At 39.8% G+C, this 144,179-nt stretch overlaps 1 protein-coding gene across 2 annotated transcripts; it reads right to left on the bottom strand.

Annotated features, from left to right (window-relative positions):
* Window positions 1-49,476: 49,476 nt before the first annotated feature.
* LOC115268008 (somatostatin receptor type 2-like) lies at window positions 49,477-130,131 on the bottom strand. Of its 2 annotated transcripts, none has more exons than XM_062856493.1 (2): window positions 127,551-130,131; window positions 49,477-50,320 (listed from the first exon to the last, which is right to left on the bottom strand). In XM_062856493.1, the coding sequence occupies exon 1, from the start codon at window positions 129,249-129,251 to the stop codon at window positions 127,656-127,658; it is 1,596 nt and encodes a 531-aa protein (XP_062712477.1). In that variant the 5' UTR covers window positions 129,252-130,131; the 3' UTR covers window positions 49,477-50,320; window positions 127,551-127,655. The 2 variants fall into 2 exon arrangements, with proteins under 2 accessions (XP_062712477.1, XP_062712478.1); XM_062856494.1 differs by having other exon boundaries at window positions 127,558-130,131.
* Window positions 130,132-144,179: the final 14,048 nt, after the last annotated feature.

The raw sequence follows: 144,179 nt of genomic DNA, 5'->3' as shown, positions 1-144,179 counted from the left end.
CTTACCCCACCTTCCCCTATGGGTTCAACACATCAGCAGGTCAGTTATTATTAACCCTCTAATACCCAAATTTTTGATTTTGATCTAAATATCATTTTTCGTCATCTAAAATCGATTTAAACATGTTTTGGAAGATGTTTTTTTTAATTCTCGATTTCGTGAATTTCAGTTTTTGATTTTTCTGATTTTTATTTTTGAACATCTCCACAGTTTTATATTTTTCTTGGAAGCGTATTTGGGGTACGGATTTTTTGAGGTGAAAACATTTTGAGATTTTATGATTATTGTTGAAATATTTTTATTTCATTTTTTTTCATGGAAAGTTTTATTTTCCGTGTAATTTTAAAGAAAATTATTTTAGAGTGTATTTGATTCCCTTTAACTATAAAACTAGGATAGAATGATTTGGCAAAAATTTAAAATATGTTAATTGTAGCGATTTAATACGAAATAATCAATGATTTCTAGAAGGCGACTTAAAACATCAATTTTTCATTGATTTTTAAAAAACGTAAATACGTTTTAAAATACACCAAAAACCATTTTGAGATATACAAAATAGTCCTAAATATCAGCCAAAAATATAAAATGTTTGATTTTCCACGAAACAAAAATTACAAAAATGCTCAAACTATACCCCGTCTAAAGGCGGGGTATTGTATTAGAGGGTTAAGCATTAGCAGAGTTGTGTAAAAAAAGTTTTTTAAAAAAGATGTATTTTTTACCTTTTGGAATTACCATCTGTATTTACAAAAAAGGAAAATCTCATAATCTCCAGATGTCGGAGAATCAGTAATCCATAGTAGTTCGAGAGGTGCACTCAAATAAACAAAAAAAAAAAACTACCAGTGTTTCAACAACATGTTTAAAGCCTTGTAATGTTGCTCTATCTTTTTAAATAAGCGATTTAAAATGCATTTAGTAAATAATTTAGGTTTCGGAGAATCCGAAATTGGCGCGAAAGTGACCGGCAAGAGCAAGAGGGTAGGAGGCGAAACAAAATCCGATATAAGTGAACCGGTAGATTTGAAAAGTGCGCCAACGATCGAACTCAACCACTGGATGGATGACGTGCGACTATGTTCAACACATTCTAACTCACGATTGAACGTAGTGATTATCTATCCTTCGAAAAAGGCTCAATACATGTAGCCGAAACGTCAGGTGTAGAGGATAAATCCGTTTATGATTACGCGAAGACTGGAAGCCGAAAATCCCCGTAACATAACCACAATCACAGTCGATCCCCATACATTTATTAACCCTAAAAGGGATACCTTCATGGTCTCAGTTTCGTCACCTCGCTGAGTATGTTCCATCAAAGACGAGCTCTGAAAGGCGCATGGGGTCCAATGGACCCCAGGTATCCCTTTTAGGGTTAATACCTACAAAATACCGATATAAGCTATTTTGAGTACAAGGATAACCGAGCAATACCTTGTCTTGGTATGATACCTGCTTTTGGTATCCTGCAGTTATGTGTCAGTTATTCATTCCTGCTCGGGTTGTTAGCTCTGGTAGTGTTGGGTCCTGGTATAGACCTCCCATTTTATACCACCCTTCCCACAACCTTCTAAGGCTGCTGGCAGTAAATGAGGGTCAGACAAATTGGTTAATTTCGAGCCCTGAAGAAGATCCCAACATCTGGATCGAAACGTTTGTAATGAGATGAGTATAACAATGCTTTTCTTTGTTTGAATGCCGGAATCCCTCGAGAAAGTAGTTAGTTTCCCACTCAAACGTTAACATCACTTTCTGTCGATTCAGGGCCTTCTGGAATTCTGCCTGTTTGTAAACTGCGCTATCTGTTAATGGTGTTGAGGTGCGTGGATGGATTACAGAAGGTCCCTAATCGACAGAAACTTGTTTGTTTGCAAAATGTTGAGGTCTTGATTTCTTTGGGAATTCCTTCTAAGGATAAATTCAAGAAATTTAGGAAAACTACCAGCAGCAAAAACTTCTGGAGGATACCTAGAAGAACCTTGAGGAACATTCCTAAGAGGAACTCATGAATGGTTCACAGAAGAAACTGTTGGAAGACTTCTAGAAAAATAACTACTGGGAATCGCCAAAAAAAACTTCTAAAATGGTTCTAAGAACAACCTCTTGGAGAGTCCCGGTACTACTACTAATTTCTTCAAGATTCCCAAACTCCCGAAGGGAAATAATGTCATGGATGGATTATACCAGAAACTCCAGCAGGAATCTCAGAAGGAACTCGTGGAGAAATCATAGATGGACCTTCTAGCAAAGTTTCTGGACGACCAAATGGATTTCATGAAAGAATGCGAGAAAAATATACTTAATTTTTATCACAAAATGAGCTCCTGATGGACTTTGAGATAATCTTTCATAGAAATCCCTGGAAGAACTTCTGGACGAACATCAGAAAAATTCATGGAGTAATGTCTGGAAGAATTTCTGAAGAAATTAAACAAAAAATGTATGGAACTATTTTCTTACGAACACCCCAAAGGAATCATGCTTTGACTTTTTTGCAACCTTGCGAATTATGTCATTAATAAAAAATGATAATTTTTCATTTCATAGGAAAATTGAAGAAATCACGTAGAAACAATAACAATATGGCATTACAGTCTTCAGTCAAAAGATACATAATAACATACTGTAAAAGTGTTCAGAACATCAGAAGCCATGGAAACCTCATCCAAGAAAGATATAAAAGATTGAGTGGTTTTTCAGGGTTTGAAGAAATTATTTACTAAACGCATTTTATATCGCTTATTTCGAAAGATAGAGCAAAATTATAAAGGCTTTACACGTGTTGTTGAAACACTGCACAGTGGGAAAAAAATAAGTATAAAACGCGAATAAATTCAATATATCTGCTCGGAGTGGATGGATTCGAATGAATTTTTGACACAAACTGTAAAAATCTCTATAGTTTCAGATAAGAAAAGTGTCATTCGCCGCACGATGCTGGAAATCAGTGTATCGGGCCCGTTTTACCCCACTCTTTCTATTTTTCACCTTTTAAGAAAAATCCTGGAGTGCAAAATAAATGATTTATTTAATTCTGGAGGATTCCTAGAATAACCTTCAGGAACATTCCTAAGAGCAACTCATGAATGGTTCCCAGAAGAAACTGCTGGAAGACTTCTAGAAAAAAAACTCCTGGGGATCGCCTAAAAAACTCCAAAATGGTTCTAAGTACAACCTCCTGGAGATTCCCAGTACTACTACTAACTTCTGCAAGATTCCGAAACACCTGAAGGAAAACAAAGTCATAGATGAATTATATCAGAAACTCCAGCAGGGATCTCAGAAGGAACTCGTGGAGAAATCACAGATGGAACTTCTAGCAAAGTTTCTGAACTATCAAATGGATTTCATGGAAGAATGGGAGAAAATTATACTTATTTTTTATCCCAAAATGAACTCTTGATGGACTTTGTGATGATCTTTCATAGGAATTCCTGAAAAAAAAAACTTCTAAACGAACATCGAAAAACTCTTGAAGTAATATCTCAAGAAATTTCTGAAGAATTCAAAAAAAACTAAAGAACTTATTTCTTAAGAAAATCCCAAAGGACCTCATAATCTCCTTAATCCTCAATGGCTTTTGATGAAACTCTTGAAAAAAAATTTCGTATAAATTCCAGCAGAAATTTGAAAAGGTCAAGCAGAATACCCTCTTCGAAGGGAATGAAATATTTGTACTCATTAATTCCGTTCTCTGATGCTTATCCTTTAACATAAAAAGTTTCAGGTATTTCGGAAAATAAAACTTACTAGAATCCCACTTGAAATCACGGAAAAAAAACTTTTGGAAGAGTTGCCGTGGATGTCCGAGAACAATCCCTGTGAGAAATTGCTGAAGAATCTTCGGAATGAAGTGAAAAAATTATCAACAAACCTAGAAGAGGTTGGTTTGTAGACTATTATGGTAAATGTTTATCATGGCTAAGGTCTTCTAACTGTTTGCAGTGAATAAAATTTTAGATCGTCAATCTGGAGATGGTAGGTTCGATTCTCGATCCAGTCGGGAGATTTTATCGACTTCCTAGGTACAGTGTATACCCTCCCGCATTAGAAAACATAAAATGCCTTTCTATCAATATGGAAATACTGAAGGAACACTATATGTTATATACAGAAAAAAATATTCATGTAAAATTCAGCGAAAAATCATGCACATAAAGGGAATGCTAGAGTTAGTGCGTATTTACATGAGATATCATGTAAAATTACGTTACGTTCGTGTAAATTTCCGCTAATAGTCGCGTAACCGGTAGGTGTCCATGATGTTTTACGCGATGGTTGGCGGAAATTTACACGATGATAATGTAATTTTACATCCCAAGCAACACACATGTTATAATAGAGTAACGACAGCGCAAGTTTTGGTTGTATAGAAGTTTATTTTACGTAATTCTAACATTGTGTTAAAATAACGTAAAATATACTTCTATACAACCAAAACTTGCGCTGTCGTAACTTTTATATAACATGTGTGTTACTTGGGATTATATCTCATGTAAAAGTGCACTAACTCTAGCATTCCCATTATGTGCATGATTTCTCGCTGAATTTTAATTAAGGTAAGAAATCAAACTTTGAACTAGTCAAATTGTAATCTTAATTTGAACCATTTCGAAATTCATTAAAACGACGTACCGTAATCCGGGGTCAAATTGATCACTTTAAAACAACTTTTGCGGATAACATTAGTGGAATTCCAAATATTGCCAAAAGAATTTCTGTAAAATTAGTACCCAGTGGATCTCCATGGAACCACGTGACAGAATTTTGTTCAACAAATTTAAACTTTAAGTTAAATAACTTCAAATATCTAAAAATTGGAAATGCCACTTTGGGGCGAAATTGATCAGTATACAATTAAGCATCGGTTGGAAAAGAAAATCTCCTTCTCCGCTTAATTTTGCTCTTCTAAAAACGAATAACGCGTTTAAAATCTTACAACTAGTGAATTTAATACTTTAAATGCAAAATTAAATTTTGAAATTGCCTCTTAAACGCCTAAAGGTAGGCAATGTCATTTGAAATAAGTGATTTATAACACAATAAATGACTATTTCATAGTAAAATAAACTTTTTTTTTAACAATTTCATGTTCTGATTAATTACATAATTTTCCAACCAAGGCTCCACAAAAATGTTAAAACAGAGAATTTACGGGAAGTCCTATTAGTAATCGATTGTTTAGCAGCCATGATTTCAGCTGAATGAGTAATACATTACAAATTCCTCAAAAATTAACGCAAAACTAACTTTTTTCTAACAAAATAAAGTTCTACACTCATCTCTAGACATCTACGGACCAGATGACGTAAAAAGTTTAAGATCATTACGACGCTTAAGAGTTCCTAGTATGAAATTACAATGTAGTAGCCGAATGATCAATTTCACCCCGCTGATCAATTTGACCCCGGTTTACGGTACTTTTTAGGCAAATATTGTCCCGAAAAAGATTTTAAACAGCTTTCCGTAATATAACCTGATAACATGGACTTTAAAAGCATTGAAAAAAGCGTTTTTGTCATGGAAAACAGGCAATTGAAAAATCACTGTGATTTCACCTATTTCCCTCCAGAGAAAGCCCATTTTCGGTACACCCGTACAGCTCATGCATTGCATCACACGCAATAAGTGAATACGTCAAAAGAAAGCTTATTTATCGTAGAATCGACCAACCGAATAATATTCCGCATTATTTGTCATAAAATAATCAAATTTAAGTGATTCTTACTTGGAGAATGTTATCTTAATTTGAACCATTTGTAATCTAAATTTGAACTAGTAAACGGGGGTGAGATTCTAGTGTTGGCCTGTAGATTTCGCTAGTGGTGGCTCTGTTTACTCTTGGGGGATGAAAAATTCCAAATTTAGTTTCCAAATTCCTAAAGAATTTCGAACATTTTGAGGTGAGATTCCACTGCCTAATGAAAAATAGGTATGCGAATTAGCAGATTCATGTGATTTTTAATTGTTTAGCATGGAATTGGCTGTTTTGTGAGTTGTTCGAGCTGCTGCTGCCAGTAGTTCAAATTAAGATTAAAATTGGTTCAAATTATGATTACGATGGTTCAAATTTAGATTAAAATCATTGTTGATGAAAAATCGAATATTTCAATGAAATTCGGTGCAAATACATACTTTTTACCATTTAACAGAAAGCTTATACCCGTGGCTTTCATGTACATACGATTTTGCCGTAGTAAATTATTTCCATGTGGGAGAAAAAATCACTTAAAATTTGCACTGCTTCAGAAAGCCGTAATTTGGTTCAAAGTTTGATTACCTACCCTACATATTTTTTTCTGTGTAGATCATTATGCAAAGTTTAAGAAGAACGAACGTAGAGTCCGAAATGAGAAAAAAAATGGTTATTATGGATGATTTCCGGCGCTAGTGCAAATTATTGTACAGCATCAGGGTTAAAGTAATGAATCGTAATAGCGACTGGTTCAGCCCTCGGCCACCAGGATCGAGCCTTTTTCGCCGGACAATCGAATCAAGAACAATCGAGATCGCCCTGAATCTCCAGCATGGTCTTGCTGAATGCCCGCTCATTTACCGCTTTGGCTATATGAACCCACATTATCATTTTAATTACCGTTGGAACGGAACCCATTGCCATGATGTCTCAGTCACGTTCCACACGTAACTTTCCGAGAAATCCAATAGATCAAACGCATGCGAGCAGGTGCTAAACCTTTTCTCCCTGATGGGGGGAAAAACTTTTAATGTTTGTCACTCGGGGTGAATCACCCCAAACCCAAAGGCTCGCATCTGTTTCACAAACGGGGCAGGGCCGATTCTAATGTTTAAAGTCCCCAGTTGAGCGGAAAACGAGGTCACACCGTTCGAAACATAAATCATTGCCTCTACAACACACGTTTTCTTGTCGTGTTGTCGTCGGTTGCCACCACAGCAGACTGCAGACAGTTTAACGGCACATTGCGGCGTCTGGGAGATGAGCAAAAAAAAAATGATGGCCCTCCGAAAACTGCCCTGGATCAACATAAATCCTCATTTGGCCTACATATGTTTGTATGTAGGAAAGGCATCGCCACTACCGCAGAGGAAATTGCCGAAAATGGATAACAGCAAAAAAAAGTTTGTTCAGGAGATGAGTTTTGTTTAGTCACAGCGAGTCAGTGTTTGACATGGCGACCGTGCCGATTGGTAACATTCCTCAAGGGATGCGGATCTAGGACAGTTGCTGCTGAAAAACGATTTTCAACCTTTTGAGCCACATGCCGTTCGCTTTGACATGTTTATTACTGTTCGAGAAAAGTACTCTTCTGGGAAAAGGGATCTTTTTCGTCGTCAGAGGACGATTTCTAGGTATTGTGAGAAAATGGAGTAATTTGATTTTTGAGTAGGCCATTCTCTTATTGCAAAACGGATAGTTTTGAGAGTTATAGAATATTGAACAAGAGATGGATCAGCCACAGGTTGAATTTCTTAATAAAACAGTCAAAATAATGAAAGAATAGGTGTTTGTATAATGGAAGTTGGATAAAGGAATCTATAACTATTTTCTCGTCAGACATTTTCCTGAGTGTGACATTCACCTATATACTATAGTGTAGTAAATAGCATAATCCTCCAGGGATTCCTCCAGGGATCTCTCCAAAAATTCCTCCAGAGATTCCTCCAGAGATTCCACCTGGGATCTCTCCAGAGATTCCTCCAGGGATCTCTCCAGAGATTCCTCCAGGGATCTCTCCAGAGATTCCTCCAGGGATCTCTCCAGAGATTCCTCCAGGGATCTCTCCAGAGATTCCTCCAGGGATCTCTCCAGAGATTCCTCCAGGGATCTCTCCAGAGATTCCTCCAGGGATCTCTCCAGAGATTCCTCCAGGGATCTTTCCAGAGATTCCTTCAGGGATCTCTCCAGAGATTCCTCCAGGGATCTCTCCAGAGATTCCTCCAGGGATCTCTCCAGAAATTCCTCCAGGGATCTCTCCAGAGATTCCTCCAGGGATCTCTCCAGAGATTCCTCCAGGGATCTCTCCAGAGATTCCTCCAGGGATCTCTCCAGAGATTCCTCCAGGGATCTCTCCAGAGATTCCTCCAGGGATCTCTCCAGAGATTCCTCCAGGGATCTCTCCAGAGATTCCTCCAGGGATCTCTCCAGAGATTCCTCCAGGGATCTCTCCAGAGATTCCTCCAGGGATCTCTCCAGAGATTCCTCCAGGGATCTCTCCAGAGATTCCTCCAGGGATCTCTCCAGAGATTCCTCCAGGGATCTCTCCAGAGATTCCTCCAGGGATCTCTCCAGAGATTCCTCCAGGGATCTCTCCAGAGATTCCTCCAGGGATCTCTCCAGAGATTCCTCCAGGGATCTCTCCAGAGATTCCTCCGGGGATCTCTTCAGAGATTCCTCCAGGGATCTCTCCAGAGATTCCTCCAGGGATCTCTCCAGAGATTCCTCCAGGGATCTCTCCAGAGATTCCTCCAGGGATCTCTCCAGAGATTCCTCCAGGGATCTCTCCAGAGATTCCTCCAGGGATCTCTCCAGAGATTCCTCCAGGGATCTCTCCAGAGATTCCTCCAGGGATCTCTCCAGAGATTCCTCCAGGGATCTCTCCAGAGATTCCTCCAGGGATCTCTCCAGAGATTCCTCCAGGGATCTCTCCAGAGATTCCTCCAGGGATCTCTCCAGAGATTCCTCCAGGGATCTCTCAAGAGATTCCTCCAGGGATCTCTCCAGAGATTCCTCCAGGGATCTCTCCAGAGATTCCTCCAGGGATCTCTCCAGAGATTCCTCCAGGGATCTCTCCAGAGATTCCTCCAGGGATCTCTCCAGAGATTCCTCCAGGGATCTCTCCAGAGATTCCTTCAGAAATCTCTCCAAAGATTCCTTCAGAGATCTCTCCAGAGATTCCTTCAGAGATCTCTCCAGGGATTCCTTCAGAGATCTCTCCAGAGATTCCTTCAGAGATCTCTCCAGAGATTCTTCCAGGGATCTCTCCAGAAATTCCTCCAGGGATCTCTCCAGAGACTCCTCCAGAGATCTCTCCAGAGATTCCTCCGGGGATCTCTCTAGGGATTCCTCCAGGGATTTTGTTCATTCGCATTGAATTTTAAATCAATTTTAACCTCACGAGAAGTCTTGTCGTTCCAATTATCGTAGAAGTTTTTCCATTAATCAGGACGTGATCGATTTGTGATACCTTTTGTTGCGCGGCTCATGTGAGATATCCATGTATCACAAAAAAGCACTAAAAGTATTTTGCTTTTAGGAAGCACACTTCTGTTCTCTAATTGAACCTTATATTTTGCCATTTCATCAATCCAAAATAATACGTGACTAATCGCAATACCCAGAACGTCGAGAAATTGCGCCACAGCAAATGTAAGTAACAAGCTTACCACGACCAGTTCGATATTCGTAACCCCCTTCTGCGGCGGCTTCCCCGGTTTCCGTCAGCACATTGTCATACCATATTTTTCGATTTCCCAGCAAATTTTCCATCAATCATGGCCTAGCAAATAGGTTAGGACGTAGCTAGCTGACGCAAATGCAGTAGAAACCATGTTCCATCATGAACCAACCAACCAGCCAGCCACCATCAGTTCCGATTCCCCACAGAGCTGGAAATGGTGGCACGACGACCGGGGGAAAATGTGGCAATGTTCTCACACATGTTCCGACCGCCCACCAAAACCGCACCAAACAACAACGTGAACAAACGAGAACGCTCGCTGAAAAACGATGACGAACAACAACGGGAAGGACTAACCAGAAAGCAGAAAGCCTCCTCTGAGGAAAAGGTCGGCCGACAGTGAGTTGCAGGAAAAAACAGCTAACTTGTAACATGACTTAAATCCACTTGTAGTGAATTTTCTGCCTTTTATCACCCGCTCTCTTCCATCATCCATAGTAGGCTACCTACGAGTGGGATATTCAAGTTGATTCTCCGGGAAGGGAACTAACGTGGACGGGATGGCAATAAGCTGTTTTGCCGTAGGTCCAGTTTGGCTGAAGAGCTGTCCATAAACTGTGTGAGAAGATTTGGGTTGCCCTAGGGATGATTTTTGATTGTTTCAGTTTTTTGACAGCAAAACGTTTCAAAGTATTAACATTGAAATACTGAGTCAATTTATTCATTTTTTTTTTAAGAAACTCGGTGGATCATCTACGGAAGTGCATTTGGTTCAAGTGGGTGTCCCAGGAATTTCCCAAAACTTGTCAACGTAGCTTATGGACTGTCCCTAATTTGGAAGAGTCAGGTTTCTGTTGAATGCTGTCAACACTCAAGTCATCCTCCAGCAGAAAAACCACATACACAGCACTAAGAAGACAACTCGCCCCAACCCACTAGTTTATTCCCCGGTGTCCATCCATTGGTGGCACTGACTGACCGGGAGAGTCTGCTGAGGCTGCGACAACAGAATGACACTTCACAAAAAGGATAAAAGCAAAGCATGATGGTGTTGTCGTCCGATGGCCGGCCAGGCCACTTGCCAAAAGGATTTCTGTTTTTTTTTCTTTATTTTTTCGGAGAAAGTCTAAGCCGAATATGATTCTCTGCGTGGGCAAAAGTTGTCATCGAGAGTATGGCGTCCAAAATAGAACTCTATAATAACTGGATGATGCTCTCATCGTTCGCTATTGTTTCGGCCAAGGCATGACTAGACTGATAGTCTAATCTAAAATCAGTCACGATGGAAGCGTCATTGGTACCAATTTACCAGAGAGATTGTCTGAGTACAGAAAGTTAATACGGATTGCCGTCAAATGTGGAACATTGCATGGATTTCATGGAATAGAATTTCAAAAAACAGAAATAAGTAGTATACTATCAAAAAATCTCACTTGTCGTGCACTGCACAAGTGAATAGAGTTTCTGAATAACATATGCACGTGTTCTGAATGGTGAAAACCTGTTAAAATTGCAAGAATAAAGTTGTACATGAATAGGTTAGAACCTAACAAATGTCAGTGTGATCTTGTTTAATAACAGTGCTATCACAGAACGAGTCATCAATCTAAGTAAGTTAGTTTCATCAAAACATCGGTTCAAAACTGCAATCAATTAAGAGCATAAACATCACGTTCCAAAGTACAACAGGTTGATCCGTCCTCACACCGCGCCGCTTCTTGCAGTGACTTGCAGTACACCACATGCACCATACATGTATAATTGATATAAATTGCGTTTTTGCTTTTTGATGTTCCTAGATAATTGAGCAAGAACTGATGAATAGTTATCACGCTGTGTAGTGCACGTGCTGATGAAAATCAATGCAATTAGTCGGATCAATGCAGTCAGAATAAATGATATTTCATCTACAGCGATATGATACACGATTTATTATCAATAGCAGATTGCGGGCCTTGTTTTCTTTATTCTGATATTTAATTGTACATATTTTAATACGAGATTTTCACAAAAGATTTGAGGGCCTAAGGCTGCTTCTTCTCTTATTAGGTTATTGCAGAAAGTTCCCATAAGAAATATCTTTTTGTAAATCCAGGAATCAGTATTGGTAGACTAGATTGTTAGATTAATGGAATCAAGATTGTTTTATAAAGTAATTTGTGGTCTTGCATAATTTATATAACGCTATATTGCAAAGTAGGCGTCCCCAGGAGGAATATTCGGAGGAATACCGGCAGACATCCCTGGAGAAATCCTCCTTCAGGAAGGCTTGGTGGGTTTTTGCTAAAAAATTCTGCTGGGATTCATCCATGGGTTTCCCAATGGATTTTTATGGCTGTTCGGGCCCGTATGAACACAGCAAAAAAAATTATTGTAACATCACATCATTTTCGATGCACATCAGTCGCGTCGTAAAATTGATGTACAAATTACATCCGTTCTACGCAGCAAATCAGCCGCCGCAGATTGAAAGTGGGTCTAGCAATCGCTAGAACCGGAACGATGGATGAATCATATATAAGTAAAATATTGGCATGGATTCGTACACTGATCCGCTGTTTGTGAGGCGTATCCCTTACCTCTCGGCTATTTCACCGAGTTGGGAGGTAGATGATAAATATGATACTGCTTCTGAGTGTTTGCTGGAATGGGTTTGTTGACACTTTCCAGTGCCAACCAGGGTGTACATCGTGAGTGTGATAAATGTTGGAAAACGATGTAACCGAATGAAATTACGTTAAAAAATTGATACATCGCCAGAAATTACGCGCCTGGATATTACAAAATTATTTGCTGTGAAGTTGATCATCAATATTAACCCTTCCGTTACCAACCCCCCCTAACGAGAGTGCGAAAATATACTCTTTTCGTTATAACTTTTTTGTTTTTCAATATTTTTCGACCAAATTTTGACACAATAAGCGGATATCCTTCTTATTTAAGGATTTCCTAGGGATTATTGGAATGGCCACCTGGTTCCGGAGTTATTCCGGAATCAAAATGGGTCACTCGATTTGGCCATTTTGGAAAAAGTAAATTTTCGATATGACAGCCGTTCAGTTTTTAGACCTAAGTGCACTAGAATGATGGAAAAATGTGTCTAGAAGTCCATCCCGGTCACTACGTGCCTTGGAACCCGTTTTACGGATGTTCCGGGGAACCGGTTCCGGGGTCAATTTTTGATTATGATTCAATACCATCATGCGACACCTCAAACTTCGTGGTTTTTCAAGATGCATCATTCTGTGCTGTTTTGGCGTTGTCTGAAATACTGTTGGCCATTTTGGAACCGGTATTCGGATTTCTCGGAAATCGGTTCCGGTGGTTCCGGGGTCCAATTTTCGAAAATAAACAAACACCATCATGCGACATATCAAACTTCATGATTTTGAAAATGATGGCTTTTTATCATAATGATTGGCCACTTAGGATACATTTGGCCATTATGGAATCGGTATACAGATTTTCCGGAATCCAGTTCCGGGGTCAAGTTTTGAAAATGGTTCAATACCGTCATGCGGCATCTCAAACTTCGTGATTTTCAAAATACATCATTCTGTCATTATAACGCAATACATCATTGCGTTATCTGAAATACTGTTGGCCATTTTAGAACCGGTATTCAAATTTCCCGGGAATCGGTTCTGGTGGTTCCGGGGTCAATTTTTCGAAGATGAACAAACGCAATCATACGACCACAAGCGAAACCATTGATTGCTATCCGTATATTTATGCTTCGAGCCAGAAACTGCCACTGTTGGGTATTCATTCTGAGAATGCATCCAGGAATACCTTCTGGAGATTCCTCATGGAATTCCGCAACCTCTCCAAAGAATTCCCTTCAGTATTCATCCAGGAGATTCCTCCTGGAGGATGTTATTCCAGTTTATTCAATCCAGCGAGGTTACCAAAAACTAATTCCAAGGATTCCTCTAGGAGTTTCCTCCGAAGATTGTCACAGGAATTCCTTTTAGGGATTCCTCCAGGAGTTTCTAATGGAGATTTGATACCGGGGGTTCCTCCAAGAATTCCTTTTAGACATGTGAGGGTTTCTTCAGAAATAAATTACAGAGAATTTTCCAAAAAATCGTTTCGAATGATTCCGCGTAAAATGTTTCCGAACACTGTTGCACAAGTTACCTACGCAAACCCAGGAGGCTCCTCCAGAAGTTTCACCAAAGAATATCTCCAAAATTCCACCAACAATTCCTTCAGGAGCTTCTTCGTGAATTCCTCCGAAAGTTTCTCCACGAAGTTCCCCCTGTAGTTTTTATGAGTTTATGAGTTTTTATGAGAATTCCTCCGAGACTTCCTTCAGGAATTTTTCCAAGGATTCCTCCAGGAATTCTCCCAGGAATTTCCTTACAATATTCCGCAAGGAGTTCTTTCGAAAATTCCTCCTATAGTTCCTTGAGAAATTTCTTCAGGAATTCTCTTAGTAAGTTCCTCTAGGACTTCCTCTGGGAGTACCACTGAGCATTCCTCAGGGACTTCCTCCAGAACTTCCTCCAGGAATCCTTCCAGGAGTTTCTCTAGGAATTTCTCTAGAAGTTCCTCCAGGATTTTTCCCAGGAAGTTTCTCTAGGGACTCCTCCGACCGAAAGTTCCTGCAGGAGTTCCTCCGGAAATTCCTCTAAATTTTCCTTTAGGAACTCTTACGGAAATTTCTCCGGGAGTTCCTGCAAAAAATATTCCGAGAATTCCTCCAACATTTCCTCCAGGAGTTCCTTCGAAAATTCATCCGAAAATCCCTCCAGGAATTCTCCCTGGAATTTTTTGCGAGAGTTTCTCCTGGAATTGCCTCAAGAGCTCCTCCAGTAGTTCTTCAAGGAATACTTGTAGGAGTCCCTCCGGGTGTTCCCCCACCAAGTTCCATCAATAGTTTCCGGGAGGAACCCCTGGAGGAAATTCCAGAGGAACTCTTGAAGGAATTTCCGGAGGAATTCTTGGAGGAATTCCTGGAGGAATTTCCGGAGGAATTTTCGGAGGCATTCCTGGAGGAATTTCCGGAGGAATTTCTGGAGGAATTTCCGGAGGAATTCCTGGAGGAATTTCCGGAGGAATTCCTGGAGGAATTTTCGAAGGAATTCCCGGAGGAATTCCCGGAGGAATTCCTGGAGGAATTCCCGGAGGAATTCCCGGAGGAATTCCTGGAGGAATTTCCGGAGGAATTCCTGGAGGAATTTCCGGAGGAATTCCTGGAGGAATTGCCGTAGGAGTTCCTGGAGGAATTCCCGGAGGAATTCCTGGAGGAATTTTTGGTGGAATTTTGGAGATATTCTTTAGATGATACTTGTTTGAAATTTCGGAAGAAACTTCTAGAGGAACCTCCGGGGTTTGCGGAGTTTGTAACTTGTGCAAGAGCGTTCGGAAACATTTTACGCGGAATCACCTGAAACGATTTTTTGGAAAATTCTCTGAAATTTATTTCTGAAGAAACCCTCACATGTCTAAAACAAATTCTTGGAGGAATCCCCGGAATCAAATCTCCATAAGAAACTCCTGGAGGAATCCCTAAAAGGAATTCCTGTGACAATCTTCGGAGGAAACTCCTAGAGGAATCCTCGGAATGAGTTTTTGGTAACCTCGCTGGATTGAATAAACTGGAAGAACATCCTTCAGGAGGAATCTCCTGGATGAATACCGAAGGGAATTCTTTGGAGAGGTTGCGGAATTCCATGAGGAATCTCCAGAAGGCATTCCTGGATGCATTTTCAGAATGAATACCCAAAAGTGGCAGTTTCTGGATCGAAGCATAAATATACGGATAGCAATCAATGGTTTCGCTCGTGGTCGTATGATTGCGTTTGTTCATCTTCGAAAAATTGACCCCGGAACCACCAGAACCGATTCCCGAGAAATCCGAATACCGGTTCTAAAATGGCCAACAGTATTTCAGATAACGCAATGATAGCACAGAATGATATATTTTGAAAATCACGAAGTTTGAGATGCCGCATGACGGTATTGAACCATTTTCAAAACTTGACCCCGAAACTGGATTCCGGAAAATCTGTATACCGATTCCATAATGGCCAAATGTATCCTAAGTGGCCAATCATTATGATAAAAAGCCATCATTTTCAAAATCATGAAGTTTGATATGTCACATGATGGTGTTTGTTTATTTTCGAAAATTGGATCCCGGAACCACCAGAACCGATTTCCGAGAAATCCGAATACCGGTTTCAAAATGGCCAACAGTATTTCAGACAACGCCAAAACAGCACAGAATGATGCATCTTGAAAAACCACGAAGTTTGAGATGTCGCATGATGGTATTGAATCATAGTCAAAAATTGACCCCGGAACCGGTTCCCCGGAACATCCGTAAAACGGGTTCCAAGGCACGTAGTGACCGGGATGGACTTCTAGACACATTTTTCCATCATTCTAGTGCACTTAGGTCTAAAAACTGAATGGCTGTCATATCGAAAATTTACTTTTTCCAAAATGGCCAAATCGAATGACCCATTTTGATTCCGGAATAACTCCGGAACCAGGTGGCCATTCCAATAATCCCTAGGAAATCCTTAAATAAGAAGGATATCCGCTTATTGTGCCAAAATTTGGTCGAAAAATATTGAAAAACAAAAAAGTTATAACGAAAAGAGTATTTTATCGCACTCTCGTTAGGGGGGGTTGGTAACGGAAGGGTTAACTTCTTTTCTCGATCAGCCTAGATAGCTGTGTAGTGTCGGTAGCGATTGCCTCAATTGGCTAAGAATAACACAACGGACCGCCTGCCTGTTTCGGTGGTAAAAGTCCACCAACAGGTGACCCCTAATTCATGGTGTGATGCGGCTTCATGCTTACCGTGCCTAGGAATGAATGCACAGCAAATAATTTTGTAATATCCAGGTGCGTAATTTCTGGTGATGTATTCATTTTCGAACGTAATCTCAGTCGGTTACATCGTTTTCCAACAATTATCACACTCACCATGCACACCCTGGTTGGCACCGGAAAGTATCAACAAACCCATTCCACCAGATACCTAGAAGCAGTATCACATTTATCACCTTTCTTCTAACTCGGCGAAATAGCTGAGTGGTAAGGGATATGCCTCACAATCAACGGATCCGTGTACGAATCCATGCCAATATTTTACTTATATATGATTCATCTTAAGTTCCGGTTCTAGCGATTGCTAGACCCACTCTCAAGCTGCGGCGGCTAATTTGTTGCATGAAAATGATGTAATTGTTTACATCACTTTTACGACGCGACTGATGTGCAGCGAAAATGATGTGATATCACAAGAATTTTTTTGCTGTGTGGCTAGGGGGGTCTAATAAAAACCTAACCGCTAACGGAGCCTGTGGAGTACCAGGTCGCCCTCCGCAGTATGTAGCCCTTACTGCGCTAACCGGAGCAATGGTGCAGTGGACCTTGTGTTTCTCCGAGACAATCAGCTGCTCTTCTTTAGTCTCACTTGAGGCTTAATAAGGGCGGGATTATGAAGATGTTGTTAATTAGTTTAAATTTGCACCTATATGGTTTCGCATTATGCGATTTACACAGTGTATTCTGTGTATCCTCGCCTTTGGCGTTTTCCAATCGATACCTATTTGGTTTTATTGTTGCTGTTCTTTGTTGTGCTGTTGTTGCGAAGAGTTCAATCTTACCTAGTTTGGGTAGTGGCTACGGTTAGGATAGCTCAGATCAATCTTCAGCATAAAAGAACAGCAACGATCAATCTTTGCAGACTTATGCAAAATGGTACAGTCCAAGTGGCCTTGGTACAAGAACCTTACTTTCGTAAGGAAAATTTCTATCTAGGAAACCTTGTGAACCCGGTTTTTGCTACTTTCAGTAAACATGAAATGGCAAACTCGCGTGTCATGCCTCGAGCCTGTGTGCTTGTCAACAACGCAATAGTTGCTACACTCATCTCTGAACTAACCACCAGGGATGTATGTGCTATCACAATTGATGTATCTGTTGGAAACCTCAACAGGAAATACGTCTATTGTTCGGTTTATTTACCGCATGATGAACCATCCCCTACGGATGCTTTCAAATAAGTCATCACATACTGTACTTCAAAAGGCCTTCCGCTAATTGTTGGCAGTGATGCTAATGCTCACCATATCATCTGGGGTAGCTCAGAAATTAACTTGAGAGGCTCCAGTTTGATGGAGTACTTAAGTAGTACAGATCTTGCATTACTTAACATAGGCAACCGCCCAACCTTCATGGTATCTGCTAGAGAGGAAGTGTTAGATATAACGCTTTGCTCTAGCAGAATTAGTCACGAGCTGACCAATTGGCATGGGTCAGATGAAGAATCTTTGTCTGACCATCGCTATATCTTTTTTGAACATTTAAATGTTACTTCGCAAACATTGCGAATCCTCGGTCAACAAACTGGGATCTTTTTACTGATTTGGTTGCGACCAAATTTCATGGATTTTTTTTTTCTCTGTTCGGGACATAACCACTGCGACCAATATTTTGGTGGTATTTTGGTTTGGCTAACCCATTTTTCCTTGTTTCAAGATCCATCTCGGCCACACCTAAAACCGAGACCTATCACTTTCATCGAGGTGTGAAATGTAATAAGGACCAAAGTGTTTCCTTTGATTACTCAAATGTGCTGCTTCACTAGCTGGAAGCAGTTAGGACTAGGGTTCGGTTTGGTAGATCTTTCGCCGCAACGCAACCCAAAAAGGTGATCTTACCCACGCTACGGGCTCCGTTAAAGATCGAGCGTATTTTTTTTTTTTTTTTTTTTTTTTTTTTTTTTTTTTTTTTTTTTTTTTTTTTTTTTTAAAGACACGGACACGTTTAGTACTTCCAGTGAGCTATTCGCTCTTTGAAGGAAGCACGACACTAGACAACGGACTAGCATGCAACGCCCAGTGGCACAGCCGAAAACTTTTCCTGACAGCTGCGGCGGGAATCGAACCCGCGCTCCTAGCACGATGCGACTAAATGCTTGGTGACACTAGCCGCACGACCACGAAGCCACATTATTTATTATATTAAACCCCCTCAACCTTTCATCCCTCAGCACGGGTCGCCTGACACCTTGGATTGGGGTTACCTGTTTGGTGGACTTTTACCCCCGGAACAGGTGGTCCGTAGTGCTATTCTAAGCCGGCAACTACACGGGCAAATTTCATGGATACTCACCATCCATTGACACTCCAAGTGATTTAGATGATGCCGTTGATACTACAACGACCTTCATCATGGAAGCTTTTGAAGAAGCATGCCCTCTACGGTCTGTGAAGATCACAAGAGGAACCCCTTGGTGGAACTCTGATCTGGCGAAACTCAGGAAACAATGTAGAAAGAGTTGGAACAGACGACGTTCGGCTGGATCGGAGGCTTTCAGGTCGGCTCGCAAGGCCTACCAGAAAGCTCTTCGGTCTGCTGAACGATCCGGCTCGAAAAACCTTTGTACAGATGTTTCCAGCTTGAGTGAAGTCAGTCAGGTAAACAAAATCCTTGCGAAATCTAAGGATTTCCGGGTGAACGAACTTCGTTTGCCAAATGGCGATCTGACTTCCTCTGATGAGGAAGTTCTGGAATGCTTATTCAGCACACACTTCCCTGGATGTGTGGATATTACATCTTCGGATGAACCTGATGTCTTTTCTTGTAGTTACGATTCCCTTGCTTCGGCTCGGAGTATTGTAACTGTAGAATCGATTGAGTGAGCACTTAATAGCTTTGCTCATTTCAAATCTCCTGGGGCAGATGGGATTTATCCAATTTTGCTTCAGAAGGGATTTGATTATTTCAAACATGTTTTGAAAAAACTACTTGTTTGCAGTTTTGCTACAGGGTATATTCCCAAATCCTGGCGGGATATTCCTGTAATGTTTATTCCAAAAGTGGGTCGTGCGTCGTATGAAGAAGCAAAGAGTTTCAGATTTATCAGTTTGACCTCTTTTCTTCTGAAATGCTTAGAACGCATTGTGGATCATCACATCCGTGATGTTCATCTGGCCAACGTGCCTCTTCATGTGAACCAACATGCCTACCAATATGGTAAGTCCACTGTGGTAAGTCCACTGTGACTGAACACAAGGTTGCTCACGATATCGAGAAAGCATTCGCTCAAAAGCAGTCTTGTCTGGGTGTTCTCTTAGATATCGAGGGTGCCTTTGACAACGTGCCTTTCGATGCCATATTGGAAGCCGCACGGAGTCATGGTATATCTCCAATGATTTCCAATTGGATTCACCAAATGCTCAAAAACCGATATCTCTTCTCGACATTGCGTCTAGCAGGGATTAGGAAATTGAGTGTTTGTGGATGCCCCCAAGGGGGAGTCTTATCACCGCTTTTGTGGAATCTCGTAGCAGATACGCTATTGAGGCAACTCAATAATTGCGGTTTTCCTACTTATGGTTTTGCCGACGACTACCAAACATTGTTAGTTGGTATGTGCATCAGCACCCTTTTCGACCTGATGCAAAGCGCCCTTCAGGAAGATGAGGGTTGGTGTCACCAATATGGCCTTTCGGTTAATCCGAGTAAAACATCTATTGTTCTTTTCACGGAAAGGCGAAACCGTAATGGCGTTCGACCTTTGCGTCTCTTTGATTCTGAAATCGATGTGACTGAACAGGTAAAGTACGTTGGAGTCATTCTTGATTCCAAGCTTTCCTGGACACCTCACATTGAGTTCAGAATCAAGAAAGCTTGTATGGCCTTCGGGCAATGCCGGCGTACTTTTGGTACAACTTGGGGTCTAAAACCCAAGTATATCAAATGGATTTACACAACTGTGGTTCGGCCAATATTGGCTTATGAATGTCTTGTGTGGTGGCAAAAGGGCGCAGTGAGAACGGTCCAATCAAAATTAGGCCATCTCCAAAGGATGTGCTTAAGGCGAAACTGGAAGCATTTCCTCATTTTTTTGTTTTTGAATTTTTATTAAATAACGAAGCAATATTTTCAAAATCGGTTTTCGTGCACATGTAGGGTATGGATCAGGATATCTTCTGAATTTTTTACGCGGTAGAAAATGTTTTTCGTTTTTGCAGAAACCATTTTTAAACAAAATATCACTAAAAAATGGTTTTTGCAAAAACGAAAAACATTTTCTACCGCGTAAAAAATTCAGAAGATATCCTGTTCCATACTCTACATGTGCACGAAAACCGATTTTAAAAATATTGCTTTGTTATTCAATGAAAAATCAAAAACCAAAAAAATGAAGAAACGCTTCCAGTTTCGCCTTAATGGCGATGTCTGGAGGATTCTCTTCAACTCCCACGGCAGCGCTCGAAGTTCTCTTTGACGTTGCCCCACAAGAAGCACTTTCTTGCACTTACCGGTTACGGGTACTCGGTCTACTAGAGGACACTCCTGTGAATCGTACATCAACACACACCTCGTTGTTTTCACTTTTGGTGAATTGGGACAAAATTGTTCTTGCTCCAAGTGATCTTACAATTGCTTGTAAATTTCCATATAGGACATTTTCCACGAAATTCCCTTCCCGGGAAGAGTGGACATCTGGTTATCTGGAAAGAAGTATTTCAGACGGCATCGTATGTTACACTGATGGCTCCCTTCTCGAAGGTCGAGCAGGTGCTGGTGTTTATTCTCGTGAGCTAAGGCTGTATCAGTCTTACTCACTTGGTAGACACTGTACCGTTTTTCAGGCTGAAATCTTTGCTCTTATGTGCGGAGTGCAATCAGCACTTCAGCAGCACGTAATGGGCAAAGTAATATACTTCTGTTCAGATAGCCAGGCTGCTATTAAAGCACTTGCTTCGGTCAACTACAGGTCGAAGATAGTTATCGCTTGTCGAACTCAAATCGAGGAGCTGAATTCAGCAAACGCTGTTCACCTTCTATGGGTACCTGGTCATTCTTCCATCGCTGGAAATGAATTGGCTGATGAGTTAGCTCGCTCTGGAGCATCACATGACTTCATTGGCCCTGAGCCAGCTATTCCGATATCGAAGTGTTGGATTAAGCTTCAGATTCACACCTGGGCTGTCACTCAACACAGACAATATTGGAATAGTTTGGAGTCATGTCGTCAAACCAAATTGTATAGTGCTGAGCCACCTCTACGAGTGGCGAAGTATCTAACTAATCTGTCTAAGCAGAATTGCAGCATGCTGGTCAAAGCATTGACTGGCCACTGCCGACTCAGCTATCACATGGCGAATATTCAGCAAGCTGATTCATTTGCCTGTGATAGCTGTGAATCCGTTTATGGAACTTCGTATCATTTGATATGTAACTGTCCAATTTTCGCGCAACTGCGTTTCCGAGTATTCGGTAAACACTTATTAAGTGAAACTGACTTCAGAAACCTGAATCTTCAGGATATTCTGTTGTTCTTAACCCGCTGTGGTAAAAAGCTATAGGCTCTCTTTCGCTTTATGCGTTATTACAGTGCCCTTTTCAGGGCGCTGTTTGAACCCATTGTGGTACGCTTGTGCGTTAGTACCCTCTTCCAGGGTATTTTTCCTATTTCCCTACCTGTCCCTATCCCCATCCAAATCCTTTTTCCTTCCTTTTCCCTCAGGTAGATGATGAAATAGGCTGTTATTTTGGCGATGGCACAAATGTCCCAAATGGAGGATAACGTGCCTCTGGAGCCGGCCTTCTGATACCTAATATCTGATAGGTCTAAGACCCCAGGTTTTTCCTAAGGCTTTGCTTCAGACCCAAAGGGCATTGGTACCCTTGGTTAAAACATTGTTTAAATGAGAATTCCAATTCAGTCTTTTGTCCAAAGTTACCCCAAGATGTTTAGCTTCTTCTGAGAACTGAATTTGAACTCCATCTAAAGAAGGTTCAGTAAGATTTATTTTTAACCTTCTAGTAAAAGGTACAATTACAGTTTTTGAAGGGTTTACGATGAATCCTTCCTCTCGGCACCATTTGATGGTAACATTCAACGCAGATTGTAGCCGGCTAGATATCGTATCGTCATATTTTCCACGTATCAGAATAGCTACGTCATCTGCGTATCCAATAACCTCAAAGCCTTGATTGATGAGTTTTTTAAGGAGTTCGTCCACTACCAAAGACCACAATAAGGGCGATAGTACTCCTCCTTGAGGACAGCCCTTCACAGATCTTACTGATAGTTGCGGAAGCACGGAAGAGATCTCTCGATCTCTAAGCATCGATATTATCCATTCAATAATGCATTTATCCAAGCCCCTTGCTTCCATTGCAGAACGCATTGAGCTGTAGGATGCGTTATCGAATGCTCCTTCAATGGAACCCCTTGGTGGAACTCTGATCTGGCGAAACTCAGGAAACAATGTAGAAAGAGTTGGAACAGACGACGTTCGGCTGGATGGGAGGCTTTCAGGTCGGCTCGCAAGGCCTACAGGAAAGCTTTCCGGTCTGCTGAACGATCCGGCTGGAAAAAACCTTTGTACAAATGTTTCCACCTTGAGTGAAGTCAGTCAGTTAAACAAAATCCTTGCGAAATCTAAGGATTTCCGGGTGAACGAACTTCGTTTGCCAAATGGCGATCTGACTTCCTCTGATGAGGAAGTTCTGGAATGCTTATTCAGCACACACTTCCCTGGATGTGTGGATATTACATCTTCGGATGAATCTGATGTCTTTTCTTGTAGTTACGATTCCCTGGCTTCGGCTCGGAGTATTGTAACTGTAGAATCGATTGAGTGAGCACTTAATAGCTTTGCTCCTTTCAAATCTCCTGGGGCAGATGGGATTTATCCAATTTTGCTTCAGAAGGGATTTGATTATTTCAAACATGTTTTGAAAAAACTACTTGTTTGCAGTTTTGCTACAGGGTATATTCCCAAATCCTGGCGGGATATTACTGTAAAGTTTATTCCGAAAGTGAGTCGTGCGTCGTATGAAGAAGCAATGAGCTTCAGACCTATCAGTTTGACCTCTTTACTTCTGAAATGCTTAGAACGCATTGTGGATCATCACATCCGTGATGTTCATCTGGCCAACGTGCCTCTTCATGTGAACCAACATGCCTACCAATCTGGTAAGTCCACTGTGACTCTTTTACACAAGGTTGTTTACGATATCGAGAAAGCATTCGCTCAAAAGCAATCTTGTTTGGGTGTTTTCTTAGATATCGAGGGTGCCTTTGACAACGTGCCTTTCGATGCCATATTGAGAGCCGCACGGAGTCATGGTATATCTCCAATGATTTCCAATTGGATTCACCAAATGCTCAAAAACCGATATCTCTTCTCGACATTGCGTCTAGCAGGGATTAGGAAATTGAGTGTTTGTGGATGCCCCCAAGGGGGAGTCTTATCACCGCTTTTGTAGAATCTCGTAGCAGATACGCTATTGAGGCAACTCAATAATAGCGGTTTTCCTACATATGGTTTTGCCGACGACTACCTAACATTGTTAGTTGGTATGTGCATCAGCACCCTTTTCGACCTGATGCAAAACGCCCTACAGATAGTTGAAGGTTGGTGTCGCCAATATGGCCTTTCGGTTAATCCGAGTAAAACATCTATTGTTCTTTTCACGGAAAGGCGAAACCGTAATGGCGTTCGACCTTTGCGTCTCTTTGATTCTGAAATCGATATGACTGAACAGGTAAAGTACGTTGGAGTCATTCTTGATTCCAAGCTTTCCTGGACACCTCACATTGAGTTCAGAATCAAGAAAGCTTGTATGGCCTTCGGGCAATGCCGGCGTACTTTTGGTACAACTTGGGGTCTAAAACCCAAGTATATCAAATGGATTTACACAACTGTGGTTCGGCCAATATTGGCTTATGGATGTCTTGTGTGGTGGCAAAAGGGCAAAGGGAGAACGGTCCAATCAAAATCAGGCCATCTCCAAAGGATGTGCTTAATGGCGATGTCTGGAGCGTTCTCTTCAACTCCCACGGCAGCGCTCGAAGTTCTCTTTGACGTTGCCCCACTACACATTCATCTCAAACAAGAAGCACTTTCTTGCACTTACCGGTTACGGGTACTCGGTCTACTAATGGGCAAAGTAATATACTTCTGTTCAGACAGCCAGGCTGCTATTAAAGCACTTGCTTCGGCTAACTAAGGTCGAAGGTAGTTATCGCTTGTCGAACTCAAATCGAAGAGCTGAATTCAGCAAACGCTGTTCACCTTGTATGGGTACCTGGCCATTCTTCCATCGCTGGAAATGAATTGGCTGATGAGTTAGCTCGCACTGGAGCATCACATGACCTCATTGGCCCTGAGCCAGCTATTCCGATATCGAAGTGTAGGGTAGCTTCAGATATCGAAGTGTTGGGAAGCTTCAGATTCACACCTGGGCTGCCGCTCAACACAGACAATACTGGAATAGTTTGGTCGTCAAACCATTGTATTGTATTGTATTGTACTGAGCCATCTCCTAGGGTGGCGAAGTATCTAATAAATCTGTCAAAGCAGAATTGCAGCATTCTGGTCAAAGCATTGACTGGCCACTGCCGACTCAGCTATCACATGGCAAATATTCAGCAAGCTGATTCATTTGCATGTGATAGCTATGAGTCCGATTATGGAACTTCGTATCATTTGATATGTAACTGTCCAGTTTTTGCGCAACTGCGTTTCCGAGTATTCGGTAAACACTTATTAAGTGAAACTGACTTCAGAAACCTGAATCTTCAGGATATTCTGTTGTTCTTAACCCGCTGTGGTAAAAAGCTATAGGCTCTCTTTCGCTTTATGCGTTATTACAGTGCCCTTTTCAGGGCGCTGTTTGAACCCATTGTGGTACGCTTGTGCGTTAGTACCCTCTTCCAAGGTATTTTTCCTATTTCCCTACCTGTCCCTATCCCCATCCAAATCCTTTTTCCTTCCTTTTCCCTCAGGTAGATGATGAAATAGGCTGTTATTTTGGCGATGGCACAAATGTCCCAAATGGAGGATAACGTGCCTCTGGAGCCGGTCTTCTGATACCTGATATGGGTTTCCCAAGGATTCCTCCTGGCAGTGCTCCAATGATTCTTTAATGGAATTCTGCAAAGATTCTTCAAGGAATTCCTCTCGGAATACCTCCAGGAATTCTTGCTGGGATTTTCCAAGCATTTCCAGATGGTATTTCTGCAGTTATTGCTCGTAGGAATCCTCTAGGAATTCCTGGATTATTTTCAGCAGGAATAACTTGAAAATACTCAGCAAAACTCATTGAAGAATTCCCAGAATTCAACAGAAATTCTCAAAGAAATTCGAAGAGGATTTTCAGTGAAAATACGAAGAGGAATTCCTGGGAGATTCCCAAGAGGAATTCTGAAATGATCCATGTACGAACATAGCAGGGATTGCTGGATGAATTCCATCAAGACTGATTGGACGAATCCCAGCAAGAACTTCTGAAGGTAATCCCAGAGGAGTTTTTGGATAAATTTCAAGAGGAATTTCTCGCGGAAGCATAAATTTTTGGGAAAATTATTAGAGAAATTTGTAGAGGAATCTTTATAATAATCCCCGTAGAAATCAGAGAAGGAACTTTTGTAGGAATCCCAGTGGCATTCCTAGAATAATTCCTGAAAAAACTCTTGAAGAAATCCGCAGAGAAATGCCAAGAGGCATTGAGCTGTTAAAGGAATCTATCGAGATTTTTTTGGAGAAATGCTCTTGGAATTCCTTGATGGGATTTCTCATGAAGGTTCTCCAAAGAATTCACCAAGGATTCCTATTCAAATCTGTCTAGTAACTCATGCAAAGATTCCTATAGAAATTCCTCTTATGATTTCTCCAGAGACTTCTCCAAGAAAAATTCTTTGGGAATTCTTACTGGGATTCCTTAAACAATTTGAGCTGGGATTTCTTAAATAATTGCACTTAGGAGTCCTCCACGTATTCCTGAAGGATTTCCAACAAGAATGGCCATTGGAATCCCAGCTTCCACCAGATATTCCACCAAATGAATCCTAGCAGCTTATCTGCAGCAATCACAGCAAGAATTCCTTAAAGAATTTCAAATGAATTTCCAGCGGGTAAATTCTAAATTCTTTTTACCTGATGCAAAGCGCCCTTCAGGTAGTCGAGGGTTGGTGTCGCCAATATGGCCTTTCGGTTAACCCGAGTAAAACTTCTATTGTTCTTTTCACGGAAAGGCGAAACCGTAATGGCGTTCGACCTTTGCGTCTCTTTGATTCTGAAATCGATATGACTGAACGTAAAGTACGTTGGACTCATTCTTGATTCCAAGCTTTCCTGGACACCTCACATTGAGTTCAGAATCAAGAAAGCTTGTATGGCCTTCGGGCAATGCCGGCGTACTTTTGGTACAACTTAGGGTCTAAAACCCAAGTATATGAAATGGATTTACACAACTGTGGTTCGGCCAATATTGGCTTATGGATGTCTTGTGTGGTGGCAAAAGGGCGAAGTGAGAACGGTCCAATCAAAATTAGGCCATCTCCAAAGGATGTGCTTAATGGCGATGTCTGGAGCGTTCTCTTCAACTCCCACGGCAGCGCTCGAAGTTCTCTTCGACTTTCTTGCACTTACTTAAAAAAAAAGTTTAGAGAGGAATCCTCTAGAAATCGAGCTTGAAATTTTGAAGAAATATCTGATTCCTCTAGGAATGTTTGTTGTAATCTCAGCAGTAACTCCATCAGACAAAATTCCTCTCGTGATTTCTACAACAGTTTGCGGCTCCGTGGTCGTGCGGCTAGGGTCACCAAGCTCTTAGTCGCATCGTGCTCAGGAGCGCGGGTTCGATTCCCGCCGCAGCTGTCAGGAAAAGTTTTCGGCTGTGCCACTGGGCGTTGCATGCTAGTCCGTTGTCTAGTGTCGTGCTTCCTTCAAAGAGCGAAAAGCTCACTGGAAGCATTGAACGTGTCCTTGTCTTTAAAAGGACTACATCATGAAATCTTTTTTAGAATTTCTCCGTTGAGAAACAAGCTCTGCAGCACTTGGAGCATTATTACAGTAAAGGAAAAAAGCAGAATAAGGTATATTTCAGTACAAAGGAAAGCTTCGTAAAATACACGATAATTTCTGAAAATCCATTTAAAAAAGAAAATATAAAACCCCTGATTAAAAAGAGACCCACCTAACGGTGATGACACCTTTCTCGTGCCTTTGGAACCCATTTCAACAAAACTCAAATGACATGCTGATGAATATGGTACTTTCGTCCGTTTAAAAAAATCATGACACCAGAAATCATAACGGTTATCTGGCTTTTGATTTTTGAAACACTATCTTGAATTTTGAGCCGCCATCTTGGATGTGGGATCGCCATCTTGGATATTCTGGTCGTCATTTTGGGACTCCAAATACCTTCTCCATGATGATGATGATTGTTAACCTGGGTGTGTTAGTGGAATACCTTCTTGTCCATACCAAAAAAAAACAGCCGTCATCTTGAATTTTGAGTCGCCATCTTGGATTTTAAACTGCCATTGTGGATATTATTGTCGTTTTGGACACCATACATCTTCGCCATCAGGGTTGTTAACGTTAATCAACGATTAACGCCGATTCGTTAATTCGTTAACGTTAATTGTAGCGATTAACGAACTTCTCGTTGATTTTCCAGGTGCGTTGATCAACGGTAACGTTAACGCAGAGCGTTAATTTAACGTCAACGATCCCGTTAATTTTGCGTTAATAATGTGAGTAGTTATTAGTCCACAAATGTGGGCGCCATATCATGGGCCACGAGTCATGTTTGATATTATAGCGGGTTTAGTCTTCCAAGAAGCATATTATTAAATTTAGATATGTCAAACAACAAAATCTATAAAGCTATTATATAATTAATCCATAGCATAATTAACTGCCTTTCCATCCACCTCGTGAAACTTCGGTTCTTTGTAGATTTTTTGAACGGAATACATGTTTGCAGAAACTTTGAGCAAATATTGAAAATGCAAAGGTAACAAGGCGAGCCACTCCCGCCGTTACTGAGTGATGAAGCATTTTTCCAGTACAAATGCTTGATTGTTTTCTGCTGCCTTTGCAAACAACTTTTTTAATATCAGCGTTCGTCAGTACGCCCGGTACGGATGAAATAAAAACAAAGCTCAATTTGCTGTTATTCATTAGTGGATCAAGTATATGGAGAAACATTTTTTTACAATCATCGTCTCTGTAACCTGAGTTGATAAAATAGATCGTGATTTATGAAATGGAACAAAATTTATCAAAAAGTAGTAAACCGCTTTCCCGACTATCTGTTTGCCATCAGGCGTTTCGAATGAGAATAATTCATACCTACCTTACGTAAAGCCGTTAGTCAATGCAACACGCTACCCATTAATCGGTGTAACACGACACATAAAATAACCACGTGGAATCAATTTATGCGGAAATTTATGGAAAGTGCGATAGGGAGAAACAAGCGTTTTTTTTCTCAATATGTATCCATGAAAAAAAAACAGCAAAAATGTAACCAATTCTTGTAACATTTACCATCGTGGCTAATGGTTTCCCCGATCCGCGGGTGTGAGGAATGTGTGGGAGGAGAGACGTTGTTAAACCCGTTCGCGTGTAATCTGAAATAATGGAGCAATTTGTCGCAACTGGTTTGTGCACTGTAGGCTGATGGGGCAATTTGTAATATTGGCATAATATCGGCTGATGATATAACATAAACAGTGCATATTTCAAAAGAATGTTCATAATAAATAAATGGCATTTTTTATTATTGGTACAATAAAAGCCACAAATTTGAAATCCAAATCTTATTCAGTAGCACTACGATTGCATTCTTGTCAGACCAATGAATAATCACCAACTCCTCAGCTAATGAGGCAATTAAACAATGCTTTAAAAATGCAATTTATTCTGTTGGAAATCTTGCACTCCCTTTGATTGTTTGGAGCTTTTATCAACAACACAATCATTCACTTCCTTGAAACCCTAAGCCATTTTAATACGATAATACACCAATTATCACTCATTCAATTAAATTCTCGACGATAACCTGCCATTTGTGTTGAAGTGGACGTTCACCGGAACCAAATCAGAAGCATAAACTCAGACGTGGTCTCAAAGATTCATCTCTTTACCACTTTCGAAACCGATGAGTTTATGGTTGTGCGGAGTGTAGTGTTTATGGACTCTGTATTTGTTATGCACGTGCAGTGCACCTTCCTGATGTTTCAGTGTTCATTTCCTTGGCCTAACGTCCCAATTGAAACATGGGACCTATTTCCATGCTTTGTGTTCTAAGAGCATCGCCACAGTCCACAAGAAATCGAGCCGAGGCATCTTCAGCATGGTCTTGCTGTGTACCTGCCCATTTACCCTCTCGGTTATATGCACCTTGCACCTGTCTTGTACTGGGAAGTAGTTCCAACAGACGACTTCCGATCGATTGAAATCATTATGTGCACTACCGTCACTTAATTGTGGTAGAACTGGTTTCCATAGCAAGGTCTTCACCGGTTTTAGAAGGATCTTTCCTCATACAGATATACAGCTAAATTTATTATGAACACACTGATATAAACACCATAGCTATGCATTTACATAGATTTTAATTGATCAGAAACTCTCACTGAATTATTGCATGGAATTGTACGGGTCAATAGGAGAAAGGTGTTATCAGGGAAACTATCGAAATTCCTCTCGGTTTACAAACGAGCAGGATTTGAATCAATTTTCATCGAACTTTGGGATGCGATTTGGAATAACTATAACCTAGCTGGCCGCATGAAGCAACACCACGCTGCTGGTGTGCATGTCATTTGGCGAGGATTGAATATAAATTGACTGTGGTTTCTTACTCGTAAACAAGTTCATTATATCGATTCAGGCTGGGCTGGGCCATGTGTGTATGATGACATTTCCTTCCTTCGCCTGTGGCGGAGCAGTAGAAAAATGAAATTGGAAAAGTTTTCACATAAGCTCGAAGGGAGAAGGGTTCGGGTGCATGTTATCAATATGCGATATAGAAACGATTGAGAAGGATTTCGGGCAAACATGTTTGGAGTGGCGCTTTTGGGGTTGGAACGAATAAATTTAGTATACTTTTAGGACTCTCTATTGGGTTCAATAATATAAAAAAAAAACAAATATCAGTTCAAATAGAGAACGAAAATTAGAGATCTTCTCGAGCCCCGACAACATAGTACAAGAACAAACTCAATACACTCTAGCAAGTTTCACATGGATTAAGACCTCTATTAGTCAAAGTTTTTGATATGTTCTATTCGAGCAAAAATGAATTTTTTTTCGATATATAATACAAAAAAACCCAGATTTATCAACCTAGTGGTGATAGTCCCTTTCTCGTCGAATATGTACTCATGATCTTTCCGTCGACGCAATCAATCTTGCCTTAGAGTCAGTGATCAGCCCCAAACCTCTCTGCGTTGGTAACGGACGAGAAGCAGGGAATGCTAATAACAGCGATCTGGAACTGTACCACCTACGAATTTCTGAATCATGAGAATACTTTAGGCTGACACAAATTTTGATTTTCTCTTATGTCACCGCCCCCTCGGAAAATTTTGGTCAAAATTCAACATTTTGAGGGGGGACACCAAAAAATTATTCAAGAAATTTTAAAATTTTAAGGTGAAATTAGAGTTGCACAGAAAATTTCTTAACAAATCCGATGAGTTTATAGATTTTGCCGAATTGTTTGGGTATTTCTTCATCAAATACATTAATTATTTATTGTACTCCCCCTTAGCGAGCCAACGAGTATTGTGACAAAAGAAGAAAATGAGATTTGTTCCGGCCTTATTTAGAAAATCAAAAATTTTATCAAGGTCAAGAATTTTATTAAGGGCACTTATTCCGACGTTATGTTCAACGTATGGGCAGAGCTGAAAGTATCAGTCCTTTCAGTTAACTGCTTGACCACCTTCACTGGAGGCTGATTCATACCAAGATGACAATTATTAGCTAGGATTAAACGTTTTTCACAGATCACTTTGACAAAGTTTTATAGCATGAATATTTTATTATCATTAGTTACAAGATGCATGTAAAATTTGTAATGAAGTAATTTGAATTGCCAATGCTGTATCACATTCAAATATCAACCACATTACAGAGCTCGCCCTCCAGTCACATCAAAATTTTGCGCAGTAAATTTAGATGCAAATAAAAATTTAAAAGAATGTTCGGGGCTGATGCGCTTAAATTTTAATTTTTACATACAACGTTGACCCACCCTACTGTAAATTTACGTCTCTGGAATCTAAAATGGTGTGATTTGATAAAAATAAAAAGAAAATCGGGTTAAGTACGGTTCCTTTGAATTCCACTAAGAATTTGCATCCTTTGACAGATACGTATTTCGACCTCAACTGTAAGGTCGTCTTCAGTGTCTTGTACTTGACTCGACTGATTTGATGAGATCGCTTTAATTTTTTTAGGATTTTGGTTCTCTTATACATATCCATCGCTTGCATTGATTTATTTCACTTTCGTAATTCCGCTGTGGGTGCTTCTGCAACACCACCGGTCTGAGTCTGTTTTGTATTGCTTACGAGACCCCAGGAAATAATTCCGGAACACTACCGGTATATTTAAATGTGGACTGAGTTTATGAAAACTGTTAATCAGGTTACCCGGAACTAAAAACACTACCGGTAGTAACTTCTGTGGACTGTGCCTATTTTCTTATTATCCATGCATCAGATTACTGATAAAAAAAAGCGATTTGATGTACCGCAAGCATGAGTTTGATTCCCTATTATATATGTCCACTTCCAGTGGGACACCCTTTACCGGTTCCGCAAAATTTACATGGTTCATTATTACATTTGACCAATTCCGGCGGGATACCCGGAACCAGTTCCGGAACACTACCGGATCAGATATGGTCTGAGACAATTTTCCTGTTAACCATTCATCAGGTTACTAAAAAACAGTGATTTGATGTGTCGCATGCATGGGTTTGTTTCACTTTTATATTTGGCCACTTCCAGCGGGACACTCGGAACCAGTTCCAGTATGCTACCGATTTAGATATGGTCTGAGACTATTTTCCCGTCTACCGTTCTTCAGGTTATACAAAAAGCTGCGATTTGATGTGTCGCATGCATGGATTTAGTTTACTTTTATATTTGGCCACTTCCGGTGGGACACTCGGAACCGGTTCCGGAACACTACCGGTTCAGATAAAGTCTACGACTATTTCCCTGCTTACCGTTCATCAGATAATTGGAAATGCTGTGGTTTTATGGGTCGCATGCATGGGTTTGTTGCAATTTCATATCTAGCCCCTTCCTGGATTACTGGTCCGGAACACTTAACTCCGGAACAGCTGGACCGATTCAAACCATTTTCAATAGGAAACAATGAGACAATATTCTGCGTCGATTGAAACCGAAAACGTTGAAATCAGATGATATTTACTATCTAAAAGTGAGGTGAAATTTTTGTGCACACACATACACACGCACACACGCACACACATACATACACACACAGACATCATCTTAACTCGTCGAGCTGAGAAGATTTGTATACAAGACTTGGCCCTCCGGGGGTTCTATCAAGATTTCATTTTTGGAGTGAACATATAGCCTTTCAGTACACCTTGGTGTACGAGAAAGGAAAAAAACACGAATCCTCTATTCATGATTAAAGGGTGATACGGTCAAAATTTGGTCAATATCAACTTGACGTATTTCTTTCAATTTTGCATTTAAAAAACCTGAACACCCCTCATTTTGAAGGTGTATGTGTGTAGAATGTTGCTCCTATTTCGATTTTGGAATTCACTCTTCAGTTGTCAAAATGCCGTCCAAGCAAGAAGAGCAGCGTATCAAAATTTTGCTCGCGCATCGCGTGAATCCGAGCTACTCGCACGCAAAGTTGGCAAAATCGCTAAAAGTTGCCAAATCAACCGTTACAAATGTAATTAAAGTGTTTGGGGAACGTTTGTCGACAGCCAGGAAGTCTGGATCGGGGGGAAATCGAAAACCGGAAGCCGCTGAGACGACAAAGAGAGTTGCCGGTATTTTCAAGCGAAACCCTAACCACTCTCTCCGAGATGCCGCAAATAAGCTGGGTGTATCGTCTACAACTGTGCATCGAGCCAAAAACGAGCCGGACTATCGACTTACAAGAAGGTAGTGACTCCAAATCGCGATGATAAACAAAATACGACGACCAAAGCGCGATCCCGGAGGCTGTACATGACGATGCTGACGAAGTTTGACTGCGGGGTAATGGACGACGAAACCTACGTCAAAGCCGACTAAAAGCAGCTTCCGGGACAGGAGTTTTATACGGCAAAAGGAAGGGGAAAGGTAGCAGAAATTTTCAAGCACATGAAACTGTCAAAGTTCGCAAAGAAATATCTGGTTTGGCAAGCCATCTGTACCTGTGGCTTGAAAAGCAGCATTTTCATAGCTTCCGGGACTGTCAACCAAGAAATTTACGTGAAAGAGTGTTTGAATAAACGTCTGCTGCCTTTCCTGAAGAAACACGGTTGTTCCGTACTGTTTTGGCCGGATTTGGCATCTTGCCATTACGGTAAAAAGGCCATGGAGTGGTACGCCGCCAACAACGTGCAGGTGGTTCCCAAGGACAAGAACCCGCCCAACACACCAGAGCTCCGCCCAATTGAGAAATACTGGGCTATTGTCAAGCGGAACCTAAAGAAGACCAAAAAAACTGCTAAGGACGAGCAGCAGTTCAAGGCAAACTGGCTTTCTGCGGCGAAGAAGGTGGACAAGGTGGCTGTATAAAATCTGATGGCAGGGGTCAAGCGTAAGGCTCGACAATTCGGATTTGAAAAAGCGGAAGCCTAACTGAATATTTTTCCTGAATTTTATACTAATTGAACTTGAAAAAGAAATTTAATTTGATTTTTTAAATAAACGATTTCACAGATTTACACGTGTTTTCCCTTGACCAAATTTTGACCGTATCACCCTTTACGAGTGACCGAAGCATGTATTAAACTCCGAGCAATAAACGATAGTTCTCTTTCTTTGTAAATCTTTAACTAAGTACGATTTACTTATTCAATTTTAGAAACAAAAACTCAACGGACGGGAACGGGCTTGGTGGTCTAGTGGCTACTGCTTCTGATTCATATGCAGAAGGTCATGGGTTCAATCCCTGGCCCGTTCCTTTCATCCTACTTTGTATCTTTCTATCCACTTTCTCTCTCTCTCTCTCTTCTCTACATATACAACTCATGTATATTCATATGTTCATAGACATCGCTAGAACCAGAAACGAATTTGAAACAAGTCGCTTCCCTCACTTCCATCTTCCACTCACAGCACAGTGTATATAACGCCTACAAGTTATGCAACCAAAGCGTTCTGTGCCGCTTGACCTTATTCACCTTATTCACCACACAATGTATCACCTGTACGAACACTATAAATAACCCCCAATCCATGGATCGCATCACCGACCCAACGGTGACTCCCAGATCTCCCATCCTTTCCATCTAACAAATACCCCAGTCCATGCTGATTGTGGGGATGCAGAGGTGATCTCGGTCTTTAATAGCAACAACCAGCACACCTAGCATTCCTTTCCCTTCCCAACTGACTATAAGGACGTGGCCGGCGCCGTTTTCGATCCAAAATGTATGAGCTACTTAAATTGCACTTCGAGAATAAGTGGAGTGTCCCAGCCCTTATTCATTTGGATCTCAGTGCAATTGGAACCAGCTCAGATCAATCACGGAGTAGCAACCATTGACATGTATAGTCAGATTTGATCGTGATCGTTTTTTAGAAACAAAAACTCAAAATTAACTATCCAAGTAGAAAAAGTTCACTTATTCGACTAATGTTTCTAAACGTAGGATATGCAGTCATACCTCCAAGTACGCGCGCGTTGTAAAAAGTACAACACTATCAAAAAACCTCGCTCGTCGTATACAGAGCGAGTTTAAGACTATTTTAGAAAATCTTCCATATGTCCCTCCAGAAGTGTCACAAAGAATTCTTTTTCGAAATCTGGCATGAATTACCTCCAATTCCTAAATGATTTTTCACTAATCATTTCTGAGCTCCTCTGGATATTTATTCAGAAATATCTCAGGGCATTCATTTGAAGAATGCCGTTTGTGGATTCCTTTAAAAAAATCTTCCAAAGATTCTTCAGAAATCCTTCTACAAAATCTTTCCTAAAAAATATTTGTCCGGAGTATTCGACCAAAAATTCCCTCATGAATTCTTTTAAAAAATCTTCCATGGATTCATTCGGAAATTTTCTTCAGGAATTTGTTTAGAAATTCCTTCTATTCTACAAATTGCACAAAGAATACTTTCAAAGCGTCTTGCATGATCTACTTGTGATATTGGGTTACTAGAAGTTCAAATTAAAAAATGAGCCCCATTGGTTTGCATGAGGTGTCGTTCAAACCAGCGGGGGTGGACGGTAATTCCTTTTTGGACCCTCGCTGAAATCTTTTCTCTCTAGAGATTTCTACAGAAATTCATAAAGAGACTTGTTTAGAAACTCCTCGTAGATTTATTTTCAAAAATCATGCAGGAAATCCTAAAGAAGTTCAGTCAGAAATTCTTTCACAATATTTTCTAGTGATTCCTTTAGATTCCAGAATGTCCTCCAGAAATTTCTCCAAGAACTTCTTAAGAAATTCTTGCACAGATACTTACTTACTTTCAATTCTGAGATCTCCATCCTGGGCGATTACCAGCCATCGCACAGTGGGAAAACCGACCCACCTTATTATTGCGGCTGATTGCAATCTTTGAAGTCCATCTTTTCCGAATGGAAAAATGTCAAGGAATCGATTGGTGATAGTTTCATTCACCGGAATTGAGTGTATGTGTCCATTTTGCCCAATTTTCCCCTAAAAAACACTGTTTTTCAGAATAAAATAATGATTTCAACTGATTGCGGCTAACCAACCATCCATCGCCTTGACCTGTGGTCAAATTTCTGTCGACTTGCTTGATTTCGTTGTTAAGGCTGCGCCGCCATGAGCCTCTGGGTCTGCCTCTGTTGCGATGTCCTGCTGGATTCCAATATAATGCTTGCTTGCAGATGTCGCTTCCGTCCCTGCGTAGAGTGTGGCTAACCCACCACGCTAACGCCGCTCAGCACTAAAGTGCATAATTTCCAGACTACACCAAAAATGTGTAACCCTTGCACATTCACAAAATCAGCTCCTGTGTCCGCAAAATCGTTTAATTCGCAAAAATTGTTGTACAGCAATCCAGCTAGGTTTACTAGTGACCTTGGAGAACAAAAAAAATATCGACATTTCGCATCTAGACGAGTGTACGAGCTGTTTTTGAGAATGTGTAACTGTAACACATTTTTGTGTGGTCTGGAAATTATGCACTTATGAGTAGGGCTTACACATTTTAGTGCTGAGCGGTTTTACTGTGACCTCCACTTTCGCTCCCGAATTTCTGTCGCTATCGGCTTTTAATGACATTGACGATGGAGCTCCATGTTGGAGATCCAATTGTCATATACCGCAAGCATCTATTGATGAAGACCTGCAGCCGTTGAGTATTCTCCTCTGATACACACTAGGTTTCACTGGCGTATAGCAGCAAAGATTTCACGGTCGAGTTAAATATTAGGATTGTTCGGTTTTTTCATACATATCTTAAACTCGCAAAAGCAGTCCTCGCCTTCTTGATCCGTGCACCTCTGTCGATCTTGGTGCCGCTATCGGCCGTCATTTGGTTACCAAGATATTGGAAGCTTTCACCATTCTCCACTAATTGCCCAGCTACCGTAAAACTGAAAGGGTTGATCGTGTTTACATCCAACGCCTTGGTCTTGTTGACGTTGATGGTAAGACCTGCCGCTGAGGAGCAATTGGCAAGATCATCGAGCTTGCTCTACATATCACAGCGCCGTTGAGCTAGAAAAGCAACGTCATCGGCCAGTTCGCGGTAATGGGCTGCCACAGCAATCCACGATTTGGTTCACGATCAATCGCACCTACCAGGAACTTGTCGATTACGATGAGGAACAGTAGCTGTGATAGTATACATCCTTGCCTCATTCCAGCAACGACCCGTTGTGCAGTACTCTGCACGAAAATGCCCTGTACTGTGCTTCAATGAGGTCGATGATTTTCTCAGGGAGACCCTTTCGCCTGAGGGCTTCCCACATGTTTCCGTGATTGAGACGGTCGAAAACTTTTTCATAATCAATGGAAACCAGGTAGAGAGACTCTTGGAATTCATTGATTTGCTCCAGGATGATACAGAGCGTGCAATATGGTCCACACAGGATTGTCCGGCATGGAATCCTGCATGCTGCCGTCGGAGAGTTGCGTTAAACTTCTCCCATATCCGGTTAAGGATCACTTTGCAGAGGACTTTGAGAACGATACACAGTAACATGATGCCCCGCCATTTATCGCATACAGTCAGGTCACAATTTTTGGGTATCTTTACTAAGACTAAGACTAAGAACTTTGGAGAACACGGATTGGCGTCGGGTCAAACTCTGCTATGCTCTGGCCTACGAGGTGAACACCGTGGAGTTGGTTTCCTGCTTAGCGCTCACGCCCACGTTGCGCTCATGAAGCCCACCTTAATATACAAACCTATTAATGAGAGGATAATTGTAGCCAGATTCAGTACACGGGTTCGAAACCTTACCATGATCCAATGTTACGCGTCAGCCGATGCTGCCGAATTGCAAGACAAAGCGATCTTTTACAGTCAACTGAATGCTGTCATGGACAAGATTTAGAATGGTGATATCAAGATCCTAATGGGCAACTTTAACGCGAAGATTGGTTCTAACAACTCTTACTATGAGCACGTCATGGGACGCCAAGGCCTCGAAGAAATGAGCGAAAACGGAGAGCTGTTTTGAAATGGTGATTGGGGGATCGCTCTTTCCTCATCGACCAGTGCACAAAGTTACATGGGTTTATCAGTTACATGGGTCTGCATCAGCCGAAAATGGAGACAAAGCCTTCTTGATGTTTGAACGAACATAGCGCAAACATTGCGTTCGATCATCATCTCCATCGGAGAGATCCGGCTGCGCATGGCAAGGATCCATCGACAGGAGGAGAAAATCGGGCGCCGGTTCAACACACGCCGACTGAAAGACCCTGCGGTGAAAAGATCCTTCGTCGAGGAGCTATAGAACCGTGCTACGGATATTCCAACAGGTGGAAGCGTAGAAGATCAATGGAGCACCATCAAGAACGTCTTCTGTGGGGGAATAATTTGGGTGAGCTACGCTCCCGAAAAAAGCAGTGGATCACAGCGACACCTGGAGGAAGATAAGATAGAGGAGCAAAGAAACGCCGAAGCCGCCGCGATGGAGCGAGCGGAAACACGATGAGCCAAAGCAGTAGCCGTCAGCGTTACTAGGCTCTCAAGAAGAAAATGAAACGCTAATGTAGACGAGATATTGGAGGTTTGAGTGTTCGTCTGTTTGGATGCACTAGATGTTGGATTTCTCGCCTATGCAGTCACCTAACTCCTTGGAACGACAACGGTTCTAATGCGTCCCTACGTATCAGCAATGTTTATTGCCATCTTCAGGGGAAAAATTATTTAGTTCATTCTGTGTCTGTAGTCTTTGCTAAGCGGGATGTCTGTCTCCAGTACAGTGTCAACAAAATAAATGGAAATCCAACCACATGTAGAGACTACCAAAAAATCCCAAACAGGCATTCCGCTTAGCAAAGATGGCAATAAACATTGCCGAAACGTTGGGACGAATTAGAACCGTTGTCGTTCCAAGGAGTTTGGTGACTGCATAGCCAAGAAATCCAACATCTAGTAGACGAGATAAAAAAAAGCATGGGCGGACTCCCTAGCCGACGAAGGCGAGAAGCCGCAAACACCGGCGACATCTGTCTCCTCTACGATGTTTCACGACGCCTTAATGGAACTAAGATGAATGCTACGATGCCCGTGAAAGACACATCTGGACAGTTATTGACTGACCCGGTTAACCAGTTGAAACGCTGCTGGTTCGAAGTGTTGACCACGCCACGAACACCTAAGCAAGGGTTCGACTCATTACCCGTGTCAACACCGAAACCTCATTAATGCAAGAGATAGAAAAGGCCATTCGTAATCGAACAGAGCCGCGGCAGTCGTTCGCGGCAGCTGAGATACTCAAAGCTGACCCCGTGGTATCTGAACAAATGCTGCATATTTTTTTCTGCAATATATGAAAAACAAGGACATTTTCGGCCGACTGGATGCAAGGCGTCTTGATAAAGGTTTTCCTAAAAGGGTGACCTGACTATGATCCTAAGCGATCCTAAGCGATTTTCAGAAGGCGACCTTTACTAGTTACTTTTTGTAATCAATGCACACCAGGTAGATAAACTCTTGGAAATCGTTAAATTGCTTCAGCGTAACAAAATAACCCACACGGGATCGTCCGGCATGGAATCCTGCTAGCTGCCGTCGAAGAGCAACGTCTATCTTCTCCTGTATGTGATTCGGGATTACTTTCCAGCTTTTTTGTTGGATCCAAATCGGTTTGATAGACCTTTTCCGAGTTTTATATTTTTTTTTGTTGACAACCGAAACCCAGTCTGTAGTTATGGTGCAAATATTATGACGCATAACTTTCCTGAAATAGCATATGCTATATTAAATTTCAATAACAAGCGATAAGGGCGCTTGTTATTGAGAGTTGTGCTCGTTATCGCCACTTGAACAAATCCACCTACATGACTTCATATCGCAGCCACGCTTGTACTTCGCTCGTAAATCCTTTCTAAAAATAGGAAAAGCTTGTTCTTCCTGGACTGCCAAAAATCCTATGACCATCGTTTAATCATTATGTAGGGCAAGTATTCATTCGTGCAAATATGGACACTACAGTAGAATCACACTCGACAAACACATATCCACACACTCCATCCGGTGAGTGATGAATTTCCTCCGACGAGGAGGCAGCTTCCTATCAGTCGCTAAACCACAAAATAGGCTCAATACATGCCTCTGGCTTCTTGGTCCCGTCTGTCGCTGTCCATTGCTGTCCGTAATATTTAATGGAAACACTTTGCCGACGAAAACGATGGTTAGGCGCACACATTACTTCCCATAATGACTTTCCAAATTGCGCTTTTATTGGGCAGTAGTCATGAACAAGTTTGTCCGTTCGGAGAACGTTGCCCAGCAAGGCAAAGGGGATGCTGCGTACGTGGGGAATAGTGGGATGCGAGGGGGCGATGGTGGTCAAAAATGAAGCATGTTTGGACTTGGACGTCCCTTAGAAATAACACGATGTGCTCGTCATTCCTGCGGGTTTTTTTTTGTTATGTAGCGGAAAATGTTTTCCACTATATTTTGCTAAGAAAAAAAAATCACACATTGTGTTCCACTATGTATGCTCATATGAGCTTCGCCTCCCATTTTTATCTCGGTGAGACAAGCTCAAGATTGATGAATGTTAATAATGCACGAATGTCGACAATCGTTCTTGCTCTTCACCACAAATACTTGCTATAAGAAGTCCTACTGCCTACATCGTAGCATCCCCGTCGATATGGATACGCACCGGAACCACCAGACCAAAAATAAAGCAAAGTCTTGCTGTAGTAGTCCGCCCAAGGAAGCGCACATTCCATCCTGAGAAGGCTGACCCAGTTTTCCGTTTGTTGTGCCTTGTGTCGTAAATAAAAGTTTCTTGCGTTCACTCTCCGCCTCTTCCACTTATCACCAGAACGCCACCTCCGCACAAACCGCAAGGGAACAATCTACGCGACACGGTTGTGGGTTCAGAGACGACGATACATGACGACGATACGACGACAACCAGTCAGAGTGGTTATACGGGGGTGGATGTATCAGCGAAGTCTTGCAAACGGGCTGCGACGACCACGGCTCAGAAGTTATACGGTGACCTATGACCAAACGAGGGCCGCCCATCTGGGGGTGTGTGTCATGATGAATTATTTACCCCATTCCGGGAGTTTCTCCTTAAAAGCGGCGGAAACCAGGAATATTGGCAGGAATTGCTGGATTTGCCCACACTGACTGTATATGCACATGACTTAGTTACCCTGTTTAATGGTGGGCGTCGTCAAGGTCCTGCTCTTACTTCATTTCACATGTTTACTGGCCATAAATCAACGCTGAGATGTATAGATTGGAGGAAAAAGTTGCCCGGGGGGCTTGTTATCCACTTCGAATCAAAACATCGTAAAACGATTTCCGAATCGTTAACTAATGCCCAACAGTCAGATTATCGACGATTGATCGTTAGGTATGTAACCAAGACAGTGACTGCAAATGGCAAAATATGGCTGTAGTGTTTACAATATCGAGTTAATATCAACAGACCAGTAGTGGCAGCCCCCTGGTAGCAATGATGACAGCTCTATTTGTATGACCAACTATATCTGTGTTAGTGTGTGTAGATCTGACGAAGATTGTTGAAGTGTTTGAATAAGTATGTTTGTTTATATGAATCAGTCCGTATTAGTACCTAGAATAGTAAACATGTTTAAAAGATACACTTGATGTTGTTGAACCCCGGGACGGGTATTTATGGTCGGTCGGTTGTTTATTGAGACCGTCTCCGCTGCGCCTTGGGTTCCAACAACATTCAGGTCCTTGCGAATTGAATGTGTCATGTTGATCTGAAAATTTTAAGGGCTCTTTTTCTCTTCAGTACACAATGTAACGAGTCTGGGATGGAAAAATTCCAACTCAAATTAGCGAACTACTTTTGATCCGTCAGTGGAAGGGGAGGGGTCTTGGAGATACAAGCAACAGAACCTATTGAAAATCTTCATCACCTGAAAGTGGGTGGGCTCGGCAGTTTACTTCTTTCGCTTTCTAAACCTTCACTGATCGGATCAAGTGTAACACATTTACTTATCGGTAATCAGTTGGATTGCAATATGCCGAAGGCAGCCTGAAACTGGTCTAGTTTTCTTTAATATAATCCGTTAATTCTATCTTGAATATTTCAAAAAACCATCACTAGTTATGATTATTTTAATGCAAAAAAATCCGTATTTACACAGAGAATCTTATGTTTGAATTGTAAATAAACATGTAGTGCATCTACGCTTAAAATAAGCCTAAACATTTTTTTTTTGTACCGACGTCCACAAATCTAAGCAATGGACAACACCTCCAGGATTTCCTAAAAAATGTCCTTCAAGATTTTTTTTAGATTTTTCCAAGAATTATCTAGAAATTTCTCAAGCAACCCTCAAAATACTCTTCCTGCCGTTTGTTCAGATATTTCTCCAGAATTTCTTTTGAAAACCAATTCGTCCAAAAATTCCTAAATAGATTACATGTTTCATCAACAATTGCTCTAGTTATTAGCATGTTATTAGGCTGACACAAATTTCGATTTTCTCTTATGTCACCGCCCCCCTGGAAAATTTTGGTCGAATTCAACATTTTGAGGGGGGACACCAATAAATTATTCAAGAATTTTTAAAATTTTAAGGTGAAATTAGAGTCGCACAGAAAATTCCTTAACAAATCCGATGAGTTTATAGATTTTGCCGAATTGTTTGGGTATTTCTTCGTCAAATACATTTATTATTTATTGTCCTCCCCCATAGCGAGACAACGAGTATTGTGACAAAAGAAGAAAATGGGATTTGTTCCGGCCTTATTATAGTAATTCCAAGAGTAATTCCTCAAGAGATTTTCGCAGGAAATTCTGTAAAGGTACCTTCAGGTATCCATCCCAAAATTCCTCTTTCGATCTTTGCAGAAATTCAGATTTTTTGTTGGATGATTTTCTGAATTAAAGTTGAAGTTCCTCGAGAGACTGCTACAGAAATTTATCTGTAAATTCCTCCAGGGTTCTTTTAAGCAATTTCTTTGGGATTTTTCCAGCCCTTTCTTTAGAATATCTTCTAGAAAATTCTCTGGAGATTCTGCTAGAAGCTCCTCCTGAGGCCAAGGAGGGGGGTGGGGGTACCATAAGATCATCGGTCCTGGGGTTACATCTTAAACTTCTCTTCGGATTTATTGAAACCTATTTTCAGGGGGCCGATCATTCAAGAATCATTTCATGAATGTTCCACCAATTCTTTCAAAAAACTCTTAATGGTTTATTTGTCGGTGTTTCTCCTAGAATACCTTAAGAAATTGTTCTTGAAATTATTGCAGAACATTCTTCAATTTTCCAGGCATTCCACCAGAGATTTTATCAAAAAATTAAATGTCTTTAGAAATGTTTTTTGGCAATTCCTTCATGAATTCTTTTAGGTTGGTTTTAAATTTCTGCTGCTAAATTTTCCTCCAACAATTCGTCTTGGCTTAAAGATTACTTCAGAAATTGCTTTTGTCCACTAATACGTTCTAGTCATTTTGTAAGAAATGCTTACAAGAACTCCTCCAGAATCTGCCAGAGTTTTTCCAAGGTTTGCTTCAAAACTTTGTTACTGCCGAGCCGACTAGCCCAAGAAGAGAGCCTTCCTGAGACTCCCTGAAACAACAACCTCAGGGTAGGCATGCTTCTACACAAGTTATTCGCGGTCAGAGACTCTTCGCCCTGTCGTACAGAAAAAAAACTCACGTCATTTCAGATTTCTACACATTTATTCCCGGACTTTTCCGGCCTCTTACTCTTCCTACTCTTCCCACATTCTTACATCTACTCTAAACTGTTCTTTCTCGTATTTCGGGGCCCCTTCTTCCACCTTCCACATTTCTCCACAACGCATTGTACTCCTCCAGGTCTTCAACGATGGCGCGACGTGCACAATAAGTGTCTGTCGGTTCTTCTGTGGCCTTACCGGGTGGCGAAGCATCGTGATGACGGCATTCACAGGCCCTTCTGGTGTTCCGGCGGCCGAGTATGTTGACGGATTCGGTCAGCTGTGGAACTCTCTGGGTCTTCCCAACGAAGAGGGGGGGGGGGGTGATGTAGGCGCACTTGAACTCCTACAGAACCGAAGTTCTATCCAAAAACAACGGGGTTCTGTGTCCTTCTCATTCCTGTGTTCTGCAACCGTCAGTTCCACTTTTCACAAGCTCAGTGTGTTTGAATGTTCTCCAATAAAGTTCCATGATACAAGTGCCTCCTCTCATTACGGTCATTATCCTTAAGACATGGTCTGGTCATTGACCCCGCCATTCGTGCTTTTCCCAAATCATCGTGTCCGTTAACATGTCCATTTTGACGAGCCGTAGCGCCACCCCTTTCAGGTTACCAATAGGATCCCATTTTTCCTCTGGTGGTGCAGCAGCGTAGATGCTGGCGAAGTACGGTAGATTCCTAAACTATGGAATAACATTAACTGACAGAGAAAAGTACAAGTCACTTCCGGATACTACCTGCACTATGTCATATAAACCACGATTTCAAATATAACAAAATCTCGCTCTACATTGAACTGCGAACACTTACAACTTCCTTCAGGAATCCCTCCAGAAATTTAATGAAAGATTTATTCAAGAATTCCTCCAGTACCTATGATTGTAATTTCTGCACGAATTGCTTTAGAATTTTTTCAAGTATTCCTCGAAAAAACTCCCTTCAGGGGATCCTTGAAAAATTTCTCCACTATTATTTGCGTAATTTCATGAAATATTTCTGTAAAAATCTAAAAAGAATTTCTAGAGGCATCACTGAAGGAATCTCAGAAGATATTTCTGAAGGAACCGCAAGAGAAATTCCAAAAATAAACCTTCTAGAGATTTCTTGAGTCACAGAAATTTCTATGGGATTTCTGAAGGAACCTTTGGAAGAATTTCCAAAAAAAAAACGCTTAGTTAAAAAAAAATTATTGGAAAAGTTTTTGAAGAAATCCCTTGTTGACATTCATGAAGAAATCCTCAAACTACTGAATTATTCTCAGAGGATATTTCTGAGGGGTTCCTCAAACAGTTATAGTAGGAAGCCGTGGAGTAATTTCTGATGGAATCTTAGAATTATTGTTTTAAATAAATTTTCTGTCTGATTCCTGTTGAAATCCCTGGAGAATTATAGACAACTTCTGAAAGAATCCTAGCAAAATTCCTGAAGCAATTCTAGAAGGAGTTCCTTTAAGAATCTATATAAATAAAAATGGAATGGTGTTTGTATGTCACGAATAGGCTCGGGGACGGGTCAACGGATCTACACCATTCTTTTAGTATTTCATTCGTGCAGGGCTCCAACGTGTTCGTACGAAAAAATAATTAGGAAAATCGACCGGGAACGCACGGAAATCGAGAAAGTTTGAAATTCCGTTTTGCGGGGCATTTTTTACCAGAGCTGCACGTCAAAAAACACAGTAGGCAGGCAGAACGACGTATGCCGGGACAGCTAGTGTATAATAAATATTTAGAAAAAGTCTTGAAAAAATCCCTTACTTAAATTCATGGAGGGTATTCTTGACCAAGTCCCGGAGGAATTCCTTAACATATTTTTAAAGGATTCCAAAAAATAATGTTTCGAGACACACTTGAACTCCTATAGAGATTCCAAGAAATTATACGAGAAATTTCCAAAGTTATTTCTGTAAAACTATGTAGGAACTATTTCTGAAGAAATTTCAGAATTTCTTAACGGATCCAAGTGATATTCCTAAACACTTTTTCAAATCCTGGAGAAATTTCCGGAGAAAAATATGGAGGAATACTTGGAGGAATTTCTGCAGGAATCGCTGGAGAAATATTTGCTGGAATCACTAGAAAACATGATGAACTGCTGAGGAAATTGTGAAGGCATTCCTGCGAGAATTTTCAATAGAATTCTTGGAAAAATTTATATTTCTAGAGGAGTTTGTGAAAAAATCTAAACACATGAGAAATACTGGAGGAACCCCTATATCTAAAGGCAAAAAAAATCCCTATAAATATTCCAAATGCACTTGAAAAAAAAACCCTATAAGTGATCTTGTGGAGCCTCGTTGCCGTTTATGAAGGTGGAATTATTTCTGAAGGGGGACGTCCATAAATTACGCCATAGGTTCCCAAACTTTCAGGTGCGCGACCCCCTTTTGCCAGCAGACGTACTTTTCACGACCCACCATAGAAATTCCCTCATTTGTTGTATGGTTCGACTGTCTTTCGCGACCCCTCGGATGACGGCCGGCGATCCCCCAGGGGGGTCGTGACCCACAGTTTGAGAAACCATGCCTTACTTTTTATGAAGAGAGGGGGCTTAGCTAAGTATGACAACCACGAACTCAAATATAATAGATTGCTTACGAAAAGTGTGCCATTGGGAGACTTTCAAATGAATCAATAGGGACATTTAGGAAAAAAATCCATAGAAGGTTCGCTATAGATTTTTTTAAGGAAATTTAAAAAGGAACTTAAGGCATCTTGAATCCTTGAATGGTTTTCTAAAAAAAACCCCGGTGAAATTTCTGAAATATTCCTTGCAAGAAAGGGGTGTGGAAGGTGTTCTAGAAGAGTTCTTGGTGAAGTTTGTGGAGGCCTCTGAAGGATTCTCGAAAAAAAAATCTGGTCGAATTACAGAAAAACAAACCAAAGAAATTTTTAAAGGATTCCTAGAAGGATTCTGTGGATTTTTTAGAAATTGCTCTTTGAAGGAATGCTTAGAAGAAAAACATCTAGATCTCATGAGAATACCGCTAAGAATTTTGTTGATACATAATCCTTTAAGAATTACAAAAAAATCTCTTAGTAATTTTGAAGAATAGAAAACTAAGTGAGCATCTTCAAAGAATTACAATTAGAAATCATTAAAAAAAAACTGCAAAAGATCTGATCTAAAGAAAAATTCGTCATACATAACGAGAAAAAATCTACGAACTACCATTATTATTGCTAAATATAAGGTGAAGTCCTGACAAAAAAAGAAAAAGTCGTTGTAGTTCGTTCAGAAATTTCAACTGGGACTCTTCCAAAAGATCATTTTGATATACTACAATGATTTTTCCAGAATTTTCTTGTGAAATTACTTCTTATGGTATTTTTTTTTTCAGACAGTCTGCCTCAAATCGCTTAAGGAGTTTTATATGGAACTGGACTTTCTCTCGATATTTCCAGGATTGTTTTTAGGAATTCCAGATATGTATTTCTGCTATAACCTCTGCAAAAGCTCCAATGATGCTACTCCAGTATCGCCAGTCCAACTACAGAAGACGTTCGATAAGTGCAACATGTTTATGTCTCACTTACCGAACGAAATTTGATAACTGCAAGAACTGACAGACGTCACATAACTGTCAGTTGCTGTAGAATGTAACCAATGTGCATACGAAAAACATCGCATTGCAACTGTAATGCATGCGAAAAACATCGCATCGCTGTTTACATTTCATTTTGACAGATAGCGATGCGATGATAACTGCAAAATTGTTGCACTTTGCGAACTTGCAGTTTAAAAGCATTGCAGTTAAAGCGTTTGCACCGAGTGAACGTATACTGTATACTCACACAAGCAACCAATGAGATATCTGCCGGGGTGTAAGCAGGCATCTTCAGTGTGTGAGCGTTGGTGATCTTCTATTTTAAGGCGACAATGGCGCCTGCCACGTCAGGTTGCAGATCAATGTGGGGAAGAGAAAGGTAGTGATGATTGCAATAGTTTGTATCCACAGTAGACCTCTGCGCCTGCACAAATTCATGCGGATGTTGGTGGGATGTGGTTGGCAGAGGGTTCACACATTGATGCGTGATTGCCAGGCGTATGGTGAAATATTGGTGTGAGTATTACTCTGAAGATAATGCGACACAGTTCGCTTGATTTCATATCTCGTAGGCGGTATCTGATAAGTTTGACATGTTGTTGTGAACTTAGGTAGGATGACAACGGCTTTTTCAACCAGTTTCTGTTCAAGCGATAGCTATGAACATGTGAATATGCATGAGTTGTATAAGTATTGTATAGAGGAGGGATAAAGTTAATAGAAAGATACAATGTAGGACGAAAGGGACGGGCCAGAGATTGAACCCAGGGCTTTTACGTACGATTCAGTAGCGGTAGTCACTAGACCACCAAGCCCGTCATATTTGTGTACTATTCCTGTATATTATTCTAAGATTTAAAAAGCAACTTCTTCAGAAATACCAGAAGTTTCTATTGAAGGGTTCTCTGAAGAATTTTAAGTATAAATTCCCGAAGAAATTTGTTGAGGGGTCGTAGCAGGATTTCTTTGAAGAATCTGTGGCTTGTTGAGGATTTTTTTTATGAATTCCGAAAATCACCAAAGGAATACCTGAAAATATCTCAGAACGAACTTTGAAAGGAATAGCACAGGAGTGTTTTGGAATGTCTGAGAAAAACCTTCATCAAGAATTTTAGCATAAATTTTTGAAGGAATATCAAAAACACTTTTGAAAAAAAAATAATATCAACAAAAAATTACTGGACGTATTCCAGAAGGATCCCTAGAAGAAATCGCTTCAGATTTTCTCAAAAACTTCTTCAGGAATTCTTCCAGAAGCTTCTTTTGCAATTCTAGGAGAAATCCTAGAGGGTACTTCTTCAAGTGGAAGAGGATTTGCGGACCCTTCGCAAAGTGCGGAACTGGAAACACACAGCCATGGAACGAGTAAAATGGGGACGACTTCTATGTACAGCAGAGGCTACTCAAGCTGACCGATAAGGTAAGCAACTTCTTGAAGGATCCCATAACTTCCTGAGGAATATGAGAAAGAAGTTCTTGAAATGTATTCCTTGGAGCTCAAAAAAAAAAAACAAAAAGAAACATTGAATGTAACTGATTCAATCAGTTACATAACAATGTTTCATGCCTAGGAAACACAATGGTTCTAAAGCTGGGAAATATCAGGAAAACTAGAACACACTAGGAAAGCAGTAAGTACAGAAATTCATGAGGAAACTCAGAAGTACCTTCTTGAATAGTACCACAAGAAATATTTATTTTTAACCCTAGGCTTGTTCATCTCGGGGTACTGAGAAGAGACCAGGGAGCTCGTTGTAGCTGAAATCTTGTGGGTCATGATTTCAAAGTCAAGTATGATAAGGATAGAGTCTCCGAGTTTGCTGTGGCTCTTCCAGAAGGTATCTGGGCGTTTCGTTACCTTTGACGTTGGAATCAGTATGTCACGGGTTTTTCGTCTGTCGGTCAGGAACAAAACCCTTAAAATATATCTGTTTGCATGATGTTTCGGATATATGAAAATTACTTAGTGGCAGTATTTTTTTGTTAGTCCAGTCTCTTATCGGGTAAGAGGGTAAGGATAAACTCTCATGAAGAAAATAATTAATTTTACTGTATCAAAATAAGTTTAGTCAATTTTCATAAATCATTTACCCGAAAAAAAAAATCATATTACTCACTTGGTATTTTTGGGATTTTCTAGGCGAAACTTTCTAATTGGCACAGAGTCTGCTTCTTATCAGTAGGTCGGCTCCAGATGCTGCTTCTTAGCTAAGTGGAATTCTTTCTCAAACTCAAACACGCTTCCAACTTCGATCCAAAATAGTAAATTTATTAAATTGATCACTTTTCGCCATTATTTTTATCATTCATCTTTTGTGGGTGTATGTGTACTCTGAGGAAACGTTATATCTATCAATCGTTTTCAAAATTCCTAACAAATATATTCACAGACTTAAGGCTACTAGATTTAAAGTCCCATATTTCACAAACCAAATACGAAGGATCCTTCCCCTGTCTCTTTTTTTTCCTCCCCTTTCCCATTAATTGGAGTACACTCAACCGCATCGCAGTCTCAACATTCCGGGCAAAAGAAAAAGGACGCCAAAAAGGGCTCCGTTTAGCGGGGACCTCTTTCTTTTGCCGACGTTCAATTAATTTCGGTTCGCATCCACCGCTTTCCCGTCGACCAAATTGATACATTTCATCACACTCGATCCGCGCTAATTTTCTCTATGTACCTAATGGCATTCTATTTTTGTGCAAGTGCTTTGTTTGTTTTTCAGTTTGTGCGGATCCACGCGTGGGACCCAAACTTAATCATTACGATTTTTTTTTCTCATTCGTTTGAGTTCTGATAGCTACTAATCTGTTGTTTTCCAGCCGCTCCTCATTATGATCCTTTTTCAGCTTTGTACAAGTATTTCTGATATTCCCGGAAGTTGCTTCCTATCTATCTGAAGGTGTTTTCTTATTATTTGAAGAGGAAAACGGCTGCTGATTACTTCACTAATGGTTTTGATATATTATACTTCGATGTTTTCCATGACAGATTCGATCTTTTAGAAGTAAGTAGGTATCATTTCTTCCGGACCATGACCATGCTGAAAATAAAAAGAAATTGAAATTATTAGAAATATTGATTCACATTTTTGATTAAAAAAAAATTCTTGCCCTGGAATTCTTGACCCTCAATAATGTTTCAATATTGCTATCGTATGTCAATGGTTAATGATCCCGAATCCCTTAATAAACAATTTCATTCATCTGGTTTGTTATTCTTGTTTTCCGATCAAATCCCCTTGCAGTCGTGGGTTTATTAATCATCTATTCTCAGAAACGATACAGACCATGCTAGCAAATCAAGCCACATCCCATTGAACAAGATGTGCTCTCCTAGACACCGCATCGATTGCAATATACCAGACTATCACCCATCCGTCGGGCCAAACGCACCCATCTGTGTGATAAAGGAAACATTGATTGTCGCCGCAAAATTGAATACCGTTGCAAATCACAGTCACCGCACCGTAACATGCTCCACTGACTGGCATCCTTGTACCAGCAGCAGCAGCAGCAGCAGAAGCAGCACGTGATAGCAATTCTGGTGGAAACCCAACCACCCTGCATGCCTTCAATGTTCGTTTATATAGTCGGTGCATTGGCTTGGCATTTAAGTTGAAAACATGTGTGTATTCTGCATTTTACCAAAACCAGTAATTGTTGGAGACGGAAAATCTACAATGCCTACATAGTTACACGTGAATCGCAAAATGAAGTTGAAGTTGAAGTTGAAGTTGCGAGCCCTAGGTCCTAAATATTGACTTTCAGAAGGCCACCTAGCTGCGTAGGGGGTAACGCTTCCACTTGGTAATCGTTAACGGTGATATGTAGTGGTAATGAGTTCGATTCCAAGCTCATCTGCTTTCAGCTTGTCGTTTAGTGATTCGACGTATCAATGTGAAATTAAAAGCGTTACAAGGGGTTTAAGGGGCGTTTTAAGACATTTCTAAGAGTTTCAGAGGCTTACACTGATATATGTTGCCCTTTACTGGCATTTACCAGATTTTGCTGGTATGTCATAAACATACAGAAAAACTCGTAGTTAGAAGACACAGAATGTTGCTAATTGACAAATTGAGGGATGAATTTTTGAAAAAAAAAACGCGTTCTGTATGTTTATGACATACCAGCAAAATCTGGTAAATGCCAGTAAAGGGCAACAAATATCAGTGTACCCTACCTTGCGTCATCGGCGCAGTTGGTCGTGGAGCGTGCAACCGTGCCGAGCTCTCGACGCATACTGAATTAGACACCAGCAAACAGACTGCTTGGTGGCTAGGTATGGCGGAGTGCGAGAGTAAGTCTCGGCTTCAAATAAAAATAATACGCTCTCACTTGTAGTTGTTGGGCACAAACGAGGCTGTGTTGTGGATTGACATCTAAGCCTAGAGAGAGATGGTTCTTGAAAAAGTGAATGTTCATGGTGAGGGCTCGGGTTCAGTTTGGCTTTCTATTCCGCAGAATTTTCACCTGTTCTGTGGCTTAGTTGGTTAAAGCACCGGTCTAGCGAATACGGGGTCGTGGGTTCGAATCCCACCAGAACGCGAAAAATTTTGTCGAAGAGCGCAACGTGATCAGACACTTGTTAAAAAAGCTAATGCCCATTCAATGAGATTTTATTGCTACTGTTATTCCTTTGCGTGTTAAATGTTAAGCACCACCACATGCTCTACATATAATATATTTTCTCAAAAGCTTAGGATGACTTTGCGGTCTTAGGCTAAGTTTCTCAGCACAAGTATGGCTATAGTTTTATATAAACGGTTATGTGATATAAGAAAAAAAAATAGTGCCCCTCGCGAGAAAAATGCAAAAAACGATGTCTTCCCATACAAACCTTCATACAAACTTCAAATGAGTTTAGCACCGCCCAAATGTCAACGGATTGAGCTGAAAATTTGACCAGAGCATCGTGGCGTCATATAGAACGAAATAAAAAGGGAACTTTTTGACATGTGGTATTTTGAGCCACGCTAGTACCCACATTAAAATTCGGTCAACCCCATTAACAGATACATATTCACGAGTTCTTAGATCTGGCAGAATTTCAATTTGCTACTCTCAATACCCATTTAAATATCGAGAATTGAAATCGGAAAAGGTACCCGGGTGCCGACCACAGGGTACCGGCCATATAAGGGTTAAATTAAAAGTGCATAAATATTGTTTTTTTTTTCTTTTTTCAACTTTAAGCTAATTCTACATTTAAGTGCATAAAAAGTAGTTTTATTGTACTTGTGAGAATTGTACATTTTCTGAGGCTTTTCCGAAAATTCTTTTTCTCGATAAATCATTTGAAAATTCAACCGGCGAATTGTGTAAATAGTATTTTTTTTTTGTAAAAACTTCGTTAACTTTGTGTTTGAAAATTCGTTAGGTTATCCCGTTGGGAATTTCGTTGTTAAAAAAAAAGTGATTGGTAACAATTTCGTCCTTTCCCTTTGATCCCTTTGAGTTCTTTCTGAAATTGTTTCGAACTATAGTTTATGGGATTTCCTTCATACAGCATTTAAAAGCGTAGATTAAACCGTAATGCAAATTTCTCCGATATGACATTTGGGAACTGATATGGAAATTCCTTTAACCATGTCTTTGGGAACTCTCTCGGCTATTTCTTTGAGAGCGTTTATAGCAATTACTTCACAACTTTCTTCGGTAATTCTCTTTATTATTTGTTTGGTAAATTTTGTATATTTTTTCGGTAACTTCTTTGGAACTCCTTTTTATTTTTTATTATTTTTTGTAACGTTAATGCAAATTTATCTGAATATTTTTTCATCTTGTTTTTTGTGTACTACCTCGGCGATCCTTCTTTTAATTATTTTCGTAGATCCTTTGGAATTTATTGGAAAATTCTGTTGGGTTTTTTTTTTGGTACAGCAATACCCTTCAAATTTCTGAGGAGATTCTTTCATTTTTTTCTTTTGATTTTTTCAAAAATTCATTTCTACAATTTCTCGGAAATTACTGCGGCAGTTTCTTTGGAACTCCTTCAGATTTTTTGTTTGGTCATACTTTTAAAACTCCATTGAGAATGTTCTCAGCTATTTCTTAGGATACTTGTTTGGAAATTCCTTTAGCAATTTTCAAGATTTTTTTTCAAGTAAAAGAATTTTAAAGAAATAAAGAAGGGAATTAAAGAAAGAAATAACAGAAGGAAAGGAAAAATGCCGAACGAATTTCAGAAGGAATCGCTTATTTCAAGGAGAATTTCCAAATCAATTTCAAAGATATTGCAGAAGAGAATAAAAAATAGCCAAAGGAATTTCAAAAGAAATCGTATATTTCCAGAAGAATTTCGAAACAGAATTGCCAAATCTAGTCCAGGAAAACACGGAATAAATAAAAATAAATAGTTTTATAGGAAATCAAAGAATATGCTTAAGGGATTGCTTTTAACATTTTAAGCATTATCGAAGGAATTGCCCATATCAATTCTTAAAAAAAAGCTGAAATAATTTATGAATATAGAAGTTTCTTAAGAAATTTCTTAGGAAATTACCAAATTAATTTGCGGAGGAGCTAACGAAGCAGAATCCGATGAATTTCCGAAGGTTTGTCGAAGGTAATTACCAAAATAATTGCTGCACGATTTTTTAATTGCTTGTAATATTTTTAAAATAAGTGTTGAAAAACTCCCAAAGAAATTTGAAAAATGACCGATGAAAATTTTCTACCGATTGCTGAATTAATTATTAAAAGGAGCTGTCAAGAAAACTGCAGAAGATGTTTCCAAAGTAATTATTGAAAAAGTTTTAAGATGGATTCCCTGAATTACCTGAAAGAAGAAAATTCAAGATTACATTTCCTAATTTATTACTTAGGACAATTCTTATAAGAATTTTCGAATCATTTTTCAATTTATTTACCAAAGAAGTTTCCAGTGAGTGGTTCGAGGAGTGGGTAGGACAGGTAGAACATGTCCTACCCACAAAAAATGCTTGGTTCATGCATTGTCCTACACATAATTTCTAAAAAAAATCAAAGAACCCAAGTAACATTTCTTTGTCAAATAGACTAGAAGAGGTCCTTACAACCATCATAAAACCAAAATAAAAGGTATGTGGTTTTATGACGGTTCTCAAAACCTCTTCAAGACTAATTGGTCATCAAAATATTACTTGGGAAAAATATCAATATATTCCACAAAATATATTTCTCCTAATTTTGTTCCAGGTTATCGATTCAAGAGAAACATCGTAAAATATTTGTATAATTGTATGATTTCAGTCATAGGAATTATAGAAGGAATTCACAACAGAAATGCCAAAGGAATTTTCAAAGACAAAAAAAAATATGCATGGTAAATTCCAAACCTGTTTTCCGAAATAGTTCCAAAGTAATTTCCAACAAAATTTCAAATAGGAATTCCGGTGGATATTCAGAAAAAAATCTAACAATTCCCAAAGCAACTTTTAATAAACACATAGGTATGGAATTTATAAAATTTAAAACCTCTTAAATAAAATAATAATAATAATAATAATAGGTATGGAATAGTTCTAAGGAACTGCCGAAGCGAACCAAATCCGGCCCTTTGGTGAGAAGAGCCTTTACTACCAGATTAGACACCCATGTTTTCTCTGGTACGTAATGGTACGTAATGTTGAGCTCCTTGATAATCCTTGGTATGATAGCAATTGAAAATTTAATTGCACATGTCATCAGGAGTCATCAAAGACTCTAGAGTTATTTGCTAAGCTAAGAATATTGCCGGCAGACTACGTAAGAAAATTATAGGAGGAATTGCTGTATAATTGGATTAAATTATGTCTTCTACAATTATGATCTGCAAAAAAAATTCCGGAAAATGACAGTTAGCAAACCTAAAGCAACTCCTAAATAGTTTCACCAGAATCATTCATTCAAAATTGCAGACTACAGAGTGAACAGTCAGCCATCATAATCCAATATTAATTTGTGATAGCGTCTTAGTCAGCTCACCCGTCAGGGGTTTTCAGATCGTGCACCACGGTGCGCTTGGTGCACCACAAAACCTTCACAAGTGCACTGCGAGACACATCAAAAGTGCCGCCATCACTTTGACGATTTGATATTCAAAAATGCCCTGTGATCCAGAACGCTTTCAGGTATTTGCACAGAAATTTATCAAAAATCTGGTAAGAAACGTAGGAATGCTATTGTCGTGAATTTGGCACGGACAACCTCAACATCAAATGTCCCACAACCACCTACGAATCAGTATTGCGATGGCTTCTCGCAGGACCTAGGAAAGGATTTTCCAACGATCTCGCCAGCAGTTTCTAAGAATCCTAATCAACTTTGTTTTCGATTTTTAAATTTTGTTTTGTTTATGTATCTGTATTATTCTATATTATTTTGTATTCGGAATTGGCAGCACCCTTCCAGAATCCATTGAAAGTTAGTGAGCATAAGGACTTTGCATTTTCGAACAACTTTGCAATACTTTGTTTCTTCATAATTTATCTAAACTAACATTTGAAAAGGGCTAAAGCTTTTTGATCGATTTTTTTAAACCAGTGTAAATCCTACAAAAATGTGATGTATGAGTGACTTTTTAGATACTGCCTAAGACGAATTTCGCGCCAACTCGACCAGTGGTTGGCAACACCCTCTCAGAATCGAATGAAACTTGGTGGGCATAAAGACTAGGTTTTTATAAGCAACTTTGCATACTTAAATTTTCGAAAATTTTCAAGAGTAACATTTGAAGAGGGCCTAACTTTTTTTCGAAGAATTTTTTAAAATCGATGTAACTCAAAAATGACAAGACCTATAGAAAAGTGTTGTATGGGGGACTTTTAGAAAATTGTCCAAGCTTTCATGAAAAAATATTTTAAAAATTCTAAATACATCTTTACACGCTAAAAAAAATATTTTTAAAATTAAAAGTCAATTTACAGAAAATGCCCACGTTTTTATGTTTTGAATTTTTTTTCCAAGAAAGTCAATATTGTTGCCTAACTTTCCTCCATACATCACAAGATGGGCACTTTTAAGGAAAAAAAGTTTTTCTAACAAAAACTTTTTCATGTTATTTTTTTAGCGTGTTGCGCATTAACTCGTACAGGATGTATCAAGAATCCTTATACCCATTTAATAACACTCAATGGGCATTACAACTTTGTTTGATTGGGTGCCTTCTTTTTCTTGGCGTTACATCCCAACTGGAATAGAACCTGTTTCTCAGCTTGTTTTGATATCTGAATGCTTAAAACAGCATTCTGTTTGCTGAAATTGTATTATTGTGTGCCTAGAACCAGTGAACTAACATCATTATTAGAAGCGAATGATAAAGAATCGGTTTTATTTCAACAATGGCTAACCACTGATCGATGCAATTTGGAAACTATTACTAAGACTATAGACGAGTTTGTTCCGTATTTTGTAGAAAAAGTTGATAAGCTTATAACTCATGATTTCATTTATAAAGAACAATCCTCATTTTTGCGGGATAAAAAAGAATCTCTTAAACAGGGTGAAGTATTAACAATTTGTGACTTTTCAGAAAATTATTCATCTATCATTCAAAATTCAGCTCAAGGTTACCATTGGAATAATTCTCAAGCTACCATTCACCCCTTTGAAGTGTACTACAGAAAAGAAAATAAGTTGGAAAACTTGAGCTTTATAATAATATCTGAAGTACTTACACACGATACAACAGCAGTTCAGTTATTTATATCAAAACTGCTGGATTTCATTAAACAATCGATTGATTTCTCAAAAATTACTTTGATGTCAGATGGAGCAGCAGCTCATTATAAGAACAAAAAAAAATTTGCCAGTTTGTGCAGTTTTCGGTCCAATTATGGATTGGAAGCAGAATGGCACTTCTTCGCAACTTCACATGGCAAAGGTCCATGTGACGCTGTTGGAGGTACTCTCAAGCGAATGGCAAAACGAGCAAGTCTTGCTCGAGATTATGGAAACACAATCACAACTCCTCGAGAACTATATGACTGGACAGTTAAACAGTCAGATATACATATAACAAAATTGAATTTCTGCTTTATTTCAAATGAACAATATGCAAAAATGACGGATGAACTTGAAGAACTATACACATACAGTCACGTAAAAACAATACCTGGTACACAAAAATTTCATTCATTTGTGCCAATTTCTGAAAATCAAATTGAAGCGAAAACGTTTTCGAATTCAAAAGATAATCCAAAAAAGTTTACTTTGTTTCAGATAGACTAAAGATCTAATATTCAAAAAACGTTACAATAGAATGTATAAAAGAAGGATGTATATATTGTAGAAAAGAAAATAATTGAATACACATATACATATGTACATATTTCATCAACACACAAGCGTTTTTATTGATATAAAACCCTAAAAGCAAATTTGTCTTGAGCCCTTTCCAATATCAAGCACGTTTTCAATGTCAAGCACGTTAAGATATTAAAAAAGTAGTTGAGCCCATTAAGTTTTAATGGATTGTCATTAGGATTCTGGATACATTACTGTACGAGTTAATGCACAACACGCAAAAAAAAATAAAATGAAAAAGTTTTTTTTAGAATTTTTTTTTTCCTTAAAAGTGCCCATCTTGTGATGTATGGAGGAAAGTTAGGCAACTATATTGTCTTTCTTGGGAAAAAAAATTCAAAACATAAAAAAGTGGGCTTTTTCTGTAAATAGACTTTTAATTTTGAAAAGATATTTTTAGCGTGTAAAACACTTTTTTATATTTTTTAAATATGTTTTCTTGAAAGCTTGGACAATTCCCTAAAAGTCCCCCATACATCACTTTTTTGTACAACTTATCATATTCGAGTTATATTTTTTGTGAAAAAAACGGCTAATGCGCAACACGCTAAAAAAACTAACATGAAAAAGTTTTTGTTAGAAAAACTTTTTTTCCTTAAAAGTGCCCATCTTGTGATGTATGGAGGAAAGTTAGGCAACAATATTGACTTTCTTGGAAAAAAATTTCAAAACATAAAAAAGTGGGCATTTTCTGTAAATTGACTTTTAATTTTAAAAATATATTTTTCAACGTGTAAAAATGTATTTAGAATTTTTAAAATATTTTTTCATGAAAGCTTGGACAATTCTCTAAATGTCCCCCATACATCATTTTTTTGTACATCTTATCATATTCGAGTTATTTTTTTGTGAAAAAAAAACGGTTAAAAACTTTGACTCTTTTTAAATGTTAGTCTAGGTTAATTTTGAAAAAACAAAATATGCAAAGTTGCTTGAAAAGGTAAAGTCTTGAAACCTACAAAATTTCATAACATTCTGAGGGGGTGCTGCCAACCCCGAAGACGAGTTGGTGCGAAATTCGTCCTAAACTTTCATATACAAAATTACAAAAAAGCATCAAAACTAGATTCCTGCACGCTTAAGAAGAGTAATTAAAAATTTTTAGTCAATTTGCTAAAAAAAAATGATAAACGATTTTTTTTTCTAATTGCTTAAATTGTCTAAAAGTTCGTCATGTATCGAAAGATGAGAACTTTTTTTTACAAAAAAGTAATGTCATATTTTTTAGTGTGACTCGTTCAAACTCATACAGTATTTAGTAGTATTTGATTTAGTAATCGATTTTAAATGCTTTAAAACATCTAGGCTTCCCTTTAAAAATGTTAGTCTACATAAATTTCGAAAATAAGCTTTCCGGCATCAACATATTCATACCCATCCATAAAAAACAGAGTATGCAAAAATGCTTGAAAATGCAAAGTCTTCATACTCACCAACTTGCATTAGATTCTGAGAGGGGGCTGCCAACCACTAGGATGAGTAGGCGTGAAATCCGCCTTTTTCCTTTAAATTTTCAAATGAATCGACCACAAAACATGGAAGGAAATTTGTTAGTTATGCTTAGGTTCTCGAAGTGAATCTTTAAAGAACCTTATGTGGATTTGCCATGAATCTCTCAAGATAGACAGTGATAGTTTTTGAAAACATCATATTCAAGAGTAAACGAAGGAGTTTTTTGAGGTTCTTGTTAGGAATCTACCTGGGATTTTACTATTGATTTGAACCTTACTATGAACCTACTCTGGACCTCACTCAGCATTTTGAAAGTTGTTGTCCAAAAATGTTCAAGAATATCACTAACAATAGATTTTTTTTCTGGATTCATCAACCGACTCACCCGTAGTAAGTTCCTACAAGTAATAAAAAAACAAGCCAACATTGCTGATCATATCACTTGGAAAAGTATCTAAGTAGAACATACGTAAGTAGAGCATTCGTCGTCACACCAGGAAGTCACTTTGCAAAATATGACCGCGTTTTTAACAAACCTCAAACTGGTTTCTCTGATAATCATGAAGTAGTACACCGCGAAGCAATTCATTTCTCAAATATGCACCGTGAGTCAAAACGTCTAAAAACCCCTGGAATAAACCATAAATACTCATCAGTTCAATGAAGTTTGCTAAAATTATTCCAGCGGCTCCTTATACCACAAGAATGGTGTTCGAAATCGGACCACCCTAATCAAACCGAATTCTCAAAGCAGCACTTTAGTTGTGACAGCTTGAAACTTTATTCAAATTATGGCATAACATAATACAAACATTAAATTAATTGGTTTCTTTTTAAGCTTATTCCTAATTATGATTACTCACATTTAATGGTTTTCTCTTATTCCTCCTTCCAGGTAGAGCGGTATTCTGGCGCGGGCTTTGATCCAGTTGGATCTTACAAATGAACATTATGCTTTGCCAATAATAAACCCAACAAATTTACTTAGTTTATCTGACCTTAACCCTCTAATACCCAAATTTTTGATTTTGATCTAAATATCATTTTTCGTCATCTAAAACCGATTTAAACATGTTTTGGAAGATGATTCTTTTTAATTCTCGATTTCGTCAATTTCAGTTTTTGATTTTTCTAATTTTTATTTTTGAACATCCCCACACTTTTATATTTTTCCTGGAAGCCAATTCGGGGAACGGATTTTTTGAGATGAAAACATTTTGAGATTTTATGATTATTGTTGAAATATTATTATTTAAATTTTTTTTCACAGAAAATTTTATTTTCCGTGTAATTTTAAGGAAAATAATTTTAGAGTGTATTCGATTCCCTTAAACTATTAAACAAGGATAGTATGGTTTGGGAAAAATTTAAAATATGTCAATTGTAGCGATTTAATACAAAATAAACAATAACTTCTAAAAGGTGACTAAAACATCATTTTTTCAATGATTTTTTAAAAATGTAAATAAGCTTCAAAATACACCCAAAACCATTTTGAGATATACAGAACAGCCCTAAATATCAGCCAAAAATATAAAAATTTTGATTTTCCACGAAACAAAAATTTCAAAAATGCTCAAACTATACCCCGTCTAAAGGCGGGATTGGGTATTAGAGGGTTAAACAATCACAAAATCACAAGCAAACTGCCACTTTCAAACACCGTTCCTACTATCAGTTCGATACAATTTCAACGGATTTCGAACTGCATTTAACTTTCAACTTCAATTTCGCTTCAACTAATCTTTCTTCTAATTCGCTTTTTGGTAACTACAAACCATTTTGTTTACCTTCTCGCTAGTCTTTTTATGTTTTACTTGCACTCTACACTGACAGCTATGCTCAGCGCACGGTTCGTCCATCGGCCGGTGTTGTCTCGTCCTGTGTGGACTATGCATGTTACGCACTGGTTGCGCTGTCGAAGGGTGATACGGAGCTGTGCCAACAAATGGTATCGTTGGCAGTATTGTGAAGTCACAGCGACAGGACCGCTCATGCTTTGAGTGCAATGCATTTTCACATGATAAACCGCAGAAGCCATAGGCATAGCCAGAGGGGGGCAGGGGGGGCGTGCCCCCCCCTGGCCGCTAGATTTATTTTTTAATATCGAGCCAACTCAAAGATTATCTATATTTCAAAGTTCCAGAAAAAATATCACGAAAAATAACCTATTCAAATAATTAAGGTTTTTATCCACAATTATACTTTTTTAGTCGAGAACCACGGGACATTTCGCCAAGAATTTCTCCAAGAGAACCACTACAATCTTATCATAAAATTTTACCAAAAAACAAGCTTGGTTGAATGGCTAAATGTTGTGATGTTTATTCATGGAATACAAAAACAGCATGCCAAATATTCAAGATATACCGGAACCGATTCCGGTACGACCTTGTAGAACCATATGCTACTATAGAGTGCAGTTATGTGCTACTGCTATACGAATTTTCACTTCTAAATTTAAACAAACGTCATGCTAAGAGCAAAATACCTGGGATTTCTTTAGGAGTTCTTTCAAGGAACCTTAAGAAATTCCTTTAACCTTCCAGGACGCGCGCCATCAAGCAACCGAAACTGCACCGCGCTCGCGCTGTATACGAAAAGCGAGGTTTCTTTTGGTAGTGTTGTACTTTTTACAACAGCGCGCGCGCTGAAGGGTTAAGCATGTATTCAGGAACTTTTCAGGGATTTTTTCAGAAATTCCAAAAGGGGCTTCTCCAGGAGTTTCTTCTTCGTGGATTCTTTCATGGGCATCTTGCAGGGTTCCGAAAGTGATGGTTTCAGGGTTTGTTCCAAGGAATGCTTCAAGAATTCAGACCACGATTCCTTCAAACAATTTTACATGTACAAGGATGCATCGACGAACGCCTCCAGGAATCATTCCATAGCTTCCTTCAATAATTCCATCATTGATTGCTCCAGAGAGTTTTTCAAGAATTCCTCTATGGGTTTCACCAGACATTCTTCCGAAAATTTCTCCTTGGATATCTATAGAAGTTCCTTCAGTAATTGCTCCAGTGCTTTTTTCGATAATTCCTCCTGGAATTTCTCCAGGGATACCCGTCAGCAGAAACTGGAATAATTCGAAGTATATCAGCAGGAATACCAGAATTTTACCAGAGATTAGCTAAAAATTAATCCAGGAGTTCCTTTTGTCCAAACATTTTTGTGACATGGATTTCATTTTTTTTTACCTACAGAAATTCTGCAGAATTTGTTAAGAAAGCTTCCTGGAATTCCCTAAGGATTTTCTCATGGAATTGCTTCCGGGATTCCTCATGGGATTTTTTCAGAAATTCCTCTAGGTTTTCCTTCAAGAATTCCTCCAGGGATTCATCCGGGAATTTCTTCTGTGTTTCTTTCAGGAACAACTCCACACTTTTTAGAATTCTTTCAGGAATTCCTCTTGGAATTCTGTCAGGGACTCCTCCAGGAATTAAGAATTAATCCAGTACATCCTACAGGGACTGTTTAGGGATTCTCTTAGGAATACCTCTAAGAATCGCTTCTGCAATTTCTTCAGGAATTCTTCCTAGGATTCTTCCAGGAATTTCTCAAGGGATTCCTCCAGGAATTATTCCTGCGATTTCTATGTGAATTGCTGCAGAGATTCCCCTTAAAACTCATACAGGGGTTCCTTCAGAAATCCCTCCAGAGAATCCTCCAGAAATACCTCCAGGAATTCTTCTAGAGAATCCTTCAGGAGTATTTCTAGAGATTCCTCCGTTAATCCCTACAGACACTCCTCTAGGAATCCTCCATGCCACAAAAGTTCAGCTTATTGGACACAGTGGCTTAATTTCCCCAACAGGGGAGGAAAAAATCCTCCATGGATTCCTCCAAGAAATTCTGCAGTTCTTAACTCGGGAATTACTTCTGTGATTATTTCTGGAACAACTTATTTTAAAAAATCCTCCAAAGATTCTCCCTGGAACTCTTCTTAGGATTCCTTCAGTAACGCCTCCAGGAATTAATCAGTACTTGCTCCAAGAACTGTTTAGGGATTCCCTTAGGAATTCCTCTTGGAATTGCTTCCGAGATACCTTCTGGAGTTTCATCAGGAACTCTTCTAAGGATTCCTTCAAAATTTCTTCAAGAATTTCATCTGCGATTTCTTCAGGAATTATTTTTTGTATTCCTCACTAGATTAATCCACGAATTTTTTTTATGAATTCCTTTAGGTTTTTTTTCCAAGGATTCCTCTGGGAATTCCTGCTGGGATTTCTCTAAAAACTCGTCCAGGAATATATCTAGAGATTCCCCCATAAATTCCGCCAGAAATTCCTCTAGATATTTCTCTAGGAGTTCCTGTGGAGATTCCTACAGAAATTTCTCTAGGATATCCTCCAAGGATCCCTTGAAGAATCCCTTCAAGATTTTTTTCAGAGATTCCACCAAAAAATCCCTCAGGACTTCCTCCATGCATTCCTCCATGGTTCCTCCAGTTATTGCTTTCGAGATTCTTCCAAGAATTTAACCAGGAATTCCTACGGTAATTTATCCAGGAAATCCTTAAGGGATACCTTCAAGGATTTTTTTCAGAGACTCCTACAGGAATTCCTCCAAAGATTTACTAAAAATTACTTCAGAGAATCCTCCCAGGAATTCCACCAGTAATTTTACTAGGCATCTTCCACGAAGGTTTCCTGGCATTCTTTCAGGGATTCTTCCTTGGATTTTTGCAGAGATTTCTCCAAGATTGTTTTAAGGACAGACTTGTTAGAATCCCACAATGCCGCCACAATGGCCGACTTTGGTACCTACTCACGATTTCGAGAGCACAAAACTCTTCGTAAACAAAACCAGCATACCTGTTCTTTTTATTTGAAGCTTATTACAAGAGCAAGAGCAGAATAATAAAATGCATTGTTGTTTCAAGCTTGCTTCTTGAGATTTGTGCGTCTGAAGTTCTGATGCATTGTTGAAGCGGGATTTCAAGACGTTTGTCCTTAAGCGATTCCTCCAGGAATTCCACCAGTTATTCCCCCAGCAATTGTTTCAGGGACTCCTCCAGAAATTCCTCCTAATTCTTCCTGAAGATTCCTTCAGAAATCCATGCAGTATTCCTCCAGAATTCCATCCAGGAATTTCTCCAGGGTCTCCTCGAGGAATTCCTCCAGGAATTTTGCAGGGCATTTTTTCAGAAGTTTCTTTCAGAGTTCATCTTCAGATTCCCATAGCATTCCATCCAGTAATTAATGCAAGAATTCCTCCAAAGATTTCTCCACGAATTTCCAAAGGAATTCCTCCAGGGGTTCCTCCAGGCATTCCTCTAGGACTTTATCCAGGAATTTCTCCAGGAACTCCTCTAGGTGATTCTCCAGAAAATACCCCTAGAATTTCTTCAGGAATTCCTCCAACAATTTCTTTAGGGATTGATCCGGGAATTGTTTCTGGACATCCTTCAGAATTTATGTCAGCAATTTCTCTAGGAAATTTTCCAAGATTACCCTCAAGAATTTTGCACGGACTCCTCCAGGCATTTATCTAAGAATTTCTCCTGAGATTCCTTAATGAATTGCTTCAGGGATTTAACCACGAATTCCTCCAGAGATTTTTTCAGGGATTCCTCCAGGATTCCTTTGAACATTCTTCCAGAAAATCCTCCAGAAATTCCTTTTTTCCAGCAAAACCGCTAGGGATTTCATAAGAACCTTTTCCGGGAAATTCGCCAGGAATACCTTCAGGAATTTTTCAACGATTCCTCCAGGAATTCCTCTAGAGATTTCCCCAGGGATTTCTTCACAAATCCCTTCAAGGATTTCTCCAGGGATTTCTTTAGGAATTCTTTCGAGAATTTCTATAGGAGTTCCTCCAAAAATTTCGCTAGAAATTCCTCCAGGATTTTCTCAAGGGTTTTTTTTTCAGAAATATAAAAATAATATACAACTCCCAGAATTCCTCTGGAGATTCCCCTAAAAACTTATCCAGTGATTCTTTCATGAATTCCTCTAGGAATTCCTCTGGGAACTCCAACGGGCATTCCTCCAGGATTTTATCCAGGAACTTCTCCAGGAACTCCTCCAGGAAATACCACAGGAATTGCATCCTTTAGAAACTGTGTCAGCAATTCCTCTAGGGATTCTTCCAGGCATTTCTCCAAGAATTTCTCTGGATATTCAGGAATTACTCCAGAAATTTTTCCATGAATTTTTCCACGGTTTTTTCCAGGGATTTTCCCATGGATTCTTCCAGGAAATCCTTCGAAGATACCACTGGGAAATCCTCCAAAAGTTCCTCCAAGGATTCTTCCAGGGAATTCTCTATGGATTTATTCAGAAATTATTCCAGGCTGTTGATTGATTTAGCTATATCAGAAGAATATAGAAGCCCTTGGCTGGTTCGTCTCTTTCCAGGAAGTTCTCCAGGAATACCTTCGTGAATTTATCATGGGTTCCCTTAGGTATTCCTTCAGCGATTTCTCCACAAATTCCTTCAAGGATTCCCCCAAAGATTCCTTAAGGAATTCCTTCGAGGATTTTACCAGGAATTCCGCTAGAAATTCCTCCAGAAATTTCTCAATGGATATTGTTCAGAAATAGAAAAATTACAGAAAAATAAGCATAAATCTCCCAGAATTCCTCTGGAGATTCCTCTAGAAACTCATCCAGTAATTATTTCGAAAATTGTTTCTAGGAATTCCTCCAGCCATTCATCCAGGATTTTATCCTGGAATTTCTCCAGGAAAAACACCAGAAATTTGATCAGGAATTCCTCCAGCAATTGCTCCTGGACATCCTACAGAGATTATGTCAAGAATTCCTCAGGAAATCCTCTAAGGATTTATTCAGAGATTTTTCCAGAAATTTCACCAGGACTACTTTCAGGAATTTTTCAGGTTTTCCTCCAGACATTCCTCCAGGAGTTCTGCCAGAGATTCGTCCAGGGTTTGCTTCAGAGATTTCTCCAGGGATTTCTCCACGAATTTCTCCAGAGATATTCCCATAGATTACTCTAGGGAATCCTCCAGAAATTCCTCCAAGGGTTCTTCCAGGAAATCCTAGTGGAATTTCTCAAGGGATTTTTTCAGAAATTCTCCGGCAATTTCTCCCAGAATTGCTTTGGAGATTTCTCCTGGATTTTTTCTAGAGATTACTCCAAGAATTCATCCAGACAATTTCTCCAGGAATTTTTTCTGGGTCTCATCCAAGAACTCTTTCAGGAATTACGCCAGGAATTTGTTCAGAAGTTTCTCCAGGCTTTCCTCCAGGATTCTCTCTAGAAATTTTTCCAGAAATTGCTTTAGTGATTCTTCCAGGAATTCCTTCAGGCATTTCTTGAAGAATTCCTCCGAAGATTCCATCTGAAATTTCTCAAATATTTCCACTAGGAATTCCTCAAGTGATTTATTTTGAAATTTTTCTATGGATACCTCCCAGAATTCCTCCAGGAATTTCTCCAGAATTTCGTACAAGGAATCCTCCAGGAATTGATCTAGGATTTCTTCTAGGATTTCCTCATGAGATCTCTTCAGATATTTCTCTAGGTATTCCTCCCATAATTAATACAGGAATTCCTCCAGGTATACATCTAGAATTCTTCCAGGGATTCCTCCGGGAATTCCTCTGGGATTTTTTACAGGGATTCTACAAGGCTTCCTCCAGGCATTTCTGTAGGAATTGCTCCAGGAATTAATCCATGTGTTTCTTCAGGGATTTATCCAGAAAAATTTCCAGGGATTGCTCCATGAATTCCTCATGGATGATTTCTTCAGGCTTTTCTCTCAGGTTCGCTTTAAGAATTCATTTAGGAGTTCCGTCGAAAATTTCCGAAATCCTTCTATCATCTTTTCAGTGAAGTACCCAAGAACTTCTCCAGGATTCCTGATTTTTTTTAAATTTTTCGAGATTTTCTGGAAGAATTTTTTCAGCGAATAGTATTGGAAGACAATTTGAAAAGGATTTATACAGGAACTAAGAAATTCTTAGCTAGTCCTCAAAAGAGTTCAGCTAAAATTTCTCATGAATGTTTTGTAGATATTAACAAAAAAAAAATCAGAGCAAAATAATGCACGAGTAAATAAAAATCCTTAATCTTCCAGGAATTGGTCACCGCTACCAGAAACACGTTGATTTTTGTAGATCTCTTTATAACGTATTGCGCAAAGTACAACATAGTGACTGCTGAAGGGTTTAATAATGTCTTTAGAATATAATATTATTATATCCAATTTCATCATATTGCGTTTAGTTATAAACGTACTAGGTACAAATTTGCTAAGGGGGCTTGCCGCTCCCTGATCGAAAAGCTGGTTACGCCCTTGGCAGAAGCAATTAAAATTAATTACAAGACTAGCGGTGAGATACAATGCTCACTCAACAAGTAAGCAGCCGGTGGAGGATGTCGTTGTTAAATGTAGAAAAAAATCTGACGTTGGTATTCGTTATTAAATTCTTTCGTCGATGCTGCTCGAGGTGAAGCATGTTGAACGGTGAGAAATTTCAACACCAGTATTTTGTAAAGAGGCGACACGAATGCATTGAAGTAAATGTTGGTGCGTATGTTGATTCGAATTTTCAAAATACCTTTGCCAACAGATTATGATTGGGATTCGACGTTTAACACATACACAAGCGTTAAGGACAGACTTGTTAGAATCACAAAATGGCCGACTTTGGCACCTGCTCACGTTTTTGAGTGCACAAATCTCTTAGTAAACAAAACCAGCGCACCTGATCTTCTTATTTTAAGCTTATTACAAGTGAGCAAGAGCAGAATAATAAAATGCACTGTTGTTTGAAGCTTGCTTTTTGAGATTTGTGCATCTGAAGTTCTGATGCACTGCAGAAGCGGGGTTTCAAGACGTTTGTCCTTAAATCAAGCAAACTGTGAACACCTCTATCGCAATATCGACTATGTTGTCAGGAATATGTTCCGATGTACATATCCTTCCAAGAACCAACAAGGCGGCTTACTGCTGCCAAACCAAACAGTTACGTAAACAGAACTCGGCTTTGATTGATTGGGTTTCGCTCACTTACCCCAGTAGAGATGATAAACGTTCCGATAATTTGATTCTGGGTGCAAACTTTGATCCCTGGATAAACGCCTGAAGCCGATGACATTACCGCTGCTGGCTGGAGTTGAGATGAGATACACATTGTGCTGAATTGAAATTCCGACGAAAAACCAATAACCCCCGAAATGGATCCGGTTCGTTTACCACAACAACACAAAACAGTAGCTGGTGTGTTTCACATTAGAGCCAGTATGTGAGTATATGGGAGGAGCATTATCCTCTCGATTTTATGGGGAGAGATTTTTTGGAAATATTTTCATGAAATTTAAAAAAAATTTGATATTCCTTAATTTTATTTGTAGGGGCAACTATTCTTCTTCCACAGACATCATAAGAACACTCTCTAGTCATCATTAGATATGCATAGAGCACTAGGGAAAAGCTCTAATAAATTAAATTCTCCACTCAAATTCCGTTTCAGACGAAAGGAATGGAATTGACATCCGATGAGACATGCCTTGATTGCCGCACCAGATGGCAGCGTTCTCAGAGTTGGTTCTCGTGATGACGGCCGCCCACCACATTGTGGTGATGAATTGTTATTGCCTTCTTCACCGGAGCAATGGATTGGATATCATCAGCAGCATCATCATGTCATGAGATTCCGCAAAAAAGACACGTAACGCATCCATTATTAGAACGATCTACCGGCGGCGGTCCGCCGGTGTCGGCTTGACCGAATGATAATAGTTTTCTGGATACCTATAAATCTCGCACCAAGTTGTCTTGCGCCATCCCGGACAATATAATCCCTCACCGAAATCCAAGTCGCCCCACCAGAGACGTGACTGATTCTTTTTTATGATTGAATACCGCACGTTCCGATGGCGGTCCAGTGATGGAATTAAACTGCCCACTGGGATGCCATGGGGCTACAGGGAATGTAGAAAGTTCTCGGACATTGATTTTATCATTGAAATGTGTGCTGTTACTAAGCAAGAAATATCTTCACAATTTGTACATCAATGTGGAAATATGTCATGTTTGGTTCCATGACCCCACTCTTGGTATTTGCGTCACAGAGAAGAATTCGGGAAACAACATATCTACACAAACATTCTCAATCATATATTTATATCGTTTTCATTTCTCTGATAAGAAAGATTGTTTAGTAAATGTTTTATTAAGTCACAAGAAACCTGTGCCGGTTATTTTCTGTTCCACTGTATACTTCCGGCAGTAAATGCGTACCCATCACGGACAGAGCCCGTGCTTCCGTAATCCTTCGCCGCTATCACGTGCCGTCGTCAAGACTTCGCTTCCTGTGATGGGAATATTAAATTTCGTTTAATCTAGGATCATTTGTCTCGCACCACGAAAGCAACAGGCGACAGAGCCGATCGTAACCCAAGCGACCGACAGGCATACACACCTGTAGGCATTCCCGTGATTCTGTTTACCGTGCTTCGACGACACCTTTCCCTGTGGCACGGCTCCATCTTGTCTAAATTATGCAGCGTGAGATGTAATGACTTTAATATGGTTCATTTCATGCATTGAAGAACGACATCAATCGGCTGTGCTGAGCTGAGATAACTTGCCGTAATGAAATGGGATGATTGTGTGTAGATTCTCGTTTCACGAGTTAATTGAGGCTCTGTCTCTATACCTACAACAGCACCATAGCACCACCGCTAGTCAACGTCAAATCAGTGTAGATGAAATATGGCGAGCTTTCAAATAGGCTGTCAGAAACATTCCAGCAGCATTCATTCGCCGCAAGCGACAGTGATGAAGAGGACAATGAATACTCGTTCCTCGAAAACGGTATTTTCTCGGTTTTGCTTTTTTTTATGAAGGTTATGGCGTAGCGGAAAACCATCAATTCACTTCACCTGAACATTGGGTATACTAAAGCTGCAAAATTCATCACCAGATATGTACGTTAAATACGAACTGTTTCACCTGAAAAACATACAAGTGTACGTACAAGAAAGACAACACGTCCGGTAGGTGAACTAATCACTGCTGGATTCTCATAGCCCACGCAATAGTATAACAATCTTCAAACGACTGCGGAAGTATAGGTGGCAAAGAAATTTCCTCGACAAGTGGCGTTATTAACATTTCGTGCCGTCTTTGCACGGGACCTGTTGGGAGTAGTTGGTGGTTCTGATAACAATAAAGAATCCCGTATAATTGTACCATAGCAGAAACAGATGAAATGCTGAACGGAAAGGAAAAGCACTACGCAGCACTTCTTAAGTTCTGACATTCATCTTTAGATTGCAAATTCTAGTGAGTAATAAGCGATGCGAATTTTTACAACTCATTTAAAGAAAAAAAAAATGCTGAGAGCAAAACTATGCGTCTCCACTGAATTGCCAATGCAATGCATAGATACAAAGCAACAGTGAGTTTATGATTACTAGGGACAATGGAAATTCTCGATTTCGCCGAAGCCGCGGAATCCGCGAATTTGGGCTATGGCCGCGAAATTTGAGAAATGCCGCGCAATTTGGTAAAATTGTTAAAATACATTACAAATTTCCATCCATTACAAATATTTTAGTATAAATTGCATGATAGCTTTGACAGTGTAAATGTATTTGCGAGTTTATTGCAAATAGGGTATCGGGATGCTTCGTTGGCATAGTTCCCACGTTTGGCCTATCTCAACGTAAACCAAAAACTCAAACAAACACGCATAACTGGATATCGGAAAAGCTATGCGCCTAACAACTGTAACATTTCGTTTCAATTTTAGTACGTTGGAGTGTTGAAATTGAATGAAAATGTCACTTTGTTTATGTTTTGTAGACGCCATGATTCTTCGGCTTAGTGGGTGGTCTATACACATGATCATTATTGGCATGATTCTGGAACATTTCAAATCGACTTTTCAATAACTGAACATTTGATGCGACGGTCAAAGACGCTATTTTGAACTTGTATATTTGTTTTTAACGAATAGTAACTATTTTACAATTTGAATGTGGGCCGAATATTGAGGACATTTTTTTCACTATGTACTAAAATCTTGGCCCATCAGTAAAGTGACGTCAAAAACACCGATAAAGTGACGTCAACAACATTGCTTGCGTAAGAACCAGAAAGAACGAAAAGGAAGAAAGATTTTGTGTGCGGTGACTGTAAAAATATAACACAATAATAGGGTTGCGTTGTTTTCCTTACTAAATTAAGAAAAAACTTTAGTTTAAGTAATATATTTATAGTTTTTTGAAAATTTGGCTCCGAAAATGAAAATAAAAGTAAGATTGGTGAACAAACAGAGATAACACTTCAGTAGAAATATTGAAAAAATGAGATAATAAGTGGTTCTAGTGCATGGAAAGCAATAGGCCAACGTTGTATCCACTAATAGGCCAAGTTTTGTACCATAGACCAACATTGCATACCATCGCATCGAATATTTTCAACTTAATTAAGTAAATTCTTGAATATTTACGTTAGTTTACTTCCAATTGGTGAAACAAGCATTGCCTAGAGTGTGCAATATGGTCAACATATTATTTCTAGTGCCATTAATTCATGAGTTTTGGTCAAAATTGTCAAGGCGGCTTACAAATTAGGCCAAGGAATGGTACATATACCCTATATGCTTGTTTAATACTTTATATGATATTTGTTACTTTTTTCGGCGAATTTTTGATTACGCCTTACAAAACTAAGTAAACTATTGTAACGATCACTCAGCTAAGCTAGCAAGAGAAATCCATGAAGGTAACTCCTCTCAGGAACATGAGATACGGGAGACGGGGCACAGACGGAATTTAGATAAGAACCAATGACCATTTTGTATGGAAGAAAAAAAATTGTATGGACTAATGCCCACACGGGGGGGGGGTGGTTGAGAAGTCCCAAAAAAATGACCACGTGGTTTATGGACAGCCCCTTACAGCGCAGTGACGCTTCCTCTTTGCCTCGCCGCCGTCGCCGTGGAATCGATGACAAGTTTCTAAACTCCATACGAATTTCGCCACCGTTTGTAAGCCCCGAGCAAGGAGAAGCGGCATGCAATCACGCAAAAGACTTGGCATCACCGCCGGATGTCGTAGCACTACCAGACATTCCAGACATTTGGTAACAATCCTTCACATTTCTTTTGAACACCAATAAGTCGCTCTAAATCAAAATTAACACACAACAAACACTCTCACCCGCGGAAGAACCATCCGGATGGCGTAGCACCGGCCAAACTGTAAGCCTTTTTGCCGCGAATTTTCATTGTCCCTAATTATTACTTATGGCTTGGTTGTGCATCGATTACACATTGAATCTGTTTACAACACAAGTGATTTTCTTAATGTTTTATATTGACACTACCTGTGGATCCTAAATCACTCTTACCAAGCTAAACCGATGGCAAAGTGAACCCTCGCTGTCCAGCATCATTACATTACATGGAGCTGTTATCTTGGAACAACTGGCATTGTCTTGGAGGAAGATCATCGGTACCTACAAACAGATCTGAGCAGGAAATTACGATGACTGATACACTGTCATATATATTCAACGTGTGATAGCGCCTTAAGATTTTCGCATTTTTTCCCGCCCCTCTGGCCCATTGCAACTAAGGGCCAGAATCGCAATCTAGCGGAACTAAATTAATTACTCCAAAACGAAGCACTTCCGACATATGGTGTCTTCGACAAAGTTGTTTGACATCAGCAGGGGCATCTATTGCTTAGAACATAGCAGTTCGCAACTCGTCCGCATAAGTGGCGCCATTATCTAACTTCCTTGTTTTACATCTTAGAGATTTGACGTCTTCGGCAAAGTTGTTTATTGTGGCAAAATAAACATTTTTTTCTCAGACGTCAAAATTCCACAGCCTACTGTTTTCGAGTTATTTAAAAAATAAAAACCAATTATTGAAAAAACAGTTTTTTAAGCTAATTTTGACATTTTTACCAGAAATCATGTGAGTTTATTTTTTTTTTCCTAATGCAGATGTGTCAAACCAAACACATTTTATTGGAATATGTTGAATATTATCATTGAAAATTTAAAATAAAAATACAAATTCGGGAAAACAGTGTGAATTTCAACCCTCAATATCTCACATAGCGCAAAAAATCGCAACTACACATTTTCAGCAAATACGAAGCAATGCTAGATGAACATACTGCCAAAAATTTGGAGAGGTATTTTTTGGTGTTTTTGAGATAATAGATAGTTTGTAAGCATGTAACTTTTTACTGTTAGACATTAGAGAGTTTATGTCTTCGAAAAAGTTGTTTATTTTGACTAAATAAACAACTCTTTCTTAGACGTCAAAATTCCACGGCCGACTGTTTTTGAATTACTGCATATAAACTAGATTATATTGAAAAAAAAATGACAATAAAACACATTTCGATGCAATACTATGAACTATATTTATTGTTTTAACTTTTACGATACATAGTAGGTCATGAACATGTCTGTTTTGTGGAGCTTCAGTTTCACAATCTTCGATCAATGTCCTTTCTATTCAGAAACAGATCCACAAGCTTTCGACAAGATATTTCGCGCTCTAAAATTTTAAAATTTAAAATGATTGACAAAATAGGTTAAGCTTAAAACACTTTGAAATTAACATGCAAAAAATTAAAAGATATCTTGACCCATGCTTACAATAGTAAACATTTGCTTGAACTTCAATGTATCGTAAAAGTAAAAACAATAAAAAATAGTTCATAGTATTGCATCAAAATGTGTTTTATTATCAGTTTTCATCAATAACATCTAGTTTATATACAATAATTCGAAAACAGTAAACCGTGGGTTTCAACGTCTAGGAAAAAGTTGTTTATTTAGTCAAAATAAACAACTTTTTCGAAGACATAAACTCTCTAATGTGTAACAGTAAAAAGTTACATGCTGGCACTACTTATATTTCTACTGTTACAAAAAATCTATTATCTAAAAAACACCAAAAAATACCTCTCCAAATTTTTGGCAGTATGGTCACCTAGTATTGCTTCGTATTTACTGAAAATTTGAAGTGCGATTTTTTGCGCTTTGTGAGATATTGAGGGTTGAAATTCTCACTATTTTTTCGAGTTTGTATTTTTATTTTAAATTTTCAATGATAATATTCAACATATTCCCGTACAATGTGTTTGGCTTGACACATATACAGGGGATGGCCAAAATGTTTGGGATAGGCAACTTTTTTTCTCCCACAAAAAAATTCAACATGCTGTAACTTTTCATAGAGTGCATCAAAAAATCTCAAATTTTGACTGTTTGTCAACCTATTATATGTGAACCTTTGGTACAAATTTGGGCTCGATTGATTAATTTTTCGCAAAGTTAGAACCGTTTGGGTAAAACACTATTTTTTAGACAACTAATTTTTGAACTGTCATATCTCGAAAACCAGTGAACCGAATTGAATGATTTTTTTTATCGTTTATCAACAATATATTGATACTTAATTCGACGTTATAAAATGTAATATTTTCTCACGACGAATTAAATTATACCAGGTTAAAATTTTTACCCATATAGCGGAAAATAAGTCAAATTTACAATACCACACAAAAATTATTAAATGTGTTCTTCCTTCAATCTAAATAGGCTCTAATATATCTTATTAGAGATAATTTGAGAGCAGAAGTGGAAAATCTTTAGATATCAACACTAATACTTATTGACATTGATGTAAAAAAAATACATTTTTTCGAGAAAAATCCAAAAAGTGTCAATCTATGATAACTTTTTTCAACGTTTAAAAAGTACCTATGTTTTAATAGTATGTGAAGCATTTACATATTGTTAGTGTACGTTCAAAATTTCATTCAATTCGGTTTACTGGTTTCCGAGATATGACAGCTCAAAAATGAGTTGTCAAAAAAATAGTGTTTTACCCGAACGCTTCTAACTTTGCGAAATATTAATCAATCGAGCCCAAATTTGTACCAATGATGCACATATAGTAGGTTGACAAACAGTCAAAATTTGAGATTTTTTGATGCACTCTATGAAAAGTTATAGCATGTTGAACTTTTTTGTGAGAGAAAAAAAAAGTTGCCTATCCCAAACATTTTGGCCATCCCCTGTACATTGGGAAAAATTTAAACTCACATGGTTTCTGGTAAAAATGTCAAAATAAGCTTAAAAAACTTTTTTTCATTAATTGGTTTTTATTTTTTAAATAACTCGAAAACAGTAGGCTGTGGAATTTTGACGTCTGAGAAAGATTTGTTTATTTTGCCAATATAAACAACTTTGCCGAAGACGCCAAGTCTCTTGGATGTAAAACAAGGATGTTAGATGGTGACGCCACCTATGCGGACGAGTTGCGAACTACTACGTTCTTAGCAATAGATGCTCCTGCTGATGTCAAACAATTTTGTCGAAGTACCATGTGTCAGAAGTGCTTCGTTTAGGAGTAATTAACTTAAATAGTTCCGCTAGATTACGATTCTGGCCCTTAGTGCATTGTCACCCCCAACGACGGTATTGTAGAACATAATGCACACAATGATCGTTATTATAATATGCACAACTACACACTTGAAATCAGATCAAACTTATCGAATTGATCAATTCATCAATAAATAATATAAGCGAATTCCATTCTATTCTGAGAAAATGTTGCACTCGCCCACTATTGCAATCACATGCTAGGTGCCAGAACGATTTGACACAGAGAAACAGACGTCACGCTTGATTTAAATATTCGGTAGTTGGTCGATTGATCACTCACAGCCAGCGCTGGTATCGTTTTTGCTCCCGCTTGACGTTAGCTCACTACCGCCACCTAGCGATAGCGCGGCCAAACCCAGCACGATTAGCATTGGGCGGTTATGTCAGTTAGTGAGTTAGCAAGTAAAGGAATTAGTGAGTGAGTGAGTTGGCGAGCTAAGTTAATGAATGAATGAGCGAGTGGGACAAAGTGTGTGAACTAGTGAGTTAGTGGATTAGTGAAGAAGTTCGTGAGATAGTGCTTTTTAAAGTTAGTAAGTGAGTAACACATTTTTTTGGATTGGCATGCAGTCATTCAAATCAGAAGGAAACAGATTTTGTCTATTTATTTGAATGACTGCATGCCAATCCAAAAATTGTGTGAATTCTAACAATCTTTTTTTTTTGTTTTGTTTTTATTTTTGTGTATTTTAACTAGTTGCTAATTCTGCACTCAATTCTAACAATCGATAAAACAAAGTAAGTAAGTAAGTTGATAAGTTAGTGAGTAAGTGATTAAGTGAGAAGGTGAGTAAATCCTCTTTTGCATTAGGATTATTTTCGACCCAAAACGTACGCAACGTGAGCGAGCTGTTCCCAACGTAATGCAATTAAAATGATAAGTAAGCAAATTAGTAAGTAAGTGAGTTAGTTAGAAAGTAATCAGAATCCTTGAGATATGAAGTACAACAAGGAAAGTTGAAAAGGGTGGGGTAAGATGAAACAGCGGGTTTTCGTCATGTATCCAATCATGATTAACCATTTGAATGAACCAGCTCTTTTGGTAAACGACCATTTTCCAGATTGTATTTAAATCATTGCCAAAAACTCGTGTACCCCGGTGTACCTTTTGAGATATAATATTGACGCCTCCCACGGCGTACAACATTCATAAGGTGATACATTCCGGAAAACTAACAGTTTTTTCAGAGTAAATTACAATGTTGAAATAATTGGGCATTCGTGTAAATAACAGCAGCACTTGCTTGATGAACACATTGAGATTGCCCGTGCAGCTGCTGGCGTAGAATGGCACTACCCAAGTAACAATTCCATTGCTGATTGGTTTTGTTTGATTTTTGTTAGGGTTTTATTACAGCTATAATTAGAACTGACAGTTTATGACTACTTTTATCAAAACCATGGATAAAATGTTTTATAGTATACTTGAAGATATTCATAAAGCTAGATTTTAAGAGTAAACAAAACTCTCCGATATGTAACTTCTGGCAATCATTATTACCACAATAAAACTGTTCAAACACTCAACAGATGGCGATCCGTTCCGTAACGACATCTGTTGGTGGAAAAGCAGAAACTATTTACGATTCTACTAGGTTTATTGCGGTCATCATAAAAGTAAACTTGCTTTCGTTTTATTTTCACTAATTATGGTCGCCGCCATATTTATTAAGAATAAGCTGACGTGAAAGGAAAATAATTAATTTGGCTCAAATTAGCAATAAATTGATAGTTTGCTGCCATTTCCACAGCATACTCACATAAATAAACTCTCTCAGCTGAGTTTTTCTGTACTTCGAAATAGTTTTACTAAATTAACAAATTGAATTATTTCATTCCTAGATGATAATATTCAATATTTTCGAAGCGCATTAATTGTATGTTTCTGCAGCCCCAATATTCACGGCGGTAAAATTGAATGCGCATAAGTCTAGAATCATAATAACTAGTAAAATATCACTTTGAAATGATCACTTTCTACTTACGAATGATGTATCCTCCTGAACTTTACGTGCCACCGAAGAAGCTTCTCTGCATCTTGAGCTGTCCTATGACAGCTGTTAAAAAAAACAACAACCATCATAACTTCTTTTCGAGAATGGGAATTTTTTCAACTAGGTTTTAATATAGTTTTATTGCTACGCTTAATGTGGTTTGCATAACCTCTTCGAGAGTGCCGAAAAATGCTCTTAAAGAGGTTATCAAGAGGTTTTGATGCATAAATCAGTTTTATTGCAAGTTTTATAAAATTGGTTATGAAGATCTCTTATAGAGCCGAATAAAACTTAAAATGTTACTTGGGTACGAATCACCTGTTCCGGTGGTAAAAGTTCACCAAACAGGTAACCCCGACCCAAGGTGTCAGGCGATCCGTGCTAATGAATGAATGGTTGGGGGCCGTGCACAAATCACGTCACGCTTTTAAGGAAAAGGGGGGGGGGGGGGGGTTTGCAGAACGTGACGACCCACACAAAAAATATTGTGTTCCCATACAAAAAGTGTGACATCGGGAAGAAAGGGGGTTGAAAAAAGTCGATTTCTGTGTGATGTAATTTGTGCATCACCCCTTGAGAAGGTTTAAAACATGATCGATCTTTAACGGAGCCCGTAGCGTGGGTAGATCACCTTTTTGGGTTGCGTTCGAAGAAAGATCTACCAAACCGAACCCTATAGTCCTAACTGTTTCTAACAAGTGGAGCAGCATATTTTAGTAATCAAAGGAAAACACTTTGGTCCTTATTACATTTCAAACCTTGTTGAAAGTAATAGGTCTCGGCTTGGTAGTGGCCGAGATAGATCTTGAAACAAGGAAAAATGGGTTAGTATTCCTAATCTTTTATTCAGTGTTCACTGGTTTGATGCAGCAAGGATTAGGGTTCTGATTTGTGGTCAGTATACCCGATCAGAAAGGCATAACAAAAATGTAACAAAATTATATCAACGGTTGATAGATATATCACCGTTTGTTATATTTAGATATATTTGACAAAAATGATTTGAAACCCTGATTTAATTATATCAGAATTATAACAAGGTTAGTTATAATACAAATAAATTTATTTGGATCATCTTTATATGAACATTATAACAAACTCAGTTATAGTTTTGAAAATGCAGTTTATGTCAAATGAACATTTTACAGGTGGTGTTTGGTACGCAGTTACGCCGCTGTGCGGTGCTACTGTGCTTGTAAAATACAGTAGTTTTAACAAGTTTGAATCATGATCCAGACCTTTAAGGGTCTGTTCCAAATCGCGAATTAAGATTAATTTTTACTTAAATTTGACAGTTCGACACTAAAACTTGAATGTTCTCCAAAGGAAATAATTATCCAACTGTCAAATTTAAGTGAAAATTATTTTTACGCCAATTGGAACAGACCCTAAGAAAGCTCAGATAGATATTGTCGCGCTTATCTTGGATTCTCAGCCGCCTGCGTTCGAAACGCGCAGCATCAGATCGCGCCAGACCGCGCACGTAGAGTAAGGTGGGGCAAAAGTTCGACCTTAGTTGATAATTCAACCTATTTCAAAAAATCGAAGCAGATATAAACAAATAAATACCGTGTGGTGATTCTACCATCCATGAGCTAAAATTTTGCTGAACAAAATTACGCCAAATGTCTTTTCAATTTTGAGTTACAACACTTTTTGTATGTGTGTGTTTTATTCGAACTCTTGCCCCACCACTGGGGCAAAAGTTCGAATCTAGTGTTTGTGGAATTTCGCTAACCGTAGCACACTATTTTGACACTTTGGTAAAAGGAATACCTGAAACCACTTAATATTTGATGTTAGAACTGGAATACACTTTAAAATTCGATTTGGATTTTACCCAAATCATGGTTAAATTTACTACACCAAAAATTAGTAGTTTTCCGCCAAATTCAGATAAAACAACTTTTTTTTTTCAACTTTAATCGAATTTTCTCACTAATTCCATCACTCTTAGAGATAATATGTACATTTTGCACAATTTTAGGTTTATACGTAAAGTTGCCACATGACTCGAACTTTTGCCCCACAATTCGAACTTTTGCCCCACTATGTGTAAAATACGATTTCCAAATCTTTTTTGCAAAAAGTTATACATGCTAGAGCATCTTCAAAATATACCTAGTTACGCCCCAAAATAAAATATCGAATTCGATTTCATTAAAATTTCATTCCATGCGTTGAAAGGGCCATCGCATGTTACAATTTTTTGATCAAAAACCAACATTTTGTCATAACTTCTCGAAATATTGATCAATTTTCATAATTTTTGAAGTGAAAGACTCTTTTTCAAAAAGGGTTCGAACAACCTTGACACCCGAAAGAAATAATTTGAATTGAGTTCAAAAACTTCAAAAGAAACTCTTGCCCCACTCGAACTTTTGCCCCACTTTACTCTATAGTTTGTACACGGTGTGCACCTTGGCTAAAACTGTTTTTGCAGCCGCCGGGTGGGAGCTGCCACGTATACTCAGTACAAGTCAAACGGGCGCAATCTTTCCGTTATAAACTGCGGCTGGTTAACGTTGAATAATTCGTCATTGAAATCATCGCCGTCATCAAACATTTGAAAGCAGTTTTTTCGATCAAAACACAAGTCTTTGCTATGAAAATATATTCGCTGTACTCCACATGAGGAATAGAATGCAGTGAATATATTTTCATGGTTGATGTTTTGATTTACAGCGAGGTAACTGCTCTTTACTTTCCGAAAAATGATGACGGGTGCTTAAGCCTTAAGATCATCAGTGGCTTAGTGATGAAGCCACAATATTTAGGTCCTTGGTGAATGATTCTATATAGCATCGCACAACAACGTAGTTAAATAAAAATAAGAAATAAGTATCCCAACAGTTGTCATTGTAGGTGAGCCTGAGTCACTCTAGAGAATCTAGTCAAATTGAATGCCCAACGTATGCAGTGATTTAACCCACTTGAGATGTTCGATTTTTCGAACCACGATGGCGCAGTGAACGTTCAGCGGGCCTGTCTGGGTCATATTGACCCCAAAATCCTACTAGGGTTGATGCAACTCTCAAACGGTCATATGAAGCTATGATAAGTGAGGCAACAAAATGGATATGAAAAGGATGACTTTCATTGAAACTGTTAACATTCCTGAAGTAAGTTTTAAGTTTCACAATCCTCCATAGGTTTTGCAGTTTGTAGTCCCATTCAAGATTATTTTAATAAATTATTCTAAAATTAGAAGTTTTATCATTGTTATAGAATTAACATGATACAACTGGATCAATTGGAAAATTGAAAACACCTTAGTTTTTGAAGAATTGATTGAATAACAAATTATTTGTGGAGCTTTGAAATTTATCGTGTCGTTAGTCACGTTTCATTACCATGCAATTCGTTCATAATAATTCTGTAGAAATACAACTTCTTATCATCTGCAAACATGTGGATACACCCGATTCTTTTTTTGCACGGGTCTGGTTTTTGGTATAACTTAGTCATTTTTTAACCGATACTCATGAAATTTTGTACACTTGTAGACACCAATATTACTATCCGTGTACAGAATTTCATGAGAATCGGTCAAAAATTGACTGGTCCTGAAACCAATCCTTGTGGCACTCGCGATGGAATACCAATCGGACTTCAATGATTTCCTTTAACTTCCACAATTTGAAAGCGGTTATTCAAATAGGATTTACTCAATGAAACAGAATCTCAACTGAAATCAAATAAGTGTGATAATCTGTGCAGTAGTTTAAAATGAGAAACTCTGTTAAAGCTTTTCAAAAACCAATCAATAGCAGAAGGCTATTTTTTACCAAAATGTTGATGGACATCGTCATGCATTTTGAGCTAATTTCGAAGCAGATACCGAATAGGTGCTTTCGACTATTGGGGGAATTGCTAGTTTAACTGCTGAAAATAAAAACATTATTTGAGATTACGAGGCAAAGCGAACGAAGAATTGCTTTAGTATGTTAATTGTTGTGTTATATCATGTATGGTTAAATATGTGCTTTAAACACTTATTTTTTATTTTACAAATCTGACAATCTCCAGAAATGCACACTAACGCAACGAAGCGGTGACATTTCCAATCACAAGACTACTGCATAACGTTGCCATAGGCAGGAACTTCCTTGATGGTGAGGGACATTACATAAATATTTAATAACACATGTCAAAATGTTCTAATTTAATTACTCGCTTGCACCAGCAGAAGGTGAAATACCACAATTTTCACGGTTTAAGAGCCATTAACTATCTCTACCACTTTGATTAAGATACGACACCTGTTTCTTGTCTGAATCATGAGATAAAGCCAAAATGCTGAGCAAATTCTTTAGTTACAATTATAACTTAATTATATCCACTTTTGTTATTATATCCTAAGATGACGTCATTGCGATCAATTGTATCAAGAACACTTTTATGTGACGTCATATTTTCTCTCCCATGTACGTTGGACAAATGAGTCTATTTATAGACCAGCCGCCAAAACGAAGAACCACTTGATCATATACCACCCTGCACTTCAAGTGATGAAATAGCCTCATTGATAAAGGCGCCGGATTTCAGATAGAGGCTGGCGTCCTTGGTTCGATTCCCGTCTGGGTGAGGGTTTTTTATATACTACGTGGGGCAAGTTTTTTATACAAAAAACTTTTCGCTAAAAATAAATAACACTCTGAATAAAAATTACCCAAAAAATGAGTTAAAATTCACCCAACTCAATTTTTACCCAATATATTTATATCTGATTTATAACAAAATGTGTTATAATTTTTTGATCATTCCAGTATTTATTATATCTCACGATGATATAAATTTGTTAAAATTGTATCAACACCTGTTATAATTATGTTATGGCTAGAGCAAGTTTAGTTATATTTTTTGTTATTTTAACACCTAACCGGCGAATTTTATAACTCATTTTGTTATGAAAAATCTTTGAAATAAATAACTCAATCGGTTATAATTTTGTTATGCCTTTTTGATCGGGTAGGTATCATTCTTTGACTTTTTCGTTAAGGAATTCGATTTTGACTGGAAAAGGAGCGTGTTAAAAGCGGAACCTATCAATCAGAATCTTTTCTTGCGATTAAGTTGCCTCGCACAGTGCAAAACTTTGCAGCATAACGGTGAGCAAAAAGAGTTGAAAATGATTTGTAACAAAACTGAATGCTCTATAACTTCTCAATGATGATAAAGTAATACGACATGCACTATACAAAGGACACGGGATGTATCACAATTGATTAAATATTGGTCGCAGTGGTTTATGTCCCGAACAGAGAAAAAAAACACATTGAGATTCATATTACAAAATAAAAAATTCGCGTGCTCTAAAATGCAAATTTTTCTGACGAATATATTTAAAAAGGAGCAGTGGAGCTTCGAGATGGAGTAGTTGAAAAAACTCCTGGGGTTTTAGAGGTATCTCTAATGTGTTTAATGAAAGTGTTTTTGAAAGGTCCAAGATTGCTAATATCAGGAGAATATGAGTAAACATCATTTGGACGCTATGATCCGACTATATTGCTAAAAATTTATATTGTTAATATTTTCGATGATGTTTTATAAAGTTTGGTTGCCGCAAAGTATTTTTGGCACAGATGTGTTTAATTTTCTAGATTGTTGTCAATTTTGTTTTCAATAATCAGTGCAGTAAAAGTCACGTTCGCGTGGTGGCTGTTACTAAATGGAACTGTTTTTCATTATTAGATTTTCAACTATTCATAAAATCCTGACCAATTTAATCTGACTTGACAAGTTCACCCACTAATCATGCCACTATTAATGGATCATCTATCTCACTTTGCATAAAGCCAAACAAACAAGTTGTTATGCTTGGCCTTAGAGCCAAATCCAAAATTAGGATGAATTATTATGCATAGGAAAGCCGCCGAACATGAAAACACAAATTTTCCATTCCAACGCTTTCTCGCTACTCACACGCCCACCGAAAAAAAAATCTTTATTGACGCATCAATGGCAAACGTCAGGTAATTTGTCAGCCACACGCAGATTCATCCACCACGATCGGCAGCTTTATCCGGAATTAAATTTCTTCGCCAGGCATTATGAATCCACGCCAATAACCGTTGGATAGGAAAAAGGGGGAAATCATTACCGATTGATTGATGAACGCGTGTCCCGGACTCGATCGGCCGCCGAAGAAAGCAGCGACTCCCGCGCACACACCGACCCGACCGCACTGAATCTGAATGTGTTTTCATTTCCAAACATCCGCCCTCGGGTCATGTCTCTTGCTCGAATTGAATGCGACTCCGGGCCACGCGGGGACGATGATGAAGCGAATTACCGACCATTTACGAATCGATGTTTATTCCATGAATTTCAATCTTGCCGTTGGATATTTCATTGCATTACCGGGAGAGACAGAGTGGGTGGATTTATTTGTCAGGATAATTGGGTGGCATTGAAATGAATCCACTTTATTAATGAGATGAACCCCCCTCTGGGTGTGCTTCGTGAGTAACTGTCCGTCCGATTGCGATTCAAACCAAGATTCAAAACGTTTTCGACGATGTTCGGTTCGGAGGAGGGACCATCTTTAATTCAGTGGTGAGGTGCTCGGTTGCAAAGCCTATGATTAAGAATTGGTTGTAGACATAGAGACTATTTTTAATGTTTGTTCTATTAAAAGTTTAGTTTGAAACATTTATTAGGCTCGTTATCCAACGAAAGCTATAATTAAATTACTTAAACATTTCATACTTCAGTTTGATTAACATTATTGAATTTCAGCATGACTGTCCACTTGTTGTTGCTGTCCAAGTTTTTCCAGATCAGCTATTCGTACTCTAAGATCTAATGTAATACCAACTTGGAACTACTTACCTTACCGATCTCCAGTTTGTCTCCAGTTACGCACTCTGCGTAAGGTCCGCAGATCGTCCTCCACCTGATCGACCCATCTAGCTCGCTGCGCACCACGTCTTCTTGTACAGGTCAGATGACTCTCGAGAACCATTTTAGTCGGGTTGCTATCCGACATCCTGATGACGTGACCCGCCCACCGTAGCCTCCCGATTTTCGCGGTATGGACGATGGTTGGTTCTCTCAGCAGCTGATGCAGCTCGTGGTTTATTTGCTTTCTCCATGTCCCGTCTTCCATCTGCACTCTGCCGTAGATGGTACGCAACACCTTTCGTTCGAAAACTCCAAGGGCGCGTTAGTCCTCTGCACGTGGGGTCCATGTTTCGTGCCCATAGAGGACGACCGGTCTAATCAGCGTTTTGTAGATGGTTAACTTCGTGTTACGGCGAACTTTATTCGATCGTAGAGTTCTGCGGAGTCCAAAGTAAGAACGATTTCCTGCCACAATGCGCCTCTGAATTTCTCTGCTGGTGTCGTTGTCGGCGGTCACCAGTGAGCCCAAGTACAGGAATTCTTCAACCGCCTCGATTTCATCACCGTCGATATAAATTCGGGGCGGCGGGCGCGGTGATTCCTCCCTGGAGCCCTTTGCCATCATGTACTTTGTCTTCGACACATTAATGACTAATCCGATTCGCCTGGCTTCACTCTTTAGTCGGATTTACGTTTCCGCCATCGTCTCAAATTTGCGAGCAATAATATCAATATCATCGGCGAAACCAAGCAGCTGAACGGACTTCGTGAAAATCGTCCCACTCGTGTTTATCCCCGTTCTCCTAATTACACCCACTAAAGCAATGTTGAACAGCAAGCACGAAAGACCATCACCTTGCCGTAACCCTCTGCGAGATTCGAAGGGACTCGAGAGTGTCCCTGATACTCGAACTACGCACATCACTCGATCCATCGTCGCCTTGATCAACCGTGTCAGTTTATCCGGGAATCCGTATTCGTGCATAATCTGCCATAGCTGTTCTCGATCGATTGTATCATACGCCGATTTGAAATCGATGAACAAGTGATGTGTGGGCACGTTGTATTCACGGCATTTCTGCAACACCTGGCGGATGGCGAACATCTGGTCCGTTGTAGCGCGTTCACCCATAAATCCAGCCTGATATTGCCCCACGAACTCTCTTGCAATCGGTGATAGTCGGCGGAATAAAATTTGAGAGAGTATCTTGTAGGCAGCGCTCAGTAGTGTGATCGCGTGGTAGTTCCCGCAATCCAACTTGTCGCCCTTTTTGTAGATGGGACACACGATACCTTCCATCCATTCCTCCGGTAATACTTCCTCCTCCCAAATTTTGGTTATGACCCAGTGTAGTACTCTCACCAGTGCTTCTCCACCGTATTTTAGAAGCTCGCTTGGTAGTTGATCTGCTCCAGCGGCTTTGTTGTTTTTCAACCGGCCAACCTCCTCCTCAATCTCTTGGAGGTCAGGGGCCGAAAGTCTTTCGTCCTGTGCACATACTCCTAGATCTGTTACCACGCCACCTTCGATACTTGCAACGTCGCCATTGAGGTGCTCATCGTGATGCTGCCGCCACCTCTCGACCACCTCACGCTCGCTCGTGAGTATATTCCCGTGATTATCTCTGCACATGTCGGCTTGTGGCACAAAGCCTCTCTGCGAGCGGTTCAGCTTCTCGTAGAACTTTCGTGTGTCCTTAGCGCGGTACAGCTCTTCCATCGCTTCGCGATCTCGTTCTTCCTGCTGGCGCTTCTTCATCAGGAAGACTGAGTTCTGCCTGTTCCGCGCCTGTTTGTAACGTGCCTCATTCGCTCTCGTACGGTGTTGCAGCATTCTCGCCCATGCTGCATTGTTCTCGTTTTTCAACTGTTAACATTCGCCGTCGTACCAGTCGTTTCTGTGATTCGGAGTCGCGAAGCCTAGTGCTGTAGCCGAGGTACTACCTATGGCGGATCTGATGTCCCTCCAGCCACCTTCAAGTGTAACTGCGCCAAGCTGCTTTTCCGTTGGTAGGGCCACTTCAAACTGCTGCGCGTAGTCTTGAGCCACTTCTACGTTACGAAGTTGCTCGATGTTGAGCCGCGGCGTTCGACTTCGACGCGTGGTGATAACTGTCGAAAGTTTTGAGCGCATGCATACAGCGACTAAGTAGTGATCCGAATCTATATTCGCACTGTGGTATGTGCGAACATTGCTTATATCCGAGAAGAATTCACCGTCGATTAGAACGTGGTCGATTTGATTTTCTGTTTGTTGGTCGGGTGATCTCCAGGTGGTTTTGTGGATATCTTTGCGGGGGAAGAAGGTGCTTCGGACTACCATACCACGAGGGCTGCAAAGTTAACGCATCGCTGGCCGTTATCATTCGATACGGCGTGCAGGCTGTTTCGCCCGATTACCGGTCTGTACATTTCCTCCCTTCCTACCTGCGCGTTCATGTCGCCGACAACGATTTTCACGTCACGCGGCGAGCAACCATCGTATGTTTGCTCTAACTGCGCGTAGATCGCTTCTTTCTCGTCATCGGGTCTCCCTTCGTGTGGGCAGTGGACGTTGATGATACTGTAGTTGAAGAAACGGCCCTTAACTCTCAACATGCACATCCTTGCGTTGATCGGCTGCCACCCGATCACACGTTGTCGCATCTTGCCAGGGCCGGATTTAAGGGGGGCCAGGGGGGCCATGGCCCCGGGCCCCCACATTTCAGGGGCCCCCACAAAAGGTTACTTCAAATGGGATCCGAAAAAAGTAGTTCTAGAAACATCTTGATTTAATCACAAATACTTCTACAGTATGCGGCAGGAAAAAATGCGAAAGTGTTTTTCAACTTCAAACCTCATTTTAGTCCATTTGACATTAACCAATCTATGTTTCAACGTTCCATGATCTATAATAGGATAGTTTTCTGAAAAGTTAATTTAAAAATTTCCCATTTTGGTCACTAACCTTTACAGGGCGGCGCCTGAAGATGAAGACAACTAGAATTTTCAAACCGCAGAAAATCGCACAGGTCGCTAAATTTCGCATCTGATAAAACAAAATTTTTGATTTTCTCTACAATATCATCAAATATATGTACTTATTTCATCTGGTATGTGAAACTACATGGCTCTGGATCAGTGTGGTCTGGTTGTTCATCGACTTTGAGCTAATTTTGATACTGTTATAGTCATTTTGTTTAATGACCATTGGGCGCGCAGTTTATTGATATCCGCTTATTAGGCTTACATTATCACATGTTAAACATCAAATATGTTCATTTTTATTTTTCAGTGCTAGAATATAGACATTGACTGATACACTGTCATGAAAAAATAGTCATATATATCCCATATTTAGCGTGTAATAGTGCCTTGAACTTTTCGCATTTTTTCCTGCCGCACCCTGTACTCTCAAGATGTGTGTGAAATATTGTACTTCAAATTAGAAAAAAGCAGATATCTGCCTTTTAATAAAATTTCAAAGTTTTACAGAAATTTGTTAAGTTGTTGGACATCGTCCAACAATTCCTTTAATTCCTTTTATGTTTTGTAAGAACGATAAGTGTTTTGTCCGTGTCACGTTGCTTCTTGTTAAGATTTCTAAGGTTTGAACTCTTGTAAATTGCACAAGTTATTTTAACGAAAATACATGAGAAAATCTCCACCTGAACTCTGGTTGAAATCTTTATCGCTATCGAATAGAGAGTCGAAAAGTTTCTGCTGAAAATTCTTGTTTATTTCTGTCGAAAATTATTGGTGTTATTTTTTAAAATTTCCTACACAGTTCTTTGAAGATTTGCAAGTGTTTCTATCAAAATAAAAAGTTTTTAAAATTGTAGAGTTTGATTTCGCTTACCAAACTTATAAATTATTCAAATCGAACCCCAGAATTGTTGAAATATTGTTTTGAAGGAACAAGCAAGAATTTGAGGTCGGATTTAGGTGGACATCTGATCCGATTTTCTTCAATATGATCAAATCCATGACGAATTTTTATTCCTAGCTTGAATGCGTATTTAAAGCGAAATCTTAACAAATCCATAGGTTCCTTATGAAAATTGCAGTAGATATTTGTAGAGAAACTATGGAAAAATCCGGAAATATTTAAAGTTTTCCAAACAATTTACAATTTGGCTAAAAATTCGTACGCCAAAGATTATTATGAAATTTTACTTATAATTCTATCCAAAGTAAAGCAGAAATTCCATCAACAACTCATTATGGATTCCCGATGAAATTTCTTCAGCAGTTTTTAGTAGAATTTCCGCTAAAACTACCAGTATGGATTTTTTGCCTCTTGAAGTTTCACTAGGAATTCTTAACAATTATTCTGCGCGTTCACCAGAAACTCCTCTCAAAGTCGCGTTAGGAATGTTTATGCCTAAGTTCCACAAAAAAAAGAAACCTGGTAATCGGTCAGCAACTCTATACATTTCATCAATGATTACCCAAGAAATTCTATTTGGAGGTTTTGCAATAACGGCCCCAAAGATAGTGCTATAAATTTTATCTGAAATTGATCAAAAATGTCTCCTATATATATTTTTTTAAATTTCTGAACCCGGGAGCGGTCGCGTCGTGTACTGAGTACACGAACCATGAAAAATGTACGCTTGTGGTATACAACGTGAACGTGGCGTCGCTGTAGGTAGTCGAAGATGCGACTGCTCGAAGGTTAGAGGACTTTCTCATGAATTTCGACTTGATCAATGGAATCTAATATTATGAACACTCTCGGATGAAGCGTTATTCACTTGATGAAATTTCTTTGACAATCGTTTTTAGACTAGATTTTCATAACTGGATCTCTGTTATGCTTAGTTTATAGTGGATGCCTTTTTCTAGTTGCACTTATTTAGCTAGATTAAGGCGGATACAAATTTCATTTTGACTCTCCCCCTCCTTTAAAAATTTTTGGCACTACATTGCATTTTGAGGGGGCAGTTAGAAACATATTTATCAAAATATCGGGTACTGCCTAAAATACTTTAACAAGAGAGTTTTAGATTTTGTTCCAATTTAATACTTCATTATTTTTATCCACCCCCTCGACCAGCCAAACAGTGGTGGACAAAAAGTGAAATAAATGTTTGTATCGGCGTAATTTCTTCAATAACAACCCTAATTTTTGGAAGAATTTTCCATATTTTCTGGATTTTTCTACAATGAAAAAAATATCCTCTAAATAGAGGGCCCCCACAACACTGTGGCCCCGGGCCCCCACATGTGTAAATCCGGCCCTGCATCTTGCCCAACACTATAAATCCTGTTCCCAGTTCATTGGTGGTGCCACAGCTTTGGAAGAAGGTAGCCGCTCGATGCCCGCTTTTCCACACTTTCTGTCCAGTCCAACAATGTTCCTGCAACGCCACGATGTCGAAGTTGCGGGTATGTAGTTCGTCGTAGATTATCCTGTCACATCCTGCGAAACCTAGTGACTTGCAATTCCATGTTCCAAGTTTCCAATCGTAGTCCTTATTTCGTCGCGTGGGTCTTTGCCGATTGTATCGAGTCGTATTTTCTCCTATGTTATTCGCAATGGGGATTTTTACGGGAGGCTTATTGGGCCTACGCCAACACTCCTGTCTCGCCGGAGGGACATCGTGCCAGTTCTGTTTAACGTCCCAACCAACACTAGGACGACCACGCTGATGATCTAGCTGGGCGTGGTGCAGCGTTTCTTACTCAGCCGCTGGATGTCAGAACAGACGCTGTTTGAACCGCCCCTCTTTGGTGAACAAACGCACGAATCGTACCTCCTCAATCTAGCTGAAGTCAGAAGGACAACAGTGCCCAGGCTGCACTACCAGCAAAGCACACAACTCTTAGCTAGCGGTCTTTGTCATCGCTTGACACGTGGAAGCATGAGGTAGGAACTTGTGAGGACCAGAGCTATGTTGGACGCTCTCCTTATCGACTCACCGTTTTGCAACTTGGAACTAAAAGGTATTTGGAAATAGTGTGTAAGAATTTGGGATTATCTATTATATTTTCTGTATGGAAATGACGCTTGCCACGTTAGATTGCAGGTCAATGTAAAGAGGAAGTGACGGCACGCGCGCCGATTCCCACTGTTCAAAGCTTGAGTGCCTTTATGTAGGCGTTTGTTGATAGGATTGTTGTAAAGATTCAGCATATTTCGCGAGTTGGCCATTTGTAAGCGTCATATGATAAATTGATTACATTGTAATATGATATGTATTCACGTCAGAAACTTGAAAAATGTTCTAATTTTCGCCACGTTTTCAGCAACCCTTTCCACGAATAAACAAAGTTATTTCTAGACAAATAAAAAACCTTCCATCAATTATTCCACAAACATATTTCCCACCAATGTATCACTCTCGAGACACTTATGCCGACGCGCTGACGTCATTGAGCCATCAATCTCACACCATCACTCTCCAGACAGCCGGAAACAAACAAAAAACACGTTTCCAATTTCAATCATCACCTTTGTCTGAGTGGGAGGTGGGGAGCATCTTGACAGCCAATCAAAATAAAAGTGCCATTGTCTCGAGGATTGTGCGGTTTTGCAGCTGCTTCCGGTGAAAAGTTATCCAAAATATATTTCTAATGCCGTCGGTTTTCCCACCTTCCTCCTCTGGAGAAATTGATCTTCGTCTGGTCGCCGTCTGTCGGAGTGCTTCATCCCACCCGGGGAAAATCAATCTAAGTTTCGGTAGATGTTTCTTGATATGTTTGAGTGTTATTTATAACTCACATTTCTCTTTTTCGAATTTCCTCTTATTCTTGTCCAGAAATTTCTTTTACTTCTTGTACGTTGCGCTATTTTCCTCCTGATTTTGAAGCTGCTTCTTCTTCTTCTTCTTCTTTATGGCTCTACGTTCCCACTGGAACTTGGCCTGCTTCTCTTCAACTTAGTGTTCTTTAAGCACTTTCACAGATATTAATTGAAGGGCTTTTTTGCCTGCCATTTCATGAATTTGTATATTGTGAGGCAAGGACAATGATACATTATGCCCAGGGAGTCGAGAAATTTTGTCCGACCGGAACGAGCATCGAACCCACAGTCTCTGGATTGGCGATCCATAGTCTTATCAACTATTATTAAAGCTGTCTTCAATACTTAATGCTTATACATTCAACCACTATTACAAATGGATAAAATTTCCATTAAAAAAAACGATCAACTGGACCGGGAATCGAACCAAAAGACTATGAATAGAAAATCTCATAGACCAGCTGAAGATGCATTCAATATCCATGTCTTGAATGTGAGTGATCACACGTGAAGTTAATGATTGATTGTTACAATTTATCAGTCTAACGAACTCGAAAAAAATACACTGGAGAGAAAGGCATATGTATGTACATTGTTCTGATTTCGGCTTTCTGCTTACTATACATTATTGATGGATCGTATTCCATTTTTAACATCGAATGTTTTACTTGTGTGAAGTCGGTAGCATGAACTCCCGTTTGTTAAATTTCCATGTGTAAACGGGATATATGTAGGTATAAGGCAGCGTGAAGCGAAATCAACATCGCAAATTAAAAACAAACCTGATTACGGTTGATTAAACATTCCTCGTTGGGTCTTTCATGTTGAATAACAAAGAACAACGGCGTCGGTTTCGGGGTCACGCTGCTGGTTTCAGAGTGATTAATTTTGGAGAATAATTTGGCATTCAACTACCTTCCATAGGTACATACAAGCGTAATTGAAGCCATTGATGAAAATTACATCCACGTTCAAAGTGTACTTGGCTCAATAATTGGTAGTGAAGGATGATGATAATTCAATAAAACTTTTCGATGCTTTTAAGTTGTGGGTGGTCTTGTATTGAAAGGGGAACATAATTGAGAATTGCGAAATAATGACAAAAGTATCTACTTTAAATGTTGAAACGTTTCGGATGTTCTCGAAGGTTTTTGTAACACACCGTTTTTGTGGTTAATTGAGTTTGAATGTGTATTAGAGATTAATGCGATTAGTTAAAAATTTAGATATAGTAATTCACTGTTACTGGTATCATAGTTATGATTTTAGACTCAACTATACACACTCAAAACAGATTTGCGGGCTCGGCAAAAACGCGCACAGCCGTCTGCTCAGTAAAACTATCAGGTGATATCCCAGCAAAAAGTGACATTTGTTAGCTGACTCTCAGCAAAACGATTGCCGAAGCTCAGCAATGAACTGTCAAAAATGCTGAGATCTCAGCAAAATTGTTGTTTGCTGATTGCTCGGCTGTGCAAATCTCGGCAAAAGAATGGAAAAATGCTGATATCCCGGCAATCTGAATTAAGTGTGTATGAGCAGTTCATTCAAGTTTTGTTACTGAAATAATTATTACCTCTTTAGGTAATTATATGTCAAACAGAAATTTTGCCTTCTTTAATTGAATAACTGCTCTTCTTAACTATACCTTTTCACTGTTTTCTAATTTGCCTTTTCAACTTTTTATTCTATTCGACATTTTGTCCATTTGACCTTTTGTCCCTTCGTCCTACGAACCTTTTACCCTACGATCTTCTCTAGTAACACACTTGTCGTCACCGAAGAGTCACGGCGGCGCAGGTTTTTGTTGCGCAGAAGTTACTATGACTTACTTCTAGCAAGTAAGTATTTATTTGTTAGAAGTAAGTCACAGTTACTTCTGCGCTACAAAAACCTGCGCCGCCGTGACTCTTCGGTGACAAGTGTGTTACTTGGGTTAAGTCTTTTGATCTTTTGTCATAGTTTCACTCCACGTTACTCACTGAGTAACCATCTTTTGGGATCAACTAAAATATTTAACTCACAATTTTACTCATTATGTATTGCAAGAAAAATAATCGCGCAAAGTTGTGCGAAAACGCTAACAGATATGCGCGGTTACATTTTATCGTTTCGGAATCTTCTGCGCGGTCAATCCTTATCTAATTTCCGCTCTTATTGTAGAAGACACGAACATGAAATAGTGTACAAGCGACGATCTATGAGCGATTTTGTACATTTTTGCGCGAGAATCTACGGCGAAACGCGCAATACATGTGAAAACTTGGGTACTTTCGGCAGCTTTGTTTTTCTCGTCATGAGGGGATTTCGTCTGTAAAATTACCTCAACAATGGATATAGTTCGGTTTGATGGGGAAAGTTTTCGAGCCAAATTTGAGTTCCATCGGTTTTGGAAAACCCCCATGGCGAAGAGGACATAACTGCCGAAAATACAGAAGCTCCCCCGTTTGACCTAGTGTTGAATAACCTACTATGTGACTTTCTCGATACTTGTATGCCCTCATAAATGTATGGAAGATTTAATTGTTTTTGAAACCCCTTCATACTAGTATGAAAAATTTATTTTGTTAAACTCGACTTTTTCTTACACTTTTTCAAGTAATTTGAGAAAGTCAGGCATTTCTTATAAAATTCATAGTTTTCTTACAAGTGTTCTACAAAAAAATTTAGAGTTTCCTCAGAAATAATCTTTACAACACCATTCTTGATTTCCTCCCGGAAATGCTAAAAAGTTTCCTTTCGAAAATCTTCCAGGAATTTCTTTTGGAAAGTCTTCCACGCATTCTTACTAAAAGTTCTTTCAAAACATCTTCCTAATCTTTAATTTTGTTTTATTATTATTAATATCTTTATTAAAGAGATTTGCAGTCCTAGGCTGGCTCATCTCTGAGCTTTAATTTTTTTTTTCAGAATTTCCCTACGTGATCCTCCTGAAAGTTTTCCAATAATTCCTCTAGAAGAGCTTAAAAGGGTTTTCTCAAAAATTCTTCCAAATCTTTTTTTTTTCAGAAATCCGTACGTGAATTCTTTCAGGAAATCATTCACGGACTCCTCCAGAAATACTTTCAGCAATTTCTACAGCAAATCAAAAGTTCCGAAAAAAAATAGAAAATGTTGTACAACTTCCCCAGAAATTCTTACAAAGTCTCTTTAGGTATACTTTTTCTACTGAAACTACACGGGGGATTACTTTAGGAATTCCTCTAGGTATTCGCTTAAAACATCTTTCGAAAATTTCGCCAGGGGTTTCTTAAAAAAAAATAACAATGATTCCTTCAGAAATTCATTTGAAGATTCTTTCATAAACTCTTGCAGTGGTTTAGTCAGAAAATATTCTAGTGATTCCTTCATTAATTCGAATAGGTATTTCTTTTACAAGCCCACCAGAGATTTGTTCAGTGATGGCTCTAGAGATTTCATTGAAAATTTCCGCAGAAATATGTCCGGGAAATTCTTCAAGGATTCATCCAGAAAATCCTACAGGAATTCCTCCAGAGATTCTACCATTTCTATAGCAGTTTATTCAAAAATTCCGGCAGGATTAAATACCTCCAGTAATTCCTCCATGTATTTGCCCAGAAATGTCTGCGGCTTTTCCTCTAAGGATAACCCTATGATTTTTTCTCTGAGTTCTTTAAGGAAGTCATTCAGGATACTACAATGAATGGAATTTCACCAAGGGTTTCTTGAGGAGGTTTGTCATGTATTTTTCCAGAAAGTTCTTCAGAAATTCGTCTTGGGATTCTTTCAAGAATTTTCCTGAGATTTATTCAGATATTCCTCTGGAGATTCGTCCAACAGTTCTTGCTGATATTTCTTCGGGAATTCAACTGGAAATTTCTTGAAAAAATCCTTCAGGGATTCCTTTAGAAATTTCTGTTCGAATTGCTTCTGAAATGCTTTCTTGCATTGCTTCTAAAATTGCTCAAGAAATTTTTCAAAAATATCTCTGTAGACTTCTTTAGAATTTATGGATTTCTTCGAAAGTTTCAGTGCTTAGATTCCTTTACAAGTTCCTATAGAAATAATTACAGTTATTCGAGGAATTCTTCCAGAAATTGCTTGAAATATACTACGATAATTCTCGTAAGAATCGCCGAGGAAATTTCCAAAGAAATTTCTGGAGGACTGTCTGAAGAAATTCCTTTAAAAAAAACTTCTGGTGATGCCTTTGGAGATTTGCAGGTGAAATTCTTGAAAATTGTCTGCGTGGTTTCCTGGATCAAAATTCCTGAAGCGATTTCTGAGGTTATCTAAAGAAACTTCTTAAGAACCTTTCTTAATTCCTAGAAAAAAATGAAGAGAAACTGTTGGAGAAGCATTGAAGATAATTCCAAAAAACATTTGCTTGAGAAATTTATGGAGGGATTTCAGAAAAAAAAATCCGTTCTTTTGGAATAGTCTTTAATAAGTTTTGTTAAGAATTTTCTGATGAACCCTTAGTGGATTTTCTAAAAAAAATGCTTAAAAATCTCTTCCTCAAGAATTTTGTGAGAAATTTCTAGAAGCGTTCTTTAAGAAATCTCAAAAAAATCTGCTGCTGATAATTTTTGGATTTTTTAATTAATGTTTTAAAAAAATCATGAAAGAATATGTTGGAAGTTGCCGGGTTGATTTCCGAATCAATAATATCAGAACGACCGGAGACGTAGGATTTACGTTCTAACTAGGATATTATTCTATTCCTGAAATATAGATTTTGCATGATATTTCTATTAGTGTTTGTACAATAATAATTTTTCTTAAATTGTTCATGTTTAGTGTTAGGTTCACAATAATAAGTTTTGGACATTTTAACTCACGTTTAGTCCCGTTGTGCTACGCTTGTCACCAAAGGTCACGCGAGGTTTTCAGCTTCACTGAAATTACTTGTTACAAATGCGCTCACTGCAACTTTCCGTACTAGAATAATTTAGATTTAGGTAGGTATTTAATAATTATTAGGCTAACAAATTTACCTTTGTATGTAGGTATAGGACTTTAGATTTCAGGTTATACAAATTCACTTTTGTAAGGGCGAACACTGTAGAGAAAATTCTATGTTTGTAATTCACTTTACGCGACTGTAGTTAGCAAATTAGATTTAATAATAATTGCACTTCAATTAAAGCACTAATAAACAACAAACTAATGCAACTGCACGCGAGATTGGCTAGATAGGTGCTTTCACATTGATCGATCATTATCTTTTTCAACAATGCATTGGATCGTCGCTTGACCACTGTCTACAAAGGGTAAAGGTGGCGTACGTTACCTGAGTGCGCTGGTGTGCGAGAGTTGATATGGTAATTGGATCGGACGGTGCGCATCTACGCCAGGGGCGTACTCAACAGAATACATGTACGTACTTTTCAGCAATCCTTGAAGGAATCCCAGGAGGAGTTTTTGAATGTATTAATGAAGAAAACTGTTCTGGCTGTACCATGACAGCACTAGCATGCTTCTTCCTCGAAAGAACGACAGGCGAAGATAATATTCAGCAAAGAACCAGGAAGGAGCAAGCACCTCCGTGGCTAACGCTGGCCGTGAACAAGTTGGCTGTTTGCAGTATAGAGGACCTAAGAACACCAATGAGCACTCAACGTCCAGAGGGCCTTGAAGCGATTGGTCCGAGGCCCGAGTCCCGTGGAGAAAGACATTTCATTCAACGAACATTCAACCAAACGAAATTGTATAGCCCAGAAAGTATTCAAGTAAGTACAACACTTGTTGAATCTATCTAATTTTCCACTATACATCAATGGAAGAAATGGGGGTTGCTCAATGGTCTAATGCCAATCGCCTAAATTCTGTGCGCTTCAATTTTGATAATCTATCAAAATGTGAAAAATGACTTTCTTTCTCGACTAGGGTATGAGTGTCATAAGTAATGTAAGCCTATATTATATGGTCATTTTTCACAAAATTGTCCATAACTCAGGAACGAAAACAAGTGCATTCCAAAACTTTCAGCAATCTAAGCTTAAGAAATCACCTTCTCAAAAATATTTTTTCGTAAATTTTCCGTAAATTCGGACATAGTTTTTCCGGCTTTTCTTTATGAATTTTCTCAACGGCGTAAAATTTTGTGGAAAACTTTTTCCACTTCATATTTTTTTTTTGGGTTCTTGAGAAAATTTGCTTTTATTTTCATAAAAAAAATCTTTGTTTCTACAATGCTTTGTTCTTGAGCTATGATTTTTCTAAAAAAGCTTATATGGCACATATGGGCATTTTTCAACAAAATTGGCCATAACAGAAAAACAAAAAAAAGTACATATCAAAAATTTCAGCGAATAAAGCTTATGATATATTTTTTTAATTTTCCACGAGTTCGGGCATAGTTTTTCCGGCTTTTCTTTACGTATTTTCTCAACTGTGGAAAATTTTGTGGACTCCTTTGTCCAGTTTATTTTTTATAGAGTTCTGAGAAAATTTGCTTTCATTTCTTTGAAAATACTTTGTATCAACGATGCTTCGTTCTTGAGTTATGATTTTTCAAAGTAAGTAGTATCAGAAGAAAACAAGAAATTTCCTCCTGAGTTTTCCGGAAAAATAGGCGACCCGTTTTCTTATTTTTTTTTGTTCAAATATCTATGAGCCCTGCCTGGTTCATGGAAATCTGAGAACCTTCGGCCCAAACCACCCGTACGGTAATAAAAAAAATAAAAAGCTGTTCTTATTTTTTCAGTCGAAGTGATATTCCAAGAAGAAAGCTAATTAGAAGAGAATAAACATTGAAGTTTGGTTATCCATCCTTTCCGCAGCTTTCAAATAACCTCATTTTAACTGTACGCAGCACCTACTTCCTCATACAAAACTCCTAAGGCGTCGTTTACAATATTCTACGAAACGCTCGAAACAATTTCCAATTACCTTCAGTAATGTGAAGGCAAGGAAAACCCTCAGCCGCGATAGTTCTTCCACCAAAAACGACTTCCTAATTGCCTCCGTTCCGGGAACGCTTCATCGATAGGCCAGCAATTCTTTTCAATCAACTGGGAAAAGCTTTTCCAAATTTAAAACGATAAATTTATGTAGTGAATGTTTACTTGTCTACCACCCAGCTGCTTATTTTCCTATCTCTAGTGATGTTCCTTTTGACGTCAAAACAATTACGGGAGATAAATATCAGCATGTCTTTTAATTGAAGGTATCCACCATTGATAAGACGGAGTTTGCCTCTAATCGCCCTCCGCCCAAAACAATCACGTTCGTTAAGGAGTAAAATTCCCAGAAGGCAAATGAAAATCTGATTAGGCCGACCGGAATTCACCATCCTCGGGGCTTGACTGCTCTCTCGACACAGTGCCAACAAGTTTGCCGGGGATTGCTTAAAGATATTTTAAGCTTAATTACTGTTATTTCAACTTTCTAGCAAGTGGTGAATCGAGTTCTTGGAATGAAAGGCCTCTTAATTGGGTTCAACGGAAGAGCAGTGCCGGGTTGAAAATATATGTATCCAAAAGATTTCTTTTCTCATCGCTGTAAATTTTAATCCTGTTTTCGGTCGCTTAAGAAAATAAGTAAGGCTTTGTGAAGAAGTGACCTTTCGAATTCGATTCCTTAAAAGAAAAGAAGACGGAAAATTCTAGAACAGAGCCAAGATTTTGACGAAAGTTCAACAAGTTGAGCAATAAATATGAACTGGTAGAACTTTTCAGCTGAATCAAATTACCCTGTCCAACTGGGATCCCGAAATAATCCCCTTCGGAAACCACGTGGAAAGTGATAATCATTTTCCCGTTAAATTTCACCGCACCGTTTAGTAACAAATGGCCCTCCATTTAGCACCTTCTGTGCCGTAAACTTCATGCGGATGGCTGCTGCGGAGGCTTGGGACTGGGAAACGATTCTCAAAAAAGAAATCCCAACGTGGCAACGGAATATTTAAGCGACCAAAACCCATCAGTTGGAACCCTGCCATCCAAACCCCAGTGCGATTGGATGCGTCCGGTTTGGTTGACTGTCTTTCGCTCACTTCCTACGCACTAGTCACCACCGGCAGCTGACTTTTTTCGGGGAAGGCAGTGAAATAGACTTCTCTTGGCTGGTTGGGCCAAGCCACGGTATAATCCTGGGCGATTATCTGCGAGTCAACGTTAAATGGGAGTTGCAGCCACTGTATCCTGATAGTGATGACGGAGAAGGCAATATGGCGTAAAAGAAGACCAGGGTTGGGGAAATCCGTGGATGAGAAATAAGAACTGTAATCAGAAGAAGGCGAAGTTAGAAGGATGTTTCTCCAAGTATCCTTGCATTCCACAATCATTTTTACGTATAGCAAGTTTTTTTTTGTTGTCAAAATAACAAATTCAAATAAGTCTGCCAAAAACAAATAGTGTGTTGATAATCATGGATTCAAAAAATGGATGATAACGATTTTGTCGATATTGTGGATATTTCAAACCGTGAAAAGTTCCAACCCTGTCGAAAGAAACTGCGAAAGCGTCAGTGTCAACCGCACGGAGGGAGGTGAATCCATTTTGAGACCGTCTAAATCATAGACTTCGGCGGATGTGACCCTCCTCTCTGTCTCGTTTTGTTTTAACTTAAACCCAAAGAATATTCAGGAGGTTGGACCAGACAGACGAGCAATTCATCAGTAGAAAGTTAATTGAAGCTTATTTATTTCACCAGCCCTTGCGGAAGGGAATGGTGGCTCGAGATTAAAAAGCACAGTCAATAGAATTTATTAGAGGAGGCTTACCGGTGGAATACATTTGAATAATTTTGAGCATATAAACGAGACTGGAGGGACCATCAATTCATCAGATTGAAATAATATTAACAGAGAGCACGGGATTGCCTATCCGCAGATGTCATCCATTTGAGGAATGGAATTGCAGTTCAACTGCGTGTTTTGCAATAAGCCTTGTAATCTTGAACTAAATAAGAAGAATTGAGACGTAGATTTTTTACTCTTGAAAAAAATACTGTAATTTATAACTTGTGCATAATCTTGGCAAAAGTCTTGGATAGATTCGGATAAAATTATACAGTTTTTTTCGGAATTCCTTGAAAAAGAAATGGAAACGAAACGAGTTTCAAACATATTTTGTTATATATTCGTTGAAACAATGTTCATAACAGTTTGCCTTTCCATTCCTTACCGAGCTATTCAACTACTGATTAATTATGTTTTTTTTTTCATTGACAGGGGTGCATAAATAGAAAATGGACATAAATTGCTAGAAAAATAAACACAAAAAGAGGGGATAATTGTGCATAAATCAATTCGGGACTTCAGTGAGAGAATTTAGTTCGCAAGAACAAATCAGAAGTTCCCTCTGCGCCCAATAGAGGGTATTCTAAGGGGCTTCGGGGGCGTTTCAGAGCGCTATTTCAGAGACATTTTGATGCTTTAAGGGTTCTAGGGAGGGGGAGTCTGAGCAGCCTTAAGCGGGCTTTACGAGGAGTTTCAAGGCATTTCAGAGAGTTTCAGGGGGTTTCACAAACGGGCGTTCCGAGAGGTTTTAGAGCGTTTGGTAGTGTTTCAGGTTCGTTTCAAGAGATTTTTAGGTGCCTGGAGCCTTTCGACGTAGTGTCAAGAGGTTTCAGGAGCATTTCAAATTGATTATCATGGCTTCAGGGACGTTTCGAGGCTTTTCAGGTCAGGGTCGTTTCAAAGGGGTTTCAGGAACACCCTTAATTACAAGAGGCTTCAGGGGCACTCAATATGGATTACAGGAACACAGACAAACAGACGTAACTCTTAGAAAAAAAATCATCAGAAACGTTTTCCCGGTGTCATTTATATGAGTACACTGCCACCTGTTGATAGAACCGAGCGAGACACTCGATTTGATCTCGATTCGATGGACGGATTTAGATTTGACGAGAACACATACACTACTTCAAATATCGCCTGTAATTTTCGTTTGCATCATTCAGCAGCATGAACACTGGCAAACGTCAAAGCGATCGAATACTAGCGCCTCTGGTGGAAGAATCGTGGGTATCAAATGAAATTTGAATTGATCGTTAAATGCATGTGCCAGGCCGTTTTGAAGAGTGTTACGTCGGTTTGTCTGTGACGGGAATTTCAATGGAATTATGAACGTTTCAGGAGCGTTTTGAGGCATTTCAGGTCATATGCAGGGTGGATATAATGGAGGCGGATATAATGCTATTAAGGAGCTGACATGCTCTATATTGGCCGCTTAATAGCCCTCTTAGCCAAAATTAACGAAATATAGTGCTATTGGTTACTAGGGCACATTTGAATCCAAGGGGTTCCAGCGGCATTTCATATAGATTTTTAAGGTTTTAGGAGCGTTTCTAGGCAACTCTGGTGCGTTTATAGGGGTTTCAAAGAATTTTGTAAATGAATATCAGGAGTTGAAGGACGTTTTGCAGTTTTGCATAGGGATTACGGGAATTTCAGGGCATTACAATAGTATAAAGCACCAGAGACCCCCTGAAAACCCTCGAAACCCAGTGAAACCCTGTGGAAACCCCTGAAACCTTCTGAGATCGCCTAATATGCCCCTGTGTTCTCCAGGTACCCCCTGAGACCCCCTAAAACAATCCTGACACCTCCAGGTACCACTTACCCTGAAATGTCCCTGAGACCTCCTAAAATACCACTGAGACTCTTTGGATACCCCCTCAGACCCTCTGGGACCCACTGAAATACCCCTGAGACCCTTGGAAACGCCCTGAAGCTAGTGATCCTAAACTTTCTGTCACAAATTGTAGTTTGCATGACAATCATGGTTGTAAATATGAACTTGACTATCACGCATCAAAAACATTCACGCATGAGCCGAAGGAACACTTCCCGATTACGCATTCCGCCAACAATTAAGCAGTGAAACAAAATTCAGTGACTCAAAACTCTAGCGTAACATTTGAAAAAGGCCTATCTGCTTTTTGTTAACAAACATGTTTCTGCCTCTGTCGGGCCTATCTGCATCCAACCACGCACATCAACGTCCATAACAGATAGCTTGAAGATTGCACATTCTGATTAGGCCCTACAGATACTAAAACATGTTTGTTTACGCAAACCAGATAGACCCTTTTCAACTTTTGCGCTATAACTGTGCAGTTACGGCCCACGACAAATCGAAAATCCTCAGGCCATATGCATATTTTCGTTCCTGGTTCAGTGCGTTGATGATCCGATACCCTACGCCATTTCTGAACTCAAGGTAGCGACCTCCGGTTTGTGAAGATAAGTCGGTCATCATCTAGACTAGATCCAAACCTAGCTACAGTGTTTCAAAAAAAAAAAAAACAGTGTTCTACCGGCAAATTCAGACCATACGCATCCAAGACTCGCTCCAAAGCAACCAAACGATATGCACCACCCAATCAACGCCCTCTCGAAACTGACACCGATAGAAGATTTTCATTTTTAGACCAAAGTTGATGAAAATCGAGCCCTGAATAAGGTCCAGAAGAGTCCAGAAAGAACGCCCCTTAAGCCCCTTGTACCGCTTGTGAAACCCGCTGAAACATCCTGAAATACTTCCGAAATCCCCTTAAAACCCCCATGTTACGTACCTGTAACACTCTGCAACTCCCGAAAACGCCTCCGTAACGCCTCGGAAACCAGTTGAAAATACTCTAAAACATCTTGGAATGCCTTCGAAATCCCCCAGAAACTCCCTCGGACCCCATGTAACGCACCTGAGACCTTCCGAAACACCGAAAACGCACCTGTAACGCCTCCAACCCCGCCAAAAATTCTCTAAAGTTTCATAATGCCTCCGAATTCCCCTAAAATCTTCTCGGAACCCAGTTACCTCGCCTAAGACCCCTGAAACCCCCGAAAACGTCTGCATAATTCCTGGGCCCTCACAAATGCTCTGAAGCTTCCTAAAATGCCTCAAGAATTCCCCTAATATTCGCATGGACCGCATATAGCACACCTGAAACCCTCCAAAAGCCCCGAAAACGTCAGACCCCATATAACGCACCTAAGACTTTCCGAAACCGCCGCAAACGCTCCCCCCCAAGCACCATTGAGACATCCCCCTGAGTATGGGCCGAAAGTCTCTATAATAACAATAAATCAATCAAATAATCCCCCTGAGAGCTCTTGAGACACCTTCGAGGCCCACTTAAACGCCCAGAGACCCCTCGTTACCCTATGAAATCCCCTGAGATCGCCCTGAAACGCCCCTGAGATCTTCTGGTACTCGCTGACATCTCCTGAAATCTCCTGAAACTCCCTGAAACGCTCCTGAGACCCGTTGGAACTCCCCTTGAAGCGACCCTTAGGCCCTTGGAACCCCTGAAACGCCCAGAAACCACATGAAATGGCTCTGAGATGCCGTCAAACACCCTGAAGTGGCCTGAAAGGACTCTGAAACTGCCACTTGACGCCTCCGAGACCTCCAGGTACCATCTGAAACCCCCAGGAACCCCCTTTAAACGCACATAAGAGCTGGTTAGTAGTACTTGTTTCACTTGGGACACTACATACAATATTTGAAAAGCACTTAACTCGCTTCAAAAAAAAACTTTTTATTCTTGATCCTCCATCTCTAGGTTGTAATGAGAAACCTTATGTGCTCCTGGAAATTTTAAGCAAATGTTTGATGCCTAACAAATCGATTCCACATCTACAATACTCCAGGTGGAAGCTACTGATTCTTAGCTGTACAATAACGCTGGTTTATCCTGAGATATTTTAAATTACCTGTTTAAAAACAACTACACAAGAATTTTTCCAGGAAGGATTATTCAGCACACCAGAGAATTTTCTTATAAAGGTCTCAGCTGGCAAGTAAAGAAGTCACACGGAAAATTCAAACTTCATATTTTTTGGATCCATTTTTGGAAGCATTTTTACCTAAATAACTTTGAAGTCAAAAAAGCCAACAATCTGTTTACCACCAGATTTGTATATCAACAATGAATCTGCCCACAGATTGACTTGAAACTGGCACGATTTTCATCCGCAGGCAGATCAACCACCGACAGATCGACACGACACTCTATTTCCAAGATTGACAGGAAATTTTAATCTAAAACCGTTTGTAACTCGTTCTGTCATTTTTATCTTTTGACAAAAGAAACCTCGAAGAAGATGTCATGAAACGGCGCAAAAATACCCAGCTGGTCGATGTAAACATCAGATGCACTCATATTTCTATCTCAACAATATTAGAAATAACTAACTGTGGAATAGAAATGTTGAATAGAATTCCTTCAAATGAGGCTAAACAGTCAGTAAGTCACTAAATAAAATATCCTAAGCGCATGAGATTCTATCGGATGTAACTGTTTTCAAACATTTATAACAAAATGGCTTCTTTTTTCACAAAACATTGACTGAGAGTTATTACTTCGAAATGAGTAAAATAATTTTATAAGTTAATGTTCCTTAACGCACGCGCATATGTATAAAGAAGAAGCTATATAAATCATCGCACAGATGGAGCTAGTGTTTTTAAAGAGAATCTGTTGCCAAGTAAAATTGAGAACCTTTATGAGATACCACGTCGGTTTGTCGGTGGATCAACTTCTCTCCCTAAAGCAGGCATGAATCTACACGTCTGGAATGCTGCAAACTAAAAGGTTTATTTTTTTCATTTTTTATAGAATCTAGACAGTATCACTATCTAAAAGTGCATCAGCTCTAAAGTTGATCGGTTGTTTTTTTTTTGTCTGTTTTAACGAGATTTTTAACTCTAGGCTAGTTCATCTCGGGACCCACGTTTTACTCAATTTCCCACGTTTTACTTCCCTTCCGAAGGAAGAACTCACATTTTGCGAGTATGTCGGGAGTGGGATTCGAACCCAGGTCCTCGGTGTTGATCCGTTGTTAAGTGTAGAATTAGCTTTAGTTAAAATACACAGAAATAAAAACCAAAAAAAATGATCCGTTGTTATTTTGGTAGTAAAAACTGGCTGTTTTCCGCGACCGGATGCGGTATTTTTTTATATCACGCCACTGCTGAAAGAAAGGAGTGGTTTCCAGCTGGTGGCTCAAACGGACATGCAGTGCACACCAGTAGAGGAAATTCTGGCAGGAATCCTAAAGAAAATCCTAGAGGGATCCACGGAGGAATTTCTGGAGAAAGCCTCGGTAAATTTCTTCTGGGATTCCTAAAGCAATTGCGTCGCGGAATCCAACACGAATGATTTCTGAGATTCTCCAGGAATTGTTTCAGGGATTCCTTCAAAGTTTACTACAAGAATTCCTTCTGCTAATCCGGGAGGAATTCCTGAAGGAATTCCAGAAAAAATCTCAGTAGGAAGACCTGGAAGAATCCCAAAATGAATCTCCTTGGGATTTCTGGAGAAAGCTCAGTATGATTTCCTGAAGAAATCCCAGAAGAAATCGTTGGAGAGGAATTCCAGGAGGAATCCCATAAACTTGGCAAGCATACCTGACCTGAGAACAAGGTCAGTTTTCATTATCTCGCGCATAATGTGTTCACAATTATAAATGCACGCAGAGTTATTTATCAAATTATTGTTCAAACCACCAAATGGAAATGCCAATGGCATCATGCGTTGCAATTATATATGTTAATCACTAGTAATATTGTATTTTTAAAATAGTCACGAATTTGAAGCATAATGTATATATATATATCCCAATTATACTTCGCTACGGAAGCAGCTTCCGTGCACGAACCCACCGGAAACACTGATGGCAACAAATCGCGCACAACAAAGTCTCCACGTGGTGCTTAAATATTCCGGTAGCATCCGAGCGCTGACGACCCTACGAGCATGCCAACCGCTTTTCCTAAGCCCTGTATGTTGACGACTAGCAGCAGGATTCTTCGAATATCCACCTACATGAACCATTTACCCTGAAAAAGGGGCTTGTGCCATCAGGAAGACGCGACGCGACGCAGGCAAAAGCTAAAAGAAAGGTACACACGGAGTCCCGTGAGTTTATATCTTTTGTTGGAGTGATTCTTTTTATCACAGAATATCACCCACTCGCATGAGCTGGGTGAGGTAAGAGTAAGCTGTCTCCCGCACGGTATAAGGACTGCCGGGAAGGAAACAATAATGGCTCTGTGTGTGCTTCTATCGCTTGTCGGTCCATGTTATCCGAGCTTGAGAACACAAGAAAATTAAATCTAAAATGTAAAACTTATTCATGCTGTTCGGCGTAAACTTCTCACCCACTCAGCCACCCACCTCCATCAACCACCACTCATGGGGTCACACTATAAACAATTTATGTAAATTGTGTCTGCCAGTCTGAGCACACAGCGTTCGCCACAGAACCCAGTTTGTTGGTTCACCGGATTGGAAGCAAATCGCTGGAACGACCATTAATTTATTCATCTTATATTAATTGATTCGTTCCCTAAAACAACAGCTCAATTATCTCCCATTTCCATCCCACGCACGCACCCGAATTGACTTGGGCGACGACGGCGACCAACCGAGACGATGACGTCCACGACATTCATTGGATCCCTGGAAGAAAGCAGTGGCCTTCCCCAAGATTCTCCCCGACGGCCGACGTGGCAGAAACTGAAGTCTGACAGTTTTTCATCAGTTCAGGTCAGCTGCACGCTTCGGGTTCAGTGCGGGTGCGTCGAGGAGCAAGGACGCCATTCCGGGAGTGTGATCTCAATTTTCCTTCGGTTTCCCAAGGCTGCCATGGGGCGTAGCTAGGGGGACCTAGGGTTAAGAAATTCAAAACTACTGATTTTCTGCTTACTTTAAATTTGTTTTGTTTTCCATTTCATCTGACTCAAATTTGCCATGATCCATCATCACGGTATTATTCAGGTTTTGACTCAGTTCTCGGTTAATTTTTTATTGTTCCTCCCGGAACGAATCCCAACACCGCCACTGGCGCAACCAACCGTTTGTTCTAATGGTCAATGATGCGTAACGATTAAACGAGGCCATCAACGGCAGGACCTTTCGCACCGGAACTTTGGTTGGTCGGTTGATGGGAGAGGCGCGTGGGGGAGGGCGTGGCAAAGGGAGTCCAAATGCCGGGCAACAAACCAATCTAGCGCGGTGGTAATAAAGACAACGAATGGAATGAAAATAGATAGTGTTTCGTGTCGGGAACCATTGGTCATCCGCGCCACTCACTCACCACCGGCCGCTCGCCGTCAAAGGGGCCATGTTAACGTTCAGATATCGTTTTGTGGATGATGTCGCTTTATGTCGGCAAATTTTGCTTCTGGGTAACGCAGCGCCCTGAGTGGAACGGAAAACGTGGGCTAGGGAAAAAATGTTTTAATTTCAATGATGATAATCGTTTCGTTACAGACGCCTAATCTGACATTAAATTAATTGAGTGATGCGCGTTTGGAGGAACGATAATTGCGGCGTGACTGAATGGACTCTGTTAAGATTGCTTGATGTTTATTTTGCAGAAAATTCGATAAACGGAATTGTTTTCAGTTTGGCGTCCAGAGCTGTATTGATTATCTTTTATCAGTAAACTAAGGATAATGAGATTGGTTGTAGTCCCAGCATACCCGAGCAAAGGCGGATATCAAAATGATTACAAGTTCTGTTATCTGGTTATCACTCGTTTGATAATTTAGGTTGAATTAAGAGCCAACATAACAAAAATTATAATTCAAAATTATTTCTCGAATAAAAAAAGGATAAGAAGTTTATTTTATCATTGAGTTCAAGTTAATAACTAATTGAGTAATACAATATTTTGTTCAACATTACGTTTAATTTATCAACATGAAAAAATACATCTGATTGATAACTGATTTTGTTATCAATTAGTTATCAACCAGAGCTACTTAACCGACATCGTTAACAATCGAAAAAAGTTCCTTATAATTAACAATTCATGTTTTCAACTATTGCGCCCAGGTGGATCTCGAACCCTGATCGATTGATTGTCGATCGCAGACGATAGCCCCTATACCAACGGTACTCAGTGAGAGTATTTGAGGGCTACACTTCCATACTATAGTCGCATTGTAGGTGGAAAGCGGAATCCCAAACTCTCAGTTTTGGGAAAACCTTGAAAGATACGTTTGAAAACTGATAACATATTTTATTATCATTTAGTATTTTTATGTTGTCGCGATCGATCAAAATTATCGATAACTAAGTTTGTTATCATCTGGTTATCATCATTTGGAAAAGATGATAACAAAAATAACAAAATGATAACACGGATAACACGGTTAATTATCAAAATGATAGCACTTTGTTATCCGCCTTTAATCGGGTAAGCTGCCACAGTTAGCCAATTGTATAATAAGTAATACGCTAGTATGAAATACAAAAATAAATCCTTGCTCTAGCCACTTTTTGTGTTCCAATAAGGTCCGATTAGGACAGTGCCAAATTACATCGCAATCGGTTAACCCATAAACAAAATTTTACCCTTATCTATATATCTATACTAGCTGACCCGGCAAACCTTGTATTGTCCATTTTAATTGTGGCTCTTGCACTAAGACACAGTTTTTCTAATGTTTTTGTTAGTTTTCTTGACTTGTTCTACATATGAACAACTACTGACAACAACTGACTAAGTTCATACTTTTATAAGAACATGCTTCTTATCTGAGAAACTATGTATTTTATTATTATTTTTTTTATCTTTGGTTGATTTTTTATGTGAAGGCTCACTCTTTCATAATAGTGCAAAATAACAGCCTATTTGAAAAGAAGGAAAAATCTCGGAAAAAGAATGCTGTTTTGTGGTTTGGTTGCAAACCAACGCTTTATCAATGTTACTTAAAGGGACAAATTAACCATAGAGTTCACAGCTCAACTGCCACGAACTATACAACAGCGCCACTCGAAAGAAAAACCTTCGATATAAAGATGAAATCATTTAGTTATTTTTTAAATTTTAACGGTTGGTCCGTAAAGAAAATGTAACAGTGGGGCTTGATAGAACAGCCTATTACTAAAAGAAGGAAAAATATCTGATTAAGTGAGCATTATAAGCAGCAGGAAGTACAACCTGTGTGACAAAGGGGGCATGGTGATCATTCTGCCTGTGGATTCAATGAACATTTGGCCTGATGTCCTTTCTTGCTATTCTTCATTCGGCTTTAAGAACTTCGGCCTAATAACCGTCGGCCGTCCATTTTTTCCTAGTTATGCAATAAATTCTATTCCATTTGCATGAGAATCTCCCCCAATCTTTGCAAGGACTCACAATATCATAGACGTTCCATGCTTTCAAAAATGGCCACTTGCCAAATTTAGGATTGTGGGTGTTGCTCCCATATGAAGGAGGGGTCGCATACCCTCATTTTTTGAAACATTCCTTGCCTGCAAAACCCTCCACATCACATTGGTCGGGCTCCATAAAAAGAAGCGGCCAAAACTCTCAAAAAACGGAATTGATATTTTTAAACTTTTTTTTGCCTTATAACAAAGATAATGTATTGTAGTTTTATGATTCTTAATTAAAAGCATACCAGCTTTTGTATTTCATTGACATTTTCACTGCCAAAGTAAAATAATAATACTTTGAAAATGAAATATATGTTTTATGTTATCCAGCATATGAAAGCTTGTTATTGGACTGTTTGAATGCACGTATGGTGCAAAATTAATATTTCACAAAACTTTTCAAATTTTCATATATTGTACCTTAGGAATTTTGGTAATTTTTAAGTTAAAAAACGGTTCGTGTCGTCACGTGTCGCCGCAATTTCGAATAGTACATCTTAAACATCATGCTTAGGGTTGCATAAAAACGTTTAAACTTTTTGCAGAAATTTGCAGTTTTTCAAATTAGAGCTATTTAAAAAAGTCATGTTTTTCATACGTTTTACGTTAGTTTTCCATTTTTGACTGAAATAAAATTTATCTTCCCACATTTTTCACACGTTTTGAACAAACTTGATTGGATTTGAGCGAAAGATGATCATTTAATTAAATTCAAATTGATTTTCCAACAAAAAACGCAAAAAGTGTGGGGTTTGCTGATTTTTACCGTTTTTAAAATTATTGAAGTTACGTAATTTTTGAATACCCCTTTTTAAACACTAAAAATACTATATAACATATCTAGACAACCTATAACTTCGATTAAACACATAAAAAGAGTTTTGGTAGAACTTTATCTTTTTTCCGACCATTGTGCACTTTTTTCTAGGTGGCGGGTCTCCAGTTAGCCTAGTGGTTAAGGCTTTAGATCGCCAATCCGGAGACGGCGGGTTCGATTCCCGTTCCGGTCGGGGAAATTTTCTCGACTCCCTGGGCATAGTGTATCATTGTCCTTGCCTCACAATGTACAAATTCATGCAATGGCAGGCAAAGAAAGCCCTTCAATTAATAACTGTGGAAGTGCTCAAAGAACACTAAGTTGAAGCGAGGCAGGCCAAGTCCCGGTGCGGACGTAGAGCCACAAAGAAGAAGAAGATGATCAGTATAAGCAGCAGGTAGTACAACCTGGTGACAATGAGGGCGTGATGATCTTTCAGCCTGATGACGTTTTGGTTCAATGGCCATTCTGCCTAATTTTCATTCGGGCTATTGTGCATTCGGTTGTATGACGCTCGGCCATATCGTCCTTGCATAAACACCATTTCCAAATAATGCCTTTCCCCTTTAAAGGACGGATACTATGGACATTTTTAGCCTTCAAGAACCTCCAGATGCTAAATTTAGTTCCCTTTGGTTTTTAATGCTTATGTTATGCTACTTTTTTTTAAAGGGGCTGTCCCGCGAGATGAAGACGGGTGGCACACGACTTTTGAAACATGTCTTGCCTTCAAAACCCGCCACATTAACAAAGAATCACTGCTATTAGCTTGATTTGTTCTTATAATATTTAGTAATGTTTTGAATCGTTTGTATAGGAGCCTCCCCTTCCAATGAGGGGAGGGTCTCAAGCCATCATAAAAACATTCTTGCTCTTTTGAATCTCCTCATTTTAAATTTTGTTTCGTTTGTTTTACCATACAAACAATTTTTGCTTTTTAATATCTCCATATGTCACATTTGGTTCGATTTAATTGATTGATTCTCAAGTTATGCAGACTTGTTCGTTTTATTTGTATGGCAGCCCCCCTTTTCAGAAGGTTTAGCGGTCTCAAGCCATCATGAAAACATTTTTTGTGCTTTTTAAAACCTCCGCATGGCAAATTTAGTTACATTTGCTTAATGAGTTCTCGAATTATGCAGAAATTTCCGTTGCATTTGTATGGGATTCCCCTTTTTCAAAACAGCATTCTTTTTCCGAGATTTTTCCTTCTTTTCAAATAGGCTGTTATTTTGCACTATTATGAAAGAGTGAGCCTTCACATAAAAAATCAACCAGAGATAAAAAAAATAATAATAAAATACATAGTTTCTCAGATAAGAAGCATGTTCTAATAAAAGTATGAACTTAGTCACTCATGGTGATTATGTTCATATGTAGAACAAGTTAAGAAAACTAACAAAAACATTAGAAAAACTGTGTCTTAGTGCAAGAGCCACAATTAAAATGGGCAATACAAGGTTTGCCGGGTCAGCTAGTATATAAATAAAAATGGAATGGTGTTTGTATGTCACGAATAGGCTCGGGAACGGGCCAGTGGATCGACACCATTCTTTCAGGGATTCATTTATGTAGTGGTCCGACGTGTTCGTACGAAATAATAGTTGGGAAAATCGACCGGGAATGTGCCGAAAACGAGAATGTATGAAATTTCATTTTGCACCATTTTGCGGGGCATGTCAAAAAAACACAGTAGGCAGGCAGTACGACGTTTGCCGGGACCGCTAGTGGGTAATAATTGTACTAACAAATACATGGTACCTTCCAGGCCCGTGCACAGAAAAGGCGAGAAGGGAGGGGTTTTTCCTTATTATAGGAAAGGGTGGAGAGGGCCCCTAATGTATGGCACATCGGCAATGGGAGATGTTTAACCCTCAAAACCTCTCCCTTGTGCACGGGCTTGGTACCTTCCCCCTTTGCCACCTTTCCCCTTTTGCTGGTAGCCGAAAATACGAGGCTTTATTTTTTTTTTTTGAAATTAATTCTACCATTTTGTTGCTCAATTTTCATCGATTTGCTAATCATCAATAGTTTTCACTGATTCTCGACATGCAATAAAGCCCGATGCAAATGTTTGATTTGTTTTTAGTCAAACCACCCTGCCCCTTTCCCACTCCTTGAAAAATCCCAAAATATTGAAGGGGCTAAAAATAACATGGTGGCCAATGACTCCATTTTCAATAGAAAAAGAATTTTCAAGCAACCACTTTTTTCAATAGCTGAAAAGCATTTTTTCAATAATGGTTATAATTTTTAATTTTTCAAAATATTTTTTCTTTTTTTTTTTTTGTTCCTTAGGCTGATACAAATTTAATTTTGACTTTTTATCTCCCCCCTTCTTCAAAAAATTTTGGCTGGATTTTGCATTTTGAGGGGGCAGATAAAAAATATTTATCCCCCCCCCCCCTCGACCAGCCAGAGCATGGTGGGACAAAAAGTGAAATAAATATTTGTAACGGCCTTATTTATTTTTATTTATTTCTTCGAAATAAATTAACTCAAAAGGGATTTTTAGATAAAATATTGCAAAATCATCGAATGTTCTACGAATTTATTTTTGATGACTCATGCAACTTTGAGTTTATTACCAAATTATTTAATTTCTGGAGTTCTGAAAATTTTCGTTTGTCATCTCAAATTGTAATTAGTACATTTTTCAGCATAGTTTTCAGTTTGTTCGATAGTTTGTGATTCAAAGGAAATATGTTTTTCAAGGATCTGTTCGAGGTTCTTTCCAGAATGATTACTGTCAATGTCCCACCCAAGTAACATTCTTGATTCTATTTGGTTTTATTTGTTTTTATGATAGTTTTATCAAAGCATTGCATAGCCTAATTGATCTTATAATAGCTTCTACTGAGCACAACTATTTTTCATCAATCTGTGGTTTTAAAAACATCTCCAAGCATACTTGAGATTCAGTGCATAAAACCACAAATACACCATTGACCTACGTCAGTTTTAAGAGTCTCATGTAGTTATCTTCAATCAAGCATTCTTGAGCAAGAGTAACTGTTCTTGAATAAGAACAGTTTGGTAGATGAAAAATAAAAAAAATCCACAAGCATCAAATTCCGGGTGTCGATCCGTTATCGCCGCCAACAAGGAACACCTGTCCCGACAACTGACCCTGACGCGGCGCAGTGCCAAACTCCTGTGGGTCAGCATCCGAAAAAAAAAGGTTGTTTCGGTTATCCAGAATGCCGATTCCCGTGAAATTCGTGGTCAATTCTTCAAACTGCAAACAGTGATGAACATTGTAAAACTTACCTGCACTAACTTACCTTTTGGGAACGCTAACCGGAGAAAGCTGGCACTGCACCGTATCAAGGCTGGTTGCCGAATAGCGGCGGTACCAGGTTGCAGAAGAATTTTGATGGATGAGGCAGCCCAATTTCAATTGCCGGCTCATTTTATTCCAAAATTCACCGCGGTGCATGCTATTTTTTGTTTGATTACAACTTGATATAGGGGATATTACCTATTTTCGGCCGTTTTGTTCTATTCATCTTGGGTGGTTCCAACTAAGCTGAATTATATGGTCAAGTTTCAGGAAATTTGGCTGTCAAAAACTCCCCATGACGAAGAGAACAAACCTGGCGATAATACCCAATGTCACCCTATAAGATTTATGACGTTCTCGGCAAAGTTTGCATAAATACTCATCAAGAACGTCATAAATCAGAGTACTCTTTAGTAACGCTTCTTACCCTTTGTTAAGTTGAAATAATTCAAGGCGTTCTTATGGTGATGTTGGTTTAAATCACCGAAAACTAATGACGTCTCTGTGGACTGCAACGGAAGCCATGTTGAGCAAACTCATGAAAAATGCTCTCGTGACCTGAAATAATAATTTTAAATATTCGATTATCGCATTCTTATCTGAGCGCGTTGCAATTTTTGGTAGCATCTTGCAACATATATACGATAAATTCCGCTTGGCAGTAGACAACCTTGTTACACTGCGGAAATATCCCCAATATGTATTAGACACTAATCCGGATTGTATAATCCATTTATGTTTTTCCCAATTTAATTTAACTTATCCTCCAACATAAAAGCTGCAGCAGTAACAGAAACTGACAATTTTATAATCGTTGTATCGTTTACTTGAAGAACTTTTCAAGTAGAAACCAATTCGCCTAGAGGACATCTTGTGAAGTACAACAGGTTTTAAGAGAATCTTAAAATCAGTTCTCCAAGACTATCTTAGGATGGGCCTCTTTAGTCTTATAGCGGGTTTATGGTTGGTTTGACATAGTAATGCAGAGCAATTTGGTTTATGTTTGCTTTTAAAGAATAGGTGTTGAAGAATTCTTCAAAAACATTAAGTATAAAATTAATTTTGTTACTTGGGCATTACAATCCAGCAGAAATTTGAATTATCAGTTAAGTTCTGGAAATCTTTAGGAAATTTTTCTTTCAAAAATTAGACATTTTAAGAACCTAGTTTTTGGATGATAATATTGAAGATTTTTATAACACCGCTAGCCATCATGGTTTCCCATAGCGGAAATCATCATGGTTACAGGTCGCAAGCCCTGGCAAAGTGTGGAACGTTTTGATGGCTGTGATCCCTGACCATCATGTAATCAAAATCCCAGGGATACTCAAGTGACCATACTGTTGGGTTGTGGGGGTTGCGTGTGTGGGGTGCATATATTGACAAGCATTGCTATGGATCGTCAGGGCTGAGTAGGAGCGGGGAATGGATCTACGATTGCTGAATTGCGATTATACCTACTGGTATAGTCGTGGTTCAACAGTGGTGGCGCCGCTTTTCGCTTGTGTTCGGCCTAGGTGGTTTGTTTAGGCGGTGCGGGTAGGTATGTACGTGCAGTGCGAACGGCTTCAGCATTGTGGTTACTTGGGTATTGTAGAATAATTGGGTTTGGGACTGAGGGGGTCGTCATTGATTCTGCCGACACCATTGAGTGGTCATTGTTGGCGGTTGTGTTGGTGACGATTTCTTCAGCTTTATAATCTCATTTATACCACGCACAAACTTTGGGAAGAGGGACTGCTTTGTAATGCAAGAGAAGGATTTAAACTCTGCGTTACGGGTTGGGTGAGGTCATGCAGATAGAAGCCACCCGGGTGACCGTGCGGCTCGGGTCGTGATGGATGCATGGGTGCAGTGTGTGTGGGGTGCGCTACCCTGTGGATGCAGTTGAGTCCGGGTTGGAGTGGAAAGAGACCCTTCTCTACCCTAGATCGGTTTCGGTTGTACGGGCGGGGTAGTGTTGTCTTATGTGTGACGTGTTGTGCGTGATTTGCGGCCCGAGCTGCGTGGTTACTTGGGAAGTATTTGCTCTGCAATCTACATTTTGGTTTTAAGGTGAAGCTATGGCTGGGCTGTGCCTCGGATCTGTTGGGCGCAGGTCGGAAGAGCTGGTGGTGGTTTGTGCTGGAGGGTTTGCTCGATTGGTTATTCACTGGTGATGGCTAGTCGATCGACTGTTCGCGCAGCCTGTCATTTGGTTCTTGGGGTTTGTGCTCTCGAGGTCCGGGGCGTTGCTTCATTGTATCTTCACTTTAATACTAATATTCCTTGTTTGATTAATTGACTATTATGTACAGGCGCTTAACTCATTCTATTTCATAGATTACCAGATTTAAGGGTAATGGTTCAATAGGGCGATAGCAATCAGAGTGGATTAGAACGAGTTGGCGCCTACAATACACCAACACTAACACACATACACCATTACTTACACGCACACATGCACCTACAACTAGCTGTAAAAGACCAGTGGGCGGGACAATGGTGCCTACCCAACAGTTGTAGGTGGGGTGTTTGGCTTAGCTACATGACTTGGTCCGGCAAGCCCATAAACATCAATTAGTAGACGTATTGCCTAGTGAAAAGACAACGCAGATGGGCGAAAGCCAGGGGATGCGTTGATAATAGCAGAATAGCAGAATAGCAGAATAATATTGAAGATTTTTATGCGATTTCTTTTTGGATTTTTTTGAACAGGCAAATAATATCGAAGAAATTTGGCAGATCAGAACTTTTCGACGTTATTTAGGTGCAGATTTTTTATTATAGAAGAATTAAAGTTTGTGACAAAAAAACACGTTCTGGATTTGATATCCCAATTTGCTTGCAGACAATTTCCCCCACAATCATAGAAAAACGCATGGTCCGGTCTGACTCACTGCCAACCAAGTGATTAAATGATAAAGCTTGTTAGAGCGCCACGACATATTTGAAAATGTGAAAAGGCACCGCGTTAGCAAATAGTTTGGGAACCTCTGACATACTGTATCATGCTTTAACCTTCCGGCACCGCGTTTGGCCTCCACCGCTAGCACGACGTGCATGCATGTTGTATACATATGGCGAGTTTTTTCAGCGTGTTGTACAAAATACAACAGCCTTGACAAAGGCCCAATAAAAGAGCCGAAACGTCGGGCAAAGCAAAACGAGCCGTTTTGAAAAGTCCACGACTGAGAAAGCCAGTTTTTCCGGAATAACAAAATTACCAGTCGTACTAATCCAGCAAAATACAACAGCGCGATCACTCGAGGGTTGATTGTAAATTCTATCTTTAGAATTAGTTCGTAGAGTGTAGTTTGCACTGCTGATGGAGCCACAACTGTAATGCTTTTGGTACATTCATGGGATGCGCTTTATTTATAGTTTTACTGATTCCGATTAAATTTACACAGTCCATATGGGACCTAAATGAAATCCCAAAAGTCGGCTTGTAAGCCTTAAAAAAAATCAAATTTCAACGATTAGCTCAAAATTTTACAATCTGAAAAATCGATTACCCAAAAAGACCAGGCTTGATATTCCTCCTCGAAATCAAAAGAGTTTTGCAATATGCTCTAGAGCGGTGTTTTGCTTCTGCCTCGTCGCGAGGGAGCGAACGAACCCCAAACAGAGAGGCAATAAAAACTGAGCGAGGAAAAGGGGAACGAAAAAAGAGTCGATGATTATTTCGGGTTTTTGAGTGCGATTTTTGCCTCGAGAGTCTTTCTTTGTATGGGAGTGGAACTCCCGAGTGCTTTTTGAGTGTGAGTGGACGTGAGAAACACAACAAGCAATTATGAGTGTTGGACGAACTCCTCGCTGCGCGACAAGCTCGCGCTCGGTGCTGTTGAGGATTTGCGTTGTGATTTCTGAGTTTTATTTTCACTCCTCAGAAAATCACCGAAATCGTTTCCTTATTTTCTCGCGAGGGAGTTTCTGTCAAGCCTGAAAAAGACCCAAAAATGTTCAAAAAGGAATGTTCAAAAAATAGAAAAATCAGGAATCGAAATTCATTTATTTGCAAATAAAAAATAACGGCTAAAATATGTTTAAAATATTATAAATGACCAAAAATGATGTTTAGACCAAAACCAACAACTTTGATTTGAGAGGGTTAAAAGTTGGTGCGCGCTACTATTAAAGTTCCATTGAGCATTACTTCTGTGTATTTTTGCCTTTCTCGTACACCAAGGTGTACCGAAAGGCTATATGTTCACTCCAAAAACAAAAATTTGATAGAGCCCTCGGAGGGGTCAAGTGTTATATACCAATCGACTCAGCTCGACGAGTTGAGATGATGTCTGTGTGTATGTATGTGTGTGTGTGTGTGTGTATGTATGTGTGTGTGTGTGTGTGTATGTGTACAAAAAGGTCACCTCATTTTTAGATAGTAAATATGAACTGATTTCAACGACCGATGGTTCATTCGACGCGGTATATTGCCCCATTGTTTCCTATTGAAAATGGTTCAGATCGGTCCAGCCGTTCCGGAGTTATGGCCATTTAGGTGTTCCGGACCGGTACCCCAGGAAGGGGCCAGATATGAAAATGCAACAAACCCATGCATGCGACCCATCAAACCACTGCATTTTCGATTATCTGATGAAAGGGAAGTAGGAAAATGGTCTCAGACTATATCTGAACCGGTAGTGTTTCGGAACCGGTTCCGGGTGTCCCGCCGGAAGTGGCCAAATATAAAAGTGAACTAAACCCATGCATGCGACACATCAAACAGCGGCTTTTTCGATAACCTGATGAACGGTAAGCAGGAGAATAGTTTCAGACCATATCTGAACCGGTTGTGTTCCAGAATCGGTTCCAGGTGTCTCGCCGGAAGTGGCCAACTAAAAAAGTGAACCAAACCCATGCATGCGACACATCAAAGAGCGGCTTTTTCGATAACCAAATGAACGGTTAGCAGTAAAATAGTTTCAGCCCATATCTGAACCGGTTGTGTTCCGGAACCGGTTCCAGGTTTCCCGCCGGAAGTGGCCAAATATAAAAGTGAACCAAACCCATGCATGCGACACATCAAAGAGCGGCTTTTTCGATAACCTGATGAACGGCAAGCAGGAGAATAGTTTCAGACCATATCTGAACCGGTTGTGTTCCAGAATCGGTTCCAGGTGTCTCGCCGGAAGTGGCCAACTAAAAAAGTGAACCAAACCCATGCATGCGACACATCAAAGAGCGGCTTTTTCGATAACCAAATGAGCGGTAAGCAGTAAAATAGTTTCAGCCCATATCTGAACCGGTTGTGTTCCGGAACCGGTTCCAGGTTTCCCGCCGGAAGTGGCCAAATATAAAAGTGAACCAAACCCATGCATGCGACACATCAAAGAGCGGCTTTTTCGATAACCTGATGAACGGCAAGCAGGAGAATAGTTTCAGACCATATCTGAACCGGTTGTGTTCCAGAATCGGTTCCAGGTGTCCCGCCGGAAGAGGCCAACTAAAAAAGTGAACCGAACCCATGCATGCGACACATCAAAGAGCGGCTTTTTCGATAACCAAATGAACGGTAAGCAGTAAAATAGTTTCAGCCCATATCTGACCCGGTTGTGTTCCGGAACCGGTTCCAGGTTTCCCGCCGGAAGTGGCCAATTAAAAAAGTGAACTATACCCAGGCATGCGACACATCAAAGAGCGGCTTTTTCGATAACCAGATGAACGGTAAGCAGTAAGATAGTTTCAGTCCATATCTGAACCGGTTGTGTTCCTGAACTGGTTCAAAGTGTCCCGCCGGAAGTGGCCAACTATAAAAGTGTGCCAAACCCATGCATGCGACGCATCAAAGAGCGACTTTTTTGATAACCAGATGAACGGTAAGCAGGACTACATCTGAACCGGTTGTGTTCCGGAACCGGTTCCAGGTGTCCCGCTGGAAGTGGCCAATTAGAAAAGTGAACCGAACCCAGACATGCGACACACCAAATATCGGCTTTATCGATAATCAGATTAACGGTAAGCAGGAAAATAGTTTCAGACCATATCTGAATCGCTAATATAGTATACTGACGAAGTTGAAGGGACGAATCCTGCTGAATGCTTCTGATGATGACCGAAGAATAGTAGGTCGAAACGCTTAACGCTAAACAAGTTGTATATCACCGATAACCACCAATCAATCCTCTAAATAACATATCTGAACCGGTTGTGTTCCGGAACCGTTTCCAGATGTCTAGCCGGAAGTGGCCAGTTTAAAAAGTGAACCAAACCCATGCAGTTTCGTGGTGGCTTGTCAGTCTTGACAAAAATAAAACACTATTTATGGGACAAAATAACATAAATAGTGTTTTATTTTTGTCAAGACTGACAAGCCACCACGAAACAGTTTCGTAAAACAGTCGAACACACCAACGATACAAACCCATGCATGCGAAATATCAAATCATCAAAAATGTTCGATAACCAGATAAACGGGCAGCGGAAAAATAGTCTTTGACCAAGCTCTGATCACACCTAAGATTACCGGCAGTGTTGCAGAATCAGGATTAGGTGCATCGCTGAAATTACAACAAAACAAAATCGATGCAAGCGATACATATGCGCAAAAGAACAAAATTTTGATAAAAATTCAAGCGATCTTGCAAATCACACCATTTTCCTGAGGCGTAATTATACAGTAGGATGAATCAACGTTGTATGGGAAAATTTTAATTTTATAGCACTTAAATTACTGCGCACAATTTTGATGCAACTGGTTGAGCCATCGCGCTCTGTAACACGGTTAAAATTTGAATGGGTTTTATTATGGGAAATTTTACTTGCTTGCACTTTCTTTTGTCAAATTTTACATGAATCTTATACTGCCGTTCCACGCCCAATTGTCCCATGTTATATGGGAATCCCATATAACATGGGATAATCATGCGTAGAACGGCAGTATAACCAATAATGATAATAAAGTATGTAAAGGCTAAACTGTGCAGAAAAAAATGCTGAAATGTCTTGATAATGTTCGGCATCCAGTGCTAGTAAAGGTGGTCAAGCACTCAACTGAGAGGTTTAAATTTTTTTGCAATTTCTCATCGTAATAGGCTGTTTTACCTCACGCAAATCTGACAGGAAAAGGCCTACTTTCCCACACCAAATTATCAGTGCTGTAATGGTTCATTACAGCACTGATTTGCGTTGCGTAATGAACCATTACAGCACTGTTTTCAGTTTTGATCAACTTCTTGATGCTTTCTGGACGCAGGTTTGGAAAATTGTGACAACTGCACAGTATAACCTGCTATGATCAGACTTTCTTAAACATGGCTATGGAAATCTGTGTGCAGTTTGATGAAAAAGTTTTGTTAAAAACTATCCTCAAGTGGTAATTTATGAAATTGCAAAAAACGTTGTACGCATCTCGGTGCAGAACTCGATTTTTACAGCACTCGTCGTACTTATCCAACTCGGCAAGCCTCGTTGGATAAGTGTACAACTCTTGCTGTAAAAATCTTCATTCTGCACCTTGTTGCGTAAACTACTATTTTGCAATCTCTCATCGTAATAGGCTGTTTTCCCTCACGCAAATATGACAGGAAAAGGCTTACTTTCCCACACCAAATTAGCAGTGCGATAATGGTTCATTACAGCACTGATTTGCGTTGCGTAATGAACCACTACAGCACTGTTTTCAGTTTTGATCAACTTCTTGATGCTTCTGGATGCAGGTTTAAAAATTTCTGAGAACTACACAGCATAACCTGCTATGATCACACTTTCTTAAACATGGCTATGAACATCAGAATGGAGTTTGATGAAAAAGTTTTGTTTAAAATTATCCTCAAATCTTGCCTCAAGTACAGTAAGGACCTGATTTTGTCAGCCCCATTTTGCAAAAAACTTTTTGCTCCCATTACCATATGGTCACATTTTATGCAATTTATTAATTTTTATCATCAAACTACTGCTGAGATGCAGAACATAGAGGGATAAAAAGTATGAAAAACTGTTTCAGTCTTTGAAAAGAGTAAAAAATGTGAAAAAGAGGATGACAAAATCGGGTCACTTATGTGGTAATTTATGAAATTGCAAATAACGTTGCACGAAACTCGGTGCAGAACTCGATTTTTACAGCACTCATCGTAATTATCCAACACAGCAAGCCTCGTTGGATAAATGTATGACTTGTGCTGTAAAAATCCTCATTCTGCACTTTGTTGCGTAAACTACTATTTCAGCTCTGCTTATACGTTTAACATAATACATAACATAGGAATATGAGCCATCAAAAAGTTTCCAAATTCGATTATGGCTTTAATAAGGTTCTTGCTTTCTGAACAAGGCTGACACAAATTTCGATTTTCTCTTAAGTCCAGAGGGGTCCCCCCTTCGAAATTTTGGATCGGAATTCAACATTTTGAGGAAGGACACAAATGAATAAACAAATAAATTTTTAAATTTTAAGGTGTAGAGTCCTCCAGAAAATTTCTTACCAAACCCGATGAGTTAATCGGTTTTGCTTAATTGTTTGAGTATTTTTTTCATCAAGTAAATTTATTATTTATCAACTCCACCCCCTCATTGACGAACGAGCACTGTGACAAAAGAAGAAAATGATATTTGTTCCGTTCTAGAGTATTTTCAGAATTCAGGAACACTTCGGCTTATGGCGACGGAAATATCTTAGAGTACATATTCGACGAGAAAGGCGCTATCACCACTAGGTGGATTAATCTGGGTTTTTTGGGATTATCTTCAGGAATTTCAGCAGTAGAACCTCCAGGGAAATACATAATAACTCTAGCATTAGTACACGGGTAAAAACAACGGAACCCAAAACATGACGAAAGAGTCATAAAATCGTAAAATATGTCGCTTCATGATAGTGTGATTACAAGTCATAATATCATGACGACAACGACGAATATCATAAACATTTTATACAATTTTCTCAAAAAAGTCATGATTGCCAAAGACGTTACGACAAACCTTTTCATGTTAATTTTCATGCAAAATTATGACGCTGAGTCATAGAATTACGCCGTTGAGTTATAAAACCATAAATCAGCTGCTTGAAGCAATGCAACAAGAGAAACGGGTGCGAGCTTTGTACTAAATGCCACCCATTGATGTCGTCACCCAGCGTTCTTCGGTGGATAGGGGAATCGATCCACGCACACTATACGTCGCTGCGTTCACACCAAGTCCGTCGGTCGATGACAAAGTGTTACCTCGGCCGAAAAGACGACTGATTTTGTTTGCGCCATGTACGAAAGCGAGCTTCACATCCATTCCGAATGACTGCGTTTCATGGTAAGGCAAAGTATTCTTCAAATGAAAAAAAAGTGTATAACTCTAATTTTAATAATTTTTCAGAACAGCCACAGTAGCATTCCGTTAAGATATTTTTCTTCATTACCTATGACGGCACCTAATTCAAATCACTGATTTGAGGTTCAAAATTCTTTTCGCATCATTCAACATCAATTATGCTACCGGAGAAACGAACTGCCAAAAAGCAATTGGACCCTTCTAGTTCCTAAGTTTATTAAGTTAATTAAGTTTAGCATTTGTTGTCAGTTTTCATTTGATGGAAAGGGCAAATTTTTGCCAATGGAACCGAAATTATAAACGATAAGTACTAGTTCCATGCATTCATGAATTTTCGTCAAGATGCAGTGTACATGCGGCATGATTTCATGTCGCAACTTTATAATTGTTAATACTAAATATAGAAAACGTAACGTCGAAGCTATGTTAAAGCAAAACTAGTTAAACTCGTAAAAAATCGGCATGATATGATTTTTTATGGTGTATATCCATAGCATAAAAATAATCATCATGACCAATCAAGACGCATTTTGCCAGTTTCAGGTTCCGGATTTCTACCCGTGTATTCTGCAGAAAGACCTCCAATGATTTTTTATATCTTTGGGAGTTTCTGAAGGAATTCTTCCAAGCATTCTTCCGATTCTTCCAGAAAATACCTTGAATGATTTCTCAAAGGTTTTTTTTTCTGAAATAAGGGAATTGGGAATAGTTTTTGATCCCATTTCTGGCACTACAGGTAAACAAAATTGTGCATTGCCTAAATTCACAACAAAACGACCGTTTTCATCCGCTTCTTTCATCTGAATCAGATACCTTATTGCGTGAACTTGATGTTGACAGTGATTGTTATGAGGATTGTCTGCCGGAAAGTTGATTTTGAACGAGTTTACTGCACCTACTCCAGAGCCAATTCCCGACAGAGATGGAACATGATGAAAATTGCAGCTGAGCAGACACAAACCAAAACAAACCTACTCGTGAACAACAGGGGCCTGAGAAAACTCGCACTTTTTTAATCGTGAGTAAACGAAGCTGGCAAGCACTCGCAAGTGATTCACAAAGCTTTACTGAGTTTTTTTTTGGATTTTAACGAAAAACGCATTTTTACGACTGGCAGTGCCTAGGGCAGTGCTGCTTTTCAGGAACAATGAAGCATAAAGCATAAGTTTATGATGGATAATCACTGGATTTGCAAATATAACTACATACACTAAAATGCACTTCCCGCACCTCCACTAGTTCTTCACGAATGAAAACTCATGAGTGTTTTTGTTTTCGTGTTGCTTCTTACTCACGAAGCAGGCAAGAGCGAATGAACTCACACACTGTTTACTCTCGGAATCGTGAGTAAGTGTTGTGTTGACTTTTCACTCGCGAATTGCTTAATGATGAGAGCAATTCCATCACTGCTTCCATCAAAATCAAATGGGAAATCACTTCGGCACCCATCTTTGACGAAGTGCACTCGTCAGCGTGTAATAGTTGTTTGTGCGGCTTTAGAGTGAACGTGTATACACTATGTATAGCTATACCGTCTACCCTCATTGGTTTGACCGCATCTAATCTGAACACTTTTTAATTTGACCCCCGCCAATCTGCACATCGTTAAAACTAAAAATGGTTCAAACGTCATTCTGCTCATGGAACGGAGTGAAACGGAACGCAGAATCAAAACAAAATAGCAAAAATGATTACCATCAGTCAGTGGGTGTTCGGGAGTAGCCTCAACAACCACTTTTAGTTACGTCACTGGCAAATATAGAAATCTCCCAATTATTGCATCATGACTAGCGCAAGAACTCACTAGACTCCCTCTCTTCCTGTAATAGTAAAACTCACTGTGTTGAAGATCTGTTCGCTAGGGATACTATATGTGACGTCATTAACAACGATAGTTACTCAGATTCTAAGACTTGACAATCCAGTAAGCTTTCGGTAGCGAAGAGGAGAGGTTGAGAATGTCCTACAATCTACTAATATGTGTTAAATCAAAGTATTTTAGTAGTTGATTGTAAATATTGTAAAATATAAACTTTGGCGAGATTAAATTATTTATTTGGAAATATACGTGTTAAATATGTGTTACATGTTAAAGTCGGACCAAGTGTGATCAGTGTATTTTGCCCTGGAGCGCCCCCCCCCCCCTCCTCAATCTCTGGATGGATGGAAAACCTACCTGCAAGGAACCCCTTTGCAGTGTTCCGCATTAAATCCCAAAACATGTTGGTAAGAGTCCGGTAACCCAACAGTGTGTTTTTCGATGCCCACAGTGTTACTAGAGGTTCAAATTGTAAAATGAACCCCGTTGGTTTGCATGGGGTGTCGTTCAAACCAACGGGGGTAGACGGTAGCTCATTGACTGTAGATCTCGCGGATATGTTGCGGGAGATAAATTCCTACGGAAGTGCGTCTGGAAAATATGCGGCAAGTGATATTTTGATTTGTTTTTCTATTTTGAAGCAATGTTTACAGAAATACTTCCATCAATTCCTTCATGCAACCGTACAAGAATTTGCAAGAATTTTTTTATTAGTATTATGTATTTGTGAAAGGATATGTCTCTCCAGGAATTTTTGCTATTTTTTTCCATAAAAAGTATTACAGGAATAACTTTTGTATTTTATTAGAAATTCTCGTTAGAATTGCTTCAAAAAACGGTATTGGTCCCTTTCTTAAGGATATGGCTCCCATTTTCACTCTACACAAAACTAAGGAATGAAACGCTGCTTGCTTTGATTCTAATTTATGTATTTTTGTTAGAAGTGAACAGTGTTCACTGAACACACATGACAACAAAAAGAACGAAATCAATCGGCGCCGAAATCGCTTTTTTTAGAATAGGGTGCATTTGGGAGCATAAGATTACTAATGTCACTCAGACCCTACCTTTAGAGATTTCTTCTGGAACTCTTGCAATGCTTTCATAAGCAGTTAATGCCGGGATTTTTTTTTTAAATACCCCAAGCAACACACATATAATATGAGAACTAAGGCAGCGCAATTTTGGTTGTTCGGAAATCAATTTGACGTAATTCTAACAGTATTTTGCTTGCGACAGCCAAGGGTTCCTACAGGATTAGCTCCAGAAAATGATTTTCTGATAGCTTCAGCAGGAACTTTAGGAGTTTCTAATGATATTTTAGCAAATAAATAGCTTTAGAGAATTCCCACAACCTGCTTCACTGTAAGTGTAGCTAAATGTTAGAATACACGTTAATAAAAACAACAAGAAAAAAACTACTTCGCAAATATGAGCAGTTGGAGAATTCTTAACTAATTTGATTTTCAGGAGAGGTTCAAGGCATTTTGAGGTTATAGGAAGCCTTCAGGGAAGTTAAAGATACCCCCTAAAGCACTCGTGATACCGCTTCAGAGCACTGAACCGCTCCTGAAACCCCTTCAAACCCCCTGGAACTTCATTTACCTTCCTAATGCATTACGTTTGTGGTATTCCGTTAGCCACGATTTCTTGGAATTTCGAAGTCTCTCGGAAACCTCCGAAAACGTACCTTTATCTTCCATCACACACGTTCACACACGTCTTTCCACTTGTATCGATTCTGATCTTCTCCCCGGACCCTTGCACAGACCACTTTGACAGATCGTAACACTCTCATGTATAAACTACTCATTTTGTGTAAATATTAGATTACCAAGGTATATGGATCATTCATAGATCACCACAACGTTGGAAACAGCTCACTGGCGTAGGGTATGGTTGGGGTTAAAAAAAACCTAATGAACATTGAGGGTTTACACCTACGAAATCCCTGTGGAACGATCTGAAATCTCTTGGAAACCACTGGAAAGCTGCTAAAACCCCCTAGGACACCCCTGAAACGCCCCATGAAATATTTGGGAATGCCTCTCAAATCCCCTGAGAATCCTCCAACATCCCTGGAACGCCCCTGAATCCTTCTGAACCCCTCATAAACCGTCTGCAACACCCTGTAACGCCCCTCTCGGCACACCCCCTGAATCGCTTCTGAAATCCTATGTAACGTCCCTGCTATTCCCTGGAACACCCCTACAACAATGCATTCCTCATAGTCTACTGATAAAATAATAATCTATGATGTCCACTGCGTCTCTCGATATGGAAACACCCGTTCGTTTGATCTGTCCATTTTTCGATTTGTCCAACTCTGATACGAAACAGCAAGCCAATCAAAGCGGAAAAAGTTCGTTGAAAATGAATCACAATCATCGTTCGATATCAAATCAGATAAAAAAAAAGGTTAACGGTACAGCAGATTAAAATTTCTCTAGTTTGTTTGCATTAAGGTTTCTAGCAACCCAGCCAAATTTCACTATTCGTAACTTTTCCATCATGCGTGAATAGTGTATCCTGGGGTCTTCTGGGAAGTATCACTTGTATTAGCCTTTTCTTTTAAAAGCTACGTACATATAACCCTAACAATATTCGAAGACTACATAAAGATGAATACTTTAAAATGTATACAATTTTGACTTGTATCTTTCACTAATACCTAGATCTGCAAGTTTTTTCTTTCTTTTTTCTTGAAAATTCACCTTTTAATATTTAACATTCATAAATAAACAAAATATATTATTGTATTTTCAGAAGTTGATGCATGATAAACATACGAGTCATTCTACATTACACCAATAAAACTAATCCAAAAAAAGTTGACAGTTGTCAGATCGTTTGACATATAACGCCCATGCAAGATAAAGACAAAAAATACCATCTTCTTTTTTGCTCATTGAAAATCTTTGAAATAATCTGAGAATTGTCAAACATTTTCAAGGTTATGTTTATTAGTGAAATCAAGAAAGTATTTCCGAAAAGGCAAACAGTAAAAGAAACCTAACTTTTCCCCAGCTGGCCCTTCTAGGAAAAACGCCCACTGCGGTAGCAGTGCAACACTGTTGATTGCTCGTGCAATCTCGACACGGTGGGCACAAATAAAGCGTTATTTTTACGTTTTAATTACATGGGTTTTTTGTTTGGCTTTGTCTGCTTCCGAACGACCCGGAAACCAACGGATTACAACTACTCGTCAGCAGCAGCAACAGCAGCAGTCGCAGCGGCGAGTGGGGTAGATTGGTGACATTTTTCCCATTTCGATGTTGCTGAGTAAACTTAATCTCTACGTACCGACATACATATAGGTTTGAGTATATACGTACCACATACCGAGCATGCAATTACAGCCGGCAGGCACCCCGTGGGCTTCCAATGAAATGCTCCGGGGTCTGACTTAGTTGCCGGCGCGCTGGAGGAAATACAGGGCCTTATAAATCCGTGTGCAACACGGGAGGTCGGGAGCTGGTGTCGAGAATTTTACTGGCAATCGGCACCACATTCGAGCTGGAGCTTCCGCCGTTTACTCCCGTCGTGGTGGTCGTCATCGTCGTCGTTGTGGTGTTACCGTTGGTGTTGGTGTTGCTGATGGGGCCGCCTGGTCCGGAACAGCGACTGGAACCGTTGTTGGCGTTGGGGTTATGGGTGTTGTTGTTGTTGACGGTGTCGTTGGGATGAGTCTGATCGCCAACCTTCTGCCGTCCGGGATGGAGGATTTTCGTTGAGTTACCCCTCTCCGAGCCTCGGTTTCTGGCAAAGCGAGGGAAGAAGCTGTTCTCGATTTGTAGTTGGGCGTTGATTTCCTTGCCCTTGGTGCAAGTGCACGCTTTGAGAAAGCTTTTCTTGAAATTGTCAGACAGAAAGGCGTACAGGATTGGGTTCATGGCCGAGTTGGAATAACCCAGACAGCTTACTAGAACGAAGACGGTAATTTCCAGACGGGATTTGCAAATGTCCGGAGGCGAATTAATTAGCGCCACCTGGGAAATCCAATAGGGTAGCCAGCAGAGAACGTAAACTGTGATGACGGTGAGCACCAGTTTGGTCACCTTGCGATGGGAACGTTTCTTTTCCTTGGACTTGCTCTTGGGTCCCACTGTGCGTAGCTTGCGGATCACCAGATAGTAAAACATTAGTATGAGGGAAAGGGGAACTGCAAAGCCCAGGATGAGCGAATAGAGCGTGAAGGTTGTGCCCGAGTTACTTGCGTTTTCCGATGGCCAAACAATGTTGCAGGATATTTTGCCCTTGTCGCGATGGACCGTGTTGGCGTACAGCATCACCGGTAGCATTATCAAGGCAGAGGTCGTCCATGCAAAAAACGAAACTATCTTCGATACCAGCGGCGTTCGAAACCGTGGCGATGAGATGGGATGGCACACGGCAATGTACCGGTCTGCAGACATGATGAAGAGAAATATCGACGAGGTGAACTGTGTAATCGAGGTAGACACCATGTACGCTTTGCACATGGTATTACCGAACGTCCACTCGCCCAGGTGCATCGTAATGATGAGAAACGGTATGCCTATTAGGAAGCACTGGTCTGCTATGGCCAGATTTAGGATGTACATGTTGGTAACTGTTTGCATCTTGGAGAAGCGCAGCACCACGTAGATAACAAGTGTGTTTCCAAACAGTCCAATTAGGCCCACTATGGCGTACAGGATCATTGAGATCAGGTTCCCTATCGGCATCTGAATGGACGGGCACGACTCGAACACCGTATCGTTGTACAGCGGAAAGAACGGATGGAGCGGAAAGCGCCGTGATAAATTGAACTCATTCGATGGCGAAGACAGGGCTCGGGTAATGTTACTCAGCAAATAAGACAAATTGGACGACGCGGATCCTGTTGCAGTCTGTCGGATCAGGGTCAACAGATCCGATGGGAAAGTAAGCCCTACGGCCGGTGGAGCCATTGCTGGAACCATCATTGTCGTCACCGTTGTCGACGCTGGTCCAACGGTATCCATTGTGTAAATCTCACTAGCATTGTCACTACCAACGGTATCGTTCCACTCCATTTTCAACACCTTCACACGTGATAATTGCAATTTCAGTGAATTTACCACCCCTCTTGTCAATATTTACAGGGGAATCGTCTAACAGTTCTGTTTTCCTGCCTCAGCAGCCGTACCAATAAACAAACTCAAATGATGGTCACCTATTTTCCGCCCAACGACATCAACAGACTCACAGTTGCCGCGAATTGTCTTTTCACACTGTCATTCCTCATGCCACGCATTCCCGCTTTTCATCTCGGAAAATGCGCGCACAAAACAAACAAACCGAACTCTCGCTGGTTTCTTTTACGCTTCGCTTCTGATTCACTGACGCATCTTCGTCGATTCTTCTGATCATCGTAGCCAAAACAAACTTCATATTTATTGAACACATTCTTCAACACCTGTCCTCCGACCGGTGAGCACAGTTTATGTTTTCCCGCCTTTCTCACGCTCTGTGTACATTAATAATAACTCCTCGTTCGTTTATCCAGCAAACTTCCTACGATCCAAATAAAAATGCACTTAGTTGGAATGCTTGCTAAACGCGTGCGTTATTTATGGCAATCACTTTCATCTCCTTCAACCCGTCCCATTACTCATCTCGCGCGGTAACAACCCAACAACATTCCTTAACTCTCCGTGTTTGTATTTTATTTCACTTCCATCAACAAGCCACACACTCTTTATCCTCACCACCGGAGACAGACAGACAGACAGTCCAGGAGAGCTCACTGCTTCCGAAAGAAACCGAACCAACCGGCAAGACGCTCAAACGAGAACTGAAGCGAACGGCATCGGTGTCCATGGGAAAAAGTCAGCATCAGTTTCGAAACCGAGGAAACGACCCCCGACGTCGTCGTCCAACTAGTACGCCATCAAGCGCAGTACCAGAACAATGTCCTCCTCGATCCTGCGCCGGAATTACGATGGCAACGCTGGGACACCCGGCACCCCCTGTCCCGAACTGGAAGGCTGCCGGGATGTACGATTCGTAGCCCAACGGTGTCGTTGTTGTACACCGAGCGACGCTTGCTTTCACTTTCATTCATAAAAATTGTGACACGAGTTGTGGGTGGTGGAGCTGTCTGGAAACTGGTTTGTGAGGGGTTTGGGGGAGCAGGAGGAGAAACGCAGTACTAGAATGTTTGTTTTCGTTCGTTTTCAGTTTTCCGAATAATATGTCCGGTAGTAGTTGGTGGTCTGGTAGCACATGGCAGACCGGCCGTCGTCGTGACAGGTTGATGATAATGATTGAGATGGGCGGATGTAGTTTCCTTTGTCTGTCCGTTATGACTCAGTGCACGGAACACATGGTGAACAAAAAGGGGATTGATATTAATATGCTTCATAGCAGAAGATTGAAATTCTTATCCCCCGATTTACGGCTATGGTTTGTATCCACGCAAAGCAGGAAAATACTTTAGTTGACACACCTGTGGCATGACAACAATGGCTAGGCGTTTTAATATGGAGACGGATGGTCGGTTACAGATTATTTCGAAGGAAACTAAGCTATCCATCTCAAAACGTGGTGACATGATTAACTAAGAATAGGTATCACCAGATATTGTTTTGGAAATATCTAATAGAATTCATTGATACATTACTTGAAGAAATCATGGCTGTAGAGAATCTTTCAGAATCTAGTGCGCAGCTTTTTTACGTAATTCTCTACGAGTTCCTTCAGCAGTACATCAAGTGATTTACAAAATCCTACCTATACTGCCTTCTTCTTCTTTGTGGCTCTACGTCCCAACTGGGACTTGGCCTGCCTCGCTTCAACTTAGTGTTCTTTGAGCACTTCCACAGTTATTAATTGAAGGGCTTTCTTTGCCTGCCATTGCATGAATTTGTATATTGTGAGGCAAGTACAATGATACTCTATGCCTATGCAAGCAAATTTTCCCGACCGGAACGGGAATCCATAATGGCGATCCATAGCCTTAACCACTAGGCTAACTGCCGTGTGTAGCATAGATGTTCTGTGTTAATAGGGATTCTCATAGAACATAGGACAACTTCGCAGCATACCGCAGTATAGAGATGCATTCAGGAATGTCAATAAGAAAAGGTATAGAAAAAAATCTTTGCGATTACATTCAGTGATTTCTCCAGTAATGCTCAAGGAATCCCTTTAGCAATTTATTCAAAAACACGTCTACCATTAGAAATTTGCACAGAGTCAAGGAGAAAAGTAGTTGAAAACGTTCGAAACAGCCTTAGTACAAATATTTACCTTTTCAAAATGGATTAGTATTCATAATCTTTCAACGGTGTTCACTGACTTGCGACAGTAAGGACTAGAGTTCCAGCGCATCGTCAAAATCGTTTCGGTATCGTTTCTTGATTTTTTCGTTCAGGGAGCTTGCTGAAAAAGAAACGCGTTACAAGCGGAACCTTTCAATCAGAATCCTTCCTTGTACATAATTTAAAATTTACTTATTTGAAATAGGTTGAAGATTACTACTGCAGCAAAACCGAACTAAACTTTATTACTTATCAACAGTGATAAAGTAACACGACATGCACTATACAAAGGACATGGGTATACCACAAGAGATCAAATACTGGTCACAGTGGTTATGCACCGAATAGAAGAAAACAAAATGTTCTAAGAGATCCAAACTGTTCTGAAATTCAGTCCTTCAAATCTACAGCAGTGATTTTGTGCGATTTAGCAACATATTAAAACAATTCATTTTCGGCTATAATCCGAGTTTTTTTTTTGAAAACTCGGAATCTACTTTTGACACTCTGGAACCTCTTTGAATGCCATTTGAAATGGCATGAAAAAGGGACTAAAACCCCACAAAGTTAAAGAAGGGAATTTCGTGCATAAATTAAGTCAGGGCATTTTTGAAGAAACTAAGTTTGCGAGAACAGGTCTTGCTCCTGGGAGCTTGAGATGGGGCCAAGGGTGTTTCCAGGAAGTTCTTAGAGAGCCCAATAGAAGGGGTTCCAAAAGAATGGAATGGAAGTTTCAGGGGGTTTCAGGAGCCTTTAATGGCGCTACGACAGAGATCTCCTGTACCGCCTTTGAGACCCTCCGGTGCCTCCCTGAAATATTCCTGAGACCTCCTGGTATCTCCTGAATTCCTCTAAAATACCCCTGAGACCTCCTGGAATGCCAAACCCACTGTGACCCACTGAAACGCACCTGATACCCCCAAAAACGCCTCTGAGATCCTCTGAAACTCCCTAAGATTTTTTGAAGCACCCTTTAGACCCCCTGAAGTGCCTTAGAGCTCCCCTGGAATACCTCTGATGACCGGCAAAAAAATGTCTTGTCGGATCGGGTGAAATTTGACCTTAGTCGGGTAAATTTCAAGTAAAATTTTATGTGACATTAACCTGACATTCGATAATTTTTCAGTCTTACGCAATTTTTCAGAATTTTTCATCCTTTGTACTCCTGTGACCACCAACTATCCCTCGGAGACCCCCAGTAACACCACTGAGACTCCCTGAAACCTCCCTGAGGTCCCTTGAACGCTCTTAAGACCGCCAGAAGTCCCCGGAACCTCTATAACATCAAATATCCAACTGTTATCTATGGCCCCCTTGGGAATGTACACATTTTTTGCAAAATCCTTTCCGGAACTACTCCGAAGATCGGTTCTACTGCACTCATACTGCCATTCTACGCATAACTGCCCCTTACTTACCTTACCGGTCAGGCTAAGGCCGGGGTGGCCTCTGCTGTACATAGTAGCCGCCTCCATTCCACTCGGTCCATGGCTGTTTGTCTCCAGTTCCGCACTCTGCGTAGGGTCCGCAGATCGTCCTCCACTTGGTCGACCCACCTAGCTCGCTGCGCTCCACGTCTTCTTGTACCGGTCGGATGACTCTCGAGAACCATTTTAGTCGGGTTGCTATCCGACATCCTGATGACGTGACCCGCCCATCGTAGCCTCCCGATTTTCGCGGTATGGACGATGGTTGGTTCTCCCAGCAGCTGATGGAGCTCGTGGTTCATTCGCCTCCTCCAAGTCCCGTCTTCCATCTGCACTCCGCCGTAGATGGTACGCAACACCTTCCGTTCGAAAACTCCAAGGGCGCGTTGGTCCTCTGCACGTAGGGTCCATGTTTCGTGCCCATAGAGGACCACCGGTCTAATCAGCGTTTTGTAGATGGTTAACTTCGTGTTACGGCGAACTTTATTCGATCGTAGAGTTCTGCGGAGTCCAAAGTAGGCACGATTTCCTGCCACAATGCGCCTCTGGATTTCTCTGCTGGTGTCGTTGTCGTCGGTCACCAGTGAGCCCAAGTACACGAATTCTTCAACCGCCTCGATTTCATCTCCGTCGATATGAATTCGGGGTGGCGGGCGCGGTAATTCCTCCCTGGAGCCCTTTGCCATCATGTACTTTGTCTTCGACACATTAATGACTAATCCGATTCGCCTGGCTTCCCTCTTTAGTCGGATGTACGTTTCCGCCATCGTCTCAAATTTACGAGCAATAATATCAATATCATCGGCGAAACCAAGCAGCTGAACGGACTTCGTGAAAATCGTCCCACTCGTGTTTATCCCCGCTCTTCTTATTACACCCTCCAAAGCAATGTTAAACAGCAAGCACGAAAGACCATCACCTTGCCGCAACCCTCTGCGAGATTCGAAGGGACTCGAGAGTGTCCCTGATACTCGAACTACGCACATCACTCGATCCATCGTCGCCTTGATCAACCGTATCAGTTTATCCGGGAATCCGTATTCGTGCATAATCTGCCATAGCTGTTCTCGATCGATTGTATCATACGCCGATTTGAAATCGATTAACAAGTGGTGTGTGGGCACGTTGTATTCGCGGCATTTCTGCAACACCTGGCGGATGGCGAACATCTGGTCCGTTGTAGCGCGTTCATCCATGAATCCAGCCTGATATTGCCCCACGAACTCTCTTGCAATCGGTGATAGACGGCGGCATAAAATTTGGGAGAGTACCTTGTAGGCAGCGCTCAGTAGTGTGATCGCGCGATAGTTCCTGCAATCCAACTTGTCGCCCTTTTTGTAGATGGGACACACGATACCTTTCATCCATTCCTCCGGTAATACTTCCTCCTCCCAAATCTTGGTAATGACCCAGTGTAGTGCTCTCACCAGTGCTTCTCCACCGTATTTTAGAAGCTCGCTTGGTAGTTGATCTGCTCCAGCGGCTTTGTTGTTTTTCAACCGGCCAACCTCCTCCTCAATCTCTTGAAGGTCAGGGGCCGGAAGTCTTTCGTCCTGTGCACATACTCCTAGATCTGTTACCACGCCACCTTCGGTACTTGCAACGTCGCCATTGAGGTGCTCATCGTAATGCTGCCGCCACCTCTCGACCACCTCACGCTCGCTCGTGAGAATATTCCCGTGATTATCTCGGCACATGTCGGCTTGTGGCACAAAGCCTCTGCGCGAGCGGTTCAGCTTCTCGTAGAACTTTCGTGTGTCCTTAGCGCGGTACAGCTCTTCCATCGCTTCGCGATCTCGTTCTTCCTGCTGGCGCTTCTTCATCCGGAAGACTGAGTTCTGCCTGTTCCGCGCCTGTTTGTAACGTGCCTCATTCGCTCTCGTACGGTGTTGCAGCATTCTCGCCCATGCTGCATTCTTCTCGTTTTTCAACTGTTCACATTCGCCGTCGTACCAGTCGTTTCTGTGATTCGGAGTCGCGAAGCCTAGTGTTGTAGCCGAGGTACTACCTATGGCGGATCGGATGTCCCTCCAGCCATCTTCAAGTGTAGCTGCGCCAAGCTGCTCTTCCGTAGGTAGGGCCACTGCTAACTGCTGCGCGTAGTCTTGAGCCACTTCTCCGTTACGAAGCTGCTCGATGTTGAGCCGCGGCGTTCGATTTCGACGCGTGGTGATAACTGTCGAAAGTTTTGAGCGCATGCATACAGCGACTAAGTAGTGATCCGAATCTATATTCGCACTGCGGTATGTGCGGACGTTGGTTATATCCGAGAAGAATTTACCGTCGATTAGAACGTGGTCGATTTGATTTTCTGTTTGTTGATCGGGTGATCTCCAGGTGGCTTTATGGATATCTTTGCGGGGGAAGAAGGTGCTTCGGACTACCATACCACGGGAGGCTGCAAAGTTTACGCATCGCTGGCCGTTATCATTCGATACGGCGTGCAGGCTGTTTCGCCCGATTACCGGTCTGTACATTTCCTCCCTTCCTACCTGCGCGTTCATGTCGCCGACAACGATTTTCACGTCACGCGGCGAGCAACCATATCGTATGTTTGCTCTAACTGCGCGTAGAACGCTTCTTTCTCGTCATCGGGTCTCCCTTCGTGTGGGCAGTGGACGTTGATGATGCTGTAGTTGAAGAAACGGCCCTTAACTCTCAACATGCACATCCTTGCGTTGATCGGCTGCCACCCGATCACACGTTGTCGCATCTTGCCCAACACTATAAATCCTGTTCCCAGTTCATTGGTGGTGCCACAGCTTTGGTAGAAGGTAGCCGCTCGATGCCCGCTTTTCCACACTTTCTGTCCAGTCCAACAAAGTTCCTGCAACGCATAACTGCCCCATGTAGTATGAATATTCCTATGTACATGGGAAACTTATGCGTAGATCAGCAGCGCAGCAGTAGTGTTGCATAATCAACTATGACTACCCAGGGAGACTGATCTATTTTATCATATATACTTCTGGAAGTATCAGGGTCATCCAAACTGTCCTGAAAATTAGTCCCTGGCATCTACAGCTGAACAGTGCTTATTTCGCTATGAACTGTTATCCAACTATAGTGCATGACCCCTTTGGAATTGTACGAATCATTTCAGCATGCTTTTGAGATATTCCAGACCTACCAAACTACTTCAAAGAGCAAAACTTCAGATCCACACTCGTAGGTAACAGTAATCATATCCGTTATGCATAGTTTACGTTGCCTTATCAACTATGGTTAGGTGTAGATATTACTAAATATATCTGTCAAGTAGTTTAGTCCTTGATATACACAACCGCTACACTAACTATTTACTCTATGAGCTATAACATCACACATCCAACTTTAATCTAATTCTAAAGTTCTATTGGGCTTGCTTTGACCAATCAAACTACTCCGAAGTGAGCAGTTCTGCAAATCGTCATTACATTTTGCGGCATTGAATGATGTAAACAGTTACTATTATAACCGTTGACTTTATAATGCAAACTAAAGGGCCCATATAGCCGAGGCGGTAAACGCACGGGTATTCAGCATGACCATGCTGAGGGTGACGGATTCGATTCCCGGTCGGTCCACGATCTTTTCGTAAAGGAAATTTCCTTGACTTCCTTGGGCATAGAGTATCTTCGTGCCTGCCACACCGATATACGCATGCAAAATGGTCATTGGCAGAGGAAGCTCTCAGTTAATAACTGTAGAAGTGCTCATAGAACACTAAGCTGAGAAGCAGGCTTTGTCCCAATGGGGACGTAACGCCAAGAAGAAGAAGAAGAAAGGACAACTTGGGAGACCTTGCGCCAGAGTTGCGCAAATTCAGTCTTGTCAGTTGATTACTGATATTGCACCACCGCCATCATCACTGTAGGCCGATCAATGTCAAGACGACAATGACAGGCAACGACTTGATATTGACCCGCACTCTAGATCCATTTCATTGCATCTGAACTGATATTTTTGTGGTTGTAGCCAAACCTCAAAGTGCAATTTTCGGTAATACCAATCCGTGTGGTCAATTATACTTTTCAAACTTCCAATTAGGTCGAATCCATTTACTCATAATCTATTTAGGTCCCTCCATTTAGGGAACGTTACCTAAATGGAATCTGATTGTGTTCAGCAGTTGAAATATTTTAGATTAGGGATACGGTTGGTTAAAGGGAATTAAGTTGCAAGTGGAGTTGAGGGGAGTTTAGGGCGTGCTCCGGGGGGAGCAATGTCTTAAATGGGGTTGATTTGGGACTGTTTAAGGTTTCCTAAGATCTTTCTTGAGCATAATTCATCGAATCTACATGCATAACTTGTGTGCTTAAATCTCTCTGAAGCTTACTTAGGAGCTGTGATCCGAAACGTATTTTCAGAAACTGTAGGCCCCCTTAATCCCTCTCAAAACCCCTTGTTACACCACTGAGACCCTCAAAAACACCCGAAAATGCCTGCGAAACGCCTGAGTAAGTCCTCTGAAACTCGTCAAAAATCATCTGAAGCTGTCTGAAATGCATTTAAAATCCCCCTAAAACCCCCTCGAACCCCATGTAACGCACCTCAGACTCTCAGACGCTTTTGTAGAGTCTGAGTAACGCCTCTGGAACTCGCCAAAAATCATCTGAAACTGTCTGATATGCCTTCGAAAGCCCCTAAAGCCCCCTCGGACCCATGTAACGTCTGAGACCCTCAGAAACCCCCAAAAACGCCTACGTAACGCCTGAGTAACGCCTCTGAAACTCGCCAAAAATCATATGAAGCTGTCTGGAATACCATCGAAATCCTCCTAAAACCCTCTCGGACCCCATGTAAGGCACCTGAGACCCACAGCAACCCCCAAAAACGCCTACGTAACGCTTCTTAAACTCACCAAAAATCATCTGAAGCTGTCTGTAATACCATCGAAATTCCCCTAAAACACCCTCAAACCTCATGTAACGCACCTGAGACCCTTAGAAACCCCCAAAAACGCCTACGTAACGCCTCTTAAACTCGCTAAAAAGAAGAATGTAAACTCGCCTGAAGATGTCTGAAATGCCTTCGAAATCCCCCTAAAATACCCTCGTACCCCATGTAAGGCACCTGAGACCCACAAAAAACCCCAAAAACGCCTACGTAACGTTCAGGAACCCCCAAAACGGGCTACGTACGTACTCCGAATCAAGGATGGGATCATTCATTTGCAATCATTTACATTCACTAGCTGTTAACTCGCTTCAGAAACATAGCAGCAAAAATCAATGTATGGAACACTTTTTCATTTCTGTTTTACCTGAAACTTTGTAGAAGAATATGTTTGCGTAGAATCAATAGTTAAGTCAACAGAAGGCAGCAAACACAACTCTCCACGACGTGAATGTAATTTACATTCACCGCGTGGAGAGTTGCCTTTACAGTTCGCTCACGACTTTGGTATGCGTGTGCGACCCCAATGTTATTCGAAAAACTTTCAGATAAAACTACAAGGTTAAATTCATCCATACATTGTTTTTCGATAACATGCTTCTGAACTGATATAATAGCAAGTGAATGTAAATCTTTGCAAATGAATGGTCCCATCCCTACTCCGAACATATATCATTTTTTTTGTCATGGCGGTCGTTGACCCTTGACGAGTTGGGGGGGAGGGGGAGATAAATAAATGAAATTGGTGAAAAAAATTCCCAAACATTTTGACAAATTCATAAAACTCATCTGATTTGTTAGAAAAATCAGGGCATCTAAGATTTTACCTCATTTTTTTTGGGGAATGTTCTATAAATTATTTTTTGTGCCTCCTTAAAATGCAAAATCCAACCAAAAATTTCCGAGAGGGAGGAGTTGACATAAAATTAAAATTTGTGTCAGCTTAATTTGAAATTCTTTTGATATAGAGGTATACAATCAAAAAACTTTCCTTACGCTACTTCTTTTTTTCTTATTTCAAAGTTTTATTCATGAAGTGATATTTTGTGGGAGTCCTTGAAAAGTACGGCCCCCTATTAATCCAGTCTTGTCCCTCCCTAACGTAATGTATTGTTTTGCCGAAGGCTGCCTTTTGAATTTTATATTAATTCGTCACACGCGTGAATTTAGTTAAGCCTTTCACCTGAAATTAAAAAAAAATCATAGAAATAAAAGCAAGGTATTTTTATCGAACAGTTCAGTTGAAAGCTTATTATTCTTTTCCCCAACCAATTTACTGTACCACTCAGTTCTTTACTCTCTAAGAAGACTAAAACTTCACGTGCTGATAAAACATGTTTCCACTTTTCATATTGGTTCACCCAGCAACGTAGAATTAACTAACCCATCAATTTATTCAATTTCTCTGCGTTTAAATCTCGGGTCAATGTAGTAAAGGTAGAGAATGTGTTGTTGTACAAATGAATTCCTTTGCTGCACAATAGCTTCAAAGCTGGAAAACTTTCAACGGAATGTGGGTCGTTCAAAAGCCGGATCGGTATTTATCTTTCAACCTTTTTGCTCGACAATACCCTTGAGAATGTATACAAAGCCATTCCCCTACAATGCTAACAGGGGGATGAAAGATTATTGTCCTGTGTGGAATTCTGTATGTATGAAGAAGCTGTTGTAATAAGATGGCCTGCAGAGCTTTCAGTCCTTGTATCATAACGAAAGTCAGTTCTCTAACTGATTACTCTTGAAGAAGTAAATCCTAGTTGCAGTCATTAGCATTTATTGTGCACAGAGGGACGCGAGAAAAAAGTCGTAAGAATTCATTCAATTACCACTCTTCGTTGCCTCCGGAATTTAACTTATTTCGTATAGGAAAACCCTAACATTTTCCGCCACACCAACCGGACGCATTCCAGCACAGCAAAATTGGCAATTAAAACTAATAATCCAACGGTTTTTCTTCCCAGGTTCTTTCGCCCACACACACACACACACACACACGACGTGGATGTTCCGGTCTGTTTGCGGAAATGGAATGTGTACAAGAGCAGTCAGTCGGTATGCTGTGTGGTATGTGTGTGTAGGTACGTACACGTGAGAGTGTGTGGTTAACCGTATACCATTCCGTGATGGATGCTTCCTGGAAGACGGATTGACCGAATAGCCTGAAGTGGAAACATTATTGCATTGCCGACCAATTCATCAACATCAATAGCATTGATTACGACGGGGTATGTGTGGTTGTGTACCCCCTGTTTGTCTCTGTTAATCGATGTTTGCCGAAAGCACTTTGATTTTAAATTGGATTGAAAATTTGTAATTAAGTCACCTACCAATTTTTCATCATTGATCCATATGAACGCATTTATCGATTCGGATGATGTACTGTCGCATGGTTTTTAATTCATAATTTTCGTGGAAAAAATCAAAATTCAGTCGAAAATGAACGTTTTTGAAGATTTCACATGATTCCCATCCGAAAAAATAAATGAGAAGCGTAAACTGGAAACTTTTCAGCGATTTGGACAATTATTATTATTAGCTTTATTAGGGAAATTTTCAGCCCGAGGCTGGTTCATCTCCACCGGATTTGGACAACTTGTTACAACAATGTTCTCTAAATTGCATATAAAACCTTTCGCCTCACAATATATGACAGCCAAATCCTTCGGGACCTGACACAGATAAGATAACGGCGAAGGACTTTCACATCACCCAGCAAATACCCACCGTACCATCGAGCTGCTCCTCTTGCTCTTTGAATATATGTCACTCAACTTCGGCATGTCATATTCAGAGAGCAGCGAGGATTAAGGGAAAACTAGGATGAAACAACAGAAATAAAAGCGGAGATGCCACTTCTATGATAAGCAAGCACCAGTAGTGTCGTCTTTCCCACGGGACCAAAACAACAGGACAGGGCCACTCTAAACAACACAACACCTCAGTCAAAGCTTCGGTGATGCATGGATGGGGATAGGGATAGTGGTCCGAGATGCCACCTCAGCTGATTTTTAGAACATTGGAGAAATTAGTTATCTCGCTGTTCACGGAGGCCAACATTTTTGCAGCGGTTAAAACTGTATAGTTAAGTCCCCTTATATTTTTGGATTTGGCCAATCAAATATCCTTTGATTTAACCGAAACTATAAATCTTAACTTTGCAGGTAAATTTGCTGCTCGAAAGTCTAATAAAAATATCCCTGATTCACATTGCTGCTACGATCCATTTAAAGCACTTCCAGCTCAAAACACGAAAAAATCCATTTTGAGGTTTCGCTCATGTGTAGGATTTGTGAATCATTCACTTTTACATCAACACATATAGTCATTTTTTTCACGTTACTTATAATAGAGGCATACTAAAAAACATAATTTTCTTCTTCAAAACAATATATGCTGCTCGAAAACGGTTTGTTGAACTGAAATGGTGACTTCAAAGATGTTTCAGGATATTCATAGGAATTCTGAAAAAAAATACTGGTGACTGAAAGCTGATTTCCAGCCTCAAAATTTGCCCAAGTCTAGTCTAGATGGCCAAACCCTTCCTTTTCCAAGTATGTTTTTTCTCAAACTTTTATTTTTAAACAATTTGCAAAACCAGCAAAAATAGAAACAACGTACATTTTTCAATAAAAAATAACTATGCATAACTTACATCTAATCACGTTACAGTGAATTAAAAACATAAAAAAAATATAAAAAAATTATGAGACCTTGTCAAATGCTATTCAAGATTCTTTGTTGCTGTTCTACTATTTCAGTAAAACGTTATCAATTATTTTTCAGAGGTAAATTGTCTGTCCGTCTCGAGTACCTTTTTAAAAGGTCCAAATTTTGTTTTCATTTATTCCATTTTATTTTCTTTTATTGCTCTGTTACTTAAGAATGGTTCGATATCGTAAAAAAGATGTAGTTTTTTTTTTCATAGACAATTACACGTAAAATCTTATTTTGGAGGCGTCCCAGATGAAATCTCTGGTGAAATTCCTTTAAGGACCCAAAAGGAAATCCTGGTACAATTTCAGAAGAAAAACCTTGACGAATTTCAGAAAGATCAATGGAATGAACCCGTAAGCGACTGGTGGAATCTTAGGAGGAACTTTTGGAGAAATCTCTGAAGGAATTCCTTAAGAAATTCCGAAAGTGAAACCAGAGGGAAAAACGTGGAGGAATCCCGGAAGAAATTTCTCGAGAAATCCCAGATGGAACCTGTTTTGGAATCTCCGAGAAATTCCTTGAAGAGTCCCAGAGCGACCTCTATGACCTACGCTAATGACTATGTTGGTGCAGCAGAGGACCAACTCCCACGCTGAGGAAAGTTAGGGATGCCATCCACCAGCTGGAATGGAAAAAAGAAAAGAAAAGTCCACGTAGTTCTGATGGGGTTTGAACCCACGTCTCCCCAAGTTCGCTAGACAGAGCGCGTTAACCAACTACGCTGCAGAACAGGTAACGATTCTGCTGAGTAGAAAACTAGCCTGAATCCAATGTTACCCTCACTCTGCGTTCTTCTTCGCAACTTACCAAGTTCCGATTTTGTGAAATCAACCTATTCCGCCTCCTACACCCTCCGTTGCTGACGTTAACAGATCGATGGAGCCCCCTAGTATTTCAAAGTCAATGCGGAAAATGCCAGCGGGTGTTTTACGACATTGGGCAAATGTGACTGAGACATCGATTTTTGTGAATTGATTCAAATCGGATCAGCAGAATCGATTCGCCGATTTAATCGAATGCTTTGAATCGATATTTTCACATCGATTCGATATTATAAAATATTACAAAACTATAAAATAATTCGTTTGCAGCATTATTTGTCTAAATAAATTCAATATCAAAATCTTAGAACACTTCACGACTCTGATTCGAAATAGAATATAACTTTAAAAAAGTGCATTCTGAAAAAAAATTAAATTTAATATTTTTGAATCGAAAGAAAAATCTCCAGAACTCTGGGAAGTATTTCCATATAGTACTGAAATAAATTCCCGCAGACTGCTGAAAGAAATTCCCCCAGAATATTTAAAGAGACTCCTCCAGAATTCTGAAAGGAGTTCCTCTAGAATTAATAGAGAGATTTCTTCAGAATGCTGAAAATGATTACACCAGTAGGCGAATTCCGGCGCACTTTTTCTTAGAAGAAAAGAAAATTTTCTTGCTGGTGAGCAATGAAAGAAAATTTCTTCTCTTCGAAAAAATTGCGCGCCGGAATTCAGCCACAGAATCCTGAGCGACATTAACTAGAAAAGAAAACAAGACTCTTCCGGTATATTTGAAGGAATTCACTCTGAATTTTCCTAAAATTCTGAAAGAGAATACTCCATGTCTTGAAACGGATTGTCTCAGAGTCCCGAGAGGAATTCTCCCAGAATCCTGTGATAGATAGTCTTAGAATCCTAAGAGAAGCTTGGGATTCTCTCAAAATGTTCCAGATTCGTAAATAGGATTATCCTAGAATCCTAAGATGAATCCTCCTAAAATCATGAGAGGAATTCCAAGAGCTTTTCATTCACATTCTTGAGATAAATTCATCAAGAATTGTGAGAGAGATTCCCACAAAACAAAAAAGATTTTCGGAATTCTAAGATGAATCCCAAGCAACTTAAAAGAAATGACCCAGAATCCTAAAGAGCGTAGCTAAGAACCCTAAGAAGGCTTCCAGAATTTTGAGAAAGGTTTCCTCAAAATACTGGGCGAGTTTGCCAAAGAAACCTGAGATATACTCTCACAGATTTCTGGAAGATAGGATTCCCCCAGAAGCTTGAGAAGAATTTCTCCAGAAGCCTTTGAAGTATTCTCCCAGAATTCCCCCAAAATTCTGGGTGGAATCCTTTAGAGTGCTGTGAATAAGTCTGCCATAATCCCGAAAGGTATTCTCTAGAATTCTATGAGTGATTCCTCAAGAATCCTGAGAGGGATCATAAGAGGGGTTCTTCCAGATTCTATCGAGAAATATATCTAGAAAAATAAGAGAGATTTTTCCGAAAATCTGATGAGGATTCTCCCTAGAAGGGATTACGAAAACTTCTAGAATGGCTTCTCCAGCATCCTGAGAAGGATTCTCTGGAATTCTAAGAGGTATTCCCATAAAAAAAAAAACAGAAAAAATACCGCAGATTCCTGAAAGACATTGCCCAGAATATTTGAAAGGATTCCCCTAAACTCCTGAAAGGGATTGTCCCTGGACTCTGAGAGTGATTCCTCTAGAATACTTGAATTATTACACCAGTATCTCAACGTAATCATCCTTTAGGGGCTGTTTGCAGTTCAAACGGAATTTCTCAGCCTATCTTGATGCATGGGAAATTCCTTGCCTGAATCGCTCAAGAAACAGCTTTGTTTTCGATCGCAGTACGCAGTTGCGAAGAAATGGCAGTTCAAATGGCAGTCTCTGTAG

This window comes from Aedes albopictus, chromosome 3 (genome assembly GCF_035046485.1).
Source record: "Aedes albopictus strain Foshan chromosome 3, AalbF5, whole genome shotgun sequence".
Taxonomy (NCBI): Eukaryota; Metazoa; Arthropoda; class Insecta; order Diptera; family Culicidae; genus Aedes; species Aedes albopictus.
This window is presented reverse-complemented; position numbering and strand designations above follow the sequence as displayed.

What these genes read in the sequence shown, in the direction of transcription:
- LOC115268008 (XM_062856493.1), bottom strand. Translation starts at nt 129,251, where the DNA reads ATGGAGTGGAACGATACCGTTGGTAGTGACAATGCTAGTGAGATTTAC.